Source organism: Ptychodera flava, chromosome 16 (assembly GCF_041260155.1).
Source record: "Ptychodera flava strain L36383 chromosome 16, AS_Pfla_20210202, whole genome shotgun sequence".
Lineage (NCBI taxonomy): Eukaryota > Metazoa > Hemichordata > Enteropneusta > Ptychoderidae > Ptychodera > Ptychodera flava.
In genome coordinates, this window is record NC_091943.1 from 3,349,334 (window position 1) to 3,458,086 (window position 108,753).

At 38.2% G+C, this 108,753-nt stretch overlaps 2 protein-coding genes and 1 long non-coding RNA gene across 4 annotated transcripts; 1 reads left to right on the forward strand and 2 right to left on the reverse strand.

Moving 5' to 3' along the window:
* The first annotated feature begins 42,418 nt into the window (after positions 1–42,418).
* On the forward strand, positions 42,419–84,001 carry LOC139152545 (TNF receptor-associated factor 2-like). The gene is made up of 7 exons (XM_070725760.1): positions 42,419–42,909; positions 80,371–80,563; positions 80,880–80,952; positions 81,115–81,213; positions 81,532–81,591; positions 82,099–82,194; positions 82,417–84,001. The coding sequence occupies exons 2-7, from the start codon at positions 80,421–80,423 to the stop codon at positions 82,522–82,524; spliced, it is 579 nt and encodes a 192-aa protein (XP_070581861.1). The 5' UTR covers positions 42,419–42,909; positions 80,371–80,420; the 3' UTR covers positions 82,525–84,001.
* Positions 50,831–62,846, reverse strand: LOC139152543 (TNF receptor-associated factor 2-like). The gene is made up of 6 exons (XM_070725757.1): positions 62,670–62,846; positions 60,634–60,709; positions 60,272–60,370; positions 57,372–57,443; positions 52,115–52,201; positions 50,831–51,428 (listed from the first exon to the last, which is right to left on the reverse strand). Exons 1-6 carry the CDS (start codon positions 62,813–62,815, stop codon positions 50,934–50,936), a joined length of 975 nt encoding a protein of 324 aa, XP_070581858.1. The 5' UTR covers positions 62,816–62,846; the 3' UTR covers positions 50,831–50,933.
* LOC139152547 (uncharacterized) lies at positions 62,956–97,015 on the reverse strand. Of its 2 annotated transcripts, XR_011556648.1 has the most exons (5): positions 96,933–97,015; positions 96,149–96,203; positions 94,834–95,088; positions 68,819–68,948; positions 62,956–63,781 (listed from the first exon to the last, which is right to left on the reverse strand). It is a non-coding gene; the product is annotated as an uncharacterized lncRNA (long non-coding RNA). The 2 variants fall into 2 exon arrangements; XR_011556649.1 differs by lacking the exons at positions 94,834–95,088; positions 96,149–96,203; positions 96,933–97,015 and adding an exon at positions 86,194–86,336.
* Positions 97,016–108,753: the final 11,738 nt, after the last annotated feature.

The following is a 108,753-nucleotide window of genomic DNA, read 5'->3' on the forward strand; positions in this document are numbered from 1 at the left end:
TCAGTTGTACGGCAGCGGCTATCTGCTAACTAGAACACAGGGGAGACAGGATAAACAAATAAACAAATAAAGAACAAAAATAAAAGGGAACTAAATAAATAAGATAAACAAAACAAACAAATGTACAAAAAACTAATGAACAAAAACAAGCGAACAAAAAACGATCAGAACTAATTTGAAATAATTGGATAGTGAACTAATGTCGGTTTAATCTGCAAATGTAAGCTCATCTGCTTTTCTCTGTGAGCAATGCCATGCTTTTTATAATTTGCAATATTGCATCATTTAGCTACATGGCTCCCAATACTTTTGAGATAAAGATCAGATTCTACCAAATTAGTTCAAATATAGTTACAATTGATAAATGGACAACAGACATACGAAACCCGATACAAATGCAAACAAACAAACAAACAACAAACAAATAAATGAATGAATGAATGAACAAATATATAATGTAATACAACAGAAAACAATAATGTTAAATAGAATTAAAATAATTACATGAACAACACATAATCACAATGTGACGTCAGTATAATACTACTCGCTTTCCAAAGTTGACGAAATTTGTCATGCTCATTGACCTTGTGTACAATACAGGGGAAATCAATTACCTTTTATATATCAGCTAGTTTCTAATTTGCATATTTAACAAATTTCACCAATCTGGAACGAATAGCGTGATTTGCGTTACCAAAGATAAGACAACTTGCTGAGTACTTTGGAGGTACTACGATAGAACAAAATGTAAGTTGTTCAATTTAGTCTCTTGGCCGCGCCCACACCCAAATGCCATGTCAGGCTACTCAAAAGTTAATATACGTCTAGCCAAGCCTAGCACGACAATCTTCTACGACATTCCACTTCAATGGCGTCCACGTGCGCTGTAGGCACTGTGACGTAGCAGTGTTCGAAATGGCCGATCATTCAGTTTTTGTCTATCTTACTCTTTTAGATCGGGCCTACACGCACTAATAAGAAAATAAATGTTTCGTAGATTTATTTCAAAGCAAAAAGAAACCGTATTTCACCAAAAGAGTTCGCCATTTCATTATACTTGAATTTAAGTCTATACCCTCCATTGCTGTTCAACTGTAAGTAAGACAATGATGGTATTTAATGTGCCAGCTGCATTGTTTGGCCAAGAATGAACTGCATTTATTCATTATTTCTTTTGGTTTGGTTAAAATATGTATGTCTATCTAGAAAGGGCTGATGACAGAAAAACTTAGAACTAAACGATGTTATAATAAACAAATGTAATATAGTTTTGATTTTTAAAGATTTATCTGCACCATAAGCTGATAACAAGTACTATGAAAGAGGATTATTACATACCTTTTTAAACTTAAATACATTTACACATGAAGAAAACAGATTTGGTGCATAAAATGTTGTCGATCGTTGCCCATGAGAGAGAGGCGGTAATGCAATTCCTGTCTAAGTGTCATACACCGGTCGCATGCGAAATGATCTGTAAAATTCCGAAGGACATTATATATGAGCTATTTCCTATGATGACGTTTGAACAACTTGGATGCACATGTCCGATAGGCCTAACCCGGGACAAAGGGCAGAAGATATCAGTCACATATTGACGTCGAAAAATTCCGAATGCGTTGTCAAGAAGAGGTTGGGCATATTCTTTAGTTTATTGCGTAGCCACGATGAGAGTTTGAACATAAATATTCTTTAAATGTCGTCTTTGATCCCCTTTTGACAATGGCACATTTTTGCACCCCTGAGCCTCCTTCAGGCGATACCGAAGGATTCAAAGCGCGCGTTGGTTGCTATCGCTGGCAACGTTCCAAACGCGCACTTTTGCACGTGCAAAAATCTTACCGTTCCGTTGTTCTCTATGGATATTCACTCCTGGTATTTTGAAAATGCTCAAACTCTTTCAACTCTCTCAATTGTAAATCAATTTAGCTGATTTTTTGTAGGATTATTGAAGTCATAGGTGAGAATATAGATAAGTATGCGTTTCTAAAATTTCCGGACAGTTTATGACATATCACCGTAAAACCCTTCAAAATTTCACAAATGACACAGTAGATATTTTCCTGTTCAAAAATCGTTTGTACTTGAACAGATAACGTAATCCATGCTAGGGGCTCTAAACGAGTATCTCATGTGTTACATTTTGAAATTTTGGAAAATTTGGCGCAAATTTGTAGGAGCTGAAACGTTTTAAAGTAGAGCTGTGAAAATTTGTATATGTGTGACGTCACTGACCAATCGCGAGACAAACCTGCCTCTTTTGGAATCGTATGGTTCTGTAAATCTTTATTATGCAAAGAAAACCATGAAAACTTTGCATTTTGATTGATTTTGGCAACCAAGTGATCTGTCATTTGCTTTCGAGTTTGACGTCACCTAAACTTTCGATTGTCCTTTGGTTTTATTACTTCTTTCTCAGCTATGTCGAGTGCGCATGCGTTTAATTTTAATAGGGGTATTCTCATAGGTATTCTTTTTTTGAACATAAATTTTAACGAGTGCGCATGTCTTTCTACAACCAGTAAAGTCAGCACGACTTATCGGTCGTATGGTGGTGCACCCCTTCAGTTATTTCAGTCAGTTACTACGACTTATCGGTCGTGTGGTAAGAGCGAAAGGTGGTGCATAACTTCAGTTATTTCAGTCAGTTACTTCGTAGTCATTTCAAGGTAATTCTTATCTTTAATATTATATTGCATTACGGGTTGACCAGTTATTGAAATTGTTTAACCTTGCTGTAAGGGCGGTCCGGTAACCTGCCGGACTGTCTGCCGAATACCTTAGTTTGCGTTCTCTGCCCCTGCCGGGCTTTTGGGAGCGGAATCGCTCAAGATCGCAGGTGCACCTCTGACATAACTAAGCCATTCAGAGGAGACGGAAGAACTTACAAATGTAACTGTTTCAGTTTTTCTTGTGGACTCGTTATTGATATCATAATGCATTACTATTGCTCCAGCGATATCGTGCCCACATTTGACCTCTCAAGAAAAAAAAGATTCGTGAAAGTTACGCCGCGCTGTGTAGAGGTATATTCTGTGTTGTGCACACGCGTCACGGATGTAGAAGCCCGAACCGAGACATGGTATATTACCTTTAGCCGGGTTCCCGGCACAGATCCAAACACACACTCTGAAACCGAACATTCTTGCCGCCGGAGCTGGGCTGGCTTTCCATAATACGTGGAAAACAGACGGTATATATACAATCAAATCAGCACATGCCGTGTGCAAGCAGTAGGAGTGCACGCTGGACTCAACCTCTCTAGCTGCATCGACGAAACGGTAACATTGGTTCCTGAATTGTCTATATGCTAGTTTATGGTAAATTCTCGAACCGCTTTTGTTCTCGTCAGTGTTACATGTGAAACTGACTGTACGCCTATCCATTATGTCCGGAAAGGTAAGGAAAGGAAAGGAAAGCAATGTATATACTCCTTTATTTTGTCCTGTATAGGAATGTCAACTCTACGTTAAACACGCCACTATGTGTATACATGCAGTACTACGGTAAAAAACATGTACTCCACATTACAGTGTACTTGTACATGTACTATTAAGTGATTTTTTTTCTTATTTATAATCGTAATGCTCTTTTGTCCTCGCACGACACATCGTAGATTATATCAGCTTAACTTTTGATTATTTACATAAGAAATATACTGAAATATAATATACGTTTCTCGCCGGGTTGTCGGAGCTGCCTACCTGCCGTTGTTACACTCTGTCCCGACGAGAGTGTAAAGTCGCTCAGGATCGCCGGTGAACCTGAAAGATGTCGTAGGAAATGTCGAGAATTCGAAGAATATAAAAGAACCTGTTGCATTTTACTGCTCACTCTTTGCAGCTGATATCACAGATTTGCTTTGAGACAGCGAGAACCGTATTGCCGCATGCGTCAATCAATATTTGTTTTTCCGTCGGTATGATACGCCCACGCTTCAGGCTTTCTATCTTGTGTACGCACCCGTCGTGGATGTAGAACACTGTACCGCGGTGTGACCTCACTTAACCTTGACCAACTCATTTCCATAAACGAATGAAACTCGAGCGAGGTTTGCTGACGATTCACACTAAAAGTGTACAGAAGGATTAAATGTTGAAAAATGACTTGAGCCATTTGTAAACCGTGTGTTGAACTGCTACAAGAAATGGATGGTCGATTTGAGTCGTGATATTCCTACATTTTCCCAAGCTATCTTTGTCTCGAATATTTCACTTTATTGATTAGCTCGGAGACCATGAAAATAACCCCCATTATTACATGCCTCGTATATCGAACGTCGCGCGCTCTATAGGATTCAATGGTAACTCGTCGATGACGTCGCGGGACGCATAGTCATCACTGGACTGAAAGTGAACCGGAACTATTTTCAACTTGAAAACTTTTGGAATTAAAAGTCTTGAAATTTCATGTTTTGCACAGAAAATCCGGTTTTTGGAAAATTTCGCATAAAAATATTGATAAACCGCATAACAGTAGTTTAAATATATCAATGCGCCATTCGATGATGAAAATCGTTCTATTTTTAACCGTTTTTCGTCTAAAATGAAAATAAAGCATTTGACAATAATTTGCCAATAAACGTAAATATTTTTGGTGCAAACTGAGTAAGAGAGGCATGTAATAAAAACATTATAGCCCAAACAAGGGACTATGTACCCTCGGGGCAGGAGACCATTTGCCCTCTTTACGTCGGGCAAATGGTCACCTACCCTCGGGCACATAGTCCCATGTTTGGGCTATAATATATATTGTGTCACTTTTTCATTCATAAACCTGTACACAAATGATATCACATGCTCTGTCTATTGTCTCACACGTAAAGTTGCCGCAAATTAAAAATGCCATTTTCAAAATTTTGTCCTTCACTGTCGAGTTCAGTAATATGTGTGCTTCAAAACACTGACCTGATCCTCATGTATCGTTCATAAAACCATCGCAGTTTCAGCGAGTTTACCAATACGGCTTGAGTTTTTTCTTCGAGTAAAGCACAAAAGAAAGTGGCATACTGTTGAGGGGAGACACTAGCGTAACCTGTCGTTTCTCCTTTCTTGGCTTGCAATTTCACTTTAGGCCTGACACCCGCTTTTGGTTAATATTTTGAAACTTTTGACAGACTCATTTATATCGCAATGCTATTTCGGAATATAGGTCAGTCACTTCGGCGGACTTTGAGCCTTTCTTGTCCATGGCGCGCTATCAGTTCACAAGTATTTATCGCTCAGTTTATTTATTACTTAGTTACTCAGTTATTGAATTGCTCCTGCGAATATTTATGTAGCGACGATTTTGGCCTTTTCTAAACTAATAATTTTATTATGATACCAGATACCACCATTACTCATCTCTTTTCTAAAAGCGATGGATCGCTTGCGCGCATGTTTGTATAGTTGTGGTCACCCCTGTTGCTCGTATGCATATGCAGCTTATTCTGACATATCGTGTCAGGAAACTACAACAACAGATACATTGTAAGCTGGTATGACACGCATGTACGCACCTCATGTCAATCAGACCTCGGACTTGTGTTTCTATTGTTCTGAAGAGAGCTATGAGTGGTGTATCCGTGAGCAGTGGTTTCACGCGTTACACTCAGTCTGATAGTAAATGTAGCGAGCACGAGACGTATATACAGACCATGCTATGCTCACACCACAGTGAACATACCCTACGCCGTCACTGCCGCACGTGCAGCTCCTGTAAAATGGCATTTCCTTGTCGTCCAATTTTCCATCACAGTTTGTTTCGTTTTCATTTTTTGTCGAGTAACTGTCCTTTTAACTCACCCTTGTATGTATCTACTAATTTATCCATATCTAATGTGTAACCTACCGTAATAGGCTGGCGACCCTAAACGCAATAACGGGTATCCTGTGCATTCTTGAATCATGAACCTTCTTCTTAAAAGTTGTCCACTAGTGGCAAAACCGTTTGCAGTTAGTCCAATCTAATCGTTAACCGATTCCTTCGAGCTGCAGCGAAAATAATCATGTTATTGAGGCTAAAGACAAGCTATGAATATGGTTTGTAAGATTTTGAGTAGTTAGGGGCAGTAAAGTTCGCATAGACAGAGTGACACTATACCCACATCACATCCTCCATCCGAAGGTGACGCCTGAATTTAGTAGTTCTTTAACCTATTGTCACATTATTATTATTATTATTATTATTATTATTATTATTATTATTATTATTATTATTATTATTGTTGTTGTTGTTGTTGTTGTTGTTGTTGTTGTTGTTGCTTTCAATTTATTTAATTAATTCGTTACAGATGTCAACTATTTGTCAGGAGAGTCGAACCGGTTCTATTCTTCGATACAACGTCAGCCAGCTGACAGAGAGAAGGCACCGACAAGAAATCAGGTGGAGGGGCCAAATTTCCTCACAGGCAAGTCTCATGCATAGACAACGTTAACTCTGTCATGGCTGGTGAAATAATTACAGTGCGTTTCACCTAGGTACCGCAACTCGGCGTATGAGACGGGCATATTGATTTCACGTACGAAACAAACGATTAGCTTGGGTATCACGACACATTTCAAAGCTACCAACTCATTACAGTAAACTGGCATAGAGCAGCCGCTCTGTCTAGACTGAGAGATACACTTGATCTACAATGTAACTGTTTTTACAATTTCAGCTAAGAGTTAAAGAGCTGAAGGTTTTCTCAACAGAAACGTCTGCTCTCGAAATAAAACGTTAATACGAAACTTTAACTTGAAATGAATGAAATAAACTTCGTTTCTTGCGTTGACAACTGACATTTGAGGTTCATGTGAGATCTCGAAGTCGACATCGTATTCGGGCCCTGTGTATTTCATTTCTTTCAAGGTTAAAGTTTCAACTCTAGCTGAAATTGTAAGAACAGTTACATTGTAGATCAAGTGTATCTCTCAGTCTAGACTGCGGCTGCCCTATGCTGGTTTGTAATTAATCAATAAGTCGGTGGCTTTGAAATGTGTCCGCGTGATACCCAAGCTAATCGTTAGTTTCGTACGTGAAATGTGTCCGTCTCATACGCTGAGTTGCGGTACCTAGGTGAAACGCGCTGTAATAACATGTAGAACAGTCGATCATTATGATGAATTGATGACCAAATACATTGTATTCATATGCTTTGTCTTTCTCTATTCAGGAAGGGACCCTACCAACAGTTTTCTATACAGAGAAGGGTCGCTTGGTATGCAGTCCATCGAATGACCCGTTACACATCCAACCTGGGATACTGGGAATGAGGAAGAGCTGCTACTTGGGAGTCCACCGAGGAAAAGAAGGCGACTAAATGATTACGATGGACGTTAAGTGAAACGGACGATGGCAGCATGAAATAACTGACATTACATGGGTAGAATTACTGGGCAAAAGGGTGGATTTAGTTGATATCTGGGAGGGCTGAAATTATATTTTACATTGTCAACACGGAAAAGTCGCAAAACTCTTGAGATAAATATATATGATCTTGATTTTTTCACGCGGAAGGTACTTCTACATCCTACTTTACACATCCCACCTCCTTTCTTGTCATCTTGTCGGCAAGGAATATGATTTAATATATCTGTTTTCACTCTTTTTCCGTGTTCATTGCCTAAACGCTTTTGCATCTTCATTTGAGCAAACAATACTTTCATCTTGATATCTGCTACGTCATACAGCCCAACACAGGGATATTTTGGATAGTCAACGACTAAAGTGTATGCGATAAGTATGCACCTACTGTTAACCAAGGATCCAGCACACTCTAACCACAGAGAATACTGTAATTGGAGTGAAAATGAATGAATAACAATCAAACTTCAAAAGAACATTCCAGAGTAAATGAAAAACTTGAATTAGATCATTCCAAGACGCCTACAAACGAACTTTGAAGGCCATCTAGAAAGCTCTTTTAGAGTGTTTTGACAAAACTGAAAACGTAGTCTCCAATGTATAATTATATACAGTGTGCACATCTCATCATAGTTAAAACGGCCAAAGTCACCAAAGTCACCATTTTATATTGTTGGTATGTACCATTATATTTCTTGGTGGTGTTAAAATATGATAAATAATATTTGTTTTGGTGGCGACATTTTGAAACCAACTATATAACAGAGTACATTTCTCAGCATATGTAGCTTTTATACAAAGATAACATGCCTTGCTTACGATAGAGTAGCTCGATGATATATAATATATATATATATATATATATATATATATATATATATATATATATATATATATAAGCAAAAAAGCACCAAAAATTTGAAGTATAGAGAAAATCAGATGTTGCTGTGTGATTTTTCTCGTTAGTTTGTACTCGATAGATAGATAGATAGAAACAAAAATAACTTTTTTTCTTTACGACTGATGTATATTTTGTGACATCGACCATGCCGTCATATATAAATTAAGTTAATATATTTGTCGATGACAAAAGTGATGTCTATTGTGTCCTTTCATTGATGATATATTGTAACAAATTGAAATAAGATATTTACTATAAGAGATACCACCCTGTACAGGCTGGTTGTTTTTATGACTTTACGCAATACGGCAGATAGATTTTATGCAGTACTAGCGGAATTTACTGAAATTAAAAACACTGATAGTTTCTGCAGAAACAATAAGTACTACATTGTAACCTTTTTGTGAATAGCTTTATACACATGAAATGGACTTTACTTTCAAATTCTAGATAAGTAATAAAACGATTGGAACTAATGGAGAATTGGATCTTCATATTGTTCAAATTTCTCGAAAGTGTTAGGTGACCAGCTGAATGTTGCAATATTACAAATTACTCATAAAAACAAGTTTATAACTTAAAAAGAAAAGCAGATGAGCTTACATTTGCAGATTAAACCGACATTACTTCATTATCCAATTATCCCAAATTAGTTCCAATCCTGTTAAATTTTTAATGAAAGCTTAAACTCACTTGAATCAAGTGCCTTGGAGAGTAGCTTAATATTGGATAATCCCTTGTACTTTTGTTTTTCGATAAGTCTGAAAGATTTCTTTTGCAATTTATCGCATGTTTCATAATTCTAGATTGTCGGACACTTTTGACGATAACTGCTGGGAAATACAATTTCCTCATTATGAAGATATGATTCTCATCATTGACGTCGTCTCCTGGTACAATAAAATGTAAACCGTTTGAAACTAGTAAAGGTCACCTTAACTTTTCATTGACGTGGTGGCTTTGCACTTAACCAAAACACATGTTTTAAAGCAATACTTATTATCAAAAACGAAAGCACTCATATTATATATTTTTAAAGAGCAGAGAAGCTTAAATTTGGTATGATACCAATAGTTTACTAGAAGGATGAATAGGGTACACAATCGGGATCGAACACAGCTGGTATACAATATTACTTTTATGAAACTGGCACCCAAAGGTCAAAGGAAAATTCTCTGAAGAAACTGCATCGTGAATCGTTTATATTTTATGCGACCGCACCGATGCGTTATTTTTGCAAGATATTAGAAGTCACAGGATACAGCTACCTATTAACACAGAGTCGAGTTGTGTGGCACAACCCTGACGTATTAATATATTATAAACCAACGCATGATAGAAAATGTGTGAATCGGCTGGCTCACTCAACGTGCGGGGCGTAAGCGTTATTGTGAACGGCGCATCCTCTTATGCATTGTGACAAAATCTCTCTCTCTCTCTCTCTCTCTCTCTCTCTCTCTCTCTCTCTCTCTCTCTCTCTCCAGAAAACTCGAATCATAGATTTTGACAAATTCTAAGAAGAGTTACATACGGAAAATATGGTCGTCAACATTAAACAATCACATACTGAATTTAGAAGCAAAATGGCTGAGGCCTAGTTGTTTATAAATACCGACCTTTGAAATGTGATTCTGGTTGTGATTTCGCCGTCAGAATGCGTTGATTTTGGAAAGTAAATAATTCGATGAATAAACACTGTGATCGGCAATAACGGCAACAACATCTGCAAGTGTGAGACAAAACCGTGATGACCAGATTTCCGCCGAATCATGTCACATAGGAGTGTATATGCGCTTCGTCGCAATCTATTTTTAACCCTATTAACTTATGTACTGGGAAGTCCTAGCGCGACGCGGTATAGCCAAGCCTCTGCGGAATAATTTGTGTCGTTTAGAAGGCATGCGAATAGAATGCAATCGAACCAGGTTAGTGACTTTTTATACGCGCTCACTCAGGACAACAACACTATGATCAGCAAGGTCTAAGGGAGCGACTCCAATGCGGCTATGCAATAGCTTATAATTTGAAAAGACTTGTATGACCTATACTTATGCAGTCCATGAACCACAAACTATATATGTAGGCCTAATATGACTTAGACCATGGCCATTTTAATAGTCGCGCCAGCGGCTTACTGACTACGCATGCGCATATTTATAATATACTATGCGAGTAACCGGAAGTGTACCCTTCTTTCACGGGCGCCGCCATGTTTTTTTTTTGAGTACTCGTAAATAAACAAATACGAAACAAATTACTATTATATAACATGCCATTTATAAAATATACCTCTTTTATTAGCCAGTAAATGTTATTATGCACCTTGTCGCCGATACAAAATATCGTTTATGTAGATAAAGGGAGAAAACTGTCGTGCATATGAACGGGGGCATACGCAAAGAATGCTGGGATTTAATTTTAGAAAAGCGCCCCCTGTGTCAATAATTAGATTCAAAAATTGCCAGTTTTTAGACGGAACGCTGTAGTTTTCAGCACGAGGGACTGTGTTTTCAGCTTGCAAGTGGAAGGTGGGCAGTGCGGTTACCATTGCAATGATAATAATTGCATAATACGTCCCTTTTTTAACGCAATAGGCTGTTATCATTGTAAAAATTGCCAATTTTTGTCCAAAATTTTTACACGTTACAGAAAATCTATACCTGCACTGCTGCAGGGTTTGACGTCGTGTACGTACGTGAACTGCTTTCATCAGAGGGAAACTGGGCATACTTGTCATATAAACGTTTATGAAGTAACAATTATTACATTTTATCATGAATCAATACAAATAAAATTGCCAGTCTTAACCCCTGGCGCGACACCAAGGGCTGAGCCTTATATAATATTATAAGTATGGCCATTTACATCAGTTTAACTGTCATAGATTACTTTCCGTGATTGGGCAAATTATAAATTACTGTCTCCGCAAATAACGATTATAGTATTGGCTGTTTCACTTTTCCCGCCACGAACATAAGAAATATACAGGAATTGTAGTAGATGACTACAGCAAAATTGGACCAATATATACCCCGTGTGCGATGTTTTCCAGACAAGTATGACGAGTTTGAAGTTAATACAAAAACGTCTGAACCGTGGGCAGTACCAGGTATATAATGGCAGCCGGTCCTGCTCCCCATTCACAAACCCAGCCAAGCATTTGCTGAAAGATACCTTAAGTGACCTTTAGCTTACGCAGTGAAGTGTTTACCGGTCCGATTGAGTAATAATAGCTGAGCCCACTTCAGAACACTGAACCGCAATCGTCCTGAAATAGAACCTACGCTAGATGTAAATATAAATTGAACCAAATGAATGTACAGTACTTATGGTACAAGGTACTTGAAACGTGGCCATCGGAACTTCAGAATTTGGACAAAGGGGGATGCTTGCCGAATTCAAGGTCGAATAGGACCCTGCATGGAATTTTAATACGGGATTCCGTAAGTGTGTCACACAAACCGATCGCACACCATGGCCGCCGGGACCTAGTTTCAGTCTCCGGCGCGATGAAACCGACGGTGATGGTGACGATGCCGCGGTCACCCGGCTCAGACTACCGCAAACCCCGGAGACGCTCAGCATATTCCCCGTACTTTAGTTTGATGCATCCGACTAAAATCAAATTTACGGACTCCTGAGCAACACTGTCAAATCTACTATGGCTACCGGTTCTGCAATTATACATCGACTGGTTAATTTGGTAATTAGAACAGAAATTGTCTCAAGCAATGACTGGATTAAATTTACTGACGCAGAATTACACAGGATTTCCGCTATCTTTAGCAGAAAAAGCCTAATCAGGGTTTGTTGACTTTGGTTTTTACTCGCCGAACATATGGCAAAAGCTTCTCTCCTAACTTTTGATACAGTTGACATTCGTAAAGAAAATGAAAAAAATAAAATTCGTCCTCAACAAGACATTTATGACAAATTTGGCGGAGTCGCTCTGTGGGATCGAGGTCCTCGCTAGGACCCGATTCAATTGCAAGCTGATAAGTGGAGCGTCGTGTCTATGATAATGCTTTCCGGTGTTTATTGACTGTTGCAGTTGATTTGTAACTTTCAAATTCGGAGAGTACTTAGTATGGCAAAGTGAATTCAATCGGCTCAAGCTGGACATTTCCCCGCCATTCTTGTTGCCAGCTATCTTTAATTCTTTGTGTAAAAATAAAATAAAATTACGCTCATTTCCGATACTTTGGTTGATCCAGGCATGGCCGAAACCAAAAGTTGACTATAGAAACAATACAAGGAAAGACATAATGGGAGAACTTGGTGTGCGACGGTTACATTATAATCAGCGCGGGAGGAAGTACGACAATGCGTGTTAGAGAAATATGAGTATTTCAGATTTCACTGATGATATAAGATGGCTATGCAAGTACATATATGATTGCTAATTTATTAAGTCGGGTGGATTTTTATCTCGAGTTGGTGCTTGGCGAATACGCCATGTTTGTACTTTCTCATCAAAATCATCAGTAGTTCGCATTACTATCCCTTTAAAGTTGGAATAGTTTTAAATCCATTGCTTTGCAAAACGGCAAATCAACATGGGTCGGGTAAATCTGGCGTAGTAGTATCTTCAGCCTTTCAGTGAGACTCCTTGACATCAAGCCTGTCAGATGTGGTCGACGACCTCTATCACGAGTCAATGAGCCTTGTTACACAATCGTTATTCTTCCATTCTTGGCACAAGTTCAAGAATGATTTTGACAACGGCCCGACCATGGTGAATATTTACAGACAGGGAAAACTAAAACTAACTGCTTTTACCTTCCCGAAAATTCGAAAAGCGAAAAAACTTATTGCAATTCCTACCACTGTGAAAAAATAGACGGATTTCATTTAATATTAGCCGAAGCAATCATGTAGGTTTGGCTTTACGCAAAATCTACGTGTACGAGGGCGGAGAGAATTAGTCACGCACATCATATCAATTTACTACAACACCCATGACTGAAAATGAATGAAATTATTCGATTAAAATGTATTTACCTTTGTCATAAGTTACACAAATAGATCAAACAACTCATAATACATGTTGGTAATGCTACCAACATTCTGATTTGTCCAAAAAGAGAACGAATCACTCAATGTAGGGAATTTGAAGACCGGTATATGCTGTAACACATCCGTGGGAGTGTAAAGGGTATGTTTACTACCGTTCCAATGACCATCATCCCTCCCCAGAATTTTCCCGGTTTTATAGAAAGCGTACACATTTGACGAACGCTTAAAAAAAATGTCATCGATACAGATAGCACAGTTGTTTAACTTGATTATTTAGTTTTCTTTCAGTGACGTAGGGTTTCGTGAGAATGTATCGGAATACATGACATTTCCAGTAACATTTACATGTTGCACTATTTACCGTCAGGGTTGTTCCAGCTTGTGACGGTTTCAAGGCTCTCTATACACGCTTAGAGGTGGGTAACTCATTTGCATGCATAATGAGGATTTTGCTTCAACCAACACGCGCAGCCAGCGCTCACAAGTGACGGTTGGCCGGTTTTTCCGTAGTGGGAAAATACAGATTTTCGTTAGTGAGCGTTCAGTTATTATGGCCAGGGGTCGGCCGGCAAAATCTTCCTGCGCATCAGTCAAAATAAGTGAACCCCCCTACCCATTGTACCAAAAAATTGATGCCCCCCCCCCTTTCAAGATGGCAAAAATTTCATGACTCCCCCCCCCACATTGCTTGAGTAAAGCTGCACACACAAACACCTCGGGGGTATGGAGCAATAGAATCCCCCCAAAAAAGAGCTTAGATTTTTTCAAATGACCTTCCTAATACAAAACTCAACAGGTGTTAATGCTCAGATTCCCCTTCTGACTTGCTATAATTTTGAAATTACCCCTCAAAGGGGTTGGACAGAAATTACTGGTGGATCGCAATATTTTTGCACAAGCGTGTGTGTACAAAATTTGATATTTGATTTAATTAAAAATCAGCTGTTGATATTGTTGATTAACCATATATTTTCTCATACATGTATGAGAAAGCAATGTAATACTTTTTCAATGCAAACTATATCTGTGCATTTATAGATGTTTGATAATTTACGTAAATGTACTTAAATGAAATAGGGCTGTTACAACTGGCATGTGGACAAAAAGTTTGACCTTAGAATTTCACCAAAAATGTTCATCCACTATACATGGGATTCAATGATAAAATTGTGAATATTTTTTTTCCCAATGAAAAACTTGGTATACCTGTGCATATACAGATGTTCAATAATTAACATAATTTTACTTAATTAGAATATGATGGTTAAAGGTGCATATTATGTGTACTAGAAATATGATTATGGAACTTCACTGAAAATGTTCATCTACTATACGTGGGAGTCTATGAGGAAAGTATGAATAATTGTTTTCCAATACAAAAATAGGTAAACCCATGTATTTATGTACTCTCGATTATTGATATCAATGTACTTGATTAGATTAGAGTGGTAACAAATGGATGTGTTCGCCAGAAATTGGATTTTGGAATTATACCAAAATGTAGATTCACTGTACATGGGAGTCTATGAGGACCAGATATGAACTGAAAATGCTCACGTGTTTCATTATATATTGCATTTATGTGCAAGTTTGAACCTTTGCTACATGCTTTGCTACATTTAAAGTGTTATGATCAACACAATGAATTTCACCACAGATCAATTCTAAAGGTCATTAAGTATTCAAATATGTAATTAGCTGAAATAAAAATAATTAATTTCTTTGAGTACTGTCATTGTATCACAATATAGCATGTGTAATTACCTTTGGTCAAGTCCTTCAAGCTCTATATGCCAAACCGTGAAAGCTTGTTAGCTATTTATGCAAATTATGAATTAGCTGACATGAAAATGCAAAATGACTTTCAATACTGTTATAACCTGGTATAATGATCAATGTACACAGCATGTTTCGCCAAATTTATCAAGTAAATGCCAGTATATATCCCTAATTTGGAAGGTTCATTAAATATGCATATTGGGAATTGGCTGAAAAAAATGTCAAATGACTTTCAATAATCTTGTATCATAGTATCTTTAATGTACATAGCAAGTTTTGCCAACTTTGGTCAAGTCAAAACAGATAAATATCGCTAATAAATGCGGGATATCGGACCGCAGGCGGGCGAAGATTGCATTATAAGCGCGCCAACCCAAACTCACTGCATGGACATCACATTTACGAAATCGAAGTCCAAAGTCAACTACGTCATTGTTAGAATAAGAGAGGTTTTCCATCACACGGGAGCATACCACCACAAATTTTGCACAGATGGCGTTGCACTGGCATTGAAAAGGGTGCATGGGAGCATGGGAACGCGGGCAGTTTCCCTCGCTATGGGTAGGAAATGCATTGAGCAAGACACACTTCCGGGTTCGCAAAAAAACGAGGATCCCATTTACGGGCGCTCAAATATAACTATTTGCTGTGATACATAGCAGAGGCGTATATGTTTGTGATGCTGAGAATAACATCAGTAAATAAATGACGGGTTTTAAAGTTGACGTTTTTTGCGATGAAACAGACTTCTGAAGGTAGCTCGCTTGGGGAACACGTCATCCCGGCCGCTGTCCGCTTTGACCCCAGTAATTCACACTATGGTTTTGGTCGGCCCCAGGTACCCAAGTCACTTCGACCCCGTCACACTTTTGCCTACATGTCCACGGAGACGATTCAACATGTTCCACAACAAAGCCAGACAAAATTGAAAATATCAATAAAATGGCTTCACAAAGGCTGAAATACACGATACTCGATGAAGTATGAAGTTTATGAAATGAAATCAAAATTGACAACACAAGTGTTTGTCTCGGGTAATACCACTTGAAGTTGAACTATTCTACAGACTGTTTTTTCCATACAGTGCAGTATTTGTCAGTGACAAACTAATCTTTCCAATACATTTTTTGCGATGAGCTGGAAATTTGATTAATATCGAGTTAATGTACATAAATATTCCGTTATTTACTGGGACACGTTTATTTTCTCGATCCGCTATCTGCGGACTACGTGCTGAAGTACATTGACGTTCATGTCAACGATCGTTTCTCCCTCTGCAGAGTTTCTGTATCCCGTTCAACAACGCTGTACCTCGATCACACGATAGTGACGCTATGTAGCTGTGCAGTATTGAAACTTATCATAAAATGGCCACCTCGTCTAACAGTAACACGTATTGTCGGGATTATCGTACGGAAAAAAGACTGCAAAAGTAAGACTTATGAATCTTCATCAGAATTAAACACATCATGATTGTACACGAGTATCAACCGTGAATGCACGTTGAGCTCGGCAGTTACACAAGCATGGTACGCTACATGCATAGCCCTACGAGTATGGCGACAGTGTCCGGCTTTGGCTACGCCGCCTACCGGAGGTGGGAGGCGGCGTAGCCAAAGCCGGACACTCTCGTCATACTCGTAGGGCTAGCTACATGCACTGCCGCGATGCCGATCGTATGCATTCCAAGGCCTATCCCGGAATTTGTTTCACAAACAACCTCAAAGGAGAGCAAACATACTTCTATGGACAATGACGAACACGTTTCTTGGCGAAGCAAAATCAAAACAGTGCAGAAGTACATGAAGTAGGTCATGGCCTTGGACTCTGTGCACGAACCTGATTGGACACTTCAATACCTTGACCCAAAGTTATTATTCATCAGCACTTCCATGCCATGAGGCTAGGTAGAGAACGTATGTACTCATTTCTGGCGATCGAGCAGCGAGGGAAACAATCAATTACCAAGGATAAAGCTAATTTGCTAAACGATATTTTATCTTGAATAGTGAGTTGAATGAGTAATAAAATATCATATTTTTAATGTTCAATACGAGGTTGAAACACGGAGGGACCGTGGTTGATGAAACCAGAGCTATCCAGCTGTAGCCAACCTGGACAAGCACATTTCACAGCGCCCTCAAACAGTCGATTGTTTTCACTTGTCATACGCGGTGTAACAGAAAAATTAAAACTTTCATAACTTCATTAATATCCAAGCCACGCCCACCAAAACCTTTTCAGTTCTAGCCATTTGAATTCTGAAGATGTCTACCAAATTTGACTGAAATACGTTCAGCCGTTTTTGAGAAAATGGACCAACAGACAGACAGACAGACAGACAGACAGACAGACAGACAGACAGACAGACAGACACACAGACAGACAGACAGACAGACATCGCTGCGACATATGCTCACGTGTTCACACGTGAGCAAAAAACGTGAATAATTGTTTTCCAATACAAAACTATCAAAATCTGTGTTGACAATTCATTTTAAAGTACTTAGTTAGCCTAGGATGGTTAAAGGTTGATATGTGTGCAAGAAATTGGATTTTGGAATTTCACCGAAATGTTGATTCACTATACATTGGAGTCTATGAGAAAACTAAGCATAATTTTTTACAATGCTAAACTAAATTAATTTGTGCTTTTATAGGTGTTTGATAATTGATACAAATGTACTTGATTCAAATAGAGTATTCAAAAGTTCAGATGTGGACAACAATTATGATATTGGAATTTCACCTAAAAGTATTATTTAACTTTTCATGGTACTAGTAGTCTCAGTACAGGTAACTGTCAAATAATTTCCCTGACAAAACTTGCTATATCTCTAATATGTAAGTAATAGGAATTGTTCATTGCCCTCAGTGCAGTGAGCTTGATTTACAATAAGACAAGCCTCAGAGTTGTCAAGTCAAGATGTTCTTGTGACAGATAATTATACTTTTGTTCAGATTTACAGGTGAATAACTTCAGAGAATGAAATCATGCAACGAATCATTTTTATCTCCCAGAATATTTCTGAACACTGAAACTGCTTTTTGAAGGGACGGATACTTATGAAAATTAAGTGACCCCCCCCCCCTCTGAACTGATTGAAAATACATGACCCCCCCCCCTTTGCAGTTTTCAAATTTGAGGTGACCCCCCTGGATTTTGCCGGCCCACCCCGGCCATAATAACTGAACGCTCCCTTAAAGCACTCAATAGATTTTCAAGTTGTTCGTTCCATGTGTTCCTAATAAGTGTTATCATAATCTGGACGGGAAAAATCGACTTCTGTTGAGTAGTTTTTCGTGAATCCGCTATGCTATTTTTGACCGCGGCCAGTGCACATTCTCGCACATTCTAGTAGCGCTGAGCTGTTGCCGTAAAGAGGCGCGTGGTTTACGACGATGCCAGTGCGTTCATGATTGAGTCGTTTTCGTTGACACGTCTTTGACGACCCCGAATTGGTATTTTTTCAAAGACCAGACTTGCATTACTTTGTGTAACCAATTATTTTTGGTGTTCGAGGTCTAGTTACTGAAAAATCGCCGTCGACACTTTGCTCTAAATCTGACTTCGCCACTCCCTATTCTTACTTAGATGGCCGCCAGTGTACACGCACGTATACACTGACGTGGACGTACCACTTCAGTTACAGGGTACGTGGGTATCTGTATACGGAATGCTCCTCAATGCACAGTAGCAGGCGCGTCCATGCAGCGTCTGTGGCCTAGCCGACACACATGCACCGTGTAGTTAGGCCAAAGTAAGTAAATTCTTTGTTTTGCGTCCGCGCGCGCCTAGGTTTTTGGAGATTTTTCAGAAAAAAAAACAAACTTTCCCTTCAAAATTTCGCCGTTGGTGGCGCTATTTTGTCGCAAAAACAAGTCGTGGCTTTTAACTTTGCGACGAAACACTCCTTTACGGCAGTCAGATTTCACTAATGGACCATGCGGTGACGTAAAACAGTACTCTCTATACATTACTCCTGTCCATACTCTCAGCCTCACGCCGGGCCTAACGTTCCCGCTGTCTGTTGTGGCTTTGCCTGTTGTAGCTTTGTCGTCACGATAAAAAATGGATGAAAGCAGGGAAATAATCGAAGTTAAAAAACAGGAAACCTTTGCACGGCAACTTGAAGGCATGGTCATTGCGAGCAATCGGACTTGAACAGAGAGAGATTCAATCGATTGGACTTGGGCACCACGACTCAGAGAGTATGGAAGACGGAAAAATCGGAAAGTGTTTAGGCCTATCCTAGTTAATTGGTTTTTAGGTTTGCCAAAAATGTGGTTAACTCGTCCATTTTAACTTGAAACAAAAAATAACCAGTGATCAGTCCTGTAAACGAAAGGCCTTTACATGCTTTTTTGTTCAGTTTGGGTATGGGAAAGTGTATTAGAATCCCTCTGTGAAAGTTCGTAGCTGCTCTTGAAGGAGGTCACACTTTCTGCATTAATGACATCGGCTGGTAATTTATTCCAGGTGTCCACAACTCTTGCTGAAAAAAGTACTTTCTTGTGTTAAGTCGAACGGTTAGTTTATGAAGTTTCGGACAGTGTCCTTAAGTTCTCGAGTCGGCTGCTAACTCAAGTGAAAGGCTACAGTGGTCATGGCTTTTGATAACTAATTCTAGAGTTGAATCATGTCGCCGTGAATTCTTCTTTGTTCAAGTGTTATTGTCGCCGCGAATTCTTCTTTGTTCAAGTGTTATTAAACCAAGCTGTTTAAGTCTATTATGATAATTGTATAGTGTTGGAGTTTAGGTATTATTTGCCGTGCTAAGATTTTTATATCCTGTTGTAGCCATGGTGACCAAGCTTGTACTGCATGTTCGAGCTGTGGTGACCAAGCTTGTACTGCATGTAAAGACGAAGAATGACATTTTTTTGATTTGATCGACAATGATCGTTTGATGAGATCAACAATCTGTTTGCTTTTTTGCAAACTTATTACATTTGCTTCACGGTTTCAAGCTAGTAGATCGCCAAAGTCATTTTTTTCAGTTGTACGTCCCAGCAAAATATTGTTCATTGAGTATTTATTGAAGGGGTTGTTGTAGCCAATATGCGTCCGCCAGTGTTCACTCATTTTTTGTAGCTTGTCCAAATCAGCTTGTAGAATTTCAGGATCACTACAATTTCGCAAGGGATGATATGTCTTGGTATTGTCAGTAAATTTTTGAGCTCAGAACTAATTCAGCGCCAGTATGATTGATGTAGTTTAGAAAGAGTATTGGTCCAAGAACTGAACCCTTTGAGACACCACTTGTGACGTATTCTCCATTCAGATGATGCTCCATTTATGACTACTCGCTGTTTTGTATTTATTAATCATGCTTTGACCCATTGTAGAATATTTCCATTTATGCCGTGATACTTCATCTTTTCAATCAATCTGGGGTGTGGTACTTTGATAGTGCAAGGAATATAGATGTGGAGCTTCCACCTAAATTTGGGTCTGATGAGTCTGTGTGTGGAGACTGAAAATTGCAAAATGCTTTCTTTTATTTGATGGAAAGGAAAGGTGCTGGTTTTACAAATGGTCCCGAGGAAGCTACAGGGAATACTTTTGTCGATTATATCATCAATTTCTTCTTTTCTCTGATGGCCCATCTTTCTAAAATTGAATGCAGAGGCTGCAAGTTACCATTTCTGTTTGGTGTTTTCTTTCAAAACAGGCACCTTTCAGCAAAACGATGACATTCCATCAGAGCATTGACACTACAAGAAACTTGAAAAAAAACGTACAAGAACTTGAGGACAAAAGACCGCCACTGTATACTGTTATAGTGTACCCATTCCTCAAACTGTCCAGATTTAAGTAATTTGATGAGGCTGTCAAGTTGCTGTGCAATGGTATTGACATGTGGACACTTTGAGTGCACAAGAAAGAAATCTAAAACTAATAAGAGACAAGCAAACGTCAAAGAATGACTGTTTATTTTGATCCATTTGTTATGAAAATGCATACAGTGATCATACAGTGTGTCACACTGTGACAGGAGTGTTCATGTGGTTTGAGAAAAATTGTCCAATAAAGGCAAAAAGATTTTGTGTTAAATTTTCTGTGTGTGTTTTTTAGCCGCTTACCCGCGTACCTTTTAGGATTTTGAGTGGACGCAATACAAAGAATTTACTTACTTTGGCCTTATTTTACGGCAAAACAACTTCCGGGTTTGCATGTCACTTTTAATCGACAATTAACCCTAACAATTTCAAAAGAAAGGTATACAAAATCTTTATACACGAGATAATAAACAGTAAACTTCATGAAAGCATTAACATCTTACCACCGGGTATCAAATACGTGGAGTTTGCTGAACGCTGGGATGAGGTCATCGCATAGTTACAAATGCGTCGTTCGCGTTAACATAGTCCTACACTGTTTCCATTCATACAGAACGTGGGAAAACCACTCATTAATATGTCTACAGACTTTGAATTGGGTTCACGCTTTAACCCTTGTTTCTTAGCCAATCAATCTACAGATGCGTATCCCCCTATGTTGACGACGTTGTGGACCAGGCCACAAGGCTACGGGAAATAAATGTCCGTTTCACTAACTTTATTGCTATAAAACTGCACAACAAGGAGCCTGGTGGTCCATTACTCTTCGAAAAAGCTTATACATGATTTTTTTTTTGTTTGAAAAGGAACGATTACGGATTAATGGAGCGAGAAATTTCAGGTGATCCGTACCCTGTGGTCAGCAGGGCGGCCATGATGCCAATAAGAGAGGTTCTCCCTATTATAATATTATTTGCATACTATGAACATATACAAATCTGGTACCCGTGTTCTAGCGTGGTAGTAATAGCTTTGGCGCGAACCTTGCTTACGCATTACAACAGAGGAGTTGAACAGAAAGCATACGTGACCAAAGTGGATAGAGGGACTGTGCGTGAACCAACAGCAGAGCTAGCATAACTCTTGCTAAAGAATAGTTTTTCAACATTTTCTTTGATATATAGCCGATACCGCGGAATGGGACATGTATGGCTCATAGTCAACACTATATCGCACTTTTGTGTGCGTTAGTGACAACTTTGAGGATATCTCAAATTCAAGCACTAGGTAAGCAAAAGTGGAAGTCCCTCTTGTAGGGTAGTTCACGTTAGCCAACTAAGCTTATGTCATTTGCATCGTAATTTGGCCGTCGAAAAGACAGTGAAAATGATGTAACCAGCACACCGATTTCGACGGGGTTTTTCGTTGTTGTTGTTGTAAAACAGTCAATCTCACCCAACGTAATGGTTTAATAATTTATTTAAAGACTCATCACTGCAAGATTTCATAAAGTTTAACGATTAATTTTTGAGAAATTAAATTGCAACCTTCATAACACAGTCGGCTTTGTTCAAATTGCCATGTGGCGGTTCAAAACAGTAAAATCATAACTGTCGAATACTTCAAGGACATCATAGAAATTGTTATCAAATTATGGTCGTGACAGAATAAATGCTCTTACAACATCCCATCGCTCATGCTGGTTCTACAATGGTCGTTCATAGGAGGATGACAAGATCTTTGTTTTATTGAAATTAAAGAGAAGCTAGATAAATCGTGTAGTTTGGGAACACAACGTTCATCAAACGGCAAACTGGTTTCTAATGACATAACTGCACTGGCTTGCCAGCAGATTCATTCCTCCGTTTTGCTGAAACATGACGCAAAACTCAGTCCCATCAATGTTAGCTTTTAGGCGTAGAGGTTTCGTGAACAGGTTCATAGAAGCTGAGATATAAATCATTTCGCTTACTAGATAGAAATAAAAGGAAATGCTGAAGTTCAGTCTGTATAAATGCTATATAATCAGTAAGGCCTAAGGGAGCGACTTCAATGCGTCTGTGTAATAGCTAATTTGAAAAGACAGGTATGACATATACATTTTGCCCAAGAACCGCAACCTACATATGGTATGATGAGTTGTTGTTTAATTTAAGCATCTTCTTTTACTATCATTGTCACAGATAAATTTCATGATTGCGCTAATTTCAAATTACTGTCTCCGCAAACAACTTATTATTGTATGGGCTGTTTCATAGTTTCACTTTTCTCGCCACCACTGTTTCATAGTTTCACTTTTCCCGCCACGAACATAAGAAATATACAGGAATTGTAGTAGATGACTACAGCAAAATTGGACCAATATATACCCCGTGTGCGATGTTTTCCAGACAAGTATGACGAGTTTGAAGTTAATACAAAAACGTCTGAACCATGGGCAGTACCAGGTATATAAAGGCAACCGGTCCTGCTCCCTAATTCGCAAACTCCGGGCAGGCTCGGCCAACCCATATACCCCGGTTTACTTCAACGAATCGCGAAAAATCGAATATATGGTCTCCTGAACGATCCTGTCAAAGCTACGATGGCAAGCGGTCATGAAAGTCAGGCATTAGCTGAAAGCTAACTTAAGTGACCTTTAGCCTACGCAATGAGGTATTTACCGGTCCGATTGAGTAACAATAGCTGAACTCACTTCAGAACATTGAGCCGCGATCGTCCTGAAATAGAATCTACACCAGATGTAAATATAAATTGAACCAAATGAATGTACTTATGGTACAAAGTACTGAAAACGTGGCCTGAAATTCATCGGAAATTCAGAATTTGGACAAAGGGGGCTGCTTGCCGAATTCACGGTAAAATAGTACCTTGCATGGAATTTTAATATGGGATTCCATAAGTGTGGCACACACAAACCGATCGCACACCGTGGCCGCCAGGACCTAGTTCAGTGTCCGGCGGCGATGAAACAGTCGATGGCAATAATTATTCATAACCATTTGGTGACGCGTATGATTCACATTGCCTTTTGTATGCACGCGTATAGTCTGACACAACGTCCTTCAATTGCAGAAAGTTTTGATCATTGTATGTGGTTGAACAGACACTTGCCATTGGTCGATCATCCTCGTAATGCACGCGCCTCTTTACGGCAACAGCGCAGCGCTACCCGTTAAGAGACCGTGGTTGATTACGCAGAGATTCGCGGATCTATCGCTGGTTTCCAGCGCTGGCTGAACGGAGCCAATCAGAAAGTAGGTCTCATAAACGCGCATAAATTATTGTAATAAGCAATACAGGTCAAAACCAAGAATTCCGCCTGAATCCAGATTTTGTAAGTTTTGTAAGTCTTCCGTCGAGGATGAATTTCACTATTTAATGAAGTGTCAAAAATATAATAGTGATAGAGAAGTTCTCTTTTCTGCAATGAAGTTGTATTATCCTATATTTGATAGTTTAAATGAAAGAGATAAGTTTTTGTACATTTTAACTTCAGATGATACGCTCTCTCTCATGAAATATATTACAAACACTATGTTTCCCCCAGCAGCTGCAGGTAAAGACATAGTAGACAATGTTTTATGCAATGTTTAGTTTTGTTCTTGCTATACTGCACTTTCCGAAGTGTGTTGTTATGCAATAAAGTGATTAAAGTGATTTTAATACAAAACGACGCGGTGATCTTTGTGCTCACCATGGTACCACCGAACCACGCTAACTGTCGATGAAGAATGCGCAATGTGTAAATGTATAATGTTTTGGACTCAACCGCTCAATCCACACTAAACAGACGTCATTGATAATTATTTTACAAGGAAAAGACAGGTTTCTTTACACGAGGACCAGCGGTGGCAAGTCTGTATGCTACCAGGCAGGCCGTCCCCATCGTGTTTCATGAGCGTTATATCGAAGGGTATCACTTGACCAGCCGGCGGCCCCACGCCTCGCTGTGTGCAGTTGCCGACCAAGCATAGAACAACACCGCTGTGTAAAACCCGTTGGTCAAAACCATTGATCATAAATTTCCTTTACTACAAGTTTTGTATAAACGTTTATGTATCTATCACTTCATTTAGGTTCACATCATTTAGTTCACACTGAAAGCTTTCTTATCGTGTTGTAGGTACACATGTGGTCCTTCATTCGAGCAAGTGCATCTACTCCGCTATACAAATGCACGCTGGGCTCCCGATCGACTCTACAGTCGAAATCACAGTCCTCGGCAAATTGCACAGTTGTTCAAGTCCGATTATATTTTATTAATTCATCACAAAAGTTACGCTTACAACGGAATCAAACCAAGAGGTTTAGTTTGTTCCATGGGTTTGCAGTTCGGCAGGTGCCGTGCCGATTTTATCCCTTGCCGATTTCGTCCCCCGCGCAGGCGCTGACTATCCAACAGGGCTTCACTGGGATCAGGTCGGCAGCTATAGCTGCCGATTTTGGTTCTGTTGCCGATTTCGACCCTCGACTCAAATTCAAGTTCACGCCAAAATTTCTTTCGTATTATCTACCGCGTCACTTATATGTGTCTAGTTGAAAATGTATCTATGTTTGGGGAAGTGTATCAATCGGTGTAATTTACTTTGGACATAGAACTGCTAGGCCTATCTAGACTAGGGCCTAGGCCTACAGCTGCCGATTTCGGTTCTTCAATTGCCGATTTCGACCCTCGACTCAAAATTCAAGTTCACGCTTATTTGGGAAGTGCATCAATCGGTCTAATTTACTTGGAACATAGAACTGCAATAGTTGCCGCTTTCGGTTCGATTTCGACCCTCGACTCAAAATTCAAGTTCACGCCAAAATTTCTTTCGTACAATCTATTCGTTGGTCACTTTTATGTGTCTAAATTAGTTGAAAATGTATTATAAGTTTATGATATTTTATTTCCTAATGTTGGCATCGGGCGAGTAAGTAATCGTTTTACATGTAATGATTATGATATATGAGAGTTGGAATCGGGCGAGTTGGTATCGGGCGGGTTGGAAAAGGTGCGAGTTGACTTGTACCTCTCGGATGCGTACGCGATCTTGCCAGTTTGTGCCCCATTATCGACCAATACCGTTTCATCTGCAGGAATTTCGGTACAAGTATACGATTTGACAGGCCATGATAAAAATGCTTCTCGACAAAAAGTCGAAACGGCTGACATATGATAGAAGAAAGTGGCTTCAAAGTCGGGGTACATGTCTGGGGCCGTTTTATGAATAGAAACCATGTTGGATAGTCTGCGCATGTGTGGGGACGAAATCGGCAAGGGATAAAATCGGCGCGGCACCGGGTACACGTACGTATATACGCGAACGCGAACGGGAACAACGTTGAAGTGGGACCGGGCCGGGTTCGCTGCAGGCCGGCGTCTCTTGTGTCCATACCGAAGCCATAGTATTCACATAGTGTCGCCGCTGCTCTCGATCACAGGTGTACGGAATGTTTCCTAGATCGTCGTCGGATGGGAAGTGACGACACTGCATGCACCGTGAGGCCGAAGGCCGAACCTCGGTACTGTATAACAATACCAAGGTATGACGCGGAAAACTCGACCGGTGGCCCGAAACAAACGAAATAAAGCATCTACCTCAAAAAAATTACATCGACCGGTCGGAAATACCTTCAAACTTTCAAATCTTTACTCTGGTTACAGCATTTCTTTCAAATCTGCCAGTTATGGGCGATAATTAACTGTCCGGTGAGTACTCGCACTTGCATTGCCACTTCGCCATTTTGAATAGCTTTTTTACTCCCGAAAGCCTTTGCAAGTGGACGTACGAGTGACCCTGTGAAGAGTTTGTTTACAAATGTCAGATGGCGGGATTCACAAGCATAAACTTTCCCATCGTTTACGTTGATTGCCTTGTTGCCAGATAGCTGAAGTTGTATTCACTGACAGTATAAAATTTACCTAACGGTTAACGGTTGAATTTAGCGGGTGTGGGGTCACGGGGGTCACTCTTCCATTCGCAAAGGCTTACGGGAGTAAAAAAGCTATTCAAAATGGCGAAGTGGCAATGCAAGTGCGAGTACTCGCCGGACAGTTAATTATCGCCCATAACTGGCAGATTTGAAAGAAATGCTGTAACCAGAGTAAAGATTTGAAAGTTTGAAGGTATTTCTGACCGGTCGATGTAATTTTTTTGAGGTAGATGCTTTATTTCGTTTGTTTCGGGCCACCGGTCGAGTTTTCCGCGTCATACCTTGGTATTGTTATACAGTACCGAGGTTCGGCCTTCGGCCTCACGGTGCATGCAGTGTCCGTCACTTCCCATCCGACGACGATCTAGGAAACATTCCGTACGCCTGTGCTCTCGATCATGATAAGAAAAACTGTCAAAATTTGAAAGCTGTCGGATTTATGCAAGGGAACCAGAGGATCTCAGAGCTTGAAAGTTCGATCGTGTACATACAGACAACGAGGACCTTGTCCACGCGTGGACCTTGTCTGTGGTTTACGACCCGACATGACTTTGTAAAGCAGATTCGTGATTGGCTAACTCTGATGACATATTCTCATGAATAATTAATTAACCCCCATTCACACTTCCGCGGTTTCCTACCGTAATCTGCCAGAGCTTGATTTTTGCGTAGGTCAGCGGAGCGGAAATTATTGCTCTGGCTCGCGAGAATGTGTAGGTTGTGGCTCACAGAAACCATGATGCAGAAACCAATTCGCATCTCTGCCACCTGACTCTCCGGCGGTGATTAGCAAATGACGTCCTGCAGCGAAACAAAAACACTTACACTCACTCACACTCACACAACTGCCATGCCTATAGTTTGCTATGCGTATAGCTGTCAGGCTCTCGAAAAGACGAAGTCTCATGGTCCACTTAGTGCAGCGTTTGGCGGCTGTTAATGCGAGCGACAACCATATTACAATTGAAACTGACGAGGTAAGGGAGTGAAAACCATGCTTGTTCAATAGTTGTCGGATATATTCGAATTCATCCGTGTGCTACTGCAATGCTCCAATCACATGGGATATACCGGTAGCTGATTATTTAACTTGACGTAAATTCCTTTGCAGGTATGGTTATCTAACTGTCACTATTAGTGTACGGTGTTACAAATTTCATCTTGTATTTTTTCCTCGCGCATATGCAAAGTTGCATTCTCTTCAGGATATCACATTTGCACGGTTGTATGAACTTTTGGTTTTCGGGAATCATCATTTACGTCAGAAAAAAAGTGTAAATTGATGTGTATAAAGCGAAATGGTGCTCATAGATTCCTACAAGTTAATACTCCACTATAAGTCGAAAAATACTTCAAAGGTAACACCAGTGTTATAGGACTACACACCCGTGAACTCAATTGTTTGGAAAACAAAATAAACAAGACTCGTTGCACGTGTGAGGTGTCATCGCCAGATCGAATGAAATGTAACTTGTTTCTTATCGACATCCATATCTATTATCACATGCGTCGTAAGGGGTGAATGGGTGATGATCACTGCAGACACATGTACCCGTCAATATCATGAATATATGAAGGCCTGCGCCTGCTCCTGCGGCGTGGCGACGTCTCCGTGACAACACATGCACATGCGGAAATAACACCCACACTCATTCAATCAAGCAAGCTCTATCGAGCCGTAAAGAGTACGTACACATTGTTCAACTGACGTTTAACCGCACTGGATAAGCGTGATTGTCAGACTTTAGATTGCAGTAATTCTCAGTGACTCCAATACGGACTCACACGTTATGGAACGCCACGCTGCAATAAATGATGACTGGACGCTTTTATCCTGAAAATCATAATATTGTCAAAATTGTGCAGGGCATTGACATGTCCTACACGTTAATTTGAAAAATCGACTCCTCAGCAGGCTGACCAACAGTACCGTATAGTCTGCAAACGTGGTCAGTCGTGCGGGTCATCTACGCTGGGTGAAATCCGTACACACGGATTTCAGGCCACTCATCGGTAATAAGGTGTAATCAAAGCTAATGCAAAAATTTGTTAGTAAATGTGTAGAATTTACATGTTAGCAGTTAAATTCAACTTACAACCACTGAATCCCTGAAATGATATTTAACACGTCAAAATCCGTCTTTCTGGCAGTTAATCTTAAAATCTTGTCAAGTTCTACATTAATTAGATTTCTATAGTCGCTACACATCCTGAAGTATTCTATCAGTGATAGCTCCATCGTTAGAGTACTCTTCAAATTAAATATATACTTCCTTAAAATGTAGGACTTTAACTTTATAAGGCCTATATAACCATCCAATAAACAACTTAGGCCTCTTTGTTATCAAAAGTTTGAGTACACCTTCCTCGGTGGATAGTGAAGGAATCGCTCTCGACGTTATTACTCAGTGTATGTGTCAATAAACGAAGGGTTGTAATACTTGCCATTGCTTTGGCGACTCCTTCATCGCTGCGTTATATGATACCACAGGGTTATGAGTTTGAACGAAAAGAATCCTGTCAAACGATGAAATTGTGTATTGTATTAAATATTCATAGCGAGTCATGGCAATGCCGAAGATGGTCAGAGATTTGCGGCGATAGGGACAATGCGACCATGTAACGAACGGTGTGTCACATAGAAGAGCAGAGCATCAGTCACACGGTACGGTGTAGATTTCACTGTCCCATTCAAAGCTAGCATATATACGGAGGCGTCTTTGAGAGGGGAAGTAAACTTTGGCCCCAGTATCATGCGACTAATACACCCAGCAACCTTTAGTTTCATCAGTTCCATGACTCTGCTGACACTGTTATCAAACGTTTGTGAATAATTGCTACGAGTTTCCGGCGGTATGTACTATTTATTGAAAACCGGTGGCGTCACCAATGCTGGTTGCACACAAGCATAACTTACAGAAAGTTTTGATTCATCGTATGCAGTTGCAAGCAATCGGTTGATGGACTGTTCAAAAGACAAAGCCGCCAATTTGAATAGTGTCAGCTATAGTGTTTAATACTTAGGAAGGCAACGTACGATCTGCAAGGTGAGAAACCTACGTACGTCAATGCGTCTATATAATCACGGAATCCATATAAATTGAATTGTAAGGTACGATATACATGCAATTCAACATACAACCGAAAACTGTACTTTGTGATATGACTGGAAATTTTACGTGAGCATTGTCGTTTATGTCTGTGTTCGTTGCCAACAGGACCGGGGGCACATGATGATACCACTGGAAATAACTTTGATCTATCTAACATCAGTTATCGCTGTTACAAATTAATTTCATTCATTGTGTGCGTTACCGCATAGCGCATTATAAAATTATGATGTGTGAGCAGTTTCACTTTCCCGCCATTAACATAGAAAATATACAGGAAATGTGGAGGATGACTAATGCGAAATAAGACCAATTAATTTACCCTCTGTGCGACGTTTTCCATTACAGTTTGATGGTAAGAAGCAAAGTGTACGGTAAACTGAGCCAGTGCAAAGGTCACCTGGCTCAGCCGGGCAACCGAAAACTACGGGCATACTCAGCATATTCCTGTACCTTACTTTGATGTATCGCTAACTGTAATCAAATTCAGTCTCCTGAAAGACTCCTCCAAATCTACTGTGGCTACCGGTTCTGTAAATTCTGCATCGCCTTGTTAATTTGGTAATTAGAACAGAAATTGCCGTGAGCATTGCCTGAAGTAAATTTACCGGGATTCGGAAATGTGTGAATCTTAACGCACTCTGGGTGTTTCTCGATTCGATTACGATTTTGGAACAAAACTCACTTTTATACTACTGAACGAATTTTTCTGACATAGCTGCTAACATTGCATGTGTCGCGGTGATGATCAATTCACCCATAACGAGCAAGGTGTCCTTTATGCCGAAGATCAATTTGATCAAGGCTTAAAAATATATTTACACACTTATGTCATTATTGCACACAATGTTGAACTAATACAAAATGAGGGATGAAATTCGTCTAAAGTTGAAAATTTACACAAATAGAGCTGCTGCCGAATTTGTGGTCACGACAGAATTTTGAGATACAAGTTAATTATTGTAACACCGATCACATAAATATCCGCCACTCAAACGACAGCCAGATCTCCGGCGGCGGCGGTGTTGTGGTATGTGTCATTATTACCACACTATTGGCGACGTCACGTTTCATATTGGTGAAAGCCCGTGCTGACACAACTGTACTAACCCATGCAGAGTTGTTGACCGCCTAGGTGTCGAATGACAGCACTGTTTGCTAGCATTAGTACCTGCGACAACTACAATTATGACCAGTAGCCGAAGGAAACAACGACCGAGCCTTTTTTTTCGCAATATGAGTATGTCAGATGTGTCTGTGCAGTACTGTGACTGTGCAGTACTATGCAGTACTCGTGTTGCAGCTTGTTGTATACGCTATGTTACTTTCTCAACAAGCTAGCAGCGTGACTGTTGTGGTGGAGCTGTTTGCGTTTCGTTTTTTTTTTTTTCGATTTTATACGTCAGAAATTTACGACAACGAGTGAGGCGATATGGACAAAGTAGTTTACAATGGCCACAATGGCCGTTCGTAGTAGGATGACAATATCTTTGTTTTGTTAAATAAATCATTAAGGAGAAGCTGGACAATTCGTGAAGTTTAGGAACACAATGTATCATCACTAAAGGTGAGATGGCAAACTGGTTTCAAATGACGCAACTGCTCTTGAGCGGTAGTAGATTCATTCCTCGGTTTTGCTGAATTCACATATTGCAAAACTCGAGTTCCGTACCATCAGGATTGGCTATAAAATGTCGAGCTTTAGTGAACAAGTTCATAGAAGAAAAGATAAATAACGTTTTGCCTGTAGATAGAAATAAAAGAAAAAGTTGAAGTTCAGCCTGTACACGTGCAAGTTCAGATATATATGTGATTCAACCGCCACCCCTCATATACAAATGTACTTCGCCTTCCGACCGGTGAGGGCGCACTCACACAGCGCAAGGTGTTGAGAAATGTCAATAAATGGTCTTAATTCCTATATCCTAAGCGTGTTTCAAGAGATAATGGAAAATCATTCATATTAAGTGTTCATATTTATTTCCTACCCGAAACTGTAATCTGTTACGAAAAACTGCAAAGTAGTTATTACTTATGTCGTGGTTGGTTTGCGATCGCAAATAAACTTGTAATGCAATATTATACTTAGTCCACCTTGGCTGTGTTGATGTTCTCGCCTGGCTTTTTTCTGTACAGTGGAACTATCAGTCTCCAATGGCTGTGTTGGCTACAAAATAAGACTCAAAATAATTTATCACGTTTACGCTATATAACAAATAATATACAAAATAAGTACTTACCTAATACTTACCTAGCTACTATTTATTTATTTATTTATTTATTTATTTATTTATTTATTTATTTATTTATTTATTTAGATGACCACTGCCTGCCCCGAGACCGTAGCTGGTTCGATAGACGACTATAACCGCAGTCGTCTTGCAGAGAGTATATCCCGACGGGGAGAAGCACCAAAACCTACCGCAAACACATTTACAGACGGGGGCCGGTTGTTGTGTAACCTAACGGATCATCGCGAATCTGATTTTCCACATCTGAGGCATCGGAGAATTGCGAACGATTTGATCTTTCGCGTGAGACAATACGGCATGTCGTGTGGAAATCATGAATAAGACCGCTTCCACAGTACCAGAAAGCCAACAAAGCATGATAGAAGGCGACAAAACAATAATATTATGATTGCAATGAAATATCATGGATCATTACACCTCACTCACTCAGCGTGCACTGCCATTGGTTAAACACGACTCACGTGACATGTAAAAGTATAAACGTGATGATGCCCTCTGCGAACTTGATGATGCCCTCTGCATTTGATATTACATGGATGACGTCAGTTTACTTACTGCGCAACCTTTCTGCGCGTAACAAATTGTCGTTCGCTTGCAGTCGGCAACTATGGCTGCAAAACGTCATGCAGAGCTGTCACCGGCACAGTTAGACGATATTTTGATGCAAGTAAACAGCAAACGAACGAAAATAGCAACAAGGAATGCAATTTCTGTGTTCAGCGACTATGCAAGCAACAAATTTGGATACGCCACCGAAGAGATCGGCAAACTTTCAGCGGCAACCCTAGACTTGGCACTGACAACATTTTACGCTGAGGTCCGGACTCATGCAGAAAGGCGAACTGTACTCGAAGAAGTTTGTTCGGTGTAATAAAAATAATAACACATGAGAGCTAGGGCAAGATCACGATTTTTTGCCTGCCCAAGGGATGGTGGTCATGATCGAAATATTGATGATGCCCGAGCCGTAGGCGAGGGCATCATCAATATTTCGATCATGACCACCATCCCTTGGGCAGGCAATAAATCGTGATCTTGCCCTCGCTCTCATGTGTTATTATTAAATATTATACTTTTCACAACAAGGGTCATTGTGTAAATTTTAATTTTCAAATGTTCAAGGGAGCGAATGTCGTCATTTCGTCTATAAAAATATAAATGAGGTCGTCCCGAAAAGCTTACAAAACCAATGTGCCCATTAGTTTGAGACGCAAAGATTTTAAAATTGAAGACAAATTGACGTTGAAAACTATCATGCGAATTTCCTCATTTACCATGTACATTTAATGATTTCATCAAGTTGACTGAAATCTGGATGAAGTCGTCGGTAAGAATCCGTTTTCTGAAGCTGTTGGGTCACACGGTTTTCAGAAGAAGACGTCGTCTGTAAGTGGAAGGTCTGGAGGAGAGACGATGCACTACATAACCTTGGAGGACCGTTATTTTCCCAATTTTGTTATTGCATATAACAATGAAAGTATGCCATGTGCTGACTCCTGCAGATTGAAACTGCTGATAAATCTGTGAAATATCAAACAGTGACGACATAAAGATGTCGTGTTACATTTTTTCGACTAGTAGAAGGTACAACTTATGACACAACAGACATTAAAATATTGCATCATCTCAATTCAACAGATATGTACGTGTCAATTTGATTGAACAAAGTATACTTAAATAGTCCAGTCAATCTAAGCCAAAAAAGGGGTCAACCTAGGACTAATTGCAACAGAAATTATTTCTTCACCATGCATTTTGGAAAGGTCCTAGAAATAACATACTAAAAGTATAATAAAATCTAAGGGGTGCAACAGTGCCTAATTTGCATAAATGTAAAGGGGGCTCATGGGTATAAAATTGTCGCTGATAGATGGTTTTTACTTAAAATATGTGGCTAAACATGACTTTGATACAGGTTTTTTGGCTTATTTGCCTCGTTTTTGGTCTAGGCAATGTTGATGAAAATATTTTGTCGCCATAGAAATATTCCTCATTTGCATAAATCCAATATGGCCGCCACAACACTTCACTTTTCTTTGTTTTTCTCTAATTAATAACTATTTTTAAGCTACTTCTGACAGCTATAGAATAATTTATTCACTGTGTATTTCAAAGAGGTCCTACAATGGTATACTAAAAGCCTAGTAAAATCTAGAATTGTAAACAGTGCCTAATTTGAATAGATGTAAAAAGATTATGGTTACAAACATGGTGCTGATAGAATGTTTCTGCTAAAAATAATTGGCTAAACATGATATGTTGTGCAGGTTTTTGGCTTATTTGCCTCGTTCTTTGTCTAGGCAATGTTGATGGAAATATTTTGTCGCCATAGAAATATTCCTCATTTGCATAAATCCAATATGGCCGCCACAAAACTTCACTTTTCTTTGTTTTTCTCTAATTAATAACTATTTTTAAGCTACTTTTGACAGCTATAGAATAATTTATTCACTGTGTATTTCAAAGAGGTCCTACAATGGTATACTAAAAGCCTAGTAAAATCTAGAAATGTAAACAAAAAAAAGATTATGGTTACAAACTAGGTGAAGATAGAATGGTTCTACTTAAATATTTGGCTAAACATGATATATGCGGGTTTTTGGCTTATTTGCCTTGTTTTTGGTTTAGGCAATGTTGATGCAAATATTTTGTCGCCATAGAAATATTCCTCATTTGCAAAAATCCAATATGGCCACCACAACACTTCGCTTTTCTTTGTATATCCCTAATTAATAACTATTTTAAGCTACTTCTGACAGCAATAGAATTATTTTTATGTGTATTTTAGAGAGGTCCTAGAATGACATATTAAAAGTCCAATACAATCTAAGAGGTATAACATTACCTAATTTGTATAGATATAAACGGATAATGGGTGCAATATATTCACTGATAGAAGAAATATGCATATTGAATTGAGAAAAAACGCGACATTATGTTCAAGTAATGTATGCATTTATCTTGTTTTTTGTCCAGGCAATATTTTTGAATATATTCCTAATTTGCATAAATTAAGTATGGCTGCCACTGTGTTTCACTTTTCACTGGATTTCACTTAAAAAAATAAATTTAATCTACACAAAAAGTAGTTTACCGTATGTTTCCACTGTGTATTTCGGGAGGGTCTCAGAACGACAAACAAAATGACTAGTAAACTCTAAGAGAAAGAGGTGAGAATGTGCATAATTTGAATAAATGTAACACTCAGTAATGAGAACAAAATCGTTGCTATTAATAGATTTCTTAAAAATATATTGAGCAAAATGACATTTTATTGAAGCAATTTGATGACTTAATGTATTTTTGTGTGTGTAGGCAATGCATCATATTATTTAAGATTCCTCATTTTACATAACTGCAATGTGCCCCTCCTACCACTTTACTTTTCCCTTTCTTTGACCTATGAATGACTATATATAATGTTAAAAAACAAGCAAGATCATTAAAACTATTTCTTCATTGTAACTTTTGGTAGGGTCATGGAAATTACATACCCCAAGTTTAATGAAGTTGTGCATAACACAGCTAATTTACCTAAATGGTAAATGGGTCATAGCTGCTATACAAATCAGGTGCTGATAATCTATTTACGAAAGTGATTTAAGAGATACTGACATTGTAATGATCACTTTTGTGTTTTTAGTTTAGGCAACTAATGTTTTCAAATATATCTTACAGCAATAAAAAAGTTCTTATTTGCATTAGCCCATTAAGTCAATCATGTCATTTCCTTTTTCTGTTGGAACATGAATTAGTGACCTTAAATATGTAAAAAGTCTAAGGAAAGGTATATTCAAAGTTTAATACAATCTACATTGTGCTACAGGGCTAATTGTAAAAGATTTATAGGAAATACCTACATTCTTCTACATATAATACTTGAAACTTGAAATGCTATACAATATCGTAAAGAGAGATTGGAATTTTTTACTAACATTGCTAAATATCTTTTACCTATTTTTGAACGATTCCTCATGGGCATAAATCCTATATGATGATCATTAAAATAATTTTCCTTAATTTTTCAAATTGACGTCAACTTATTTTAATTAATTACATTATCAGTAAATCAAGAAGTTACATTAAGAGACACTACCTGTTTAAGTTATTTATTACTTTAAGTACTTCCTATCGAAAGATGTTCATTTTACAACTTGAATGAACATTTTGCTCATTACAAAAAATTGACATGATTATTTATTTTCTGTGTATTTTAACTCATTGTAATGATTATATACTAATATGGCATACAGAATGAAAAGCCCTGTGAAACTAAACAATGATTGATTCGTATAGTTAGTTTCAATAACATGTGGAACTTTCCGGCAGAATTTTGATTATCTTAATACATACCAAAATGCTAGGCCAAATATCAAATGCTTTGTACTAAGGGAGGCTGAAGAAAATTTGTGTTTCAGCTCTAATGGTTTCTTCTATGTTCACCCTTACCGGTATTACTTTAAATGTTGGTAAAATGTAATTAAAGACCAGGTTATGTGGTCACTGGTAAATCAGATATTCTTTTGACTGTGTGCAACTTGCCTGTTTATGCCACATACAGAAATTTATGATAATAAAGAAATACAATTATAATGATCATGATGATATAGAGGTACAATTATTATACTATACTGCCAATTATGAAATATGTAATGAGCAAAGCTGTTCCTTAAACAGCTGAAAGACATTACGATAATCAAAAGACACTGCATTTCTCAAAATTTTTAAATTTCTTGAAGACAACAATTGAAAATTAATATAAAGTCATATAATGGACTAAAGAGCGAGATTTCCCATCTGATCTTACAGTATACAGCCAAAGCATTTAAGGAAAAACTGAAAAAAAGATCTGTTAACTGAAACATGATAATCTAAATCTGAATAACCTCAGGATTGGTGAACTTAACATCACTCCCTCTCCTTTCGTTCGGAATCTTGGTGTTATTCTCAACAGGGATGGCTTTATGTGTGAACATATCAGTCAACTTTGTAGGAACGCATATTTCTCTTTATCAAGAATCAGTAAAATTCGTAAATTACTCGACAAGCCCACTACTGAGAAACTCATTCATGCATTCGTTACTTCTAGACTTGACTATTGTAACAGTCTGTTCTATGGCATCTCAAATGACCAGCTGACCCGTCTGCAGTCTGTTCAAAATGCAGCAGCCCGTCTCGTCACAGGTACACGCAAATACGACCACATCACCCCTGTTTTCATTAATTTACACTGGTCACCTGTGAAAGCCCGTATTCAATTCAAAATTTTATTGACTACTTTTAAGATTGTTAGAGGTGATGCACCGCTTTATCTGACCGATTTGATTGATCTGTACGTACCGTCAAGAAATCTGCGATCTTCTGAGAAATTGCGTTTAACTCCTCCTCGCGGACATTTAAATAAGTCCTACGGTCAAAAAGCATTTTCGGTATGTGCTCCTTTGCTGTGGAATGCACTGCCCTCAGAAATTCGTTGTGCCAGAAATGTTACTTCTTTTAAACGTTGTTTGAAGACCCATCTTTTTACCAAGTTTTACTCATAATTGTAGTTTTTTTTTGAGTTTTTAGCTGTTTTTGTATCTTTTTGTATCTTTCAAATACTTGTGTTCAGCGCACTGAGACGTTGTGGAGTGCGTTTTTTAAGAATTAAATATTATTATTATTATTATTAAATCAGTCTTGTAAAAGCAAATTTAGATACTTTTCATAATTTTCATGGTCTAGCTGCTTATTCTAATTTTTATAACCGTGAAACAAGAAAACCAAAATGTGAAGGGATTTGCATCACAGAAGCTGCCGTTATCAATTAAGATATCAAATTTTTGACATCAAATTATCATATAAGTGGTCATCCTGTATTTTCAAACTTTTAGAAGTCTCAACTCAAATTGGCCAGACTGTCAATTCCTTGAATGATAGATCTTATTGGTAATGATTCAAAAGTCTAGTAATCTGCAAATGGAAAGTCCATTACATAAACAGCTCCATGAGTGATAGTTGCACATCTAAGATCTGATATCATATGCGGTACAATTATATCATCCCTTGCTTCACATCTTTTCATTGAGTTGGCCTTCCCCCATTTATGGGTTCTACAATGAACTGCAGCAGCCTCAATAACCCCGGCAGAAAACAAAATCTAGACTTTCTGTTGTCAACGAAAGGATTCAGGCTGTAAACAAATGAACAAACCTACAGGAAGATGTGAACAGAGAGAAAGAGGAAGAAATTTATGATATGATAATGACCATCATAACAATTGTCATCACCATCATGGTGATTCAAATGATGTTCAATAGTTCAATAATGAGAAAGATGATTCACAGGCACAACTTTTAAGTGTGGTGAACCATTTATTAGTAACTAAATATTTCCATGATAGTCATTACAAATATTGACCAAAAGCATAACAAATTCCTTCAAAAATTTTACTGCAATCGAACATATTGTAGGAGAAAATGACTGAACTATTGACAATGGATGTCAAAAAAATTGAACACGTCCAATGATTTTTCATGAATAACCTTAAGGTCGTAAAAGAAAGAAGAATATCCAAAGAAAGTATTCTGATTCCCTTTATTTAAATAGTAATGCTCTGAAACTCTTCTTTATTCATTGCATTTCTGAATAACCAGAAAATGTGAATGGAAGCTATTGTAGTCATATTGTATTCAATTATGCAAATTAGGCCTTTCGTATTAAAATAATTAGCATGCAAATTAGGTCAACCTCATATTTTTTGGTATGGAATTGATAATTCTTGCAAAACCTTAACAATTTAATAGAGAAAAAATTTGTTTATATATGAGCTTAAACATTAATTTTGTCTGAAATAATGGAAAAAACTGCGAATATATGCAAATTAGGTAATTTGCATGATATATATTGTTAGGGACATTTAGAAAGTAACTTGTTGAACCTTACTAAATTGTGTTGCAATGAAAAAAATCACTTGAATTCAGTTCACATGCCCAAAATGTGAGTATAGCAGTCATTTTACAGGCAATATATAGCTAATTTGAATATATGCAAATTTAACAAATTTGCACCCCTTAGATTTTCCTATACTTTTAGTATGTCGTTAGTGAGAGCTTTCTGAAGGTCATGGTGAAGAAATAATTTCTGTTGCAATTAGTCCTAGGTCTAACCCTAAATTGACTGGACTTAAAGGCAAGACTGACCTGTATGGATGAAATTATGGAAAGTCTGATGAAACAACATGTTCCTATGATTAATAAGGATTGTGTTATCCGTGAATCCAGTGAACATCATTGTATGTCTGACTTGTACGGACAAGAAAAAAAATTAGCATTTTCTACGAGTATGTCCACCTTTTCAAATGATGAAAACACTTTTCAAACAATGACTTTGTACTTTTACATAGAAGGTAGTATTATAGCCATTTTTTCTAAAAGGCAAACGATGTGTTGCATTGCATGTCGAGGGATTAAGTACCTTGTATGAGAATTCTGATGTTTTAACTTCTCTCATATGAGGGATTAATTCAAATTACGATTTTGCACTCATTGCGTCCTATTCAAGACATAGCAAGAGTTCTGTCGTAGTTTTCTATACTTATTATGTTCGGGTCAAATCTAAGATTTGATTATGATATTTACATAATCATAGCAAAAAGTTATCGATTTTAAAATTCCATTGACGATTACCTCCGTTTAGAATCTGGGTTTTTTTTTTACCTCAGTGGGGAAGAAATTTACAGCAGCGATATTCCGGGATTCGACGGAAAGGTAAAATAGATATAGTTATACCTCTAAGGAAAGGAAGTTAATGCGGCGAAATAACATAAGATCATACACAATGAAAAGAAATGGTATATGTAAAGTATTCACTTAAAGCTTCAGTAATGCTAACTTTCGATGATTTTTTTTATTATTTTTATTTCATATATCAATTGCAACTTCTTATTCTACTCCCCAAAGAATGTCGTAACGCCCATTATTTAGCTTGTCAAGCTATCATTCAAATGTGTAAAATGCATTTTTATTGTTTACTTTTAAATTGTAGTCCGGACCATGACGTCACTTTTCAACAATAACAATGCAGTTTACAACAATGGGGCTGAGTTGACAAGCTGGATGCTGTGTATATAAACATTTTTAGGGAGAAGAACAAGGAATTATGGTACACATTCAAAATAAAATGATGAATGTATCACCAAAAGTTATCGTTACTGGGACTTTAACAAATGGTGTCTATATTTTTGAAAAATGTTAAGTAAACACGGCGTTTTTTGACAGATATCAATTCAATGCTTTTATAAGGGAATAGGAGAATTGATGATAATACATTGTGTAAATATATTTCATTCTTTTGTTTTACAAAGTTTATATTTAGGTCATCAAAATAGTTTCCAATCTCAATAGTGGGAGGGTACATACATGTCTATTACAAAAATCACAATGCAATGATATCAGTAAATGACCGTCAAGACGTCTCAGACTATATGCATATAAGATATTTCATTTTTTGCATTGTAAGTTTTACCTAGTTAAGAGCTCCGTATATACGAGCAACTGTTGATGTATTTTCAGTCATTTTTACAAATATAGTTTTTTTTGGTCCGACTTCCAAATCATTGCGAAATGCCACATGTTCAACTCGTCAACATAGCCGAATGTCATTTATGACTCGGACAAAAGATACTGCCATTTAATAGTCAGCAATGTGGACTTTGAGTCAATCGAGCATAATGCCAAGTAGTTTGTCTAATGATACTGATTGACTTTGCCATGCTAAGATTCGGCCAAAGAGTTATTCATATGTTTGCGATTGCTGCTATAGAAGACACTGCCACATTCTTCCGAAAGATGTGTGAGAACCGTCCATTAAACTGGTAACGATTGACTATTACTTTGCGTGTTGCCTGGTATATCCCTTGAGAAGTACTTATGTTGACCTTTCAATTCTTCATTGCTATTATTTCCCTTTAACCTTACATGCCTTTTAAACATACTTTGAAATCTCACAACAAAGTTGTGCTGATTTACGTCGACAGTTCAAATAAGGCCGCCCAAAATTCATACGTTAGCATGTCGTTGCGTTCAGTCGAAAAAGGAAGAGGCAATATTTTGTAATTCGCGAACAGATTCATGATATTGTAAACTTGATGATGTTTCGAAAGTTTGTATAGTATTCGTGATAGTTTCTCATTATATGAAACACCAACCAGCCAAACTAATTGCGAAACTCCCTGAAATACAACATTGATGACGTCATAATGCGAGATTATCACTGATAATATATTACAGTATTGGGGGCTACACACGAATGTTCCGAAAATAATGAAAATCTTATTGAAGTCATCTGCCTCGTGTATGCAAACGTTTTTATTTCCTTTGCGACACCGATGACTGGCTTATAATTATGTCGCCTGCTTTTAACCAGATTTTCAGTAGCGTTCACAAAATGGGTTGACGTTGTGGGCCAAAGTGATGCTTATACCTCCATACCTGTGGGGGCGTAGTTTTTATTTAAATAAAGACATGCAAAATCATATAGTTTGATACATCCCAAAAGTCTGTTATCACATCATCATCGGTAACCGTTAATGTCAACTTCAAGCGACACATATGCGTGTTTCAAAAGGATAGTATATAAATTTATTTACCTCAAAATTCGACATAATCAGCATTCGGAATATCCCTAGGGCTGTAACGATATCTGAATGGAAAATGTATGATTGTTCTTTCTGAAGAATTGAGACAATAATCGTCTGTAAATGTTATACTAGAGTTGATATATTTAGCTTTTTGCCGTAACCGCATTGCAGAAGCTATGGCAATTGCAGATCTCCACCAGTTTGACGATATCGCCGGTTTTCCTTGGACTCATCTCTTTTTGCCAGTACTTACTATAACGGTTTGTACTTTTCCTTGCGTAAAACGCGTTGTGAAGCATTAAAGTCAAGCAGTATGTAAGTGAATAAGGCAGTTTCACGCACACGTATTAATTCAGTTAGCTGTGTTTTACCGGCAGTAGTGTTTGTTTTGCTAAATAAAGGTAAAAGGCCGTCTTCTAATGTACAACTTTGCTAAATGTTGGATCACCAAGCTTGTTATACTTGACTCTGATTGAATGTGCTTTTGCCTGTAAAATGCGCGGATTTCTGTTTCGCTTTAAATATTTCAGTTAACAATTTCACCGATATTGAAAAGCTGACGCAATAATAACAACGTGCGCCTCATGCATGCGCCTCATTAGTGATGAACGCCCTCTATTGGCAACGGTAGCTTCATATGTCTTGCTGTTCACGTCCTCTTGACGTGTTCAAAACAGTGTTATTTATCAGTGCCGTAATCCCTGAGGGCAGCTGCTGACTGACCTGCGACCCTGTAAAGTGTTTATATTTTTCTGTTTGGTGGGAGTTGCACCATTTGAGAGTTAGACGCAGCGTCGATCGAGCGGATCAAAATCCGAGAATTTCTCGCAAACATTTTTGTAAAGCTTTGGAATTCTCAAATATTCATCAAGTGGACGCTAACTGTACAAATGAAACAAAGTTTATCCAGTAACACACATGATGTATACATCGACCGATCGAAGTGTCGTAGGGTATCGTGTTGCGTTTGTATTGGATATATTTGTGTACAAGAGATATGTCCAGTTTGAGATCTGGAGTGCAGGCGACGGCTGCATTGAAGGGATACCCATCGAGTATACTTGAACCCAACAAGACTGATCGGAGGTTTATTTGCAGAGGCTGCGGTGGTATACTGCGAGACACTATTCACACCTAGGCCTGTGGCCATAGATACTGCAAGCACTGCTTTCAACAGCTGACCAAAAACAGCTGCAGGTAAGAGTACAGTAAATTCTACCATTTTATTATTATCATTGTGTGCAAATTTGCAATGTGGTTGTCACACTGCAGCCACTGTGTTATTGTATAGTTCCGCTTGCCTACCACATTTAGAAGTATACGTTACATGCGGTGAATGTTGGCCTAACCTGTGAATGTTTTCGTCACACTATTCAGACATGACCTTTAGTAACAAGGGCAAGGTCCTTGTTGTCCTTGCTGTCACAGTTGTTGACGTTTTCAACCTAGTGTGAAAGGTTAAAGGTCGTGGCCGGGCAGTATTCATCATGACACAAAGGCTCTTTAAACTATATTCTTTTTAACAGAGTTCTCGTTTTCAATAACATGTTTTCGTTGTCGAAGTAAGCTCTGTAACCTCCATAAATGTAGTAATCTCAATAAGTGTAATACTGACCACAACTGTAATAAAATCAACCATAAATGTAATAAAACAGTTAACCTGTAAACCTGCACGGTTATACGAAAAACTTAAGCTTACGTCATTTGCAAGACCATCATGTATTCAACAATGAGCGAAAAACATTAGAGGTTAATTTACAGGACAACTTCTTGTAAGATCTAATGGTAACGGCGTGAGTACTTTCTTATGTAAATAATGATTTGTGGTGTGACTTACTAAAAACCGGTTTATGAAAACCCCGGATGAAAACTTTCTTTAGTTCAAACTCAAATCTCAGAGCTGACAGCTCAGTGCATGAAGACAGCACAGCACATATACGAACTACCTTCTTACAACGTTCGTATCGTCACGGCCAAGAAGCGGTACGTAATTTTTGTAATAAATAAATGCAGTACTGTATTGTTCAAATAGCTTGTATCTAACTTGATCAGGACGATCGGATAAGACTCAGCTTGACGACGGTCGCTTGATTTTCAGTGCCGGAACTGAACTCTAATCATGTGTTGTGAATGAAAGTCATCCCGTTGATGTAGGAGCATGAAAATTAAAGAAAATAATGCGCCATTGCCCGTTATAATGCGGCCGGGTGTGAAAATTCTTTTTACAAGCAACATCGTATAAAAAATTTCAATATTTTACAGTGATTCATCATTTGATCGCCAGTCGCTCCCGCTTTACCCAAATGTGTACAAGACTATCTGCCCACGCCGATGCCATGTTATTGGGCACACGTGCACCTGAACCTCATGACTCGATGGTAGACGTCGACTTGCCAATCATCGCGGAAATCATTAACACTTTTTTGTGTCGGTTGTCAAAAGTTTGCCTGCCCAACCCGTAAAGAAACTCTCAAAATCGACAAAGAAAGAAACTTTGAATAAAAAAAGATGCGGAAATAGCGGTGGCAACTAACAATTTTTTTGGCACCAATGGGGAAGGAACAGTTACAACTTCGACAGCAATGGCACTACCAAGTAGTGATAGTGGACTACGTTGAGTAGACAACGAGGAAGGACGCAATGATTTAAGCCTTCTTTACCAGTATGTGTTTATTTCTTGCCCATTTCTCGACGTTTTAAGTGGAAGAAAATTCATCGACATATCGTAGTCTATAATATTTGATTAATTTGCTATATCAGAAACGTAAGTTTATTTGATCGTCAATATGAAGCATCGCGGTCGATATTTACCGCACCGGGTTTTCTGTAACATTTTGAATCTGCCTTGTTTGTATCTTTAAATTGTCTAAGCACAGCCGAGGTATGCCTGCTTTTGAGTACAGAAAGTAAATTTAGCTGATCATGCTGATCAAGTAATTTGTTCGTAGGCACGAACAAACTCATTGTACTCGCCAGTGGTTCATCATTCATACGGAAAGGTCTCGTTCCCCATCGTACATGTAGAGGTCAAAGTCAGGTAAAGAATGGCGAGATGTTTCTTGGAATGATCAAATTGTTACATTGAAATAGCGAGTTCGTTGAAAGTTCACACGGGCTAAGATTACAGCCCCCGAAGTTCAAGTTGATTTCGAAAATCATCAGTCACGAATACGTTGTCAATGGCAAGTTGTCTATGAAGCAGGGTTTTGCATCGACTTTGTAACTTTATTCGTTTCTGCATAACAATATCTCAGCTAAATAATTACACTTTATCCATCATTTTGTATTCTTGTGATTATTGCTTGTCAAGCATCGCCAACAGAATGTCTACTAAGCTTACTCAGTACTAGCCTAGTAAGTCTTCATCGCCTTTCCTACTCAGTATTGTTCTCTCACTGTAATTGGCTGGTCTTTCACATATCTTTCAATGTTTGTTTTGTTTGCCTCGAAGCATTTGCGAGCGTTGTCTGATTATAGAGGGGCTGTATATGTTCCACAGTCCCTCCACAGTGTGTAAAGGGACTGTGTCTGTTTAGAGTCTGTCTATGTCTCTTCTGGGTAAGAACACTGTTTTTGGGTAAGTAATTATCAATCCAGGAAACAAAATTGACTCCCATTATATTTTAATATAGTCTTGATGAATATCACAATACGGAAAAACAACAGCACTGGCTCCATTTTAATGATAAAAAGGAAAGAAAAATAAAGAAATCTTACACAGTACAGTCAAACATTGTGTAGTGAAGACATTATTAATTTGCCTTTGGAATCATATGATATCAAACCCATTTGTTATCCCTTGCTTTGACTTCAACTAGTACTAATAAACTCATTCTGCTATACATAGTGACTTAATTCAAAAAAGGTTTCTCTACCATTCCCAGAAGAAAATAGAAGAAAATGCTATTTTCTTCTATTAGATGACTGCTGGGCCATTCCTATATCAAAATGCGATTGCACTTGTCGTCTTTCAGGTTGCAAAATTTCGAGAAACGGAATAAACCGAACTGACAAGATATATTTTGTTAAATGTAAGTACCTGAAGATAATCGCTGACTCACACTCAGCCTTCCCTATAACGTTGCTCCAGGTCATATTTTTAGGCCAAATAAAAATGCATTTCCTATATAGCATGCCTCTGAAAATTAGGCTAGGTAGGTCGGAGTTTTTTGGGTTTTTTTTTTGTTGGCTGACACCCATAAAGTACGATAAAATCTAGAGAACCTACTCGAGACTTGTTCATAAAATCGAAAAACAAAGTCTAGAGTCGGCGGGTTTATCTAAGATCTGTTGGGTTACCGGAAACACGTACTTTTTATTTGGCCTTATGGATCGTCATACTTGGTAAAACGACTGGCTTGATTATTTAATATCTGAAAGTCTTTATTTAGGAACGTCATAGAAATCTTCACTGAAAGAACATGACAAGGTATTTTAGTCAGATCCCCGTTTCTTTCGACACCCCCTTCGTTGAAAGGGGTGTGCAAGACAATTCTTGGTTAGCGTGCACTTTATTTTTTGCACTAGTGTACGGGTAAGGGATTGACCATTGTGATTATCAGGGGCGTGAAATATTTCCTTATTATTTATTAATTACATTATGTAAGACTGATTTAAAAAATCGTCCATAAAGTTGAACAATGAATGAATGATACACAAAGACAGTAGCTAAACATAAAAAGACAGACACGGTCAGAAATTCAAAACACATTAAAATACTAAAAAATAATTAACAGTGCAAAATATATCACCAACGACACTGAAACCCAGAAAAGCACGACCGAAAAAGAGGTGATGGTCAAAGAGCACGGATAGGACAAACTATTTGGTGTTGAGAGGACAGTGCGGTGTCTTTATGAGGATGAGAAAAAACTAATAGGAGTTTACAGGTGGAAAATTTTATCGGGGAAGTTTTAAATCTTAGCTGCACGCGTAACGGCACTTGCCCAGGACTTTTATTTACCCATGCAATCGTTTTGTTCGAAAAATAATTTTATTTTTCACGTGAAAGCACCACTGGTTACATTTCCTTATATATATATATATATATATAATATATTATATATATATATATATATATATATATATATATATATAATATATATATATATATATGCAACCCTTTTGGCACATAACTCAAAGTAGTTGTAGTGGTAATCAAGGACACTAGTCAAATTTTAAGACTACTACAGAGTCAATGTTTTACAGTGTCAATATTTGCTAAGACTGAGTTTAGTTAAACAAAACAAGAAAATTTCCCACAAATACTAATGATCGTCTCTTCATATGTGAAAAACTGCAACAGTTTCTTCAAATTTTAATGATTCATAACATTTAGTGATACCTACTACCAAATAGAAAGGAGATGTGAGGGACAGTATTGCAGCATGGATAATTTTTTGCTGGCCGTCTTAAAGAGCTAGTTTGTTTGTTTGTTCCTGTTTCCTACAAAGAAAAAGTGGTCAGCGTCATTTGCTTGTAGCATGGCTTATAAATGTGATTACAACGTCACAAAAGACTAATGTTCATGTGAAGCCTTAATATTGCTATTTTAGCCTTATGTACATTCAAACTCTTCCTTGTTTTGCAGGACAAAAACACTGCTGATTAGTAATGCACTGACAGCTAATGACGAATGCGACCAACCTTATTCTTATACAAGTCCTACTTTATTAAAATATTGTTTCGTCAATAGACTTGGTTCAAGTCGGTGAATTTTCAAAAATAAAATCATTTATAGTAGTTTCTCTTGTGTCTCTCCTATTTCGTACAAACCTATCAGGACTTTGGCTGCTCACGCCAGGTTTTCCCAGCGATTGAATGCGTCACGTTTGAGTCTGCGCAGTAGTGAGTTAGTTTCTGCCGGATTGAAACTCCGCTGTATAGCGTTCACTTCACTCATCGCGTTCACCCTACTCATCGCATCCACTCACGCGCGCGTTTCACATGAAAGCAAAATACAAATCACATTGCGTTCACTCCACTCAAACATTCACAAATCACAGACTTGAACCAAGTCTATTTCGTCAACTGTACGAGAAAAAAATACAAAACAAAGTATTATGTGCCTCGAAATTGAAGGACTTAAACTTTTGCTCAAACTTTCCGTGGGGAAACTTTAAACATTTCCTTTTGAAATCAAAAAACGAAAATTAGGGGTTTGTATGCAAAATTTGGTATAAGACAAATAAATAATACAATATAAAATTTCCTTTCACTTGAAATTCAAAATGGCCACCATCCCTATAGTAACTCAATTTGGAAAAGATAACTTTCCAATTTTCACAAAATAAAGACGGTTTGAGAGTCTAAATATCTGTCCTCGAGGAGCAGTTTACCTTAAATTTACCATCAATAATGATGCGGATAAACTTATATATCATAGTTCTCTATTATTTTTGATTAGTGAAGTGAACTCGCAATGGTAATGATAATTGCTTGGTTCACAGAGAAAAAAATATCCAAGTTCTGAATTTGGTCAGAATGACGTCGACTGTAAGTAAGGTAATGTATTCAAATACAACCGAAAGAGTATAATGTTCCCAGATTATTTATAGAACCTGATATGTATGATTATATTGAGAGCCGAAGAGGTCGTCGATCGGTCTCATCGGTGATATACGAACTATAGGTCGGAGCTTGTGTCAATATTGAGGTAATGTTCATGTACAGATGACAAATCCGATCTCAGCTTGAAAATCGTATTGGGTGTGAAGGCGACAATGTTCAAAGTTTGCAGGCCTACAAGTTTGTTCTTATGTAAGGTATTTGTTTGATTGACTTCATAAAACATTTATTTCAAGTTCAAAGTTTTAGTGTCTTGACCTCCTGTCATGCATTTACGCAAGAATCAGGTGTATGATTGCATCATTCGAATATTACTAATTGTACTTTGTCGCCACCCAAACAAATATTATTTATCAAACTTCAACACCACCTACAAATAGAATGGTACCTCCCGATCATATACATGAGGGAGTTGAGCTAAGATTCCTTTCACTTCTTCTGTCTGAAGATTGCAGGATGCATGAAATCTAAGTAACAGATATCATTACTTTGTACTTGAAGCAATTTGTGTTATTATTGATAACACTCTGATTTAACATCGAGCACTGTAATTTAACACGAGGACACGAGGACATCTGTTATACTTTATATATATATATATATATATATATATATTATATATATATATATATATATATATATATATACGCGTGAACATTCTCACTTCGTACATTTGATCGAATAATGCACCCTTTCCGCTGCCCATATAGACATTGTCCGACCTCGGCACGGGGAGCCAGGATGCAGAGAGGTCATATATCACTGGTGTCTATGGTTATACGTAAAAAGGCAGTGTCATCTTTGACATAAGCGTGCTTTCCATCGTCCAACATTGACAATGGCATAAATAAAGGACATCCACTGGCAATGTTCATGTGATCACCTGTCGGTCGCTTGAAAGATGAGGAGTTTGGATCTGGTCGGAACGCGTCGATCATGTGCTCCCTGTTGTTCTGATCGATCCACATGAAGGTGACTTTCTGCTGGAACGGCCATCTTAAAATGGCGTCATTCTCTCCTTTCATGACGACGAAGAACAGTGACACGTGATTTCCTTTCCCATGCCGTCACCATCAGGTAGATGCGTGCGCACATCTTGTATCCAAATTGACTTGAGAAGAAGTATGGTGAGTATAAGGACAGAGTTCGACCAAAGGGTCCTCAGGCTCCGATGATGATGATGATGTTGTTGTTTTTATTATTGTTGTTGTTGTTGTTGTTGATAGTATTTGCAGAAAAGAACAAAGTATGCGCTGCGAAATTCAATACAGCCTAACTATACATGTGCGTTGCAGCCTAACTAAACTATGCGTTGCAAATTCAATACAGCCTAACTATACATGTGCGTTGCAAATTCAATACAGCCTAACTATACATGTGCGTTGTTGCCTAACTATACATGTGCGTTGCAAATTCAATACAGCCTAACTATACATGTGCGTTGTTGCCTAACTATACATGTGCGTTGCAAATTCAATACAGCCTAACATTACCCAAGGTTGTCACTTCATTGCCACACACTTTTTTCAATCGCCAAAAATGCACCTAGCAAGCATCGAAATCGGTAAAATTCGACGTAGGGTCAAAGCACATTAGTCCTTCTCAATCATACTCAGACATTTTTACTTCTTGCCGATGAAAAGTCGACAAATCGGCAGGTTTTCAATGCATCTAGTCGTCTCTTGATTCCAGATTTAAAAGGCAGCGCGAAAGATCTAGTCACGTGGGCGCATTTCAAATCGAACCAATAGCAGAGCTGGATGGGCCCAGCGTGAAAACCGGCAGTAACGTAAGTTTCTCACGTCTTTGGAAAGAACGTTCTCTTGCTATGGGTGAACTGGAACTGTTAAAGTTACCAGAATTTCATACGCAGACGAACGCAGACAGTGTCACCCATAGTCTTCAAAAGACATAAGAAACTTACGTTACTGCCGGGTTTTCACGCTGGGCCCATCCAGCTCTGCTATTGGTTCGATTTGAAATGCGCCCACGTGACTAGATCTTTCGCGCTGCCTTTTAAATCTGGAATCAAGAGACGACTAGATGCATTGAAAAACCTGCCGATTTGTCGACTTTTCATCGGCAAGAGGTAAAAATGTCTGAGTATGATTGAGAAGGACTAATGTGCTTTGACCCTGCGTCGAATTTTACCGATTTCGATGCTTGCTAGGTGCATTTTTGGCGATTGAAAAAAAAGTGTGTGGCAATGAAGTGACAACCCTTGGGTAATGTTAGGCTGTATTGAATTTGCAACGCACATGTATAGTTAGGCAACAACGCACATGTATAGTTAGGCTGTATTGAATTTGCAACGCACATGTATAGTTAGGCAACAACGCACATGTATAGTTAGGCTGTATTGAATTTGCAACGCATAGTTTAGTTAGGCTGCAACGCACATGTATAGTTAGGCTGTATTGAATTTCGCAGCGCATACTTTGTTCTTTTCTGCAAATACTATCAACAACAACAACAACAATAATAAAAACAACAACATCATCATCATCATCGGAGCCTGAGGACCCTTTGGTTCGACCGGAAACCGCTCGCGCCTCTTTCTCCAAATTCTGAAATCTTCCAAGTCAGGATCCCATCATAGCTTGCCATCTCCAATGACTGAATACGTAAATCCTGCTCTGCTAATGTGACATCCTTCAGGGCGATGATGCGATCTTGGGCTTTTGTCTTTTTCTCGATGGCCCAAGAGTTTCCCTCAGTTTCTTCTCATCACTTTTCACTTTCTGAACCATGTCTGCATTTCGTTCGACTTCCCCGTTGAGGAAAACGATATTTGCTTCGTAAGTTGACACTTTTGTTTCAAGAACACCGTTCTTACTTTCAATCTCTCTGGTCGTTTTGCCGAGCCTATCCATCATCTGTGTCAGGGATTGTATGTCTCCTCCTGTGACCTGTAACCTTGCACGATCAGGAAGGTCTTTCAGGTCATCCTCCATGCGGGCTAAATGTAGTTGTAAGGTGTTTAATTTCCCACCGTGTTCTTCAACCGTGACAGTAAGTTGACGATGTTCTTCTTCGCTTTCCTCCAGGGTTTCTCTGAATTGCTTCAATTTAATCACTTCCTGAAGTAGCAATCGCATATGATCATGGACGGCGAGGGCGCTGTGCTCGGTTTCCTTTCCCATCTCGATCTAGGGGAGGGGAGGGAGATTTCAAGAAAATAATGATGTATTTGAAAAGTGGAAAACTGATGATAAATTTTTGAAGATGTAGAGCGGTGTGTAAGATTGATCAATAAAAAGGGCAATGTTGCAATTCCGCTAATATTTACGACTCTTCTATGCTAATGTCATATTCTTACAAACATCGTACGCTATCTCCTCTTATGAAAGCCTGTAAAGATGAGAAGATATTTCAAGAGTGTCAAGACGTAGTCAAAGAGGAAACAATTTGTAACTTAAATCAAACTTTGTACAACCTTTCAAATGGAAGTCTATTTTGTTAAAGTTTATTGGTCAATCGGTCCTGTGATTTGTTTGATTGCAACTTAAAAATACCATAAATGTCAGCTGTTTCTATTTTAATGTGTCTACAAACTACAGCCGAAGTAAAGAGGTATTATTTTGTCTCAAGGCAGAAACGGGGACATCTGTATTCTGATGTTTTGTCTGGTAAGACACACTCTAAGAAGAAACGAAAACCGTTCAATCCCTACTAAGCTGTGTACCAAAATTTAAACCACACAAATTCTGAATGTACGTCATTTCACAACAAAAAGTATGCGTAAATATTATTTCTTTATACACAATAGTCAAGAAAAGGGATACGCAGTTCTATCTAACCGTAGTATTATGCCTTACTGTGTAGTTTCACTTACCGGAGTCTTACAACCAATGTCGTAAAATTTACATGGCTGCATTTTCTTTGGGCAGTCACCATTCAGCAAATCAGTATGTTCTTGCATCTGGAGGAGCAATGAACATTAATAAAACATGATCATGATCAACTGCTCTCTAAACTGAACTGTATACAGTATTATCATATAGGCCCTACCCATGCCCATATTGCTGCATCCTAGTGACGTTCAACGTAAAATATCAGCGGTGATATTTTCACGGTAAACGTCGAGATATGCACGATGAACGTCATCAGTTTTAGAGTTTTCCCGAACGACATTAGCAGTTTGTTGGTAAACAACGTAAACAACAAAATGGCGGCCGCTCCCCGCCTGCGAAGAGATGTCGCCGACGTAAAAACTTGAAGGGCTTCGAGGAACACGGGTATTTCTGGTTGCAAAATACGGAAATATCACGTTGAGTCTTGAAATGTTTTCCCATGGTATTTTTTGGTCAAGTTCTAGCAAACATTCTACCGTTCGCACAGCGCCGGCACTGTGCACGGTCTCCACCAAAACAGGTAGTGAGCGCGTGGCGTGACAGCGATGTCGCGCGCGCGACGACTGTTGACATGGCAACTCTAAAGGTAAACTAACAAAATGGCGTCCCCTCTCCGGCGAGCTCCGTGCCGTACGACGATCGAAATCAAGATAGATTTAAAGCTGAGCAGTTTTTGATCGGTTACAGTTGTAAAGCATATTTCACCTTAAAATGTCCCTCTGTATGACGATTTTGTATCCCCAATGCCAGAAAATCCGAGAGAGTTTGACCGGTTGACCTCGCTGTTAATTTATGCAGGAATTACAATAACAATGCTTGGTCGAATGACGCAGTGCCTTGAGGGTGGGATCGCCAGTGGTATAGGGGGAGGAGTACCTTCCCGATGGTGATAAGTGGTGCGGATTACCGTCGCCTAGGTGACTGGCGTTGCAAATACCTGGACTGAACCCACGCGTGGACTGAACCATTTGGTTTTTTTTGGGTGTCGATGGTACTTTGACAATAAAAGTAAAGATGCACAGATATCGAGTTTATTGTCTTGTTTATGAGCGGCCAGTATTTCCAACAGCATGAATTACGTGCATTTGCCCTAGAAGAAATAAATAATTTCGAATAAAACATCGCGAATATAACCACATTCCTTAAGCTCGACGTACCCCAAAGAACCATGAAATCGCCCGACTTTCGATTGAAGAGATGAGTTTTGCCAAACCACGGATACAGAAAAAAGTGGCAGATGACTTTATTTTTAGAATCATAGACAGTATAGCGAGATGTAAAAAATGTGAAAGAGGCTCCCCATCTAACTATCCTAAATGTTTTTGTGTCGAGTTTGTGTTTGATTCGTTTCGAAAATGTGTTCCTACATTCTTATCCGATTGTGTGTGTTAATAAAAATGTTTGTTTCGCTTTGGATATTTGTAGAGAAGTTTGGATTAGTGTGTACGGTAATGTTTTGTTTGTGTGGGGAAAGCTTATGGCGAGACGCAGCCGGACCTATGTTGTTACAAAAGTTGATAGAGTCGCCCTTTGACGCTTGCGTTTCGAAACCGGGTGTGGTTTCTCATCAGTCGCGGTGTAGATTCTTTCCTTAGTTTGTGTTTGTGAAAATTTATTTTAATGCATTTTAGTGGTCTTGCTTTTCGATTAGCGAGGCAAGTATATTAATTTTTGGTCACGTTGTGAGTCCGTTTGGTGTTCGGTTTGTTTGTTCTATGTTTCTTTACTTCGGTAAATTTTGTTTTGACTGGTGTGTCTTTTAGATTTTTGCGGAGGTTTGTGAATTTTTAGGCAATAAGTACCACTGGGGGTACGGATTTTATGTTTATTGGATCAAGATACTCACAAGTATCCTGGTTGATGTGCTTGTTCTCGTACATTTTGATTCATAGTTCGTTTACTTTGTTTACTGTTTGTTCTGGCTTGTTGTGTATAATACTGAGTGTTGCGTAATTGCCTTTCGCATTCGAGTACGTAATCGTTTGTGTTGACAATGACGAAAACCCGACCCTTGTCGAGGGTTTTTTTTCCCGAAATTTGTCTTTGTTTAAAGCTGGTTTATCGCGATTCTTTTAGCACGCGACATGTTTTGTTTCCTTGTTTGAAAGGGTATCTCTAGAAGTGCGAGTTTAGCAGCTTCAGATAGCTTTCAAGTTTTTGGTGTTTGTTGTTTGTGGAGCCCAATTTGACTTTTCTTTGAATTTGTGTTGTTGCGATTGTTTGTGTCTCACGATGTAGCGTAGTCACATTTTACGACTTTATTTGTTGAAATCCTGGAGGTGGTTTTATTCTGTTTGGTTTTGTTGGCGTCCGAATTAATTTTAAGGCCTTTGCCTAGTACTATTTTTCGGAGTTTCATAGTTTGAGCGATGATAGGTTGTTGTTGAATTTCATGTTGTTGTCGGCTTTTCTTTGGAAATAGCTGATTTATTTCCACGGCCATTTTTTCTGTCACGTTATTTTTATGTGTACGATTTTTGTTATTTCTTTTAAGTGTTTGTGTGTTCTATGTCATTTTATGGTTTATTTTTGGTAGTTCTCTTTTGGAGTGTTTGGTGGCCCTGAAAAGGGCCGCTTGTATGGGTTTTTGTTAGCGCTTGGCGCGTTTGTTTTGGCGATGAGCCTATAGCTTTTTTATGCTTCTTTTCGCCGATTCGATGTGCTTGGTAAGTAGGTGTTTGCCGCCTTCTTGTCACTGTGTGTGCGTACATGGACAGTCTGCATAGCCCTTGAATGTGGTCTCGATTTTGATCAAACCATGGAGGTACCTCCATGATCAAACTTACAATTTAGGAGTATATATCAAAACTGATAAATGATTTATGTTTTCACATGGGTTCACAAAAAGTTTCGCCCCGGTGTTCATTTTTGGCCCAGGAATTCCATCTACCCACCCTTTACAGAGTAGTAAGCTTATGGGGCAAGTAAATATGGATGCGCCGGTGCGATTCAACGATCAACCTGTATATCGCATCGAAAGTCAACAATTTTACGGCACGGACTATGATTTTATAAGTTTATACACAGTCCCTCGTGGATAGAGAGACTGTGGTTTATATAAAAATTATAAGGCGCGGGGTATTATATATTGACTGATTACTGTAGCTATAGATAGGCTACATTCAGGACGTAATTAGTAGGCAAAACCACGGTCCCTCCACAGAGGGACCGTGGCAAAACAGGTGGTTTTCACCGTGGGCAGAACTCGGTGCAATGATACTGAACATTAATAGTAAGCCTGTCACCTTGAAGGTAATGCTGGTGAAACAAGTAAGCTTACTTCAAACGCACGATGGTACAAACATTCCTACCTCCATGGTACAAACAACACCATAAGTGAAACGTACACATAGAAATACACGCGTTCCTACGTTGCGCCCACCCGGGCCACGTGATTAAAATATGACTGATACTGCTGGATAGTGTTATGGTCGTGTGAAGATAAGAATGGACAGTGAAATTGATCCAAATGTTATCACACTGGTGTAATTGGTTTGTAAAGTTGTTCCAAAACTTGCTGCAGTATCAGTACTTGTAATTAACTTGAGGCAAAGAACAGACGGATGATAGTGTTGTTTCACAGCAGGCTTCAGCTGTAATTGCTGAAGTAAAGCAATAAAACCTGTCGGCCGTAGGAACTGATTAGTGTCTATGTGTGGGATAAATGTTTCCTAAAAGTGTACACACACTTGTATGTCAGTAGTGGCCATGGCCGAGTATATGTTCAAAGTTCAGTTCTCGTACTATTCCCAAACACGGATACAGTGCCCGTCTTCATTTCTGAGGATGACTTACACAGCATGTCTTACGCTGATGACTTGCCATGCCGGTCACCGCTGATATCTGTCGAAATGACTTTCCATCCACGTACATTTCGAGAACTTTCTCACGTACTGCTTCTGGCGTATGTACACCTCTTTTCCGTGGATCATGATTTCTTTTGCACAAAGAACTTCGTACAGTGCGAAGACAACAAGAGTCTAATGACAACTAGACTCTGACTTGGCTGTGACACTCAGGGCGGCGGTAAGGAATGTAATATGATTCTGCATATGTGAAGTGCACCGCAAAGTGTACTCCCATGGTGTGTGTTTATTAGGGGTCCATAAAAGCTCTCTGATTTTCACCGCAATTATAACAAGTCAGTGCAACTTCTAAGGCAAGTTTTGAAACAACTTCACAAACCAATTACACAAGTGTGATAACATTTAGATCAATTTCACTGTCCATTCTATCTTCACACAACAGTAAATGGGTCGGTAAACAGTCAATAATAGTTTAATTGACTACCTGGGTGATGGCAGGTCGTGTCCAACGACGCATATGCAAAGCAGGCCAAAAGACAAAAGCCCCAAAGATATTGACAGCTGGCCAGAGGTCACCATGAATACGTAATGACGCTTCACTACGCAGAAACTGCGTAGTCAAACCCTTCTTAACCGGTCAAACTCTCTTGGCATTTTCCCTCATGCGGTGTCTTTCTTCTTGGGTTTCATTGAGATATGGACGACTTGCAGCGATGTCGCACGTGATGTTGACATTTTCGTCGTATACTTTATGAATGAAGCCTGTTCACATAAACATTCTGATATTTATGCGCAAGGCGTAATAAAGTAAAGCCTCAAAATTAAAGGTTTTTCGTTCTATTAGTAAAAATTCCCTAAAATTATGGGCATGGGTATATGATAAATCGGTTATTACCCAATATCGCCTGTTCCTTGTGTCGTATCAGCATTCGTGTCATTTGTGCTGCGTCAGACACGAGACGAAGTCGCGTGTCTGACGCAGCACAAATGACACGAATGCTGATACGACACAGGAACAGGCGATATTGGGTAATAACCTCTAATTACTACTTAGTGCCATATTGAAGTTGCCGTGTTAAAGATATATGGTCCTGATCGAATTACTCGCTCAATTACTAGCAAATCGTAATTTAAATACACACGATCGCAGACATTCAATACATTGAAGTTTAAACGTACGTTTGCACGGTAATTATCATTAGAAAACTGCTAAATTTACAATATTCCCGGGATCTGCATAGTTGCATCACGATGAACTCCTTTTATAATTAATAAGAAGATGCTAAAATACCATCCTATGACAAAACTTTCAGCTTGTCAGGTTACCCCTGCGTATTCAATCCAACCACCAAAAAACAACAAACAAAATGCAAGGTCTTCGCTGACCCTAGAATCTCTGTGACTGCACTAAAAGATTAAAATGGCCTCTCACCTTTTCACGGACGACTTTACTTCCACAATAGGTGCATTCAATTTCTTCCTGCTTGCAGCGTTCATGGTGAGCCTTAAGGAAACGAAAATGATAGCATGTCAGCTGTTCGTAAACGGACACAGTAGTGGGACTATACCGTAGGTCGAGCATTTTAAAGAGACCAATTTTTTTTGCTAGATCTGACTGGTTGTTTTTAGTTAGCCCTTGAGCTATAGATGCCCTGTTGGTTGTGACTATACATTCTGCCCACTCATCCTGCAAAATGCCTGGTACCCGAGATTTTCGTGTCAATATTCACTTAATATAATTGTGTAAAGGCACGGGGAGACAACAATTCACCACACTGTAATCAACAGAGATGGAAGTCGGGGAACGAAAGGAGCAAATCTACGCGACCTTCGACTGGGGTTTGAAATACCTTAAAATCTGCATCTGCCACGTAGTGAAGTGGGCCGGGAGGAAGAAAGTGAGTCAAGGCAGCAGACTTTTGTTCACCTTTTGCTCCTTAGTAAGTAAGCTTTTGACATATCACGTTTTTAAGTTGTCGGGTGTGAATGAAGGTTAAAAGGCATCACCATAGAGATAGCACCCCAAGAGTATAAGTTTACACTGGTGACTACGTGTTTCACATGCCGGGCTTTGTGACCATGGAGACCTAACCCGACCTGTGGTGACTTCAAGTATCGTGTTCCACACTGTAAACAATATTTCGTAATGCCTTAGTATAAAGAATTCATTACTCCTCGACCTCAAAATCTTTCTATCCGTACCTCGTTGGTAGATTCTTAACCTTCAATTTGCCTTTCCTTATGGTCGGTACTTAGTAAAATGTATAACAATTAAACAATAGCGTCCTACTTTCTGAACTGAATGACTCAAATTCGAATTGCTGAGCTCTTCGGTCATAAAGGCTCATTCCCGCGAACAAAAAGATATAAAAAATCATTTTCAATGACCGGTCGTGGCATATCATGGTGCAACTGGCCTAAATCTAACTGAATGAAAGTCAACATAATTTATTGATTAGGGTATCATATGTGCAGCTACAGTACAGTGCACTATTCCTAACCATGAGGGAATTGGCCGGCACAAACCATGTAGGTAGACTAATCCCCTGAGTGCGGAAAAATTCCACATTGCCGAATCAACGGCTTATGACTCCCCTGAGAGTAAATAAACTACCGATCAAGTAGAACAAAAGATCACAATGTTTATGAATATGACATCACCCGTGATATTTGTAGAGCAATCACCGATTGACTGTCAGTTCACACCTCAAGTAAGGTATCTTTTCATATTGAAATGATTTCGAACCTACAGCGTTTGTGCCGGGGAATCTTGGCATGACAAACTCAGTTCATCATCAACAAAAAGTCATCAATGGTCAGTATGTATGTCATACCAGACTGTAATATCCTTGCATCAATTTTAAATAAAAGTGTATCAGTTCAGGCAATCCTGTGTTATGCATTGGACATAGATAATTGCAAGAAAGCAAAATGAAATCAAAATGCTGGGTATGGCATCGGGCTATGAGCTTGTACTGAGTATAAAACAAATTAATTAGTTCTCAAATGCATGGCTCGGTGATCAAGATACGAAACAATGAAAAGAAAATGGCTGATCGTTTAAGGTCACATCTTGACCAAAATAAAGAGCATATAAATAATGGTGGTTATACAACATCTGCAACCAAACCACTACGAATTAGCGATATTACGTTAATAAAATGGCCAAAGAAAACAAAGATTGCAAGAGAAGAGACGCATCTTGTAACAAAACGGCCGCCTGGCAGCTATATTAGATTATAGAACGAAATAAAATAATGTACAAATTCATTATAAAGGTCTATGTCCTTTATCTGGCCTGGTGGCTTTATTAAACAAGAGCGTAAAAAAGTGACTTTCGTATGTATGACAAAGACCTTTTTCTGACTTCGAAAGAAATTGGTCCATGAATTTTCAAGAAAATTTTATGATCTGACGCATAGGGTCACGACATAACCAAAACCATAGGTCCCCCAGAGTTCATCCGCGCGGATCGATAAAAAGGTTGCGTGAATCACAATTTTTGTTTTTGAACTTTGCGAAAACAAGATACATATTGAACAATAAATTTCATCAGTGCGCAGAACATCAAATAAATGAGAAGGGAATTTTCCCTTGTAGTTCAGAATGCAAGGCGTGAGGGGCCTATTCAGTTTAAATCCTATGACAGGGCAACCTATAGCCAGATTATCTTCACAACGATATTGAATACACTGATGAAAATGACAAATGCCCTTCATTATTCAATAGATTGTACAGAGCACACATGATGCTGACTACTTTAATTAGAGTATATCACATAGAATCAAGTGTGGAGCCAAATGGAACAGCAGTTCCTATAATATTTTGACGAAAATATCTTTTTAAAAACCGTGGCAATGGCAAGGTAGCTGCTTTAGACTTTGGTGGCTCAGAAGACATTCACAGTATAATAACATTTGGCAATTGTAAAGGTCGTTTGACAATATTCGTATGGCTAATTAAATGTTTTAGTATATGCTCATACTAGGAAGCCCCTGCATGTACACACCGAAAGGTGTAGTTGAAGTTGTTTTACATTCGTTTCTACCCCTCCCCCTTCCCCGCGAACTTCACCGTTAGTTCAGTTAACCATAACGATGTTATGGTTAATATTCTTGAAGTGAGAATTGAAGATCAATCGCATGACGGATACTTCGGTCTACTTTACACCAAATGTTAGTGGAATTTGATGTCAACAAAATTAATTCTATTCGTGCTATCAGGAAAGGTGACCTGACGAATGGAACGCATGTGTAGACGAAGAGTTTAAAACCAATTTCACCTGTCAAACCATGCAGTAATATAAGCGATGAGTGCAAAGGGCATAGTCACCTCATATTGCCGAAATACTCCCTGCCACCAGCATCCTACGTTCGTGCATCTTGTCCTTAAGTCTTTCATCTCTCGATAAATTCCTCTGTCAGGAAAAAGCTAAAATGAACAGGGAAAGGTCATTGATTAGAAACTTATGAATTACATGATAATGGCATATTTAATAATTGACTGTCAGACCATTTGGTATATTTGATGAGAATGGCATTCAAGCTTTGCAATGTCTTTATGATACAGGTGTATGCTTTGTAAGTATTGTTCGTAATGGGAATATTTTGTGTGAAATTGGTCACGATGTGATGATTGGACCTTTTGAAAGAAATCGCTCAGTATTGCGTTAATTATAGAAAGTGTTACCGTACTGTATCGATGTTGAATATGCTGCCTTCAGAAGAGTCTTCTCTAAAACATGCAGGGCACTGATATTGATCGTTTATCCTTTCAACAGAGAGAGAGAGAGAGAGAGAGAGAGAGAGAGAGAGAGAGAGAGTTAGTTAGTTGGTTAGTTGGTCATCATATTATCAACTATACCAACATATTTAAAATTCAAACACGATCATCAACCAAATGGGTTGTACTAGCGAAACGGGTACATATTCTATCACCCTGAGAAACAAATATGTCATAGCCTAAGCGTTTTATGCCGGCTTCGAAAGAAGCTCAGAAGGGTATTTGCTCAAAATCACGTTTTTTTTGCAAAGATTCATTCAATTTTCATCATTTTCTTAGAATTAGAATTAGAATGTAAATGTATGACAAGCAGTCTTAAGTTGGAAGAGAAAGCAGTCCTAATTTATGCAAATGAATGCAAATCACCCGATTTTCTGCCTTCTTTTTTCTCCAATTTCATAATTTCATAACAGGTCCACTCTCGCTGGATCAGTGGGAAATTTTCACGTGTTTTTGAAAAACTATACAAAAACCGGCAATTTAGTAATAAAGTTCTTACATTTTGAAAAAGAATCATTTCATTATTTCTTATCATAATTTTAATCACTTTTTGAATGTCAGTCTTTCAACCCCTGTCATTTAAGAATGAGAATATAAAATGCCAAACACAATTGTCTTTCTTTTCTACTCAAACTTTAGTTGCAACTGAGATATTTAAGTTCGTGAGGTTGTGTCAGATTGGCTCAAAGTAATTATCATAAATACCAACATGACGTTTTCTACCTCCCAATATATGTTCTCTTCAACCTTAGAGAAGACTATTGCCTACCATACTAAACTTTAGATTCTCTACTTTTGAAAATATATGGTACGAGGGGATTTTCAATTCTTTTATAAGAAATATTGCTTTGAAAAAAATGAGTAGGATATGGTTAAGGTAGAAGGCGCCTGGGGACAGATAGTCGGACCCTCAAATTTCTACAATTCTGTTCTGATCTACCACTTGGGGGCTTATTTTAAACCTCTTGGAGAAAGAAAAAACTTTCATCAGCTTAGATTTTCAAAACTCAAAAGTTGTATTTTTCCCCAAATAGAGTTAACACAGGGATAGCGGCCATTTTGAATTTCAAATATCGCAAGATTTTGGGTATTTTTTTTCGCTAGTTCCAAACTTTGCATGATGACTTCCCAATTTGTATGATGATATGGTTAAGAGAATGGTTTAAAGTTTCATTCAGGAAAGTTTTAGCAAATGTTTCAGTCTTTCACTTTGACGTGCATACTACCTTAAGTGAAACACGACCTTAATGCAAGTTTGTTCTATGCCTTTGGACGAGTAAACGGTAACAGAATGATTCTGCACATGCTACATGCGATTTAAATAGTAACCAATGCTGGCAGCCACAATTTGTTACCTGCACGAGGGATGGTGCTCGTAGCAGATAATAAATCGTCATCTTGCCCTTTCTATCACGTGTTATTAATTTTATTTCACAAAAACAAAACTCTTGTCTCCTAACTTTTTCGCAGCAGTAGTGCTCTGACAAAGCGCAGAAAGTAGTCACAGGCAGAGTCGCCGGCATGAACGGTCCCATTTTCCGATCGCAATGGCGAAAATTTTTCAAACAATTTCTAAGAACGGGCACAGCATTTTTCGTGCCCGTCGTATGTGCTCATACCATAACTCTACTGTATTGTCGTCTAATATTAAACTGGAATTACGTGTCGTACGTTCTTACCAGGCTGTTATGAGTCTCCTAAACCACGTTTGTTACTTTTTTCAACATGCCACGTGACTAAGTTGAAGCCAATCACGTTAATAGAATGATGCTCAAGGTGTAATAATGTCATACGACATATTGTACAAAACTTACCTTATTTTCAACAATCGCATGGTGATTGTTCGGATTGGAAACGCAAGACAGAAAAGTTCAGACCATCCTTTGTGTTTAGTTCTTAACAAAACACTTGGAAGATGAAGTAATTACAAGGAGAAATGAACACCAACCTGGAAAGTCTATGTACACAGCTAAGACAAAACCGATGGCCGCAAAAGCTTTGTTGTGGATCTTTCATGACCATCGAGCAGGAGGTGCAAAGGAATTTCTCAGCTCTGTCCTCTTCATCTAAGACTGCAGTACTGTACCCAGGCATAATGCGCAACGGAATCCAAGTGCGAATCAGACCTTAAACTAGAGGAATGATAGCATATTATATCTCTCATACTGAGATAAATATAGTATTACGGCTAATATGGCTAGTCCCGTGTAATGATGACGGTATATTGACCCTATCGTAAACGGTTTCAAGACGGTGATTATGATAATCATTTAATTCTCGATAGGACTCGAACTCACAGCCTACGGCACCTATAATCACGATCCTGGTGGTCGCTATACTAAGATGGTTGGGAACCCGCGCTTATTCTACAAATAATCATTGGAACATAGTTTTAAAAAATAATCCTGAAATTGAATTCTAAGTTTCAAATCGTTTAGAAACTGATAAAATTGAAGAAGCCTTTAGTAAACAATGTTTGAGTGCGCAAATCAAGGGGAATTGTGGCTCACGTACTGTGTGCTGGGTCAATGAACTAACGTTGACTGCGCGCATGCGTATCACAATGGTATGTGACGAAGCTGTGACCGCTTGCCGACGTCATATCTGACCACGGTACCTCCATGCTCTGACTCAGCGATGTATGTGCCCAGCTGTGTTTTTGTCGACCCCGCGTTGTAATACATTTTTGTCTGATTTTCACTGCAAATATCACATTAAATGCATTGATACACGCTAACTAAGCTGATACAAGCAGATCCAACGATGACACAGAAGTTCGTATCTTTCTTTTGAAAAGGTTGTATAAACCGTGACGAAGCCCATTCTGAGTCACATAATTATATTATAGAGGGAGTATCGTCGATACGAATGAAATGTAACCTTATCTTTACCCTAACTACTTGAAGTTGAAATATACAGGAGTTCAAGGCTCTAATTATTTCGTCTCCTTCATTGCTTACCTTGTTTCCGAGTCGAGCTTGCGAGGTTACACGTAGTCGATAGAAATTTCAAGAGAAGCTGATTGTCACGGTGACTTGATATCACTGCGTACAGTTTCGTCTGTATGATGAAATATGAAACTATGTTTGCTTTTATTGGAAATGAATCATCAAATGAGGCATTATATAGATAAAATTTCGTAGAAGCCAGGACATCGGTGATTTACATACATTCACATAAATTAACACTTCTTTATCACGCAGCTTATGACTGCTTGGCAAGCTCAAAGGTTAACTCAACAAATACTTTAATCTTGGGTTTATAAATTAATTTAAATTTAATTAATATTTGCAAAAGGATTATTGAATAAATTACGCTGTGTTGGTTGCAGTCCCCCTGAAAGGATGGCGTCATTTTACGTGGGAACGGTTACGAGCTTGCTATTTCCAATACCAGCTCATGGACATGGAATTTAAGATAAAATATGATGAACAAGCAGTATTTAATCTTGTCAATGAAATACGAAATAAATGTCTTATAAAACTGTTTACACAAAATTTACCACATAACTAACAATATTGTCACACGACCTTCAAGACCAATAATATCATACCAAATTTGTCAGTCATGTACTGTATTTCCGTTGAAATAATTAAAAACTAATGTTTCGACTTCGACGCCAGAGAGAATGTCAGTATACAGTATCGACCACTTCATATCTGTAAGTCAATAAAACACTTGAAAATTTCACATCTGTTCACCTGTAGGACGATCCATACAAACGTATTACGACATCCCGCCGGAAAGCTCATTAACTCATTTCAAATGGTTACTTTATTATACTTTATCAATATCGTCAAATTACCAAGTCTCCTACCTTTAATTTATATTTTGATGTCAAATTGCATTTCAATCGCAACTTTCATTTCTGTTTTATGATTAAATGCACTGTACTGTCGATTTTGTTCAAATTTTCCTGTTGATTTTTTAAATACACTATATTTTGATAAAGATTTCAAAAAAGTTTTGTCCCGTCGATTTTTATTTTCTATATCACACTTACTTTTTTAAAATGAACAAAAAATGTAGGTTATGTTAGTTTTTGGTTTCTTTTTGTTTTTCCACCGATTTTTATTTTATTTTCGCTTTCACCATGACAATTAAATTCACTGTAATTTCGATTTTCATTTTGAGTTTCTTTCATTTCAAAATTAAATAAAATTGTAAAAATTGCCATTAAAGCAGTCTACATAGTGTCTTTATTGAGACATCTATTACGTTGTGTTAATCATGGACATTGTAAAATTGTGCAATTTCGATTGATTTGGTCATCTTTTATGAATTTGAAGAGGTAAGTTTAGCCGAGTCCTACGTGTCAAAACTTGAAATTGTATAATGAATGACGCAACAGCGAAATTCAGATTGATCACCTGAAGTTAATTTCAGAGATAACTTTAAGAAGGGGCTTCTGGTACAAAAGTATTATAATTTGTATTGGCCAATAGAAATCCCGTACTGTAGCAATTATTATATTTGTTTATTTATTCAAACAATAAAAAAGAGTCCAAGGAGGATTGGTTGTGTAAAACATGTGCAAATCGCCTATACAAAGTCAATCCCCCACCACATACTAAACATCAAAAAGAGGAGAAGCTGACGTATACGTACAAAATTTACATTAAAAAAAAACTGGAAAAATGAAATGAAAATGTTATGGTATTATGTATTTTCAGGATTAAATGAACTATAAAAATTATCCTAAGACAATTTCTATAGCCTGATTAATAGCACTGTTGAAAATTGCTTGTAGTATTTTAAAGTACAGACTCTTGTATAAATGTAAACTGTTGTAATCCATGCTAAGATATATTGCACTGTGCACATCTGTGGTCACTTTTAATTTCGCCCGAAACATTTCATGTGACATTTCACAAAATTAAATATTCGCTGTCAACTGAGATAGTGAAAATCATGACATTATGGTACCACTTTGAGAAATTATAACAAATACCACACGACTTTCACTGAAAAGAAAGAAAACAGTACGTGGTCTGATATTCCGAGTATTTAGTTTGGTTCGCCTGATGGAGAGGAATAATTACTTATATCAAGCTATTAAAGTTATGAAATGTTACCGTAGAATTGTATATATTTTGTCATTCTGGTGGAAAAGCATCTAGTACCTGGCAGAAATCCCACGATGCTAGGATAATGCTCGTTAATATGAATGCAATGCGGATACTACCAAGCAACAAGTGAATCGTTCGCTTCTGAAAAAGCGCCCAAGCATACGACAAGAAATGAAGATGTGGTATGACCGCCCGAATTTCGAACGATGGGCTGTTTATTTGCGGGTTTACGTCATTAAGAGGCAGCAGGTCATGCTACCAAGCCATTGGCAAACAAAACCGTAAACATTGTGGCAACGTATTTACGTAACATAGGAATCACCTCCCTCCATAGGATCTTTACTGCGGAGCGAGGCTAAACCGAATTGAGCATTTTAAACAGAATAAGCACTTTGCTTATTGCATTAAATTTATAGACGGACATGAGAAAATTATAATCGATAAGTATTGCACAGTCATCACTGAAATTTAAAATCTTCAGAGTGCTGGAACTGAAACGAACAGATCGATCAAAGTTCGTCATAAATTTTATATTGTTACAAGGCAAGAATTATGTAGTCACTATATTCATATTTATTTACTCTTATGTATCGAATGATTACGGACTCTTATTAGTTATTGTTATAGGTCAATCACCTTGCACTCAAACGTACTTCAATATGAGCAGAGTTCAAGGAGTATCAGTGATTCAGCAAAACTTTTATAACAAATGTGGCCTCTCCGCTAGGCGACTGAGCCGTATGTTTGGGTTCGAACCCGATTGAAAACTAGCGGTATTTTATCTTGCTGGAGATATCTTGCTTTAAATAGCAAGTATATCTTGAGGAACAATCAAGGACTGTTACAAAACCGGCTTTAATTAAGTGCGAACCAATCACTCTATGTACATTGAGACCTTAACATTTGTATGGAAATATATTTCAATTTGTGCACAATGGACGACCATTTTAGTAAATCAGCACGATTAGATTGTAATTTCCCTCTTTTAAGGGAGAATTTTATGAGAAAGAGCAGAACACGATCCTGCTGGGCACGTTACTGTATGGTGAAATCAAGCCAATAAACCCTCCTCATACCAGTCTAACTCCTTATGATCCTCTACTTTGTTGATCGTCAAGTACCTCATCGCACAAGTTCCCCAAGTAGACGATGCGTTAGTATCAATATACTAGGATATTCATATTAAAATTCTTTCTATGATAGTAGTAAACTTCCAACGAGAGAAGTTAAACTTCTCGAAATAAAAAACTAACAATTTTTTGCTATAGTTCTTAGAAGCATAACATGTGAATGCAATGTTTGTCTGAGAAAATTCATACCGTTTTTCAACCTAGAAATATTTCGATGGTGTTTTGCTAGTCAATGTTTTCAGGATACAATATCATCACAATTTATGCGTAAATTACATAATTTAACAAAAAATATAAGTTAGGGCGGGGGTCACCGCAGAAAATATACGGGACTGCATTATTTCAAGGGATATTGTCAAATTGACTGAAATTTGGTCAATTTCTTTCATATTGTTATATACTTTGTTATATCTTAACGGAAAGAAAATGATTAATGCTGATAGACCTAGTCACGTGACTTAAAATTGCCATTTTCTTGCCAAAATTTATAGATTTAGAAAAAGATAAATTTTCAACTTGTAGACTCAAAGTTTTTGTGCATATTCTGAAAGAGCAATTCTAATTCAACATATAACAGACACCATAACCTGGATGAAATACGTTGAAACATCTAATAAATATTTAAAAATGTCCGTGAAATGTAAATATTGCTTGATTTTTTTAGGATTTTGAAGACAAATACTGTCAAAAGTTAATACTTTCTAATTGGTCAGTGGCTGTTACGTGAGCTTTCATGGTTCGTTATATCTACTAATACTTTAATTTGAATAAAGGTTTGTCTGTGAAGTTGAAATATCTCATTATATCCCACTTGTGATTTTGGTGTGATCATTTGTGATCCAAATCTAATGATTTGCAAAAATTTCGCTTATATACACTTAGCAATATATTGTTGCCAACTTTAAAGTAATTTGGATCAGAACTTTCTAAAACTTGATCCTTAACTATTCTAAAATGTTCAAAGTCTCTCAGACCCATACCTTAACATACATGCGCAGGTATTTGTTTTGTAGTGATTATTTCAGAAGGTAAGACAGCTGGTTTGATACGACCCTGATCATCGTGTTAATAAGTGACAAATATATTTGTATAAGGAATTCTAATGAAGAGTTTATTACACAAAAAATGTGTATACGGCTGGCCTAATATATGACTTTAGCCTTTGAGCATGAATACTCGTGGCCATGCCACGTCGTCAAGTAATACGATTAATTCAATTTTATAATAAACAAAACGTTCACTAAAAAGAAATTACTGAACAATGTGTATACGAAAAGCACATACTGGCATACACTGGCAGATTTTAACAAAGTAAATGCCGATATAGATGATATATGCGATAATGTCGAAGGTTAACATAGGTACGTGTGTGTAATGCTGCCAGATAATCTTCAAAATGCTTGTTGCAGTTCCCGAACGTCTCCTAATCTAAAATCCATGGACATACAATTGGAAATTACTCCTTGGAAAAGATAAGCTTGTATTTTCACTTTAGTGAAATCACAACACCACTGAACAATATCAAACGAATCAAAAGGAAGATAGTTTGCCCTCTCTAGCATTTAGAGTCGATGTAGTTCGAATGCCAGGCAACGAATCAAAACATTTTAATTTACACGATTGGAACTAATTTCAAATTGGGATAATTGGATGGTGAATTAAGGTCCGTTTAATCTGCAAATGGAAGCTCTTTTTTTTTCTTTTTGAGTTATACACTTGTTTTTACGGGTAATTTGTAATATTGCAACATTCAACTATAGGGCACCTAACACTCAATTTGAAAAATATGAATATCCAGTTGTCACAAATTAGTTCCAATCGTATACATAAACATTGACTTTCAACAACTCTTTATCAAATTTTAAAATTGCAAATCAAAATTTAGTGTGTTTAAATACCATATTTTCGTTGTAAACATCTTCTTCTGAACAGCTGTGCATCTTCACCTATTAAGCTTGTGGTCAAGAGATGATTAACGCTCAGGCAGTCACAGTTCACTTCTCAAAATGTTCTAGTGGTATTTACTATCTGTAGAAAACAAGAGTAAATTATCAAAAAAGGGAAAACATTGCAGGCTTTTTCAGTGATCGTTTGAGAGTTAACGAAGACAAACAAGTTCGCCCTTTGAATTTTTGTTGCATGTGAATTCCACCACAAATAAGTAACACAGAAACATAAATACAACTGAAAAACTGATTTGCAAACGGGGTACATGTCATACTGAGCGCACATGCCACTTGCATAAATTGAATATGACGATGTTTATCGGTGTCGAGCATTTGTTTCAACCATTTAGCGAAGCAAAAGAGCTCATATGCAATTGACAAAATTGATACTACTCGTGGCTTCATAAACAATGCGGAAAGTAAATATCATATACTTATAATCTTATTGTTTATGATAAATCACTATACGGATTGCGTAGGTGCATCCTAGAGCACGGCAGCACTAGTTTAATCCGTGGCAGAATTCGGCCAACCAATAAACCAATTGCATTTTCAAAAAGAAAATCGAAATGGAGCTAATTTTCAATTTTCAAATGGTTTTATCATCTTGATTATTAACTTTTAGGCCTATTTCTAAATTTAAAATCTTTGGGCTGAGATTGAAATATAGGAAACAGGTGTATACTGCTGTGAGGATGGCACTTTACGGCCATTCAAATTTCCCTCTGACGAACTCTATTTCACACAATTTGTATTTCCGTTTTTTTCAATTTCCAATATACCAAATGTCCGATTTTCCCATTTCATTTGGGGCGTGGCAGCTGATAGTATCTATCTTTGGCCTAGGAATGAATCAAATTGTGACAGTTGTTTGCGCGGGCAAGTCGTTCAACGGATAGAGTAACGAACATACAAAGAACAATAGTGTTGCGGCCGCCGGAAAGGAAAGTCCGATATAATCAGTTTGACCTGACCTGCTGAAGTTTTGCGCGCTTCCCGTCAATGTCGCAATCTGGAACATTGTGTATAAGCTGTGACAGTCATCAGCCCAATCAGAGCGCGGCATCAACATTCATTTTATCTGATCAATTTATTCAGCTGTCAATCTTTGTACGCAATGATGTTCTCCTCATAATGATCTAAGTAACCAATCATAGTTTTAATTCGTATGCCGGCTCACTTTATAAATTGCACCTGTTCCAACCCGATCAAAATCTTGACCTTAAAGGCGTTTGATATCATGTTTGAGACATCATCGTCTAACAGTTCGTTCAGAGATACCACTTGCCCTGGGCAAAACATTTTGGAGATGAACACCTATTTCGCGGTGACTTCTTCCTTTTTCACCCATTTCTTGAATTTCTTGCGGCTGAAGTGCACGCGCACTCTACCATCCAAAGAACAGTTTTTTTCTTGTCTTCCAGTATGTGATACGATGTTAGGGACTGGCCAGTTTGTTCAGCCTCGCGCGCTCTGTACGTACGTGTGTAGTACACACACTCCAGAGCTTGCAGAAGCCGTCTGAGATAGCGTTCTACATTTGCACTATAAATCGGAAGAAAAAATGTTGATATTGCACTAAAACGGTCACTACTCTGACAATTTGTAGCTGTGGAAAAAGCAGTTATTGTTGGCGTGGTAGCGTGCGCCGCTATGCGGGTCATCAAAAGGCGGGGTTGACCTTTTGATGACCTGCATAGCCACGCACCCTATCCCGCCAACAGATAGCTGCACAGCTAGACAATTTGATGTCCCAGTGAAGAATGTAAGATGTATAATAATAAGATTATCACGAAAATACCGCAAAGGATGCACTATGACATCGGCGCCGTGCATCACCCTCCGCTTCGCGTCGAGCGATACGCTACGCCAATGTCCTCGTGCATCCTTTGCGGTATTTTCGTAATAACCTCATATTAGTAAAGTTACGCGCCCAAAGGGCGCGCCGAAAAATGAAACTGAATGATGAAATTCATGGCTAGTACGATGCATTTTAGGCAAGTATGAGCCCGTGTCGAAATTTAAAAACACACTGACCCCCTAATTGGGCATTACAAAATAGGTGACCCCATCACCAAAGTGAAAAACAGGGTGACCCCCATGAATCCACCGGCCTCCAAGGCCGAAGAAACTGACCAGTCCCTCATTCCCGCTAATTTTAAAAGTATCTTGTTCTAATTATCGTAAGCCCCGCCCCAGTACATTTGGTCACACTGAGATAAATGTTACACCTTAATTCCAATTCGATACAATTATTTCCGCCATAGTATGAAAAGATACTGGGCCACGCCCCAAATGAAATGGGAAAATCGGACATTTGGTATATTGAAAATTGAAAAAACGGAATACGAATTGTGGGAAATGGAGTTTGTTAGAGGGAAATTTGAATGGCCGTAAAGTGCCATCCTCACAGCAGTATACACCTGTTTCCTATATTTCAATCTCAGCCCAAAGATTTTAAATTTAGAAATAGGCCTAAAAGTTAATAATCAAGATGATAAAACCATTTGAAAATTGAAAATTAGCTCCACTTCGATTTTCTTTTTTGAAAATGCAAATTGGTTTATTGGTTGGCCAAATTGTGCCACGGATTTAGTTTACAAAAAATCATTGTTATGATTAAGTACACCAGTTAATATTTCTTGGAGTAAATGTCAACACGTCCGTTTACCTTAATTTGAATAGATCGCCTGTGACTTCCGAAAGCATAAGCAGTGTCATAGAAATTGAGGCTGACTCTTTTGTATCTGTTTTATCTTTGTTTATGTCGATGTGCACATGGTCCACCTCTTTTGGGTTCGCAAGGCTAACAGAAGTCATGTAGTTTGTATCCGATGGTGGCACTCACAGAAAAGGCTAGATATCCGTCTTGTTCCACAAAATTTCAAAACATTCCTTATCGGAGGTTTTTGACAAAAATACACCCTAATATACGAAAACTCCCCCTTTCCCGTGGTTTTGGGTAATAGGTTCCCTTTTCCCAAGGACACTTGATATGAAACATTGCTGCTAGAATTTGACTGGCTTTTGCTGGGGTGACAATATTGCATCACAAATGCGAGGTGTTTGTTGTGTATACAGTTGGTTGGAGAAAACCCAAATGAAGGCGTTTTAAATGGAGGTCTTAATTCTTGACAAAAGCCATGTGTCAATTACACAGGTCGAAGTCTCCCAGTCACACGTGGCATGTGTATCATGTTTATTGGTAGACTTACAGAGTAACACAGACAGAGTCGCAACGCTTGCATGCCTTTTGTTCCATGGTCGTCTCGGTAGACTATTGGCTTTTCATATTAAAATGAGCTCCAAAGGTGTTAAACTTTTTAGAGGCTTTGATTGTGGTTGATAATTACACGAGATTATGCGAAAAATACGACGAGATGGCATCGTACTGCCAGTCGCGTAGCAACCATAGTTACTTTGTGAGCTCTCAGGGCAGAAATACTGCTTCACGCTAATCAAAACATAAACACGCCAGCAGTTTCATAAACATGTCCTTCCTTGACGCACGTGTAAAAGAGGGTGTGACTGACCGTAAACCATTGAGTAAAACCAGACAGTAGCGATAAAAGACTTTCAAATTTGGTTCAAACACACTCATTACATATTCATAAAAATATGAGAGGAATTTTTAAAACGGTAAAATCATTTTCCTGAAGCTCAAAACCCTCCCGTTTTCGCCAGCACGTCAATTCTGCTCAGCACCACACGACAACAACAACACAAACTTTGCCGAACAAACTTTCGCTTAACAATTGGCGAAAATCCGAAAATTACCGAAGGATTCATGGTCGGCACTCTTCGGAAAAGAGAGGCGAGAGTAACCTGAGGCCAGGCGAACATGGATGGGTTACGTAACCGCTTCACGCCTTAAACAATACCCGTTGCCACTCTATTTATGTTTCTCTATGGTAGACTGTACTTAAAGAGGGCAGTCAGAGATAAATCAAATTGTAATATCACACTTCCCAAGGCATCACACGGTATCACTTCATGTTAGGTAACATTTAATTAACACGAATTATATGAACAACGGATTAATGTATGCACGGTCCCTCCTTTTGTAGAGGGACCGTGAGTATGTCAAAATACAGAGTACGACTGCATCGAAGCTGCATCTATATTCATCGACTCCCTCGCTGAAATTGTCCCCTGTGTTGAGATATAAAAATATTCGAGAAACCTTAATAGCGAAGTGTAAATGTACTCAATAATCAAAGACTGGAACGAATACAAAACATTCCTGAACAATATGTCTTACTTGAATGTCGAACAATATGAACATTAGCAATTGAAAAAAGGGCATGGGCTAGCATGATTTTTTGCGTCAGCGTTGTTTTAGATTAAGATTGTACTTTACCATTAATGTGATATAATCTAGTTGAGTTGGTAGAGGAATAGATGCTCTACCTACTGTCGTAAAATTAAAATAATGGCTAGATAAAAGGCATTTAACGTAGGTACATTAAAATGAACTCTCGGATGCCTCGGTATTGCGTCGTTTGTTGATTTTGCATTCAACGCCTGTTCCCGCGGTTGTTGTGCTTTACAGCACCTTTTTATGGTCGCCTAGGAAGACTGAAAATTAGTTTGTAAACGTGCCAACATTGGTTTTTCCATTGCATCGTGGTTGTAATGTTGACCAATCGCAAATCCCATTCGCCTTTTTGACATCATTATATTCTGTTACCCTATTGATCAAATGTAGCATAGACAAACCGTTATAAGCGCCATGTAGTCAAACAGCTCTGGCTCTGTTCAGTCGGTGTGACACGAAAGCCTTCGCGAGTTCCAAATCAGCGTCGCCTTGACCTTGTTTTACCGCAGGTAAGACTTAACTTCGTTATTAAATAGTTTTACTTTACGTAATATAACTCGCCGAGTCAAATTTGAATCACATTTGAAGCTTCTTTTTATGTGAGAGTTACAACTGAAAGGTTCCTGCCGAACTATATGTAACTTTTTGTTACCATCCTACTGAAAACTACACAAACTTGCACAAACGCAGTGTTCAATACCGTGAAATTAGCAAAAAGTTACGTTTTTTAATTTTGCATCGGATGATTTGTGGCGGGTTATCAGGGTTAAGTTACTAGATAAACATGGTCGTGACCGAGCAAGCGTGTCTCGAAATATACTTAGAGCTCGATGATCACCATCCGTCCCGTACGGCCTGGCTCGGTATTTGAGGAAGATCCCCCGCCCGAGTGAACATCGTTTCGCTTGCGAAGGAGTACTTCCACGAAGAATGTCCGTATTTGCTCAGTTTTAAAGTTGTGTATATAGTCTTGATAATACGAGTATTAAAACGGATGACCACAAGTGAGGGAATATTAAGTACTCAATGTAATCGTCCTATATTGACACTGTCTTTCATAGTCATTGCATTTTGTTGTCGAGCCCTTTGTGGCTAACGTCAATGTATTTCTCTGCACGTATTGCATTGAACCACGTCGAAAATGCAATGATAGAGTGTAGAGCTGATTTTATGGCATTTTCGACAGAAAGTACAAATAGCATGCGATATTTACCATAAAGAAAAATGTATCAGCATTCGTTGTGTCTGTTCTTGAACAGTAGTCTGTTTAATTAGCAGGGATTCTGCCTGAATGTTTTATGAAAATGTCTTTTCCAGTGTGCAATTTGACCTCTCACTTCATTTGTTTGATTTTTATTGCATAGACCTTTTTATCGCTAGCTCATACAAACATAGTGTTTTTTTCTAATTTAGCTATCACTTCCGCATAAATGCGATGATTTAGTGATTTGAACATGGCTTGGCGTGACTGGGATAAAATACAGTCCTTTCGCAGATTTGATGACTCGTGGGATACGTGCTCAATCTGCAAAGCAACCTGGAAAGTGAAAACTAAAGGTGTTCAAATCACCATTAGTGCTAGATAAAAAATAAAGTAACGTAAAGATTTGAAGGCAATTCGAGCCGTTAGTTCTACCAAGTTGCAAAATTTAAAGTAGAAATACATGTGCATATACATAAAAATCATCAATACATCAGCAAACACAGGTTCAGGATTCTTTGGCAATGTTCTACTGATAAAATTTTAGCAGCCATTTTACATAATTTTCTCGATCGCATACTCTGCGATAGCATCTGAACTTTTCAACCAGCATACTACGGTTTTAGACCAATAATAATCTCACCTGTCTGATGATCGAAGGACTGCAATTATGATCTAACCTTCGGGTTCCCTTTTTAGTGTTATAGCTGATAAAAGCTCAATGTTTGTGCTGAAGAATTAGCATGATAGAATTAGCATTATGATATTGTGTACACTCAACTCATTGTACGTTGACTCGTGTTACTGTCCTGCTTTGAGCTTGAGAACTGAACTAATCATTGCTCTCTCAAGGAATTTTTTTATGAACTGTTATTTTGTACAGGCCGATACGTATTTTCATACGTTATGTAGTGGAAACCATGGTAAAACATACCTTAAAAGTATTGCCGATGACAGTGAACAGTATGTCCTAAACTATATCCTGAATATTATTGCCGGCGCTGAACACCAAGTATGTATATGTTTATGACCTGTTGCTAAGGGAAAAGGTATTATGGGTATTATGTACAACAACAAGTGTCACTTTGCTTCCGGGTTAAGATTAATATGCGCGTTGGTCTGATTGGTAGAAATGACATAAATGAAGAAGCAATGACCTATTTAGTTTAAAACCACGATATCCGTATGTGACACACGACGATATGACATTCGCCAGTATGTTGTTTGTTCCTGGGTATCTAGGTATGCCTTAAAGGCTGGCTTCATTCGGGCCTCTCCACGCGTCCCAGAAAAAACAGGAGCAACGAACAGACAGGCACATAGGTATGGAGGCATAGGTCAATTTCACATTTGTTTCTATGGACTCTAGAAAACTTTACACTCTATGTACTGCGCTTCGCCTCGTATATTATGTCGTGAAAAGTTTCTGGGAGGGTGTACATAATTGCTTAAATATTTCTTTCACTACTATACTGTCCGATACGCGCATGCCACTATGCTGTACGCCCATAAACCATAGAAATATCTGTCAAATCGCGTCAATTTTCTTCAATTCTCTGTTACGAAACATTTTGTCAAAAGCGAAAGAATCGGAACATTTTACGAGAATTCTTAGCTGTAAGTCTCTGAAAGGAAATGCATTCAACGCAAATAGCAATGATGCGATGGTTGTCAGTGACTGTAGCGATAGTTGTGACACAAAACAATGGGGGAGCTGCATAAATAAAAAATACGCGCGAATAAAATGAGTCGAACTTTCAGATATTATTAGATTAGCCTCTTAGATCTCGTAACTGTCGTGTCACGGAGCTACCTCGTGGACTGTACCTTTATTTATTGAGAAAGGGCTGAGGAATATGAGATAGAAAAGAACTGGTAATTTACGTAACAATTCCACTGGTGAATAACGAGAACTATCGACCACCTTTTTAATACCTAACCATTATGGAAATGTTACATCTCCAATGCTAAATAGGACAAACTGTTTGACATCAACTGATCCAGTCCTAAATCCTGTTTGGGGTATTGTCAATAGCCTAATAGTGTGTTTTTTTTCGGCATCAACCATTATTAGGTTGTAATTATTCTTGTGGAAAGTTAATAGACAAAGACGCTAATTTCAGTTGATTCTCTGTCCATGAAAAAAATATATTTAAATGTATTCACAGAACTGCGCGCGCACTGACCTCTCCTCTCATCGGTCATAGTTATTGCAAGCTTCTTTGTATGTATAAAGGTTTACTGCAATATTGCAAATCTTAACCTCCTATAGATAGTTAATGCCAACGCTCTGCTCTTCTTTCGACCGACTTTCGAATGGGAGGTTCAAAAATTATTTCAAATAATTATTAACATTTGTTAAATGCATGAATGTCTCTATTTTGATGTAAAATGTATTAAGATGATCAACTCAAGAATTCCATACGATTGCATGAGGTTTAGTTGTTGACTGACTGAAATTACGATGGGGCCGGTGTTAGATGTGGACAACGTACTAAGTGATGTTTTTAAACCTCCAACTATCGAGATCGCCAGCGAAAGGACTGGCAGACATGGGTTCCCTTCATTCTGTTCACTGTTACATTACTAGCGTTCTCTGTAAAGACTTCCTCCATTGCAAAATATAAAACTTCTACAAGGGCAACCTAAGATCGCGGGTTCTAATTTTTTAACCTTAAGATCGGGTATGAAGTTTAAGAAATTCAAATTTGAACTTAATGACTAGGTACATACGGAGTCAGAAGGACACTCTTATTTTGACGATGCTACAAAATACGGAGAGGGGTACTTCAGACTTCTATATAATACCATTTCAATGAGATTAAGGCATTAACTGTTTACCACTGGCATTGATATGTATTCAATCTAAAATCACAATCTGTTTTTTAAAGATGTGCATACCTGTCAATCACAACATTAAGAACGTGTACTACAAAATAATCAACGAAGACCTCATTCAAACAGGGTTAGTGTAGTTCTAAGTATTGAATACACATTTTAAAAATGCAACTGCCAGTATGTTCGATGTCCAGACACAGCGCTTACTAACAGTGCCCTGGACGCTGTCAGGGGTTATTTATAAATTTTAACAAACAGACATGAGCATGCTGTTGCTAGGAAACAGTGACGTAAATCACATCAATGGGTTCCGTGACTCCTCGTAGTTCAGGAACCATTAGGTCATTAAGTACAGTTTGGTCAAATGTATACTAACATTAAGAAAGAAAACATGTTCTCTTATTTACAAATAATAAAATGATGCAACAAGTAAAACTTGAGCATTGTCAAATATTTCTGAGGGGAAGCTCCCTTTTCAAAGATATTAGATATTAGGTTCCAATAATGATGATAACGTAAGTTCTATTTTGGGTCTAAGAACATGAGTCGTGCAGACTACACTTTGATTGGCTTAGCGGGAACACACCCCCACAATGTCAAATTTGATTGGGTAATATCCGAAGGTATGGCGAAGGCGTGTTTGTATCGGCTCAGACTGTTCAGAACTGTACAGTTACTCGAGACTGACTGGTGATGGAAGAAGGTGCGCTTATGTTGTTCAGCCAACTTCGATTCTGTGTAGAAGGGGGTTTCACTATTAGGTAAATAGAGAAGCAGTTTCTCATGCAACCTTACAGACGTTTTTATCGAGTAATGATTAGTACCACATGGATAATATAGTGGGCGCGTACATGACATGAACTATCGCGGGGATTGCAAATACTAGTGATCGCAATTCAACACGACCATCCATGAAACCACATTGCAACACTTGGTCATTGTAGTCGTGGTTGGTACCTTGTGTCAACACAGCGACCTATCAGTGCGTGTTTACATAGCACGGTCCCGCACAAATATAACTGGCAACTGATAAACGCATTAGTTCTCTCATACAGAGCGCATGTACATTGTATAATAAAATTAAGACAACTGAACAAAAACCAACATTCTTAGTCTATCGCGTTTTTAACAGTTACTTTTTAATTATAAACAAAACTATTTGCACATCTCAAAGATATACCACAGTCTTTTAACATTGGTTGGGATCTCCTCGGAAACTTTGTGCTTCAAGGACTCACGCGTCAACTGAAATTGTACACATCAGTCTGGCGTGTCACATGTTTCGAGTTTCACTTCCTCGCTCTCTTCAAAATCGGTATTCGTGTTATGCATTGGGGTCACAGAAAGTCAATTCTCGGCATTTCTAACCAACGTTCTATACCTTGAAGACTTACTAATTTTCAAGACGTTTAAAAACGTTTTTTTCGTGGACCCATAAGCATGAAGCTGGTAATATGACTATCATATGAGATGTTTTTGTCACATAGTATCAGTATGGTATGTGTCTTCTCAAGAGCACTGACTTGTTTCTGTTACCGATGTCAATATATCACCAAAAAGGCTAATCATTTGCATCTTGTCTGTACACTCGTGGTTGACCCTTACAGTAAATCATGGAAGACGTAGTCTGAATTGAATTCTGCAGGGTTTTTTCGTTTTCGCGTGAACTTCGTCAGAATTTGTATGGTTTCGCATTTCCTTACTTCTTACTTTCCCATCGCGAGTAACGTCAATATTCTTTGCAGAAAAGCAAAGCTGCAGATCAATTTTATCACTCTTTTGCAGCAAATTATGCACTTGGCTACGTAAAGTGTAGTAACTGCACCTGGCGTAGCTTCATTGAATAGCTGAGTCATAGGGTTAGGGCAAATGTCGGTGAATGTAAGATTGAATACTATGGAACAGTCAAGATGTAACATACAATACAGTGATAATAGTAAACAAGTTATGTTTGCATCATGAAACGGAAAAGCTTACGATCATTATTGGACGAACCACAACTGACAAGGAAGTATTTTTGGCTGTAGCTTCCGGTATCTTACCTTGTTCACATTTCCGTGAAATCCAAAATACAAGAACAAACAACGCTTGTAATCTTAAACGAATGTGGCATTATATTTAAAAATATTCCGATTAGACCAATCTCGAGACTTGGATTGTGGAAGACCGGCCGCTTGGTACGCTACCTAGGAGCGCTTTGTTTACATACGCATGCGCACTTGTGAAAATACAGGCGGGAAATGGGGAAATAAAACCATTGACCCCTTTCTAGGGTATATGATAAAACCAATGAATGACCATTACAAGTATTGGGACGCATGCGCGTTTGACATTGTTGAACTTAGAGCAGAAACCAAATGGAAATTAAAACCAACAGATTTTCGAATGTTAGGCTCGTGAGAGTATTTTGTCTTATATGAGTCAAAACTTACTTTATTGGCAAATTAATGAAGGTTCTACCTGAAACTTTCTAAGTAAAACAAGAGATGATTTATGGTGAAACTAGAATAATGTCCAGCCAGAGGGTAATTGTTCAAATGCGTAAAGGGTATACAGAAGCCAGACCTAAAGGATTTAAATGTATCCGGAGATCGTTTTCATGCCCTTGGCACTTGTACTTGTACTTCTCTGACCAAATAGTGCCTGAAAATGTACTGTTAGCGTCGAAAGACCACAACATTTCAAGTAAATCGTTTTGAGTGATGTTATGGTTGATGAACATATAAAAATATTTTACGATATTCCATCCACTTATTATGTTAAGTATTATGGGAACTTTTTGAGATGGTGCATGATAAAACGTGAAAGATATCTGAGCGTTCACTCTTTTTGGACTCTGATATTTAGTCGTTTATAGTCGTACGAGAATCCTCTGGAATCCACATTACAAATATCCTTTCTGAATAAAACTCAGACTATATCTTTATCTCATGCATTCATCGAGATATAGTTCTATTTGTGCATTTTTTTAGGCAAATTCTTCTGTGCACGTTTGGTTTTCCTGGGTATTATATGATTATTAGAAAATGGCGAATATAGCCTCTTTACAGCATAGGATGGCATTTGCGATACCAAATGATGCCAAGCCACATGTCAAATAAACACAAATACTGTTGTGTAAATTCAGTTTGCTTCTTCTACTTTCAGAAAGGACCTTGTCACAAACCAATAATTGCCGAGCAAAGAACAATTACAACATGGCAGGGTATCCCTTGGAAATATTTCAGTCAAGGCTGCCATCAAGATACAAATGTACTGCAGGGCCACACGCTCTTCAGGATCCGTATCAAACAGACTGTGGTCATCGATTTTGTAAGGCCTGCATCGACGACATATTGAAGTACGAGAAGTGCATATTTTCTTTCTAGCTCTTTTATATACTGTTGTCATGGATATATTTTCAAGTTCTTTAGTTGTTAGAATGTCAGATGAAGCCGATGTTCAGCTGATGTAGACTGTCTAAATATACTTCCATAAATTTAAAAGAGTCAATTGCAGTTTAGTTTAGAACGTTATATGTCATAAATTGTATAGATTGATATTAGAAAGACACTAGTACCTTGACTCTCCTTTTGTTGTAAGGCTGGACTAATTTGATTTTATGATTAGATAAAACTTTCTTAAATTGAAAATGCCAAATTTATATCTCTGAACAGCCGACAAGAATATCATATGTGTGCAGGGTGCCCAGAGGATGACGGCTGTGGAGAGAAATTATCGAAGGCAAAGGTAAATGTCCTTATTGTTCTTTCCACAATGGTCATGTTCTTCCAACGTTTGTTGTAATTGATAATTATTTGAAAGCTTTGAATTAAATTTAGAGAAAAAAGTCTGCAAATCATTGTGTACTGTAAAAGCTGATCTTAGCGTATCAATGTTTTTCAAATGAAGGTTTACCGAGACACAGGTGCCAGGCGGGATATGTGGCCAATGACCGTCACCTGTCCCAATAATAGTTGCAGATGGAGAGGGACATTTCTTGTCTTTGAGGTTAGTAGATAATGAAACTGACCTGCCAGTTAATATGTTGACTTACATCTAATCAAATCCGTAGGTTACAGCGAGTTCACATAAGGTGGTTTGACATACTGTATTGTAAATAAATAATGTTTAGTTAATTGACCCATGTAAAACACAAATTTATCATACAAAAACTAAAGGAAAGATGTTGATTGGAACTATATACAAAGATTGAAATAAGTCCTACCAAAACTGGTAGACAACAATTCAAGCATCTATTCAAGTAACATATTTCATAAATTAACTTGAGATTTGACCTCACCTTGTCTTTCTTACATATACGTGCAGAGACATTTTGAATGCTGCAGAAAGAAGCTAGACAAATCAAGCTTCAATCGAGCAATGCAGGTAAAGAGGTGAAAGTCATTTTTTGGGGGGAGGTAGAACTACGTAGTATGCCCTTGCAAAATCTACGACAACACTTTCAATGTGAAAAAAGTTCACAAAATGCTGAGATTTATACATTATCTGACGTTGCTTCTCTTTTTCTGCCGACACAGAATAGCGGTTTTGATAAGGAGCAAGTTTACCAAATTTTGCAATTTTCGTAGAGTTAAGACATACTGAAAGAGTAATCGATAGACTGCGTAGTAAAACCTGGTATCAGTGTCACCCACACAATTTACCGTACCCCTGACGATAACATTTCAACAAAAAATGAACAGACGAACACAATTTGTAAAACGTCATAAATCCGTACTACTAATCTATCTGTACGATGTAATCGCCAATTTCAGTTCTTTTTCACTGTTTCAATTCGTAGGGTATCTAGTTCGTTAACCTCATTACCAAACGCTTTTACAATACCTCCTGCTAAATGATCTTTTTTGTATCTTCGGTTTCTTTTCCCATTAGAGGACAGAAAATGCCGACGGAGCCTATCCTACCAATACCGCCGGACACCGTACCTCGCAGCTATGTAATACAGGTGATTTGGGCTGTTGCAATCAGGTAATTTTCAATGATATCAAAGAAATGATCAATGATACGTAAAACATGAAAACTTAGGTGACATTGCCTTGTTAATGAAGCACTTTAAATTAATTTCCCTTGGTTCCAGGGCCTTCAAAAGAGGAAACATGACTATAGGATGTGGATATCTAAAAAATAAGAATAATCTGTCGGTTGGTGGTGCAACAATTTCTTTCAACGTGATTTTTTCTTCAAATCTAGGTTGAGGTTGCACGGGAGCATGTGCACAACGTAGGGGTTCTGGACTATCCCCTAGCTTTGCTTGATATACAATTATCGCTTGGGTCATTTGAATGCGACACAAGATGAGCTAGCTGTAAGAATACAGGCATTGGAAGAGGCAAGCTACGACGGTGTTCTCACGTGGAAGATCGCAGATTTCAACAGAAAGATGAGCGAAGCGACATATGGCCGATCTCTACCAATCTACTCGCCTCACTTTTCACTGGCCAATTTGGATACAAGATGTGTGCACGCATATACCTGAACGGTTATGGGATTGGTAACGGAAATCACGTTTCAATATTCTTCGTTATCATGACAGGAGAATACGACGCCATTTTGAAGTGGCCATTCCGACAGAAAGTTACCTTCATGTGGATCGATCAAAGCAACGGGAAGCACATTATTAAATCGTTCCGACCAGATTCACAGTCCCCATCTTTCAAGCGACCGACAAGTGACATGAACATAGCCTTTGGATTTCCCCTTTTTATGCCATTGCCAATGCTAGATGATAGACAACACGCTTATGTCAAAGACGACACTGCGTTTTTGCGTGTGGTCGTAGACACCACTGACATCTGAGCTCCCCTCGTAACAAGTGCAAGTGGGGATGGATATGTCATGCAACATTCTTGAAAATAACTGACACTAAAGTGAGCCATCTAATTTGCAGGGGATTTGAATGTTAAAATAGTGCCTTTTTATGCAAAATACAACTGTACATTTATCAATAGGTACACTTGAATTCGTACCTAAGAATTCCCTTGAAGGTATTTTATGGTACATGATCATCATGTATTTTCAGTGAGAAATGTATACGAATTTGTACTCCAATCCATGGAAAGAGATTCAATTGTATAGATGGCTGTGTCAAAACAAATTAGCATACAGTTTTACGTCTCTTTTTAGCAATTGCAACTGTGTGCCCATATGGAGACAATTTTCCCTCAATCGCCCTTTCTCTCTCGGTTTTCTCAAAATTTGTTACTTTGAAAGTTCCACTATTATGCCAGGGTAGGTGGTAAAATTCTTCTTACACCTCCGTCAAATTAGGTAACCCCGGTCCCGCTCAAAAATGATGACCCCCTTGGCAGATCGTCAACATTTTAGCTCAGCATTGTAACAGTACACTTGATATTTCGATATTTGAAACGTTTAAGTTCTTTGTATATAACGTAGAATAGTTGTAACATTTATGAAGGTTACATGGTTTCTGTGTGAAAAACATTATGCCGGCAGATTTTCTGAATGTCCCGCTATGTTTTCCCAGCCCAACTTGACCATACTAATAAGTGAATGCTCTCTTGTGACGAATTCTTAGGATAAGCCTTCCACTTTGTACCATTTTGATGTCATTCAATATTTTGTTTACACTCACTTAAGTTGAAGTTAAGTTTTAATGTTCTTTTCATGGATGTACAGTGTTATATCTTGCGCCTCCATGTAAATTTAAAGAGATTCAGAAGCATCAGAAACGGTAAAGTTGTGTATTTGAGTCTGAGTCTCTGATTAAGGAATTATTTTTTGAATAGTGAATGAAATGTTGTCAATTTCAAAATCGGTTGACAGTCATGGTATTAGTTTCTTTGGGTAAATGTATTTCGTGTGTCATAATATGTGACATACCGTGATTTCTGTTCGTAAATCAAAGTCCCTATGATTAAATACAGAATACGCAACGACTACTTATTTTACACAAAAACAAACAGACTTGCAAGTACCCATAGATTATGCTAAGCAATAATATACATGTATCGTCGTTTTTTCCTTAATGTTTTCAATAAAAAGTAACCACAGGCTGAAACACTGAATATATAGCATGTGTTCTTTTCTTGTGATATGTTTGATATCAGGTGTTTGAACAGAATTTAGAAGTCAAGGTCTAATCTGCCCTCTTGAAATTGCCCGCAGTAGGAGTATACACAGAACAGAGAACCCTTTAACTCTGTCACGCTGTCCTACATTTTGTATTCAATCTTGCAATACTTTGACCTGCAGGTCAGTCGATGACCCAACCGTTCTCAAACAGACGAGCGATATCGATCATTGAACCCGATGAACTCGTTCGAGACTATAACTCGTACTTCTCGTAGCAATGTTTAGGTTCTCTAGTGATTAAGTACTGTAAGCGCTTTTGATATCATATATAATAATTGATTTATGCTGGCTATACGAGTATCAAAGCCCTCTACACGCTGCAAACGCCTGAAATAGGTCAAAAGCTACTGTTTGGACGACCTACAAAATGGGCAGACCGAGTACTATTTCTACTAACAACTGTTAGTAAATTACTGTCAATGTCGAATAAATGACTCATAAGACGTTGAAAGTCGAGTATTTTGGGACAATTCAAAGGGCTCGGGACAAAATAAAGAATAGCAAAGGATCGTACGAGGAGTAAAAACGTCTTATCAAAACAAAGAGCTAAGATGACGCTTGGTGTCATCTGTACTCAACACTAACAAACAAATTCAAATTCAAGCAATGAGTTCGCCTTTTACTTATGATGCTTTGAAAGTGTATAAGGATTTATTATTATGAAAAAAGGATAATTATAAGGAAATCTTGTAAATTGTACAATTCTTTCACTTTGAATGACTATGATACAGTCGATTGTAAAATAAGCAAAGGAACACTTAGATCACTTTCGCTTTGTAAAATGGAGTCATTGAGCAATTAAGACCACAAATCGTGACAAGTCGCTTTTGACAATCAGACCTTATGCATGGCATTTTCCTTCTATGTGACAAAGTAAATGATTGCTTGATACAATTCGGTACGATTTGTGCCATCCCAACAGATTGCCCTCCTTAAAAACGTTTTTACTGTAGATGTAAATGAGTTCGCACGTTTAGAACAAATCTTACATAACAAACTTGTCCAGACCAAAGTGATTCTTGATCTCATATATCTCAGATGTATATGTATTATTTGCATATCAAAGTTGTTTTGTCACGTATTCACATAGTATGGAAGTGTCATGGAGACACCGTACGCTGGGCTCCAGCAGAATGCAAATCTCACCATGTAAATATATGAACTAATAAGAGAGCTGCTTTGATCTGCCCCTATTCAGCGCAGTGAAGTAAATGTCCCATTTTTTTAGTAATTTATGGCATTAAGATATCAGTGTTGCCATAAGCAATTTCTGTGTCAATCGATAGGTCACTGATTAAGTTCAGTTTATCCCCTCCCATTATTAATATTGATTGTGTGGCCTCTAAAAAGCAGAATTTACAATGCTGTGTCAATAAACTAGGGTGTATTCAAGGGTACAAGATAGAAATATTCACCTTTCAAATGGCTGCTTGCTGTTATTACCATAATTACTTGAAATGAGACACATCAGCTCAAGACCCATAATTCAGGGCATTTCAAGTTATCGAACCATACAAACATGTATTGTTTTTTGAGCTGCATACGAAAACCCTCACATGTCAAAGGCCTAGCTTGCGAAAAAAATGATTAAAATTGCATTCGTGTACACTTTACGCAAAATGCCAGTATTTAGACTCAACATATCAGAATATTTAACAGATACTACCCTGCTCACAGATAAATTCCATTCAGATTTGGACTATACCTAATCTTGGTGCTTCACTTCAGGCACCAAAAATATAGGCGTCTTCAACCACAAGAAAATAGCTGTCCACGCTTACTGTTTAACCCTTTGTTTACATTTTTGCACAACGTCGATTCTAGAATTACATACTGATCTCGAACTCTAACAACAAAAATTATGAATACTCCTACCTGACAGTGGGGTACCACACCGATTCACGCCTAATCCTTAAAATACTGCCTTGGTTTAAACACATTTTGAAGGCGCAATAGCCGTTAGAAAATACCCTACCCTGGATTCATCTAAGAATCATTAACATAACATTCTATATATAAACGGCACGCCATTGGTCAGCCATGTTTACCGCTTTCAGGTTTGCATTTATCTCGCTGAACAGAGTAAATGTAGGTCAGGTTAGGTCATGACATATGCTTTGTGAGCTGTAAATAGAAGGTTACGACATGTCAAATCTTGTTGTGGTCCTTCAACCAACACATTGTGGATTGGTATGCTGGATAAATGAACCATGTCTTACCAACTGCATGTGGAAAAATAAATGAATATTGGAACGACAAATTGAGTGGAGTTTGTGATTAAATTAAGTGACATATGTGTCACCTGAGCAGAATAGTCGCCTATATGACCCTTCAACGGAATATTTAATATGCCCTCGTGTAATTCGTGCTTAAATGTTATTGTCATTATTTTCATGCCAGAAGTTCGGATGCTCCGGTGTACGTAACCACGGTCAAATTGGTCGAGTAATGGTTGAGATCAAGACAAGGTAAAAGAGTGGCTATGTGTCGGCTACCTTTGGGCACGACCCTACCATGCACAGTTTGTGCTTTACGTGAATGTAACGGACTGCAACAGCTGATCACACAGACTTTAAACCATCTTTGACCTACGAATATCATTCAATACATGCACAATACAATATAATGCTAGTGAAAGTTGTGTACCGGAAACGTATGACGGATCCTTCCAAGCTATATGTGTGTCCGAATATAGGAGCGGCAACATATTAAAAAAGCATTGACACTCAGGGAGCAACTTTCGTATGACGCTGGGCTCGGCAATTAGTATGCTACTGACGGACGGACGCGACCTAGTGCTGGACTGTACTATCTGCATACTGCCATTTTAATACCGGGGACTGGACTTTTGAGATGTTTTGGTCATTCGGGGTCATTGAGGTGTTGCGGTTTCGCTGCAACAGTTGTGCTGCCTACCTGCATGCCAACGCGCAGGTCTTTGTAATAGGGACAGCGCCTAAAACCATGAAAGCAACGGACATCTGTACACAGAGATACTCTCGGAGATAGGTGTATTTACAGAGTAATTAGAGTTTTAGGAGACTTGAGAAGCCTATTCGCTGTGAAAAGTGCATATTCTCCAATTCCCAAAAAGGCAACCTTAATGACCCTACTCCAGAAAGATTCGCAATTCTTGCCAATTTTTGGCAAACGTGGTAAATCTCGATCAGCCAAATATCTGAAAAATCTGATTTGTTCAAAATCACTGCTTAGGCTCTATCGAAGCATGCATGCATACATAAACGATGAATAAAACAACGTATGTTGTATTGAGGGTAATGCAATTAAATTGAATAACAAAGTTGCCCAATATTGGGCCATTTTTAACAAATTTCGGCAAATGACTTCCTTTTTTGCCAAGTAATAACCATGTAAACTCAAATTTCAGTACTTTGTATTTTGAGGTTATGGTGATCCACATTTATTTATAAAGGTCTCTAAATCTTAATATAAGATATATTATTTAACATGATGATGGTGAGAAGCTGTCATGAACTTTTGTCTTGTATTTGAATAAAGTTGTCCCTTCTCAGTTTTTGACTAAAATGTTAAAACCGAAGGATAACCGTATTTGCTTGCTGTTGATGGTTCTGATGACGCATATATGTATTTAAAGAGTACGTTAAAGATTATGTTTGAAACAAAATATAAGGAAGTGACCAAGTTGTCCAGTCTTGGACCACCTTTTGATGAAATATCAGATGTTGAATAATAGCATGTATCATATACCAATCCATAATCCAATAACACTAGGTCAAAATTTGTAAGACAATAGTTGTAAACATAGACACAAAACAGCACAGAACAGACAGTAAATAGACGGTACAAACAAAGTCAAATTCATGAAAAGAAAGATATATGGACCTCTGGCCAAAAGACCAAGAAGTGATGTCAGGTGTTTCGAAAATAGTAAGCGCATCCTGCCCCACATGTGGCACCCGCCATATATCAATCTGTAAGTCAGATAGGTAGTGGTCACTATAACTAAGGCCCAATGTCACCGATGCCATCAGTGATCATTTGTCGAAGAGAGATATTGTATTTATCTACCAGCTTGCGATACCTGCCAAAAAAGCGTTTGAATGTAGAGACAAGTCTTGCTCTGGTGTAACCTTGATTTAACAGTTTGAAAGAGAGATGGCCATGTCTCTCTACAAAATCACCATATGAACTGCATGCTCTTGCATATCGTATAAGCTGGGAAATGTATACCCCATAAGCAGGTGAGAGTGGAATATTACTGATGAGGTGGGGAAAATTAATTATACTAAAGTTGAAATCATCTCTCTTGTCATATAGCCTAGTAGAAAGGTGACCATTGGAGTCAAATTCAAGTAAAATGTCCAGATATGAAGCAGAAGAGGCCGTTTCTGTAGTTTCTTTAATCTCCAATTCTGGAGGATAAATCATAGCGAGATATTTACTGAATTCAGAGTTATTCAATGAAATAACATCGTCTATGTATCTAAATGTTAGGTTGAAAGTACGAGCTACAGAGACCTTTTTCTGCTTGATAAGGTTCTGGATAAATTCTGCCTCGTATGAGAACAGAAATAAGTCGGCAAGTAAGGGAGCACAGTTAGTGCCCATGGGAATTCCTATACACTGTTGGAAAATGTGTCCTCCAAATTCAACAAATATGTTGTCAATGAGGAAATCAAGCATACTGATAATGTCTTTCTCGGTATAAAACACTTTAGCATTAGTTGTATTTTTAACAAAATATGTAGAATTATACCCTAATACCACATATTTGTAACGGCGTGAACCGTTTTTGTAGAAAAATGCTTGGTTGATGATGTTTTTCAAGCGTTCTTTCAATTTATCAAGTGGTATTGTGGTATACAATGTGGAAAAATCGAAAGTTTTAATAGATGTTATTTTTGAAACAGATCTTGATTTCAAATTTTCCAAGAGTTCCTTCGAATTTTTTAATATCCACATTTGATTTATACCACTCCGAGAAAAGACAACATCACAGTATGATTGAAGTCCCCGTTTAACAGTACAAAGAACAGAAGTCAGTATCTTCGATAACTCTGTTGTTGAACATTTTGAAGATCCTGCGATAAACCTAGCTTTGTAAGGTGTTTTGTGGAGCTTTGGTATCCAGTATAAGCTAGGCAACTTATTATTGTCATCCTTTGTTGTAATATTAAAATTATCCATGAATGACTTATGGTTTGCCAAAATTTCAGATTTGTTGAACATTGATTGTCTGTAAGTGGAGTTGGTTGAGGTCTTAGTTACACCAAGTTCGTCTATAAGACATTCAAAATAATACTTCTTACAGACAAATACAATGTTATTGGCAGCTTTATCAGCAGGGACGACAACATATTTGTCATGGATATCATTCAAACACTTAACAGCATCAGGATCTTTAAATACAGAATAGGGTCTTCTGCAAACATGTGATCTTAGTCGACCGATACGGCCACGCACTATTTTCCTCACAGATTTGACCCATTCTGACAGTGTGTCCAACTCTACATCCTCCCTTTTAGCCCATTTCCTGGCATAATCTTCAACTGAGTCCATAATGATCTTAAAATTATGGTTCCAGTTGATCCTGCGAGGTTCTCTGAACTTGGGTCCACAAGATAATATCTTACGAAGGTGGTGATGTTCAACCAAGTTCAGATCACCAGTGATGACATGGCCAACTGGAGTATATTTGAAGGGAGATGTAGAGCAGTCACAGGATGCTGGTGTTTGAAGGAATTCATCAATTTTTAAGTGCCGCAATGCCTTATTGTAATTGAATATTTTATTGGAGATTGTCTTGGTGTATTGATATGACAGAATAGGTACAGACTGGTTCTTAAAGTATACAGGTATAGTTGATGTAACCTTTTTGTTGTGTAGTATATTGCTGATATTAATGGCATCAATTCCTTTGTTAGTAAATGGAAGATGTATGAAATGACGATGATCATCAGTCATAGGTTCAGCACACGAACAGGCTTGTATAGTCTGTATAGTGCAATGTCAGCAATAATACTAACCAGTCTGTACGGTTGTTTGTTCGGATCTGTCAAAGACAATCCCAATGCATAGACATGCAACCTTCTCAAGTCCTTGATGGAAAGAGCAAATAATGAAGTACGAATGTGATGGAGACCTAAAGGCTTCTGCAATAAAAGAAGCAGTTCATGAAATTTGTCATGGCAATTGGATGTAGCTGATGTATCCAATTTAGGCCGATGGTAACGCCTATGTCCATGACTACGTCTTCTACGGACAGAAGACTCAAATAGGCCCATCACATTCACTTCTGAACAACCAGGACTTGAGAGATTGCCTATATGTATCATATACCTATTATTAAGTCGCACATTTAGCCAATGTTTTGCCAATTATTTGACAAAATCATTTTCCAGTGATTATTTTTAATCAAAATAATGTGCAAAGACTTCACAAAATAATTTGTATTCCAAGGTCAAATACATTTACACCAAAAATTCAATTACAAGATGAGAAAAGTGCAATATAGTTTTGACTTATATGACATTGTATTATGAAATGTCCATACAGGAATTAACGACTAAGGAGCCCCGTTTCAGTCTGGAAGCAAAAGCCGAAAATGGTAAAATTATTTGCTATAATTTATTAACAAGCTTTCCACGTAAAGATCAACATAAATAGTCCCTCCACCCATGGGAACTGTTTTGCATGATGTAAATCACAACAACGATTTTATTTCCAAAATTTTAAAGCTTACAATGCTAAGGTGTATATCATTACCTGATTGTCATCTTAACTCCATGAATCAGTTGAATTATTACCATCATGATTGTCATCGTCATCATATGTGAAATTCGGATATCTTATGGTTAAATGACCAGAGAAAGGATAGGTGCAAATGGCATTTGAATGCGAATAATATATATATATATATATATATATATATATATATATATATATATATATATATATATATATATATATATACATATATGTGTGTGAGTGTGTGTTTGTCAGCAAGGTTTACTTTTTCGAGCATTTATGACACAAAAGTCTTATTAAAACTAGTTGGACAAAACGTCGTTGCAATGACAGACTACGACAACATTTTTTGTGTTTGATTTTTAATAAGCATTCACACAATCACCATTAGGCTAAATAAAGGGGAACTATTTGCCTTCCTATGTAAGAAGAGAAAACTTCAAAACACATGACAGGATTTAATATTACCTAGTTTCACAAGCAATATAATATTCTATAAATGCCGCAACACATTCATCTCATGTATGGATTTTTTACCAGTTGACTATAATAGTATTGTACATAAATTTTAAATCGCAGAAGCTTGTATTGTACACTGCTGTTTATTATACTTACACAGAACTCTATACGTAATTTATAGAAACACATTTGAACCAATAACATGTGAGAGAATTATGAACTCCATATTTAAACAAATTGGTCCAAGGAAAAAAATGAATGTCATCTTAAAATGATTTGATGCAGACCAGACACGATCAGCATCTCATCATCTTGTCAAAACTAAACCAGGACAAAATGTCCTGTGAACCTGATTTACCATGCCAGTAAATCAATGCAAATACGAGGATTGATTTCAGACTTGCAAACGTTTTCAAGGGACTTTGATTGTAGTGTCACGATGCATCCAGTGGGGTGGGAGGGTTGACAATGCTATAAGATGGAGTAGATGAGTATTTAGTGTGCTAAACCAGTTTCAGGACATGATGAAACTGAAACACATGGGTCACATCTTACTGCCATAACTATCAGCATACAACGTGATCGTGGTGGTAATACAGAGGAAGACTGGCTTTATGCACCGTGCCTGGAATTATGACTGATATCAAATGTCTTAAATTGTCTACATTTAGTCTCTATTTTCCTCCACATGGGTATTTGGCACTTTTGTAGCCGGTGAGGGGAGATTTAACATTGCCTTTGTAAAATATCAAATACCTAGTATGTACCACAGTATTAGGCTCTCATTCCCCCACCCGCAGTGGAAAACATTAATCGAACAACTTAAGGTGTGTCAATATTTGGCATGTTTAGCACTAGCAAACCACAGTCCCACTTCTTGGCATATGATTCAATAAGCACAATCCAAACTAGACTTGGCAAATTCTCGCTTGTCTTTTCTTGACAGCAATTTCAAAAAATGGCGCCAAATACCACGTTTGGCTTGAACAAGTGGGTGTTAGCTTTGCACGTGACCATTTTGCGTCTAAAAGCATCCGTCACGAAGACATGAATTATTTATTTGTTAGTTTCAAGTTCCCTCCGACCCGATCAGAACCAATTATAGGGTCGATTATCTTGAATGGGAATGTTGAAACTATGTTGGCGGAGAGCCAGAATCGAGTCATGAATTACGTCGACTGTACATAAATACGGGGTTTCTCTCTCACGCAAAGACTTATTACCAACAGAGGGTTACTTAGCAGTACTCTCAAATTGAAACCCAAATATCAATTGAAAAAATTGAGTGTGGCGATGTCCCTGATGATATTTTTGCCCATCACAGTAGGCCCGATTCCAGACGGTATTCTGTTGATGATGCTAAATTTTGTCCGTAAGCTGACCCCGTTGAACAAGAAGCAGGTGAGTAAAAATATGTATAACATCAGATATTCTTGGTTTAACAAGGCGGGTAATGCAGGCGACCGAACGACTGGTTCAATAGAAAACGTCCATTCTCAAACTTGATCGGGTGATATTCGAAGGTGTGTCAAACGTTTAGGTCTGTTTTGCTTTGGCCCAGACTATTCAGAACTGCGCAGTGACTCGAGATTGGTGAACGGTGCAAGAACGAACTCTAATGTTATAAGGTCAAGTTCGATTCTGTGCATAAGGAATCTTCCACATAAGTAGGGACACACGTTTTCATGTCACGTCCAAGACGCATTCACCAAGTAGTAAACAGTATACGAATTAGTCTAAGTTGTGATTGACAGAAACTACCGTTTGGAAATTAGTTAAAGATACGTTCATCAGAAATCTTCTTTTATGAAAGCTTCACATTAGGCCAATGCAGTCGTGATTTACACGATGATATGCTCTATCAATGTGTTTTTACTATTTTTGTGGCGTTTGAGATATAACTAGTAAGTGATACAACCATATTTCTCCTAAGTTCAAGTGAATTATATTGTACAGCAACGTTTAGGTGAATAAAAGAAAGGCTAACATTCCAAATCTACCGTGTACATTTTGAAAATCGCTTTTAAATTTTGAAAGAGGGTATTTTCTGAACTTCAACGAAACACTTGGCATGAAGCTTGGAAAGGTGACTATCATACGAACTGGGCCAATATGATTGTCATCATAGTATCCCTATGGTGTGCGTGGTTTGCGTGTTCTACAGAACACTGACCTGTACTTTGTTATCTGTATTAACATATCCTCATACAGGCTGACGATTTGCATCGTGTCTGTACTCCAGGGGTAAGGGTCAAGGGTTTTTTATGTGAGATTTAGTACCGTGCGTGAGCAGTAACTGTGTAAAAGCCTTATAATTTCACTCCGAGTTGTAAAACGTAATACAATATTACAGTAAGATTATGATAGTTGCATCAGTTGATAGAATTTATGATAAATTTCGTACGTATACGTACCGCCCCCTACAAAGAAGTATTTTCATTGTAGTTTCCTGGTATAGTGCGTTCCTGGTCTATTGAAATCCATTCGATCTTACGCATATCCATTAAAAGCGATTACTTCAGTAAGTACAAGCCAATGGCAATATTTCACCGTGGTTAAAAATGGTCGATTTTGGCATAATCTCCTAACTTCCAATTTGAAAAACACCGCAGGACCGGTAGCGCGGACGCTCCTGAAAGTGTTGCTTGTAGATACGCATGCGCGCTTGTCAAAATTTGGGCGGGAAAAATAGGGAAATAAGACCAGCCGTAAGTAATAAACGCATGCGCACTTGACATCGTTGAACTCAAAGCAAGGGAGAAAATGAAACCAAAGAATAATCGAAGTTCAGATGACGTCATACTCGAAAGCTCGTGATAGATCATTTTAGTCGAACCCTTTTAGTACCGGAAAAGTAGTGAAGATGTCGCCGAAAGGTTACCCGGTCAAACATAAGACCATCTTGAGCGAAACCAATTGTTAAACGGCTTAATATGTCCAGCTGAAGGACAACTGAGCAAAGCGTCAAAGAGATGAAACCTAACCGATAACACATCACTAGCTATAATTTTCATTCTGTTTGCAGAAATGTGCATATTTTGACCGCAAAGTCCATGAAAATTTATTGATAGCGTCGACATGGCACAAATAGTACCGTCGACGTCACCATATCAGAAAATTATCAGGTTGAATAGTCATTTACCGTAAACCATATGCGACCTTACGGCCGCAGAAGAAAAACAACACGATTTGAAGTCACTTCACTTTATCGTCCGCCAATTCTGATTGACACTATTGAGATGATATTGATAAAGCTTGAAAGATATCTGTACTTTTATTTTAATGTTATATTACTAATACCTTTTTTAAATTGTACGAAATTATTACCTTGTAATAAATTCATATCTCTACAAAATTGAAGGTTCATGGGAGTTATTTATAGGCTTTGGGTTACCATCTGTCCTCACCTCCAATTGCCACACCCTCTTGTTGATACCAAGACCAAAACTCTCATTTACAATCCCAGTAGAAACTCTTCATGAACACCGATCACACACTCTCTCTTCTGTTTGTTGTACATATCTCATTTGAGTTGATTTTATGTCTGGTGGCTTTTCAGCATACGCTACCTCTGACACTTTGCTGCATATGATAATATATAAACTTTATTTCAGGATATCATACCAAAAAAGTACACAATCCCATAGACTTTTTAAAATACACAACACACAAAAAGAGGTGTTAGACTGTAGTAAAAAAAGAGCTAAAACTATTAAAAGTACATCAGTTGCCTATACATCAGATAGATTTTAGAATGCAATAAAGCATCCGACTTGAGGTCGGTTAAAATATGTCCGAAGTGTGTAACTTTTTCCGCAAGTTTCTATATTACAAGAGAGCTGCGAACTCTAGCTATATCCAAGTCATGGCAATCAATGAGCCAGTATAGTATGAGCAGTAACTGATGTTCTCTTTTAGGGGATTTTTGAAGATCATCTTTCTATAGTAAAGCTGCAGCTAATACACACACACACACACACACACTCTCTCTCTCTCTCTCTCTCTCTCTCTCTCTCTCTCTCTCTCTCTCTCTCTCTCTCTCTCTCTCTCTCTCTCTCTCTCATGTGGGTGAGAGAGTGTTAACGTGCCTGGATATACGCCTTAGGCTCAATGTTGTTACATCAATGTGTGAATCACAGTGCGCATGCCCACCTAAAAGGGGAATTCCCCATGCAAATTGAGTTCTTGTTGTTCTCGTTGATAATTTTCCATGTGATACGCTTACTTTCAGGCATTGGGTTTGTTTTTCTGTATCCTGCATAATAAGTTTGCCTTGACGATACGCTGCGTGCAAATGGCAGAGATTAGTCTTGATAGGAAAACAAAGCCAAATAAGGCAACTGTTTGTCATTTGCCGTCAACTACCTTTGCTGAGCTTACCGTCCATCCCTGGTGAGAAGTTTAGTCAAATGAAAGTAACAAATGAGTATACGCCTATTTTGCTGCCCGTCCCTGGAATTTAAACCCCTTTCTGCCGTCACGATGTGCTATCAAAAAAAATATTGTGAGAAGTCATCACAACTAAGAATTTATAAACTGATTTCTAAGTATAAAAAATCCCGAGCTAAGTAAATGTTTTCTAGCTTCTACCACTAACAGCTTATAAGTGTAAAACTTTGACGAACTATAAATTGTCACTCACCATTTTTGCAACCCAGACTTCTCTTTTAGCCTTCCAACTCTTCTCTTTGCAAGGTCTGTGGGTTACATTTGAAATATCGCGTGTTATTGAAAACCCGAGCCTTTTGGTAACGACAGTGAAGTGTCCTCCAGTTATTTGACATATGAGCAGTTGGAATTGCTGAGATATAGCATTCATCAAACAATATCTGCCAATGCTTCACCCTTGTTCTTTACTTGAAAAAAGTGAAAAATCATTCTACAGTTCAGTCAAAGATCGCAAAGTGCGTGAGGCGTGGAATGCATGAGCATACTTCAGATTTCTTGCTTTACTGTTTGAATGAATGCATATGGGCTATTTTAGATATGTTCTGGTAAGTTCAGTGTCTTAGGCCTATTAATCTTCAAATAATGAAAAATCGTCTCGAATTACCTATCCTCCGAGGTATATGGTAAGATCATATCTGAAGTCATGCGTCTTCTGACTGCATTGTTCACGACAAAAACGTATTGAGTGAACGGAAACCCTAGTGGATTAACTGACAGTAAAAGTGACATTTCTTAACGGTGTTGCAGCCTCTCATCGCCAGAATAATGTCTTTTTTGTCTGAATCCTGGTTATGACGTTAGTGGTAGTCCATTCCGATATTAAATATGATATTCAGTATGGCAACTGAATCGCTTTCAAGTTACGATGCACGAGTCAACATTTCAAATGAAAAGTGACCGAGCCATTCCTTAACCCTTCCCCGTCACTCAGATGATCAGTAACATAACAAAATGTGTCATCAGTGGAATGATCCTACCTTTCAAGCGGTAAGCCAATGTATTCCCTCGTTAGATCACAGCACACACGACACTCATTAGTTCAACGCTTCACTGGCAATAAGTATATAACGCCACGTATCGCGGTATTGCATCACACCTACTTGTGTCACGTGGTTTGAGTATGACCACCAGTCAACAGGATCACGGATCCGAGGGCAGTGCGGCGTGCCCTTCGAAGAGGCCGGTCATACAGGAAGTAACGTTTTGACCTAAACTGAGAGCACACCATCAACGCTTTACGACTAGTTACCATACGGTCTTATCAACAACATGACCAGCGCAAAAGGTGATGCATAACTTCAGCCAATTGTACCTGCATAATGGCTACACAAAAAGAAACCGAACATCTTTAAGTGTAATTGGACAAGTTGAGAACGTTCTCTTTTTTTGCATGGAAAATGTTGTACGGAGTTCATCTCCGAAGTTCACATCTTTAATTGGAACTAAGAAAGACATAAAAGCAAGCCATCCATTCATCCGTGATCCGCATTCGCTTCTGCATCCCTGTTCGAGTTGAAATCCGTGAAAACGGAGCGCTTATTTTCATCTCCCTGGATTGAAAAAAAAAAAACTCGAGATCACTACTTCCGCGCCGCAAATAAGAAACGAACGGTCATCTTTTTTTTCATTATGAGTTTTCTCTCCAGAAGACATCAAAATGCCCCCAAAGGAAAACATAAGTGGTGGGTATACAACATACTAGTACTTGGAAGGCGTTTTCAATCTTGTACACACTTTCACTTGATGAAAGAAGAGGAAGTGCGAGATTAGCTCATTTTCAACGTTATTTGATTGACAAGGGAAAAGGGATTCGAAGGCAACTTCTGTACTAATTAGAGGAAGAATCTTTGGACAAAGTTTCGAAAATGTGAAAAGCGAGGTCCCATATTTACGGAGGGCTTAATGCCAAACTTTAAAATAACTTATCTACAGCAAGGAAAATTACTCACAGAGCCAATCGTTATATAAGTTATAGGGCATTCTGGTCCATAGATGCAATACTTACATGCATGTAATGCTGTGACAGTCATTATCCATTACAATTATCAAAATTCAACATTTGTTTCATCGCCGTGTATTTGTATGTTTGTTCACAAAATAAATGTATCAGTATTTCAAGTTGTTATCACTTTGTTCTATTCTCTAGTCAAAGTTACTGCGTGAGTCAGGGTGTGTGAGTCGGTACGTCTCAATCCGAATCTGTACAGAACGTATACGCGTAAGCCACTCTGCATTGCTTTCTCGGTATGGGTGCAATTTTAACCTCCCTAAGGGCGACGTCAAAGGATCGATGTTTGAAAAAAAACTTAATTGCTTAAGTTTGGGGTGGGGGGTTTTTGGCCAAATTAATTTCTGTGCAGTCAAAAACGATTTAACGTCTTTTCGGCAATTTTTACGATTTCAAGGATGTTTTGTACGCTAAAACCGATCCAGTCACCTGTATTTTTGTTACTTTATAATGGTTTTCAATTTTTATTTAATTCAATGGTACATTGGTACGTCGTTTGAAAGAATTAGTACAGGGTATGAGTCCGCAATGTTTTTCAATTTTAGGTCAGTTAAGTTAGAAGGGGGATGGGGGGTCTGAGGCCAAACTTAAGCAATTAAGTTAGATTTATTATATTGAACTTTTGATGTTGCCCCTAACATAATCGGACATTACTGCAATTGCATGGGCATGAATAAATCATTTGGCACCAAATATCCTATCAATGTCGAAGTTAAAAGGGACTAAAAGCAACTCTTGCGACAGAGAATGGCGTTTAAGAAAACCATAAGCAATCATGAATTCCAGGATCCCTCTAACAAAATTTACATAGTCATCAGATCATAGTCATGCATACATGCACTGTTGCCCAAAAGACACCTGCACACAATATCAACTTCAGCAAATTATATTCTATGAGCCATCAGCTCGGAGAATTAACGAGAAGCCCACTACTGAACTTTAGCCCGGGATCCAATGTTGAAAATAAAACAAACCACCGTTTCTCATTATACAAAGTATGACCATAGTTTTTAATTTTGCCACCGGAATTATTAGAGGAGGCCTGTGTGGTCGTGCCTATAACCAAAACACGACCTTTAGGTCAACCCATATTAAACGACTTGGGTGTATCGAAAAGAAGTTAATATAACAAAATGTCAGCCACCCTTCATCAACAAAATAAGAGCAATGAAAAAACTTGTCAGCACAACGTCATCAAAACCAGCCTATGTGATAAGAAACTGGAAAATAATGAAGGGCGATTAAACGCTGGCCATGGTTTTTCCAGAAAACCTGTAATAAAGTATAAAAGGAAGCAAAACATACAGGATATCCTCCGTTAAGCAAAATTCAGACACAAGGAGAGTACAAATGAACGGTCTGAGCAACAATTCACACAACAATCAGACCACAACATAATGATCTTCGCATCTCTACTTGATGGCTACCATCAAACTAAGCATGTTGGAATACAAGACCATTCAAGTGACTGAAAAAGGGTTCCCACTTTGGCCCGAAAGGTCATAAAACCTTTTCTCTGGGACTAAGGTCACATTACCAGGGTCAAAGCACTATCGATTCACTGGTTTCTCACCATGTTTCCCTATCACGAAACCACATTAATTTACTCACTATACCGTATCATAAACAAGGTTAAACCAGTGTGTGAAGTTGCCTTCATTTCCTTTTATATCGATTCGATTTTTAAAACACAGATCATTGTTTAATAATAAATAATCTCATTAGAGTTTAAATTGTACATTACCTTTAAACTATCATTTTGTCACGTAAATGGGTTATTGTATGAAGCATAGTTAACTTCATAATCGGCCATTCTATAACTTTCGGTTACCATTTTGGTTTTATGACGTCATCACAATAATTAATTTGCATCAATTATATATTTTGTCTGTAATTTGGGGTGTAATTTCAGCTCAGGCGATAAAATGCTGAAACAGGCTTAATAACAGTGCTTTAACATTTTAGACAATGTTACGGCGGACATTTCGAATTTGGTCGGCCATTTTGATTATGATGTCATCATAATAATTGAGTTTCGTCAATTTAATGTTTTATAATTTAGATTTTTTTTGTCAGTTTATTCAAAAAATATTGAAAATTGGCCGAAAAACCGTATTTTACCATTTTTAAGCAATATAATGGCGGCCATTTTGAATTTATGACGTCATCAAGCCTTTCCGTTGGCCCAAATTTTTGGAGCAATAGCTAATTTTAATCTACACATATGTAAGAACCTCTGTACCAAATTTGGCACTTTTGTCATCCGTGTAACGATCTTGCTGTTTTGTGTTGCTAAGCCACCTGACTTTTTTTTAAATTTTAGTCTACAAACAGAAAAATGTAATTCTATGTGTCCAAAAAATGTTTCAGAAAAATTCAAACTCAGATTTATGGTCTTGTCAGACTTTCATATTTTACTAACAAAATTAAAACTTACTAAGACTTACATTTATGATAGGTAGAAATACTATTTTTTAGCATTTTTGATTATTGATAACTGCAAATGTTGATGAGGACAGTTTTTTCATTAAAAATATATGCACAATACAACAGGAGCTGTATTATGTGAATATTTCTTGGGAAAAATATAGTTTTTCTGTACATAGAAAGTTGATTTGATATGTTATACGGGAAAATGTTGATTTTCATGACACTGAAATATGTACTAAAAATTTATCTTGAAAAAAATCAATGCTTTCTATGGCTAACATGAATAATATACCTGAAACGTTGAAATTTCCTTGTTTGACAATTCATTATCCAAATATCCCAAATTTGTTCCAATCCTGTTAAATTTTTAATGAAATCAAGTACCTTGGAGAGTAGCTAAATATTGGATAATCCCTTGTACTTTTGTTTTTCGATAAGTCTGAAAGATTTCTTTTGCGATTTATCGCATGTTACGTAATTCTAGATTGTCGGACACTTTTGACGATAACTGTTGGGAAATACAATTTCCTCATTATGGAGATATGATTCTTGTCATTGACGTCGTCTCCTGATACAATAAACTGTGTAAACCGTTTGAAAACATGAACGTATTAATATATTATAAGCCAACGCAAGATATAAAATGTGTGAATCGGCTGGCTCACTCAACGTGCGGGGCGTAAGCGTTACTGTAAATGGCGCATCCTTTTATGCTCTCTCTCTCTCTCTCTCTCTCTCTCTCTCTCTCTCTCTCTCTCTCTCTCTCTCTCCAGACAACTCGAATATATGATTTTGACAAATTCTCACGAAATCGTCGACTGAGAATTACAAACGGAACATATGGTCCTCAACATTATACAATGACATTACTGAATTTAGAAGCAAAACGGCTGAGGCCTATCTATAGTGTTTTTTAATACCTACCTTTGAAATGTGATTCTGTTTGTAGTTTGGCCATCAGAATGCGTATGATTGATAAAAGTAAATAATTCGATGAATAAACACTGTGATCGGCAAAGTAAGGTCTAAAGAAAGTTATGTAAAGGAACACACATGTCATTATCAGCTCACACCGTCTGGTCAGTTTACCAGTGTAAAATCAAAAGTGCACCATTATAAGATCTAAGTTACTGTTGGGAAATGCAGGGAAGGCGACCCTACACGAAATGTGTGCCTGCCGATGATCGAATGATGTCTTTTTTACTTTGAGACTCAGCCTATGCGGACAGAAAGAAAGTTTCATATCTGTGTGAACCATTAGATTAACCATGTTAACCCAAAGAACCGCACTGTTATCGCTGTTCCGTGGACATTGCTTCCGAATCGCCGTTATTCTCTCCACTCCTTTCGTCCCCTTTAATGTTACCTGCTGGGGATAACCCCATTTCCGATCAAAGCTTGCAAGTTCCGTATTCACAGCTTATGATCATTCATTGACTCAGCTCAGTGTGCGGAATGTGCGCTTAGGGTGCTCCTCCCGGAGATTTGACAAATCTTTTTATGATCAAATTCCAACGTTTAGATGAATTAAATTTAAAATACCAAGTTCCTACCAAACGCATACAGCGATCATAATGTAGGGTCAAAGTTTGCCCGTGTCTACTGCATAACAGAGAGCAGGAGCGTAGGTTCACTAACATTCCAAATCCATATCATTTGCCCTACTTTTAGTACTTTGGTTGTCCCTATTCCTTACAGTGTTTTCTGCTGTCCAAATCAATAAATTACCGCAGTAGACAAATTTGTGAGAGCTGGTATTTTGTGCGATGATATTATGAGCGACAACAATGAGCTTTCTTTATAGCTTCATAATCGCTACAGGACATCTGATTCGTCAAGATAGATTTATGAATTTACTTTGTCTTAACGCGGAGTTTCACAAGGCAACTCGTTGAACAACGTGACGAGAAACGCGGTAGGCAACACGAGTTGCCTATACCGCGTTGCCTCGTGTAACTCGGCCTTTAGGGTCCAATAATTACCGTTATTGATATTGTCTGATAGTCAATTAACAATGTAACAATTTTCCTTTGATATAAATCGATTGTTATGAGGTTTGAAAAACCAATGACAGTTCGCTCATCAAACAATCTATTGTGGGGTAGAAGAACTGTAACCGAGGTAGCAGGACGTCGTTTATGCCGGTTGAATTGTTATCAAAGGTTGTGAGTTCAAGCACAATATGAATTATGACTTTGATCGTGAAAATGATTCAAATTTAATAGAAGGGCCTTTGTTTAAAAAATTATGGTGAAAGGTAAAATGTGTTTTGACCGACTAAGTTTGACAAGATTGCTTCAACAAAAAGCGGAGTTTTACCACTGAAAATAACAGCATTCAAAAAGCTGATGGGGTTGGAACAAAAGTGTTGCTCTGTCTAGGGGCCATGGCATATACTACAGTATACTGATGCTAGTATCATTGCTCCCGCGATACTCAGGGTGTTTCCCGTTTCGATGACAAACAACAATATCCGACCGAGAAACACCGTGACGACATGACATGCGCAGTTGCGCGAATCAACTCGATCTACGCTTAATGTGAATGAAATTCCGTAGCTCTGTGCTGAATAAAAAAATGTGGGCCTGATATTCGTGGAAAATGGAAGTTATGAACCAAAAGTGCTGCTAGCCGTATCACGGTCGGTGAAACTTCCTTAATATTGTTATGGTGGCACACAGAAACCAATGGTAGGCCTATATACACATCACTGGAGTCCGGCGGCGATCAGGGTATGACGTCATGCCGCAGTGTCAAAAGACCATGTGTTCCAGTTGTTATGTTATTCACTGGGCTGTCGACAAGTCAAAGCTTCATGGTCCAGCAAGAGTAGCGTTTGGCGTCTGTCAATGCTTGCGACAACCACATTACAATTGACAAGGTAAGGAAATGAAAACCCTGCATGCTCAATAATAGTCGGATATATTCGAATTCATCGGTATGCTGTATACGCAGGGCTGCAATCACAATTACATGTAATATAGCCGGTTATTCCTGTGCAGGTATGGTCATCTTGCTATCGCTATTACGATATTACTGATTTCATCTCTCGTTTCTTCGTCTCGAATATGCAAAGTTACCTTCTCAACAAGATACCACATTTGCATGGTTGTATGAACGTTAGATTTCACGTATCATCATTCACGTCAGAAAATAAGAGCGCATATCGATAGATAAAGCGAAACGGTGCATGCAGTTTAGTACACAATGTGTATCCCAAAGGTAACTGAACGTTATTGGACTACTCCAGTGCACTCAGTATTTTGGAAATCAGGATATACAACATCAATGACCTGTTCACGTGAGAGATGTCATCCGCTGTCAAAATAGATCAATTTTTATGTGGTTTCCTTTGCAACCTCCATATCTATTATGACACGGTTTGAGGGATGAATGAGTGATATCGCTGCAAATACGACAGTTACTACATTTACAGCCTGCTTGTGGTGCGGCGCGGCGCTGGTGCAAAGTGCGGCATGCGCAGAAGACATTAAACATGTCCTGACACTCATAAATTTATTACACCGCCCACACCTATTCAGTGTCATGTGAACCCATTGAGCAGTAAAGTTTTCGTATACATTCAGACGTACGTTCAATCGCAATCACTATGGAACAGCGTGGTTGTCAAACTTTCTAGTAATTCTATGTGACACTCATACGGACGCACACCTTAGGATAAACGACAATGTAACAAATGGAGACTGGAAATTTTTTATCCAGCAAGTCATAGTCTTGTCGCAATCGTGAAGGGGATTGACATGTCTCCCACGATATTTTGAAATATCGACTCCTTGGCAGGCTGACGGTCAGTAGTCTCCAAAGTGGTCAATCATCTACGCCGGGGAAATCCGGCCCGTACACACGGATTTAAGGTCGACTCATCGGTAATAAGGTGAGGTGAAAGTAAATGCCACAATCATTTTACTAGTAAATGAGCAGTATTTACAAGTCTGCACACTTATCCCATTTACAACAATTGAATAGCCGTTAAAACGTCATATTCAGTCTTCCGGTCGTTAAGCTCAAAATCGATGTTTTCAGTGTAGCGTGCACATTTGTACTATATCCACATTTTTAGCTCCATTAATCAAGCTCTTTGATATTAATGAGATATATACTTCCTTAAAATAAAGGACTCCAATTTTTCAGGAAAATGAGATATATACTTTCTTAAATAAGAGACTCTAATTTTTCAGAGGGCTATACTAACCATCCGATAAATTTAACTTTGGCCCCTTTGTAATCAAAACCCTGCTGCAATATAAACAGCACGAGAACTTCCTCGGTGGATTGTGAAGGGGTCGCTTTCGACATTGTTATTACTCAATATATTTGTCGATTAACGAAATGGAAGGCGTGTAATAATTGTAATTTCTTTGACAGCCCCTTCATTGCTGCGTTATATGATACCACAGGGTTGTTAGTCTGAACGAAAAAAATTATGTAAACTGAGATGACATTGTATATTGTAGTATTAATAGCGAGTCGTGGCAAAGCCGAAGATGGTCCGAGATGTGCGGCGATAGGACAATGCCACCATGTAACGCACGGTGTGTCGCATAGAAGAGCAGAGTGTCGTCAGTCGTGCGACGCGGCGAAGGCCCGTGAGAAACACAACATGCGTGTTTCCCGGTCCCATTCAAAAACAGTACACAAGCAGGCGTCGTTGAGAGAGCGAAGTACATTAAATTTGTTATTACCAGATACTTAGTAAATCTGCCGAAGTTAGTGGCACTGCTACCTGAAGTTTGTAAATAAATACTTGTCACAAAATATATTTACTTGGTCTGAAAATTGACAAACAAAGCAGGGCTGCTTGACGTTTTGTCTATGAATAGTGCGGGGTTGGTGCTGGATGAGAAAAGCGTCAAGTAGTGTATTGTATCATCATGTGCGCTACGTCGCAACCTATTTTTAACCCTATTAAATTGTGTATTGGGAAGTCCTAGCCCAACGCGGCGTAGCCAAGCCTATGCGGAATAGTTGGTATAGTAGGCGTGCAAATTAGCATGCAATCAAACCAGGTTACCGACTGTTTATACGCGCTCACTCAGGACAACAGCACTTTGATCAGCAAGGTCTAAGGGAGCTGAATTTGAAAAGACAGATATGAAATATACTTATACAGTGAGTGCAAGAACCACAACCTACATATGTAGGCCTAATATGACTTATATGCGGCAGATGTGTACAGCGAAATGGGACCAATTAACCCAATGTGCGGTGCTTTCTAGGCAAGTATGAGGAGTTTGAACTGTGCGGAGTACCTGACATAAAGTCAGCCGTTGAACCGCAAACCCCAGGCGGGCTCAGCCGATTCCAGTACTCTTACTTCGACGAATAGCTAAGAATCGAATTTATGGTCTCCTGAGAGACTTTTGTCAAAGCCACGTAGAAGATCGGTTCAACAAGTCTGGCATTGCTTGATTAACTTAGAAATAATACAAGTTTTCATTGTCTGAAGCATTAGCTGAATCATAGACAGTAGAGGGGTAAGAATTCCCCCCTCTACTGTCTATGGCTGAATCAAAGTCCTGAAGAGGTGAACTTTAACGCAGTACTCAAGGCGTTCCCCGGCCCTATTGAGTGACAATAGCTGACCTCACTTCAGAATACGGAATCGATCTTCCTGAAAAGAAATTTTCACCGATAGGCGTTGAATCTACTCATGACGAGCATGCTGTCCTATGTGCAGAAGAACATCTTGAGCAACATTAAGATGTAAAATAAATTAAACCAATGTAATTGTGGTACAGAGTACTGATTTAAGTAGTATATGCCTCGAAAGTGAAAGACTTAAACTTTCCTGAAGGAATCTTTCAACCATTCTCTTTCAAAATTAATAATAGAAATCGGGAAAGAAATAACTCACGATTTACCGATATTTGAAATCTAAAATAGCCGCCATCCCTTTGTTATTTCGAAAGAAAAATAACATTTTTTATTTACATAAAACTAAGATTGTTGAAGATTTTTCTTTTTCCAAGGGCTTCAAAATAGCCCCACAAGTGGTCGATCAGAAAAGAATTGGAAACGTTTGAGAGGCGCATAGGCGCATTCTACCTTAAAACGTGGCCTGAAATTCATCGGAACTTTAAAATTTAGACAAAAGGGGCTGCTTGCCGAATTCATGGTCAAATAAGACCCATGCATGGAACTTTAATATGGATTTCTAAAATTGTGGTACTCACAAACTGATCCCACACCATGGCCGCCGGGACGTAGTTAGTCTCCGGCGGTAAAGTACCATCGATTGCAATTGGTCGTAAGCATTTGTGACGTCATTGTTGCATTTTGTTTCCTCCCGAAAGTTTAATTTTCATATCACCGTCTCTCCACACACTGTGATCCATTGATTATGGTTGCACTGGTTCGGTCGATGGACTGTTTACAAGATAGAGCCGCCGAGTCGAATTGCAGCAGGTTCTGCTTAGCGTTTAATACTTTGGACAGCATTTGATCAGCAAGGTGAGAAACCAACGTCAATACGTAAATATAATAATCGCTGAATCCGTTTGAATCATAAGGTATGATATATTATTATGCGATTCAACATACAACCGCAATCTGTACGTTGTAATATGACTTGAAGTTTTATGTAAGCATGGTCATTTACATCTGTTATTACTGATACATTTCAATAAAGCCGTGTTGATCCTGACTGATACCAATAATGTTAAGGGTAGCATAATTTTTTGATATCGGTTAAGATCAACACGGCTCTATTAAACTTATCGAGATGTCAAGCACCGCACAGTGTGCTAACCTTAACATTATTGGTATCAGTTATCACTGTCACAGATTAACTTCTTTGTGTGCGTTACCGCATAGTGAATTCCAAATTACAAAAATGTACTTTCTCTTCAAAAAACGATTGTTGTGTGGGCTGTTTCACTTTTCCCGCCATGAACATAAGAAATAGAAAATGTGGCAGATGAGTGCAGCGAAATGGAACAATTAACCCAATCTGCAATGTTTGGAGATAAAAAGCAAAATGTACGGTATATCGGGAGGGTACAAAGGTCACCCGGCTCCACTCAGTGGACGCAAGCTCAGGACACGCTCAGCATATTTCCCGTACCTTACTTTGATGCATCGCCAACTAGAATCAAATTTACGGACTCCTGAATGACCCTGTCAAATTTACTATGGTACCGTTTCTGCAAATTCTGCATCGACTACTTTTTGGAAATTAAAAGAAAAATTGTCTTAAGCAATGGCTGAAGCAAATTTACCGTAAATATGTGACCTTAAACAGACTTCGGGTGTTTCTCGATTCGATTAATATCTTGAAACAAAACTCACTTCTAAACTACCTAACCAATTTTACTGACATAGAAGCTGACATTGCATGTAACGCGGTATGTGATATGAATTCACTCACAGCGAACACTGTGTCGTCTGCGCTGAAGATCAAACTTCGCTTACATGTAATGTAAATAAATTTACACATTTATCTTATTATGGTGTGCGATGTTGAACTAATAAAACTGTGGCCTGAAATTTGTTTTCAGTCGACCAGTTAGACAAAAACAGTTCCTGCCTAATTCGTGGTGAAGTAAGACCTTGGGGAACTTTGAGATATTAATTATAACACCGATCGAGCAAATGTTCACCAAACTCACTCCACCGCGAGGCTAATCTCCGGCGGCGATACGGTGACGTCATTTCCATGCACATACACACAGTATGTCTGCTAGCGTTCACAATCGCGACAACTACCTTTTATTATCAGCGGGGAAGGAAACAACGACTATGCGTGTTAGTGATAAATGACATTCAGAATTTTTTGGTGATATAAGATGTTTGTACAAGTATATAAATGTATGATTGCTACGTTATTACTGTCGAATGTTTGTTTTTATCTCCTCTGTTGCTGCTTTGCGGTTACAAATTAGTTTAATAGACACCTTTATTCCGACCAAGTCACTCCAGTCGGATATTTTTGTGTAATACAACGGCAACATGAGCGTTATCACGGCTGCCGTTGGCCCCGGCTACGCTAGCTCTGCCCCATGGCCCAACCCAAACCCTGAAGTCTGCCATATCACACGGAATCGCAAACCCCGGGCACTGCACACGTTTGAGACAATGATGTCAGATTCAAAGGAAGCAAAAGTGTAGTTGCTATATGGAGTCATCTGAAAATCCTTATTGAAACTTAAAATCGTCTAAATTACGCTCACATATATGTCATCTTTAAAACGCGGTTTCCTGTGCTCATACCTGTAAGATACTGTTTTGAAAATTAATTTTCGGCAGGGCAGCTTGAAGACTCTGAATGTGGTAAATCCAAATTGTTTGTTGACCAGCTTGGTTCAAAGATTATGATGTATGTTTCTATACATGTTTGACTA

Coding starts and splice junctions, on each gene's coding strand:
- LOC139152543 (XM_070725757.1), bottom strand. CDS start 62,815: ATGCCTGGGTACAGTACTGCAGTCTTAGATGAAGAGGACAGAGCTGAG. Junction 60,710..62,669: donor TGTGTACATAGACTTTCCAG/GTTGGTGTTCAT, acceptor CTCTGTTGAAAG/GATAAACGATCAATATCAGT. Junction 57,444..60,271: donor GAGTATTTCGGCAATATGAG/GTGACTATGCCC, acceptor CGTTTCCTTAAG/GCTCACCATGAACGCTGCAA.
- LOC139152545 (XM_070725760.1), top strand. CDS start 80,421: ATGGCAGGGTATCCCTTGGAAATATTTCAGTCAAGGCTGCCATCAAGA. Junction 81,214..81,531: donor GGACATTTCTTGTCTTTGAG/GTTAGTAGATAA, acceptor ATATACGTGCAG/AGACATTTTGAATGCTGCAG. Junction 81,592..82,098: donor GCTTCAATCGAGCAATGCAG/GTAAAGAGGTGA, acceptor TTTTCCCATTAG/AGGACAGAAAATGCCGACGG.